General features: G+C 42.6%; 1 protein-coding gene across 1 annotated transcript; it reads right to left on the bottom strand.

Moving 5' to 3' along the window:
• Positions 1-34,079: 34,079 nt before the first annotated feature.
• Positions 34,080-120,510, bottom strand: EFHC2 (EF-hand domain containing 2). Its single transcript, XM_006137936.4, has 15 exons — positions 120,338-120,510; positions 109,331-109,519; positions 105,743-105,893; positions 88,972-89,195; positions 81,664-81,915; positions 79,521-79,631; positions 79,041-79,179; positions 73,313-73,478; positions 71,287-71,429; positions 57,959-58,155; positions 53,554-53,687; positions 47,934-48,131; positions 47,129-47,221; positions 37,340-37,445; positions 34,080-34,409 (listed from the first exon to the last, which is right to left on the bottom strand). Exons 1-15 carry the CDS (start codon positions 120,377-120,379, stop codon positions 34,314-34,316), a joined length of 2,241 nt encoding a protein of 746 aa, XP_006137998.2. The 5' UTR covers positions 120,380-120,510; the 3' UTR covers positions 34,080-34,313.
• Between the last annotated feature and the right edge of the window lie 23,669 nt (positions 120,511-144,179).

Here is a 144,179-nt window from a genome sequence, read left to right as displayed (position 1 = left end):
CAAAATGTATGCAGTGTTGGTCCCAGAATATTAAAGGGACAAGACGGGTGATGTAGTATCTTTTGCTAGACCAACTTCCGTTGATGAGAGAGACAAGGGTACCTAGAACAGTCTCACATAACGTGTGCTAACTACTTACATGATGCTATCTGTTCAATCTTGTATCAGCTGTGATAGAATGAGTACCGGTATATTTCTCTGAGCTAAGAAAGAGCTCTGTGTGGCTCAAAAGCTTCTCTCTCTCACTAACAGAAGTTCATCCAATAAATATACTACCACACCCATCTTGTGTCTCTAGGTATCAAAATGTAATTGTAAACGGAATCATCACTGAGAGGCTGTGCATCTAGTGAAGATTGTTTCTTGGCTCTAAGTATTTTTATTAACAACCTAGCAGAAAACATAAAATCATCACTGATAATGTTTGCAGATGACGCAATAACTGTGGGAGTGATAAATAATGAAGAGGACAGGTAACTGATCAAAAGCGAACTGGATCACGTCGGTAAACTGGGCGGAAGGAATACCCATTTTAATATGGCCAAATGTTAGGTCATGCAGCTAGGGACAAAGACTGCAGGCCATGCTTACTGGATGGGACACTTTTTTTTGGGAAGCCATGACTTTGAAAGAGATTTGGGGATCATATTGGCTAATCAACTGAACATGAGCTCCTCGGACAATTTGTGACTGAAAAAGCTAATGAGGTTCATGGATTCATAAATGGGCATATTGAGTAGGAATTGGAAGTTTATAGTAGCCTTTTATTTGGCACTACTGTAACCACTAGTCAGGGCTGGCCCATAACATTTTGGCACCTGAGGCAGGGAGCTCAAATGACAGCCCCATACCCCCTCGCTTGGGCCAAAATTTTGAAAGGTCTGAATTCTGCCTTCTTCCTGTTCTACTCCTCTCATGGCACTCTACCATCTCTGTGCAGCTAGAGCAGAGAGAACACATATGCACCAGCAGCAGACACAATTTTCTACAATCTGGGTCCTAGTGGTGCCCCCCCACAGTCTGGCATCTGAGGCGGCCGCCTCAGTTCGCCTCATGGTATGGCCAGCCCTGCCACTAGTGGAAAACAGGCTTTGGTATCCACAGTTCAAGAAAGATGTTGAGAAATTAAAGGAGGTTCAGAAAAGAGCCATAGGAATGATTAAAAGGTTTGAAAACATGCACTAGAGTAACAGATTCAAGAAGCTGTGTCAGGCTGACAGCTGCTGTAGGCCTGTGGGCTAGGTGTGGCTCCCTAGAAAGGCGCAGGGCTTTGGGCAGAAGGGCCAGGGCCAAGGACAGCCATCCCTCTGTACCCACAGAGTGTGGTGCTGGATTCCTCCTTCCAGCACTCAAAGGCACACAGAGTGCCTGGCATGGCACTATGGTGCTAATTCAAAAGGGTCCCTATCTGGCTGCTGCCATTGTCACATTAGCAGCAGCAGTGGCTGAGAGCTCCAGGCCCCTTTTTAAACACTGGACCCCGAAGCAATTGCCCTCTTTGTCCCCCCTGCCTCCCTGGTCAGCAGGCCTGAGTTCTGTCTATTTAGTATTTCAGAGAACAATAAGAAGAAACTTGATCACAGTTCATAAATACCTACATGGGACACCGAATTTTGGTTACAGAACACTCTTTAGTCTAGAAGACAAATATATAACAAGGCCCAATGTCTTGAAGCTGAAGCTAGACAAATGAAGACTAGAAATAAGGAAGAATTTTTGAACAGTGAGGGCAATTCACTGTTGCATCTGTTTACCAAGGGTTGTGGTGGGTTCTCCTTCACTGGAAAGTTCAAAAACAAGATGGATGTTTCTTCTAGACGATATGCTTGGTCAACTATAGCTATTGGACATGAAACAATAATTAATTCAACAAAGTGCTATAGCATGATGTCAGACTAGACCGGGGAGGGCAATAAGTGGCCCACAGGCTGGATGTGGTTCACCAGGGTTAGCCCCGATGGGCTGCCCAACACTTCATTCACCTGTGCATCTTCAGGTATAGCTGCTTACAGCTCCAACTGGCCATAGTTCATTGATCCTGGCCAAAGGGAGCTGTGGGAAGCAGTGCAGGCCACACCACCACTTCCTGCAGCTCCCATTGGCCAAGAACAGCAAACCATGGCCAACAAAAGCTGACGAATGAAGCGTCTGGCAACCCACCAAGATCTAACACTGGCAAACAACATCCAGCCTATGGACCACTTATTGCCCAGGACTAGATGATCACAATGATACCTTCTGACCTTAAAAATCTATGAAAAAGATAATCAGGGACAAAGTAGGGTTTTAACTATTTGTATCTCACATAAATAACAACTTTGCCTCTCAATCCAGTTGAACAGGATGACTGTACACACAAAGGACACTGTAACATTCCCACACATTATCATTAGTTTGCATGAGCTAGACCAGGGTATTCAAACTTTAGGTCACAGCTTCTAAGCATAAGCCACTACTTGGCCGCAAGACACTTTGTTTACCTGAGTGTCCACAGGTTTGGCTGCTCCCAGCAGCTATGGTTCTCCATTCTTGGCCAATGGGATCTGCAGGAAGTGGTGACCCAGCTGCTTCTCAGAGCTCCCATTGGCCAGGAACGGTGTACAGCAGCCAGTGGGAGGTTTGAGCAGCCATGCCTGTGGACAGTCAGATAAAAAATGTGTCTTGCAGCCAGCAACCGGCTTACCCTTAGAAGCTTCAAAGTTTGAAAACCCCTGGTCTAGACTGACACTGATAGGAAAGATTAATGCAAATATGCAATATATATCTGCAATATTTCTTTCCAATCCTTATCAAATCTTCATCTATTCATTTGTTTCACTTTTGAGTACATCTCAGTTCTCAGCTCTAATGGCAGTTATGGATTTTATGCATTGATTTTAGTTTAACAGCTCTTCTCACTGTTTGGTCATCTTTGGTGACCCTGTGTATATTCTTGCAAGATGATTTCATGTGGACTGTACATGATTAGGTTTAATGGATACAGAGGAAACATATTTTAATGCAATCTCATAACTTTCATTTGCAGAGTGTCAGTTTGCAGTGACTGTTCTGTTTTAGTTCACATGTCTTTGCAACCCAAGAATTTCTCTTTGAAGAGGAACAAGCCCCAAAGCTTACATCCTAACTCATGCAAAATGGCCACGTCTTTTCTGTTTTCTCATTAAAACTGTGAAACTACCAAATCTCTCATGGTGTCTAACCAAAATCACAATTTGCTCCAAATCCATTCAAAACTCAGTTAGAAATTGAATGAGACTGACAACCCTTCCAGTGAACATGGACAAGTTTAAAATGTAGACCAAATAAAAAAACTGTCAGGTTTCAAATCTCATTATGAACATTTTGCTTGGCTCTACTAGTGAATTAATTTACCCCAGTTGTTTCATTAGAGACAGATCCATGCCATGAAACTTAGTTCTGAAAAATCCAACCTTCAGTGGGGCTCAGGTCTGGAATTTTATTTTGGCCCACTATAAAGACAGGAGGAATCAGATGCTATGATCAGGACCTAGTGTAGCCTCATATTCTAAGCACAAAAAATTCACAGTATTTGGGTCAGTGTTTTCCTTCAGACCCACTTATATTCATCATTTATAAGTCATGTTACTTAACTGGTATTTTCCCCTTCATCCCATGTTATCTTACATAAATACAAATGGAGATATATACGTGGAGATATAAAAGCAGACTGAAGATCTTCGAAGCCACACACCACTACAGCTTCTTGTGCCTTCTAAATTTGCAGTGGTGTCTAGGCTATGCTGTAAGATTTATTGCTTTTAATCTTCTCATGTACTACAACTGCTAAATACAGTATAATATATATGACAGGAAATAGTCCTGAATTTATTTAAGTTTTTTTCTGAGTTCATATGTCAGAAAATTGCCATTTTCAATTATTTATTAGGAAAGTAATGTTTTTTGAGGTGGATGCATTACTTTTGTTATCTGCTTTCAATTAGCTGGGAATTCACTGTGTTCAGCCAAATGTCCATTCAACAACAAATTCCAGATTCCTGGCAATCTGAACAAATTCCCAATTTTCTTCTTTTATGGATAAAATCAGTGAGGATGTTCATGCCTCCTGCTAAATCATGGCTGGAGGTGGCTAGCCTGGAGAGAGGGGGAAAAGTCACTATGGAAGTTCTTGAAATATACAAATGGATGTTGCAAAAGAAGGAAAGTCACAAACCCTCATGCTCCTTTTCTCAGGTGTGTCCACTTCTATAAATTAGGCTCCCGCATTCTTCCCCAAAGAGAACTAAGTTGAGAATCTAACAAGCTTTCCTCCAAAATGCAGGAGACAAATTCATTGCAGAGACGGAAAGAACTTTACCATATGGACACTGTCCCATGCCAACAAAGCTGAAAATAAAGCCCAAGTAAAATAGCATGTATCTTGTGACACATAGTGCAGAGAGTGGAGTAATATGCCAGCACTCTGAGAACTCAGATGCAATTAGTTCCCCAGAGAAAACTAACTAGATAATTGGACCAGTGGGTTGGATGAGGTAAAGAGCCAATTAGCCCTCACGCCATGTCTGGTAGAGTCACAGCAAGAAAGGACTGGTTGGGGGAGAGAGGGGGAAAAAATAAAGGAGAAGGTTTAGCTGAGCCCACTAGCAAAGACAATTCAGGGAAGGAAGATTTCTGTTAGTCTCAGCTCCTGATAAGAGGAAAGAGCACAGAGGACATTGTGAGTAGACTGTTGCCTAGAAACTAGTGGCACTGATCAAAGGAACTCAGAATAAATGGTCCTGTGAATGCATAACTAGCAGAACCTCTGCAGTATCTGCAGGATGCCAGGAGCTCTGTTTCCTACAGCTCTACCTGAAGCGTCACTTACTACTAATACAGCTGCCACCATCTGGGCAAGTTGAGTCACTGGCCTACAGGAAAGCAACCTCCAGGAAGTCCTTAGGGGGTCTGTCTTTCACTGCCATATAGTTACTATTCTTAACTATAGTAAAGAGCAGAATTCTCAGACACATAGGTGAATATAATTTGTTGGTCTCTAAAGGGTAGATCTACATAGCAACATTATTTCAAAATAACTTAGTCTACGTCTACACAGCAGGCAGTTATTTTGAAATTATGTTGAAATACCGTCAAGCTGGAGGACTTCTTACTCCGACTCCTGTAACCCTCATTGCACGAGGAGTAAGGGAAGTCGAAGGAAGAGTGCTCTATTTCAAAAAAGTGCTGTGTAGACGCTCCCAATTTCGAAATAAGCTATTTTTAAATAAGCTACGGAATTGATGTAGCTCAATTTACATAGCTTATTTCAAGTTAAGCCCTGCTATGTAGATACACCCTAAGGTGCTACAGGACTACTCATTGTTTTTAAAATTACAGATTAACAAGACTACCTGTCTGAGGATGTGTCTACACAGCAGGGCTTAACTCAAAATAAGCTACGCAAATTGAGCTACATCAATTGCAAAGCTTATTTTAAAATACCTTATTTCGAAATTGGGAGCAGATGCACAGCACTTATTTTGAAATAGGACACTCTTCCTCTGACTTCCCTTACACCTCATGCAATGAGGGTTACAGGAGTCGAAATAAGAAATCCTCCAGCTTGACAGTATTTTGACATCATTTCGAAATAACTGTCTGCTGTGTAGACATGGACTAATTTATTTAGAAATAACACTAGTTATTTTGAAATAATGTTGTTGTGTTAGATGTACTCTGAGACTTTCAAACATGCAAGGCACTGCATTAAGCTGTATAGAGTGGAAATCCATCAACTGCACAAGGAAACTTGCACAGATACAAACAGACATCAACTACCTATCCAAGTGCAAACAAATGAACATCATACTACGTTCAATAGAACTACTTGTTGTTTTTAATTACATTGTCTCATTTTCCTCTTAATTTCAACTCCACCTAACTCCTATTCCTCTCTGTTCTTCTGCTCCCCACAATATGCTTTCCTGCTGCCTGCTTATCACTTTCCACACACTCACACCACCCTAATGCCATTTCCACCCCCCACCCCCACCCAGAAAATCGTGCATAGCAGCCTGGGTCATCCTCTTTCCCTACTTCCCTGCACATACTGACCAGCTGATATGCTCCCCTGGACAATTCTCTCAGACTTTGGGCTCCTTCACCTCTGAAAAGATAGCTAGGCTGGCTGCTTCTCCTTTTCCCCATGGCTCTTCTTTCTAACAAGGAACCTGGAGAAGCATCTGGAACTAAGGAGAGGGAACCAGCAACATATAATCAAACAGCTCTCCACAGACCACTAGTGAAGTGATGGGCAGAGCAGACCACTTCAGACACCAATCTGAGACACACTTATTTTGACTGTACCCCTGCCAACAACATAGGATTAGTTAGTATTTTGTTCAGTCTGGTTCTAAATATCTCGAGAGATGGGACCATAATCATTTAACTACTCTCATTGGCAGAATTAGGTCTAATGCTGAGGTGACATTTTCACTTTCTCCCCAGTTATACCCTCTTGTCACCCTAAGCAGTTCCTCTCCCTTCTTATAGTTTATATCCTTCATCTTTTATTATTATTGTAACTGGGAAATAACAAAATGAGACTCTCACTGAAAAACTGCAAGTGAGCAGGCCTATGTATGTCATTATTTTACCAAAGTGAGTTTCATTTTGTTATTTGCTCTACAATCCTTGTATGGGAACACTAATGAAGCCATTCATATTAAATTAACAATAACCCCTACAGCACCCACTAGAGTCCTCTCACAGCCTCTATCTACTTTCATTTATCAATACCTTTTGCTTATTGCCCCTCACAGTTTTCAATCCATGTGAGAATACTCATTTTTAAGCCAACTTGAATGACATTTTATAATACATTTTCATAGGGCTCTACAAATGAAAACTTTATGAATAACAAGATGGGGTTATTTTTGGTTCAATGGCAGTTTTGAAAAATTGAGACAATATTTTTTGTTAAACTGAAACATTTTTTTAAAAATTTTGCTGCACTGAAAAGTAAAAAAAAAAGTTTCAGGTTAAACGTTTCATTACGTTTGACTTGAAACAAAATACTTTGGTGCAATTTAAAACATTTAATGTTATTTATTAAAAAAAAATTAAGGCACTTTTGAAACAAAAGGTCATTTTGAATCAAATCATCCAAATATTTTGTTTTTAAAATATCAAAATGAAACATTTGGACTTTTTCAGAATATTGTTTGTTTGTTTTTTCTTTGTTTTCTACATGAATGATTTGGGAGTGAAAGTGAAACAAAACATAAAACATTTTGGTTTTACTAAATCTGCATTTTTCACCAAAAAAGTTTCAGGCAAAAATTTTCACCCAGCTCTAACAGTGACAAATCCTTGTCTGAGGTACAGCACCTACTTCTTTCCTTTCCTCAACTATATACCAACTCTACAAACACTTATGTGCATAAATGCCTGTAGAATTAGGGCTTTATCTGACAATATAAAGAGGATTATTCTGGGAGGGGTGGGTGAGATTCTGTGGCCTGCACTGTGCTGGGGGTCAGACTAGATGATCATAATGGTCCCTTCTGACCTTAAAGTCTATGAGTCTATGAATATTTTCTACAGTAGAAAGAAGTTACAAACAGCAGCCCTATGACCTGTTGTATAATAAGCCAGGCTGTTTATTGTCTAAGACACCATGACCCTCTGTAGATATAAATGCTGTTTTTCAACATGTGTTTCATTATTTCATCGGGGTTTGCAATTTGACACTATTTATCAGTATCACTCTCCTTTCCTTCTTTGGAACATGAGTGTCATCACTTCTCTTCCTTACCCTTTTCACATCTCTCCTTCTCTCATCTTCTTAAAAAATAATGGTTGGTGGCTTTGAACAATTATCATCGCGATCCCTCAACTCCGTAAGATGTAAGCTATCTAGATATCTAGATACTTAGACATCAGTCTATGTTCATGTTTTTCAAGTATTCCTTTGCCTGCTTTTTATCAAGTTATTTTTACTATTGTTATGTGTACTCTGATAGCAATTAGAGGCCCCCACTGAGAACAATGTCCCATTGTGCTATGCACTGCACTTAGTCAGACTAAGGAATTACAGTCTAAATAGATCAAACAGAAAAGAGGCGGAAGGCAGGAAATTATCACCATTCTACAAATGGAGAATCAAGAGACAGAGAAATTAAGGGATTAGCCCAAGGTCACAAAATATATCTGTACTAGATCCAGCAACTGATGCAACACTCCACATTCCAATCCACAAGATCAAGTTCCCGCTAAACTGCGCAACAGCAAAGACCCATAGCTGCTTAATCAGCCCCGCCCAGCCAGGCAGCTCTGTGCACAGAGCCCTGAGACCCTGACTGGGCAGTGCTGATTAAGCAGTTGCAGGGCTGTGCTGCTGGGCAGCTTAGAGAGAACCTTGCACAAGACCTCCTTCCATTCGTTTATGTCTTCGTTACTGTCTAAGAACTCACATCAACGCTTGACCTCTGTGGGACTTCCCACACATGTGAAGTACTCAGATAAAATGCTTACTTAGGGCCTATTGATCCAAATATATTTCCTTTATTTTTCTTCTCAAGTATAGGTTTTCAAAAGTAGTTCAAAATCTCTGCCATTTTAGAGTCATCCATGTAATTTCTTGCCTCATGTAGTCATGGAATTGTTATGCCTCTTGGATTTTTCTTTCCTACTTTTATTGTAATTGCTTTCCTGCCCCTGCTAACTCCTCTGGCTTATTAACTCATACTGCTTATATTTCCTGGCAAGTCCTAACAAATTCTTGCTAGTCTTTGGTCATGTCTAGAGGCCTTCATGGATACAAAATTTGTATCCACATCCACTTCTGTATCCACAAAAATGAGCCATGGATATCTGTGGATGTGGCTATAAAGAGAATATCCACAAATTTGCAGGGTTCTAGAGGCAAAATTTGTACCTACATTCACATCTGTATCTGCAAAAATTAGCCATGGATATCAGCATCCTGCGGATGTGGTTACCATGCATATAAAGTGCATGCCCATGGATTTGCAGAGCTCTAGTTCTGTCCCTGCTTTTGCTTCCCTGTAAAGGTACCGACTGCTTTTCATTTCTTCCATTTTTTTTCATTTTCAAGTAAACTGTAGGCAAATGTCCCTTAGAGGAACCCCTTTGAGAAAAGCCATGGAAGTTGCCATTGCCCTCGTCGAGTGGGCTCTCAGAGTGTGGGGAGTGGCTTGTTACGCAGTGAGGAACAGCGTATAATGCACAAAACAATCAGTCTGAATATGCATTGTGCTGATAGTGGGCAACCCTTGGAACAGTCTGCCATAGATACTAATAGGCACTGAGATTTTTGAAAGGTCTGTGTTCTATCAATATAGAACACCAACGCTTGGTAAACGTCCAGGGTGTGCAGTCGTGCATGTTGTTCTGAGGCATGTGGCTTGGAGTAGAATGTGGGGAGGACTATTGGTTCATTTATGTGAAATTCCAAGTTAACCTTTGGTAGGAAAGTTGGTTGGGGGCGTAGTATGACTCCCTGGAACATAAAGACTGTGTATGGTGGTGTCGCCAAGAGGGCAGACAATTCTCCCACCCTGCATGCTGATGTTACTGCCAACAGAAAAACAACCTTCATGGTTAAGGTAGGTAAGTTACAAGTTGCTGAAGGCTCAAATGGCGGCCTCATTAAGGCATCGAAGACTAGTTCTAGGCTCCAAGGGGGCAGTAGCTGTCTGTGGCATGGAAAGAGATTAGCGAGCCCTTTCATGAATCTCTTTATCGTTGGGTGGGAAAACACAGAATAGCCATCCACAGTGGCGTTGGAAGGCAGTGATTGCCACTAGGTGGACTTTAAGAGAGGAGAAAGTGAGGCCAGAGTGTTTGAGGTAGAGAATAAAGGCCAAAATGCGATGAATAGGAGCTGAGTATGGGTCAAGGCCGGTGTTGGAACACCAGGAATGGAACCGACGCCATTTATGCAAGTAGGTGGTACGGGCATTGGATCTTCTGCTGTGTAACAGAATGCGTTTGACTGCCTGTGAACAACTCATCTCTGTTTGTTGGAACCAACTAGAAACCATGCTGTCAACGAGAGATGATCTGGTTGACGATGTATCGAGTGCCCGTGGTTCTGTGTCAGCAGATCGCGTCCTCTGGGAAGATGATATGGAGGATGGGAAGACATGCGAGACAGGTAAGGAAACCACGTCTAATGTGGCCAAAAGGGTGCCACCAATATTACCCTGGCCCCATCCATGAGTATCTTCTCTAGAACTTTGGGAATGAGGAGTGGGAAGAAAAGCATATAGAAGGTGACAACTCCAGTCCAATAGGAAAGCATCTCCCCTGGATCCCGTTCCAATTCCTGCCCTCGAACAATATTGAGGGGACTTCACGTTATGATGTGTAGCAAAGAGGTCTATGGATGGGTATCCCCTTAGTTGGAAAAGCTTGTGGAGTACGTCTGTGTGTAATTCCCATTCGTGATGTGCTATAAAATGCCTGCTGAGGGCATCTGCTGTGACGATCTCTCTGCTAGGGAGGTACGCTGCCATAATCACCACTTTGTGCTGGTTGCACCAGTTCCATAGTCATATTGCTTTCGTACAAAGGGAGCAGAAAAGAGCTCCTCCCTGTCTGTTTATATAATATACCATTGTCATATTGTCGGTGAGGACCCAAATAACGTGACCACAAATAACGGGGAGAAAATGTTTACACGCGTTGAAGACTGCCTGCAATTTGAGGAAGTTGATGTGCTGAAAGAACTCCTGTGCAGACTAGCGGCTTTGGATCTAATGATCCTGTAGATGGGTGCCCCATCCTAGCAGTGATGCATAGGTGGTGATCTGCATAGTTGGTTGAGGACAGTGAAAGGATATTCCGGCCAACATATTGTCCAGGATGGTCCACCATGTTAACAATTTTTTTGACATGACAAGGCACCAACACCATTGTGTGAACGTCATGCCTGTTTGGCATATATCCCGTGGTTATCCAATGTTGAAGGCACCTGCGATGCAACCTTGCATATGCCACGATGTACATCGGAGCCGTGATGTGTCCCAGGAGTTGTAGGCGGGTAAGTATAGGAGTTCTGGGACTGGTGGAGAGAACTTGCACAAGGTCCTGAATCTTCTGCAACCTGTTTGCAAGTAGGTATGCACGTACCGCAGTGGAATTGAGGTGTGCACCTATAAATTCTATGGATTGCTGAGGTATCATAGATTACTTTGGAATGTTGATTATAAGCCCGAGTGCCTCCAATACTGCCCTCATTCTGTTGGTAGCATGGAGTGCTTTGTCGAGCGACAGCGCTGTAATTAGACAATCGTCAAGGTAAGGAAATATGGTGATTCCTGACCTGCGTAAGTAGGCTGTCACTACTGTCAGTGTCTTGGAGAAAACCCTGGGAGCTGACAAAAGACTGAAGGGTAAAACTTTGTATTGGAAGTGCTCAGAACCGACTAGAAAACTTTGTTTGCATAGGTATCGACTCAGTCGCCGGAGGTCCCAAATTGGCCTCCATCCCCCTGATTTCTTCTAGGTCAGAAAGTAGTGGCAATAAAATCCTTTGCCATTGAAATCCTCTGGTACCTTCTCCACTGCGCCGATAGCCAGAAGGTGAGCAACCTCTTCCTTCAAAAGAGACTTGTGAGAGGGGTCCCTGAAGAGGGACGGGGAGGGAGGAGTAGGAGGAGGGAGTGAAATAAGGAGATTCGTGTAGCCTGATGTAATTAGCTGCAGGACCCATCAGTTGGTGGTGATAAAGGCCCATCATTGTTGGAATGGCCTCAAATGATGATGGAAAAGTGTGGTTGTGGCACATTGGTGAGCTGTTAATGGGATGGTTTTCAAGCCCTTGACTGAGGCGTCAAACTTGCTGAATGGTGTTTTGTTGGTTGGACGCTCTGTTGTTTTGAGGATGTTGTTTCTGCTGTCATTGCTTGGGATGCTGCTGATCATATTGCCTGTAATGAGATGTTGCATCTGAGAAGGGCCTTTGTTTGTAAAAAGGTGCGTAGCGCTTTCGATACGGTGGGGTATACATCCCTAACGTCCCGAGTGTTGTTCTGGAGTCCTTGCCAGAGTCAAGGCCTTGATCAGTCTTCTCTGCAAATAGGCTCTGTCTGTCAAAGGGTAGATCTTCTTCCTTTGATTGGAAGTCCTTCGGGACTGCTGCCTGCTATAGCCATGACATCCTACACATGACCAGTGATGTCGCGGTGGTGCGAGCTACCATGTCCACGGTATCGAGCGTGATATTCAGGGCTGTTTGAGAGTCCATGTATCCCTCTTGTACCACTGCCTTGAGGTTTTGACGTTTACTATTCGGCAAATGTTCTAGAAGTGGTACTAGTTTTGAATAATTATCAAAATTATGATTGGCCAGGAGAGCTGCATAGTTGGCCATTTTTAGAGTCAAAGTGGCTGATGAATAAACCTTTCTTCCAAAAAGGTCTAAATGTTTGCTGTCTTTATCACCGCTGTTATTTTTATATTGCGGAACTTTAGCCCTCTGTTGCGCCACATCCACAATGAGAGAATTTGGCTGTGGATGTGAAAAGAGGAACTCCATTCCTTTAGCAGGGACAAAGTACTTCTTGTCCACTTTCTTATTTGTGGCAGGAGTTGAAGCCGGCGTTTGCCAGATGTCATCTGCCATTTCTAAGATTGTGTCGTCGAGTGGCAATGCGACTTTTGATTTCCGGGATGGTTGTTGATTCCTAAGCAAGTGGTGTTGTTTTTGCTGAACTTCTGAGAGTTTCACTTCTTGGTTGTCAGCAACTCTTTTAAACAATTCCCGGACATTGTTGGTAGGTGATGTATCACCAGGAAAGACTGCGTCGTCAGGTGACGACAATGATAGATCCACAGGAGAGAGTCTTTGTGGCTCCTCACAATCCAACAACTGTCCTTCCTCTGGTTCCAACTGTTGTGGGATTGTAGGTTTGTTCCCCTTGGGGGTGGGAGGTCTCATCCCCGAGAGGGTAGGAGAATCGGTCTTGTTGGTCCCAATCTGAGTCCGGTGGAAGGAAGGCGATCTTCTCAGGTCACTTTCCAGAGAATGTGAACAACGTCTGTCATAGTGACGGTGTCTGTAATGATGTTCATAAAGACGTGCCAGAGATGGAGAATATCTGGAAGAGTATCTCTTCCTCTGTATGTCATGATGTCTAGAGCAAGTCAAGAGTGGGGGGGATCTGGGTGACCGTGATCTACCCCTTGAATTCACAGGAGATAATCGTCGAGGTGAGAGAGCTCACTCCGTCTGCGGCCGAGTATGGTTAGAAGGAACTGGCGGGAGCCAGACCGCGTGCTCAGAAACGAGGCGAACAGCACGAGACGCCCAGTGTGTATGCACGGTCTGAAAAAGATCTCGGATCTGTGGCACCAGGACAAGCCCGACACCTACAGTGGAGCACCCACGGGGACTCTACTCGAAGAATTCCTGGTTCCTGGGTCAGGACAAGGCAACAAACAGGCCAGCCGTTATAAAGTTCAGTTGCCATGGCCCTGGTTCAGGGCAGGGCCCCAAACACATAAGCAGTTTTGAGCCCAGGCCCTTACTCAGGGCGGGGTAGCAAACAAATCAACAGTTCAAGGCCCAAGCCCTGGTTCAGGGCAGGGCGACAGGCAAGCAAAACAGTTAAAGGCTCAGGCCTAGCTACAGGCTGAGCCATAGTCTGTTAGGCAGTTCAAACAGTTTAGTGCTCAGGCCTGTCTACAGGCTGAGTGGTAGTAGGGCCTCCTTGCTCTGGCGGAGAGCAAACAAGCTCAGAGGATTTTCTCCCTACGGGGAGAATCTGCCACTCTGGGTGGTAGTGTGGCGGGGGGGATGCAGGCCCACCCGCTCCACTGCATCCCAGCTCAGAGCCCTAACAGTGTCAGCGTGGGCTGCCAGTGGGGGTCCTGCTTGCAACATGCTGACCAGATTGGGGGGCTGGGGTAAGCGAGGTCCAGGCCACATCACACTCCCCCACCCGACCTCCATTTCATCAGCCGGCACTGGGTCAGCTATCCCTGTGCTGTTTCCTAGTTCCCCTTGGGATCCTACCTTGCACACCTGTTGGTTCTTGGAATCCTCTGCAGATGATGGTGCTGGCAGGGTGTCCACAGGCTCAGGGTCTAGTTCATTCATTGGCCCCGGTGGTGCTGCCCAGTCTACCCTGGTATGGCTGCTGGTCGTCTCCACCCATCCTCAGAGCTTGGCGGTGGTTAGGGTAACTGGGGTGTGTCCTGTGGGTCGGGCAGCGGGCCTGAGGGCCCAATCCAGTCATCCCTTGAATGGCAGGGCCGCTGTTCCTCTCTCCTGGAGAGGCCGGGGAGAACGTTTGGCCTGCTTGCCTGCTGGGCTCTAACTGAGCTCTCTGTCTCTGCCCTTATAGTCCCAGCCCCACCCTTCCACTTCTTCGGGCTGGGGCTGGGCAGCTCTGGCCCCACCCACCAAGGGGCCTTATGGAGGGCTTCCCCATCCGGGTCAGCAGGAGGCCATACTGACCCACTACATTTTGCACCACATTCATCACAGTATAAATCTTAATTTGGTGACATTTGTACTCCTGAAATGTCATCTTTTTACTACTCCATTCTATGAACCGCTTTTTGTATATGGAATTCAAATTGCACATGGTCACTGATATCAAAAACCTATATCATACTGGGACTTCCTCATTCTGGCTGCTTTTTCATTCCCCAAACAGGAAACACATTGCCCTAGAACCAGCCAGCCTACCAACCAGCTCTCATTTTCAGTCATTCACCAGTCGAAGCAGATACTCGGTAGTTGAATCTGTCAGTCAGCCAGGAATGCCTTCCTCTTGAGTAAAATACAGGACTATGTAGCACTTTAAAGACTAACAAGATGGTTTATTAGATTAAAGTGCTACATAGTCCTGTATGTTGCTTCAGCTACACCAGACTAACATGGCTACATTTCTCTCACTATTCCTCTTGAGTGGCTTCATTGACTGATTTCTTCCTTATTGCCTCTCACACATTCTACTGAGTTGTAACACTTCTCTGAGTCTAGGTGATCTCAGAGTTATCTCACATGCTGTATGGCTTAGCATGTAAGTCAATAACTGGAGCCGTCTTAGGCTTGTGCTTCTGATTGACCTTTCATCTGGAGGTAGTAAAAATTCATCACATATGCAAAAAGTTTTCCAAACTATAATCAGGATGTATGAGGAAGAGGGCATGGCATTTTTCATTTAAACTGTTTATGTATCACTCAATGTGCAATTCATTTTCCGACAGTGGGATGGTTAGTCTGAGGCCTCAGGATAATGCTGTGTTTCTTTTGTTTCTTGATACTGTGTATCCTACTGTATCTTCCTCCTGCCACTGCCCATTAGTTTTGTTGATAGCATGTGTTCATCTAGACATCTGAAGTGTTTTTTTACAGATGACACCATTGTCTTCTTTTTAACAGCTGTGTAATGTACTGCAAGCTAAGTGGTTATGAATTCATGAGTTAATTTTACTTGCAATCTAAATATTGTATGATAAGCAGATGTGTGCATCTATGAATTGAACCATGCACAAAGATTTGTAGACTCAAGAGGTTCAGACACAATGAATGAGAGCCAAGGTCACTGTTGGACTTTCAGATTCAATAAATCTTGCCATTATTGGGAGGGGAGAGGCAAGCAAGAAAGAGTTACAGAGATATAACAATTTTAAAAGTACAGCACTGGTGATCTGCAAAGCAGATGTAAGTCAGGTTGTTTTTTGATACATTAAACTTACCCCAGCAGAGCAGGAGATTAAATAAACTAGAGGACTGGTTGAGAATCACATAGGGAACATAAGGAGTGGAAATGTCAATAATAAGCAACTGTTCTTATAAAGAGGGGAAATAAAATGCAATTGAAAAGACCAAATATGTGATTCATAACGTATAATAAAGCTAATAAAGATGTATATGACTCAGCATGAGATTTATCTGAAATTGGGTGTTTATAAATTACACATGGAATGGGGTGAATTTGAGCTAAATAACAGCACAGAACACTGAGAGCCAGGACTGGCAGCTGTAAACAAACTTTATGGGGCTGCAGGAAATTTGGCCACACCCATGATAAGGGAACATCTGGCTAACTAACATCATGCCGGACCACAGATATTGCTGGACCAGAGAGTGCTGAACTAGAGAGGTTCAACCTGTAGTTTGGCCTCCTTACAACTGAAGACCTCTCCATCAGCAAGCAGGCACTGTATGGACCCTCTGCAGTGCCATGTTCTCCTCACTGCTTGTGCTAATAACCACCAGGCAAAATTCTGGTAGGACTGGGTGAAATTTTATGGCTTGAATTATGCAGGAGATCACTTGGTGACCGCAACAATAAATTCAAATCTATAAATATGCCATACAGCAATTCTAGAAGACTTATCTTGAAGGTGTAGAAAATAGTTCAGTTTGATAGTTCAACCAGTCCTTGGAGTCACTGCCATGAATATCACAGGAATCATGTTGAGCCCATTTCATACAGACAATTGAACAGCCATCACCTTGTGACAACTTCAAGTCATTACTAATCTGGCACCTTAACATAGCAGTGACAGGTGCCATATGCTATTCCCAGTTTTTTCAGGTATACAGTCCCATTTCACACATGGGGTTTTGCTATCTCAACTATTAGGGTATGTCTAGACTGCATCCCTCTATCGGCAGAGGGATGCAGATTAGGCAGGTCGACATTGCAATGAGGCAGGGATTTAAATATCCTGTGCCTAATTTGCATAAAAATGGCTGCTGCGTTTTGCCGACTCAGCACTTTGTCAGCAAAAAGCGGCAGTCTAGAGGGGGCTCTGTTGAGAAAGAAAGCCTTTTTCAACAGATCCCTTATGCCTCCTGCAAGGAGGTTTACAGGATCTGTTGAAAAAGGCTTTCTTTCTTGACAGAGCCCCCTCTAGATTGCCACTTTTTGCCGACAAAGTGCTGAGTCAGTAAAACACGGCGGCCACTTTTATGCAAATTAGATGTGGGATATTTAAATCCCTGCCTCATTTGCAATGTCAACCTGCCTAATCTGAATCCCTCTGCCGACAGAGGGTTGCAGTCTAGACATACTCATCTTGTCAAAACAAACTCAAGTGGCTAACTGTGGCTTCTTATGCAATTTCTAACCACAACAAAAAACTCACTTGTATGTGGCCTTTAAAATCAGGTTACTTACATGTGGGTGCAAAAGCATAGACTCAGGAGCCTAAATTTGTGCATCTATCTTGGGCCTTGTTTATCACCTCTGGAGATGAAGGTCTCATGTTAGCTCCCACATTGCTGTGTGTGGGAGAAAAATACACTATCTCACAGGCTGCTGTTGAAAATTCCACTGTAGATGCAAACGTAGAAAAAGCTGCTATAATCATTTACTTTGTGACATCCTAAGCCCTCAGTGAAATGACTATTTCAAATCCTACATCCATCATGTGTGTTACATCTTACATCTTTTACTTCCCACCTCCTCCCAAGTTATTTCATACTTTAAGATGTACAGTGCTAGACTGTATGTCCTGATTGCACTCAGAATTTAATGCAAAAGAACATAAGAACGGCCATGCTGGGTCAGATCAAAGGTCCATCTCACCCAGTGTCCTATCTTCCAACAGTGGCCAGTGCCAAATACCCCAGAGGAAATGAACAGAAGAGGCAATCATCAAGGGATCCAGCCCCTGTCGCCCACTCCTGGCTTCTTGAAAACAGAGGTTAGGGATACCATTTCTACCCATCCTGGCTAACAGGCAGGCTGGCCGACAGGGAGTGGCATGGGGGCAATTGCACAGGGGCCCTTTTGAATTAAGGGGATCTGGGGTTGCCACGTGACAGTGCCAGCCCTGATGCAGTCCTTTTGAATTGCACTGCTGTAGCAGCAGCTATGGAGAGCCTTGGAGCTTGGATCTGTGGAACAGTAGGGGATGAGGAGGGCTCAGAGCTCTCTACCACTTTAAGCTCCGTGCTCAAATCAGCAGAGCAATGGCAGCAGCAGTGCGGGGGCAGAGGAGCTCCGCTCAATTCAGCAGTGGGAGTGGCAGAGGAACAGGAGCTTCCTGCTGCTTTGAACCCCAGCCTGGGTCTGCGGAGCTGCAGGGCAGGGGAAGGAGGAAAAGTGAGCGGGGAGGGGACAGCTGGGCTGGGAGGAGAAAGAGGGAGACGAACTCTGGAGGCAGAGCCAGGCAGGGGACTATAGGGAACGAGGGCCGAGGTGAGCAGAGGAACCAGGCTGGGAAGACAAGAGAGCAGAGGGATGCAGCCAGAGGCAGGCAGGGACAGCTGAGAGAAAGGAACCAAGGGGGGGGGGCACAGGACAGCTGGGGGACAGAGAGGGGAAGGAGGGTGGGGGGGGCACCTCCAGGCAGGTGGGGGATGGGGCAGTAACTGACCAAAGAGTTCTTTAACTGAAGGGTGGTGCTTAAGGTTTCTCTGACGGGGAGGTGGGTGGCTTGTGGCTCTCTCCGAAGGAAGGGGGAAAGGGGACCATTGATGTGTTGTCCTAGAGTCCAGAATTCCTGCCAACAGGCCTGCTAATAGCCATTAAGGGACCTACCCTCCATGCCCACAACTGGACACCAACAGTAGTGAATATGACAATCAGATTCTTTAAGCGCAAGATCTTCACCATCACTACAAGCTTCAGAATCAAAGGACTTCCATTTGCATAGCTTGTCACCACTACATTTTGCCACTCATTTATTGGGCATAAAAAAAAACAAAACAAAACAAAACAAAACAAAACAAAACAAAAAACAAGCAGTAAAGCTCCCAGAATAATTGAGGGGCTCTGTTCACATTTGCCTTGTCTGAGCTCTGCTCCCAGTGCTATCAAACATAAATTCTTAAAATATCTCAACAGGACTTCAGACTTTCTTAAGGAATATAACAAATCATATTCTATATTTTATGTTCTAGGGAAGGACATATTGTAAAAGTCCATGTCCTGAAGGCCACAGTGCATTGGTCTGAAAACAGAGCTATCCCATAAGGAAGCTACTGGACTTTTTTTTGGAAAAACACGTCAATTTTCTGCTTTGTTGCCATCCCACATCAGACAAGCCTGCAGGTGAAAGAGAGCTTAGTATTCAGTATTTATCACAAACTGATTACTCAGCCGATTTCTCATTACTGAAATAAGGCGTTAAAAATAAAAGTAACCTTTTATTCAAAGGAAGACATTCCAACCAGCTGTTTCCTTCAAAGGCTTTACCCCTTCCTTTTCCCTATAGCCTCCCTAGGGAGCCCACAGGGATATAGTGCTATGTAGGATGCCAACTGCTGACTATTCATCATGGCCCTACTCTCCAAGGGCCCATCTACCTTGAATCATTTATCACTTGGTGTTGTGTGTGTTGCTGCAGAAATAAATCAGAACAGGGAACACCAGATGCTCCTGCATCACATAGTTCTGTCTTAATTTATTGAAAAGGTATTTTTTTTATTCAGCATAAATGGAAGCAGTGTGGTTCTCACTATGCATGGAGCAGCAGGGAGAATGATTTAGCTCCACTGAATAAAAGTGGGAATAACTTTGCAAGAGAGAAATTTAAAAGTAAAAAGCACGTGAGCCTGAAAACACCCACGGGGTGACCCAGCGGTCAGTTTTCCAATTAAAGCCAGTGGGGAGCAAGCTCCAAGAAAAACACATTTTGAGCTTAAGTGTGTGTCTTTTGTTCGGGGCACACAATATCGTTTTGTTTCTTGGACTAGGTCTTGATTCCAGATAGAATAACTAAATATCAAGCTATAAATCATAGGATTCAGACTTGCTTTTCTTTTTCAAGGTTGTATTATATAATAAAAAAGGTCAAGCCAATGCAAAGCAAGTTGCAAGCTGCAGAGCGACAAAGTACAAAAGGCCCTAGGTCTGTCCTAAATAGCCTTCATGAAAGATAGGGCAAGTGCTAATACGAAGATCTGCATTTGTTAGAGACCACACAGATCCTCTCAAGGGTAGCAAGAGTTTCTCCTGTTCCTGTTTTCTTTAATGCTCTTGGAATGGTTATGTCACTAATAACATACCAACAAAACCGCTTAATTTTACCCCCTTGTAGATGCGTAGGCATTATGAAAGTCTTGCCTGTTATCATCTGGGAGTCTGTTGCAATGCCAGCACTAAAAGACCTCAGCTGTGCTAAGTGCCAGTCCAGAGTCTTTAACCCATAATATCCTTTTTCTTTGTCCAACCCTTTGCCTTATTCACGTCCACTGAGGCTCTCAAGCTGTGCCATTAAAGTGAATGAGAGATTTGGCACTGACTTACATCTAGACAGTACGGGGTCGTGCCGTGAGGGCAGGGGACTGGACTTGACGACTTCTTGAGTCCCTTCCAGTTCTAGTGTTCTATAACTTTAAGCCATATAGGGTCACACTCTGAATGAGACAGGGGCCCTGTCTAGAACAAATACTACATGATCATTTATTTGAAGACTAGCCAAATTAGCATTGCATGGATAACCTTAAGTCTGGTATCACCTAACTTTTGAATGCTTAACTTTGCATTTTGATATTCTTGTAACCTAATATAATGCCCTCCTTATTAACAATGCTACGTTGAAGAGATGAACATAGAACTCATGATTGCCTTTGGCTACTAAGCCTTTCCTTCTGCCGGGGGAGGGGGAGAGTAGCAGTGTAAACATACACGTACATTGTGAAACATAGTTCAAGTGGCAGTGTAAACATACACGCACTGTTATTCCATGATGTTTTCAGGCCACTTGGATATCCTGAGTAGGCTTATCCTCCTAGCGGAACACAGATTCCACTAAATCAGGACTGCTCTCCTTGAAGAGAAACAAATGTTAAAAAAAAATATAGTAAATTGCAAGTTGCAGAGGGCTAGCCATGTTAGTCTGTTTAAGCAAAAGCAATGAGGAGCTCCAGCCCACAAAAGCTTAGGTCCATATAAAATTGTTACTCTTTAAGATGCCATAGGACTCCTCATTTTAGTAAATGGCAAGATTGCAAGTAAGGCAGCAGTAAAATGTAATTTCTCCCATGTACAGCTTTCTGTATGCATGTCTTCTTTGGAGCAAAACTTTTGTTTCAGCCTGAATATGAACTTTTGGGGGAAGTTTGAACAAAACCTCCTACAGCTGTTTTTGAATTAGCCAGGTGGGGAAAAATGCACATTTGCCCCATATCAACATTATCTCTGTTGGGGGGGGAGGAGGAGAGGTTAAGTTCAAGAAGAATATTGTGTTTATTTAAAGTTTCATTTTATTTAGTTGTCAGCATGGTATATCCATAGTTCTCAATGAAAGTTCTCAACTTGCTGTGTTTGAAAAAATATGGTTGAAATCTCAGATTTAGTTAGTAATCTAAATTACTACTAGTATGTATTGTGGATTGGTTAAAGTTTTATTTACTAACCTTGCTGTGTTGAAAGCATAACTTCTTATATAAAGAAAGCCAAATTCAATTCACCTAAAACATTTAGAAGTAACTTTACATACATTTCCTTTGCTCCCTTAATGTTTCCATTAACTTGTGTCTTTGCATTTTTAATCGGGTATTTAAACACTCTCTAATTATGCACTCAGAATTTTGCCTTTGTAGTCTATTGTGAGCAAAACTCAGTGGATGCCAATGACAGTATTTGGACTAAATCTGCAGATGTTATCATATAGTTAGATATCTGCAGCAAATGTTATGGCTTGAGCCCACAATTAAGAATTTGTTTACACAAGGAAATTTACCGGAATAATTGTAATGTTATAATTATTCAATTATAACTTTTTATATTCAGAATGACCTTTCTTCAGCTTATTTATGTTGCTTGAACATAATTGTTCATAGTTTTTATTATCTGCAGAAACATCACTGGTATCTAGATTCAGACCCATTTTAAAATTTGATCTGATATACTAGAGAAAGAGAGAGAGTGGGGGTATGTCTACACTACCCTCCTAGTTCGAACTAGGAGGGTAATGTAGGCATACCGCACTTGCTAATGAAGCCCGGGATTTGAATTTCCCGGGCTTCATTAGCATAAGCGGGGAGCCGCCATTTTTAAATCCCCGCTGCTTCGAACCCCGTGTAGCGCGGCTACACGGGGCTCGAACTAGGTAGTTCGGACTAGGGTGCCTATTCCGAACTACCGTTACTCCTCGTGAAACGAGGAGTACCGGTAGTTCGGAATAGGCACCCTAGTCCGAACTACCTAGTTCGAGCCCCGTGTAGCCGCGCTACACGGGGTTCGAAGCAGCGGGGATTTAAAAATGGCGGCTCCCCGCTTATGCTAATGAAGCCCGGGAAATTCAAATCCCGGGCTTCATTAGCAAGTGCGGTATGCCTACATTACCCCGCTAGTTCGAACTAGCGGGGTAGTGTAGACATACCCAGAGAGAGAGAGACTCACTTTAAGCACCAGAGCAGCTCTGTTGAATTCAATGCAGCCAGTCTTGGGCTTAAAGTGAGGCATGTGGTAATATGTCTTGCAGAGTAGAGACTTTAACAGGAACCACCACAGATACCACTTAGGCAAAATTTCATTTGTAGTCTGTTTGGTTTTCAGGACTGCTCATCATGACTTTGCCATTTTCTCAACTATCACATCTCATGCACTAGAAAATACTCTGACCCCCATAAAGGGGGAATCCCAGGTGCCGTGGCACCAATTCAGATATTTCTCGGGGAAAAATTCTGTTCCAAGCCATCCAGCAGGGATCCCATTCTCATCCCCAGTCATCCCTGACCTCCCACAGGGCCTTGTCCTTCCCCTGGTTTACCCACACAGTGCATGAGCTGGTGGTGTTCTCAGGGAGTTGAGCTCTTGACAGACTCCCATGCACTCCATTGCAAACACACAGACTCCCCTGGCACCAGGTCACACCATCACGTGACCCAGCCAACCTCCAGTCTGGAGGAAGAGGCAGCTAGGCCAAATGTGGGTGGCATTGTGACACGATGTGCCTGATCTCAGTGCCACTCCCTGAAATTTAGCCCCAATGCCCCTACATCAGTATGGAGGGGTGGCTGGGTCAAATTTCAAGTGGCTTTGCAACCACACAGCTAGAGTGATGCTTCAAGGCCAGTCCAGCAGTGGCCATATACTGATTTACTACAGGACCACTGCTTCCAAGTGGCTGGGCCACACCCCTTCCTACTGAGGATATTAAGAGGTGGATAACTGGTACAATTTGTATCAACTACACGATTAGTCGATAAGGGAAGGTGCTACCCCTGCTGCAGCTCTGCAGTTTAAATGCAGTAAGAGCCAGGTTGACCATGAACAGAGGCTGCTCCGGCAGCAGCCCCTGTCCATGGGGGGTCCCAGCGGGGAGGCAGCAGTGCAGGGGGGAAGGGCAAGTAGCGCTGCAGAGACAACGCTGGGGGGAATTGGCTTTTAAGACTTAAGCATAGCTTCTTTTTTAAAGGCCTGACCCTGGAAGCACTGCTGAGCCGAGTGATGAGTTGCTCCCAATTAATTTCCCCTGACAGGGAAAAAGGAAGAGAAGTTAAATAACACTAACCCACTGGCCAACCTTCTCTCAGAGGAAGAGCCATTGTGGCATCAGCCTTGTCTCCAATCTCACATGCCCCCCACCAGTATTTGACAATCTGTGGCTTCAAAGAGAGGTGCCAGGGGAAGAGAGGGGGGGAGTCAAGCCTGATTACAGAGGCTCGCTGTGGTTTCATCCCTCCAACCTATGTGTATTGGCCCACATAGATCAGTAGGTGCCTTATGCATGTAATTTCACAGCACTCTTTCCCCTCGCTCTTGGCTCAGGTGCAACAGGGAGGCCTATGGCAGCTAGGCGCCTGCAGGACAGACGGCTTCTATAAGATCCAGTGAATACCCCTGAGGCCCTGAGATTGGTGGGGATTCCTTTGGCGCTCTCAAGCCTTCTGTGGCTTGGGTGTGCCATGCTCACTGCTTACTCTGTAACGGAAGTGAACCACGAGCCCAAACCCCAACCTTCTTTTGCAAGATACAGCAGACATCAAGGACACAGAAGAAGTGAGATGAGCTTAAAACCAAAACTAGTCAGCACGCCTGACTCAACATAAGAGTTGAGACAATGGCCTCTTGCACTACATAGTCGCATTATTCTGAAGATGACACATTAACTCCATAGTCAGAGGCAGTGAGGTCCAATGGTTAATCCTGGCTCCTGTTCCCAGGACTACCAGTGTGACCTTGTACAAATCACTTCAACTGTCTGGTTCCTCCTGCCATTGAATTGTCACTTTAGATTGTGAGATCTCTAGGGGTATGGACTGTCTCTCACTTCTGTGTCTGTAGAAATCCCTGGGGCCTCTGGGTGCAACTGGAACAGAAGTGGTAAATAATAACAGACCCATCATTTCTGTCTTGGTGCACAGTGTGTTCCCCAAACTGGGTGGCAGAACCCTGGAGCTCAGGTCAGAGAGGCATGAGCCTCTTCACATGCCTCATTTTTCAACAGAACAGCATCATTTCTCCCAATGAGTGTTCACATGTACAAGGGTTTGGGAGTCCTGTCCATCTCTAGACTGCTCTTCATTCACAAGTTTTCAGTAAGCAACTTGAGTCATTCCATTTGCTGCCTCAGTAATAAAGAACAAATACAATGTTCCTCAAGGTCAAATCACAATAAAAGACGGCCATCTCTTGAGTTCCTCTTTAAAGGAACTTTTTAAAACCAAGGCAGAAATGACATGGCAATTACTCCTGTCACAATTTCTTTCACTGCCAAGCCCACTATAATACTGTGCTCAGCCTCATTCATGAATAAAAGGATTTCACTGCTGGCTAGAAGGTCACCAGAATATCAATACTAACTCTACCAAAACGTCCGAAGCACACAAGCCTGACTTGAATCGCTGCTGGTGATTCATGCTGCTGTCCTCTGGGCAGGGCTGGAAGGGGTTTCAAGACATTTTTACAGCTCACTGTACAGCTTCTCTGCAATGCAGTTCTAGCTCCCTGGCTCCAGCACCTGGAGAAACACTTGATATTGGGCCCTGGACTCCCTGTTAGTTTCATTTAAGACTGTTCAGTCAATGCCTGGCTTGAACTAACTATTTAGTTTTATCTAGGATGTCTTTGCTGTGAAGTCAGGCCAGGTCCTTGGTGAAGGACCCATCATCTAAGGAAACTCATTGTGCACAAGTGAGATCCTGTCTTTTGTGTTGGACGGTAGTGTATTTTAAGCCCCTATATTTCACTTAGTTAATGTCTGGCAACTTTCCATTTTTGAAATCTCACTGTTGCAACATTATGGCACTTTTAAACAATTGCACTGTACAGAATGTTCTGGAGAGGGATTAAATACTTCACTGTTTAAATGTAAATCCATTTGAGTTGCTGTAGTATTCAACTTATTATCAGTGCTATATAAATACATGCAACACTATAAAAAGTAGGTCCAAGAATGACTTACCCTGTACACAATGCTGTAAACTGTAGACACTGTGTAAGTTTGGTTTTCATGCTTTGGTTATGAAAATACAGTCTGCTTCCAGAACAATGGGCAGACTGCATGCTCTCCTTAAGTGAGACCAACTCAGTGCAGCAAATATAGAACCAGTTAAAAAGTTGTGTGAACAACACCAGTATTACGTAAAATACATCATGCTCTTCCTTACACTGTGCAGGCAACAATGGAGAATGTGAAAATCTTTTGACAGCCAACAGCTGGGATCCTAAATGTATAACCAATACAGCAATCACCAGATCACCATCTTGTAGCGCCCCCTTCAGGCGGGTTACAATGATGCAAGTGAATCCTGCCATAGGTGCTTCTCTTACCAGGGGTTTGTCCTGTCACAGCAAATCTGAAGAACTAACACCAAGTCTCAAATCCAGTTTGACACCTTTGCCTCAGGCTATCACTGTTTCTTCAATCAAACAAACAAACAAACAAACAAACAAACAAAGCTCCATGCTTCTTATAGGCTTTTAGACAGTCTTCCCCAAAGGCTTGGAGTACAGGCAGTTATTCAATAGGCCTTCTCATAGTCATTCCCCTATTGTTCAAGGCATTCAGCCAGGACCCCACTGGTCCATGAGTTACTTTTCTTAATCCACACATCCTACCTTTCTGCTGAATGTTTAGAGTTCCTTCCTTTCACATTCTATGCCTAGAGCCCGGAATCCCTTCTAGAGCCCCTGGGCTTCTTGCAATATCCTTTCATCAGTAATGGAGATGCAGCCGTGTTAGTCTGGTGTAGCTGAAACAAAAAACAGGACCATGCAGCACTTTAAAGACTAACAAGATGGTTTATTAGGTGATGAGCTTTCGTGGGCCAGACCCACTTCCTCAGATCAAATTGTGGAAGAAAATTGGCATGACCATACATACCAAAGGGATGCAATCAAAAAAAGTGAACACATATAAAAGCACATCAGCACAGCCTAGAATCCCTGCCTATCTTCCCTCTAATTTTTTCCACTGTGCAGAATAAATTGTGTTATGTGCACTGAGGCATGTGTGAATGTGCACCATCAGCAGAAACACATGCTACCAGCTGTGGGCGCTTTGCTAATCAGTTGGTCAGCATTTGAATCTCTCCTGGGTGGCCACCCAAGTACTCAGCTTATAGAGAACACTGAACCCTCCCTGTCCAAGCCAGTCTAGACTACCCCTGCCTTCCTGTTCACAGGAAAGACTTAAAGACCTTTTTATCTCTGCAACATCTGTATTCTCTAGCCCCTTTTGACTCTCCCTCTTCCTCTTCCACTTAGCTGCCCTTCCTGATATTAGTGTCAGTTGATTCTTACCAGGGCCACCTATGCCATCACAAGCAAGCTAAACATGTTTTCTTTAAAGGGACCTGTCACCCATGATAGAACCATAACATCAATCTCAATGAGATTCATAAACAGCCAGGCCCCTGAGAGGGGGGATCATTCACTTGACAAGTTACATGCTAGAGGCTTGACTCTGCCTTCCAACATGTATGGCATTAGCAGTGACACTATAAAACAATGTACTGCTCTATGTACCCCCCTAGCACGATGGGAAAAGCTTACCCAGGAGGATTTCCAGAGAGGTTAAATATTGCAAAAATATCAGAATATCATTTCATTGATACTCCAGAAGGTAACAGACACTATTGCCTTTGATTAGTAATAGCGGATGCCCCCTCTCACACACACACACACACGTTTTCATGCAAAAGTATTTATTGTTAAAGGAAGGGAAAGAAATGCAGAAAAGTGCCAACATCTCCTTCCAAGAAACTACTGGCAACTGAGGACTCTCAGTACCTCCCAGCAAGTGCTCAATGACTTAAAGAATAGTGCCCCATACTCTTCGCAATCCTAATTTTAAACCTCAACTGAATGATTATCAATGTGAGTTAAGGGCCTGATCCAAAACTGGCTAAGTTGATGGGAATCTTTCTGTAACCCTTTTGCCACGTAGCGCCAGCAGCAGCTAGGGCTGGGTTCCATACCTAGGGGTATGACTGCACGACAGAGAACATTAAAGCTGCTGCTGTCAATTTTCCAGAGTTCGAATTTGCAGGTCTAGTGAAGACATGCTAATTCGAACTGAGAGTGGTGCTCCAGTCAATGCCGGTAGTCCTGCTTCCACCAGGAGTCGGGGAAGTCAAAGGGACAGTGCCAAAAGTCGAGTTAAGGTATGTCAACTTCAGCTACACAATTAGCATAGCTGAATTAGTGTATCTTAATTCGACCTTATCCCATAGTATAGACATGCCCTAGGGATTCCTCTCCATCCATCCAATACAAAACTGGCTCGAATTCACACCCAGTAACCTGGGAAATTTACACAACACCCCTGGGTGCCTCGGGGAGGCAGTGCTTACCCACTTGCAAGCACAGAGTCTGAGGGTATGTCTACACTACCACCCTAGTTCGAACTAGGGTGGTAATGTAGGCAACCGAAGTTGCAAATGAAGCCTGGGATTTGAATTTCCCGGGCTTCATTTGCATCTTGCCGGGCGCCGCCATTTTTAAATGTCCGCTAGTGCGGACTCCGTGCCATGCGGCTACACGCGGCACGGACTAGGTAGTTCGGATTAGGCTTCCTATTCCGAACTACCGTTACTCCTCGTTCCAAGTAGGAAGCCTAATCCGAACTACCTAGTCCGTGCCGTGTGTAGTCGCGTGGCACGGAGTCCGCACTAGCGGATATTTAAAAATGACGGCAAATGAAGCCCAGGAAATTCAAATCCCGGGCTTCATTTGCAACTCCAGTTGCCTACATTACCACCCTAGTTCGAACCCTAGTGTAGACATACCCTCAGTGTAGAGAAGAAACCTTTAATAAAAGAGAAGGGAAGTAATGTGGCATTGATTTGGGAAAACACCACAAAGTTCATAACCAAAACCATGAGTAACAGCCCGACTTCAAGTAGGTTGGGCAATGTCCTATTCCTTGCAGGTTTTTAAGTCCAGCAATGTAAATGTTCCCTTCACAACCCCAACCTTTCTCTCCACCCCAATCACAGTCACTCCCTTTAGTTAGGGCAGACCCAGAGTTCAGAGGTGCATCCACAGAGTTCACATCCCATCCTGAGTGGGCGGGGGGAGGAGGAGCGGGGAAGATAGGAGGCATCTTACCCACTTGGCTGGTCACTCACCATCCACCTGCTCACTGCTCTCTGCCGCTGCCTCTCTGGCCATTCGTTGCCCCTTGCTGCCACTGCCCATTTCATCTCTCCATCACTGCTCTGTTGGCTGCTCATCGTGCTGCCACTGCTCACATCTTCCACTGGCTTGTGATGGATTTGGCTCTGGACCAAACCTAGCGATTTCAGCTCTTAGTGATTTCAGCTCTTGGGCCAAAACACGGTCCAGCCATAGGAAATTCCAGTTGAAGAAAGTTCAAAATAATAAAGTGACTCCTTATAGAGTCTGGTCTAATTCTATTATTAGAAGAGAGGGGGAGAAACAGGTTGAACCAGTCTTACAGCTCATTCATGGAGGGCATGCAGCTGACTGACTCAGTCATGCGCCTCCCTCAATTAACTTCACAGAGATTTGGCAGGGGAAGCCTGGTCTATCTGAGATTCTTTACACTGACAGTTTCTCTCCTTTGAACTGAGTTAAACACAGTCTGACTTTTCTGCATTCCCACAGTAACTGCGACCATTGGTGGTCATATCTCACAATTCCTGCATTTAATGTTAACACAGTTTGTGACCTCACAACAACCAAATTGGTGACAATGGACAAAACACCATTCGAACAGTTGAATATCTAGCAGGCCTAAGCAAACTGAGTGAACTGTATTTACATATACACACTCAGGAGTTCTCTCTCAGTCCAGCTGGTTGTAATGGAAGCATTGATTCAGACCATGCTTATATCTCCACTGACTTCAATAGACCTTGGAGCAGTGCCTAAATTTATATATTTTGTTAAAATGCATAGCCCAGAGGATTCTAGTTTTATTCTTCTCTGTAACTCATGTAACATCATGCCTGGCTGCTTAAATCAAAGAATATTTCAAAGTAATGAACTGATTCCAGTCCTCAGTTCTGTTCCCACTGGAGGTTTTTATATATAAACATTTGTCTGACACTTTACCATTTCTCTCTACTTCAATGCGGATACTGTAAATCTGCAGGGATAATAGGCTTTACAGTCCAATTTACAAACTTTTCTTAGGATGGTGTATGTGATACACTGTACTGTGCACCAATATACATAAAGAGCATTTTAAGAATGTTCTCTGATGAATAGGAATTATTGCTTTTAATATCCCTGTATAGTTTTGCTAAAGTTACTTAAGAACCCTCTGTCAATTTTGAGCTCTGGCTTTCACACGTGTCATAATCTATTTTTATATCATGCCCAGTATATGATACTGTGTGTGACAGGGAGAGAAGGCAGCACAATAACACCCATTTATGCTAAATGAAGTTGAAATTTTATTCCCACTGAAATCAGTAATAAAACTGCCACTGACTTCAATGATTCAGGATCAGCGCCTTAATGACCACTGCGTTTGCCTTTTCTGACAAAGCCCTGTGCTCAGTAGGATGCTGGATCTCTTGTTTTCTAATCAGAAAAACTGATTTGACCTCAGTGGGTTTTCTTTTCTTCATTTTGTGCTTTCCTATAGGGAATCAATGGGTGTATTTTTGAATCTGCTGAGTGGCCATAAAATGTTAGTGAGCGTGCCATGTGGAGAACGTTGAAATGCATTTGCATGTTTGTCTAGTGATTGTACCACTGTTAGACATGATTATTCCCGAAACATAATCCAAAAGCAAAATAAGGGTAGTTAAATTAAAACAGCTCTAAAACCAACAGAGAATACATTTGCTTTCTGCTAATGGCACTTACACAGAGAAATGTTTGATGGCAATATTTGCAGAGGTTCTGTTTGCATGATAACTAGCTTTTGGGAAGCCTGAAACACCAACCCCATCCCATAGGCATAAAGGTAACAAATGCAATAGCACCAAGGTAAAAAAACATGACTCTCAATAGCCATTTGAGACACTATCCTACACTGAAACAGACTTTCACAGAAAGTGTCAAAATAGAAACTACAAAATGACTGGGAAAAATAAATAAAAACAGGGGGGTTACATAAGCAGGACAAGTTGTATGTGGGAGAGGGGGGTGGAGAGAAATTGATCCATTGCATACACTCTGGCTTTTCATGCAGAAATGGATTAATTCATCTGCAGAGGCCAAAACATTCAGCTATTTTGATTAATTTAAACATATAAACAAAATAAATGTACTTCAGTAAAAACTCCCCAGGTACAGTTGGCTCATTGAACAACTGATTACTTAATGAAATGGAGTCTTGGCATCTTACAAAATATATTTCAGTGTATTTATTTTTTAGATAAAGCAAAAGGTTGGTGTTGTTTGCAAATGACTTCATTAATCACTACCACCGTTCCAAATCCAAAGGAGTTCCTACTACAAAAGCTTTGCCTGTGTTAACTTTCAGGCTGCCATCAACGCCTACAAACTCTCTTCCATCAAATTCATGTGTCCATCCAAATGGAAAAAGGCTGGCAGCAAATGAGTTAAAGACATGTAAAAATTCAGACACTTTCAGTGATGTTTTTCAAAATGAACATACTTGAATAATCACAGTGGAGGGGATTTTTGTTCCCTCCTTCCCCAGAAAGGAAAGACAAGGTAAAGACACCTTTAGGGCTTTTAAAACTAAGCCTCTTGCTTTTATTTAAAAAGAAAGATTTTTCTGTTGCCTGCAGACAAATTCAGAATGCATCACTGTTGCCAGACCACCTGGGACATAGGGAGTATGGGAGATTTCCAGATGGGTTTTAAGACAATTCATTTATATTTATATAGCCAGAATAAATGTTTTTCCTGAGATAGCATTTCCTTTTGCTGTATCTAGACCACCAACAAAAGAGGGAGGCACAGAAATTCTACTGCATTAATAGTCTTGGTGTTTACAGCTTTGGCATTTATTAACTTGTGAGAGCTGTTTATTGAGTCATAAACAGTACTAATGGGGATATTATCTCTAAATTATAGAAGTATTACGGTATTTGGGTTAGTTAAAAGAAAGGTTTTAAGCAGTTACAAAGTTTCAATTTATCACAATTACCAACATGGTCCTATAATGGGAATTTAATTGCTAATTGTTGGCTATGAAAAAAGCTAAAGCAACAGCATATGACATATAGCATACGTACATGAATGCAGACAGAGGCATGTTCATAATGCCTCCTTTCTAACATACTTTCTAATATAATGTATTTCTATTACAATGGTTAAATTCATCAGGGCCTCGATTCACAGTCCACCCTGGATCAGCAAAGCATTTAAGCATGTATGTCTGCTCCATTGCATTCAATGAGATTTAAAAACACATTTAAATTGCTTTGCTAAATAGAGATGTGCTTTGATGAACTGGGGCCTAGAAGTTAAAAACTGATAAGAAGAAAGATTGGCTCCACTGAAGTCAATGTGAGATTTGCTGTTGACTTCAACAGCGTAAGATTTTCATCTATGGATACTGCAGCCAGAATCTGATCCAAAGCTCATTAAAGACAATGTGTGAATTTCTATTGATTTCAGTGAGCTTATGGGCTGTCCCGCTGCGGGCGTGCTCCAAGGCTTTGCTCCGCGTCTCCCTGGTCTGCTCCCCCCCCAGCAGACCAGGGAGACGTGGAGCAGCTTTTCTCGCCCCGGAGGACGGGGGCGGCGGGACTGCAGCGCATCTGGGCGTCCCGCTGCTCCAGTCCTCCAGGGCGAGAAAAGCCCCGTTCGTAACTGCGGATCCAACATAAGTTGGATCCGCGTAACTCGGGGACTGCCTGTATTACTAAAAATACATAGAACAGCACTACAAAATAGTTAAAAGTCAGAAAGCTGGTAGTTCTCTACCTTTCCTTCCAAAAAAACCAAGTCTTGTTATTTATCTACACAGAGATCATCAGACATGAGAGAAGGCATTTTCAAGTCTAAAACAGCTTAAAGAGTGACTTAGTCACAGTTTATAAGTTCCTGCATAGGGAACAAAAATCTGGTAAAAGAGGGCTCCTCAATCTATCAGATAAAGGTCTGACGAGATCCAGTGCCTGGACGCTGAAGCTAGATAAATTCAGACTGAAAACAAGGCATGCATTTTTAATAATGAGAGTAATTAACCTTTGGAGCAACTTACTATGGGTTGTGGTGCATTTTCCATCACTGGCCATTTTTAAATCAAAATTGGATGGTTTTTCCTGTAAGATATGCATTAGTTTGAACAGGAATTAATTGTGGGAAGCTCTGTGGCCTGTAAAACACAGGGGTGAATGCAATTGCCAGGGGGCATGTTGGGGTCCTTGGCAAGGTGATGGGGGGGGACTGGGGCCAGACTTTCCCAGCTAGTCCTTGTCCTTCATGGCTGCTGCTGCCACAGTGGCCAGGAGCCCCAAGGCACTGGCATCAGCAAGCAGGCCAGAAGCCCTGAGGCTCCAGTGGCAATTTGAAAGGTCCAGAGTTCCTGACCACAGCTGCTGCTTTAGTGGTGGCTGGGAGACCCGAGTCCTTTTAAATCGCTAGGCCCCAGAATAGCTGCCCTCTTTGCTCCTTGCACCCATTGACAGCTCTGCCAGCAGGACTGTTGACGGTGGGGGGGAGGCAAAAAGGGCAGTGATGTTAAAGTACTGTTGGCCATGTACAGGTCAGTTTGTACCAATACGCCATACCAACCTGTACCAGCCCATTGTCACCTTTGGTACAATGTTGGACTGAATGATCACAATCATCCTTTTTGGCCTTGGAATCTATGGCATTATGGGATGTAATCTATGTTTAAAATGTATTACTACAAAACAAATCTGATTTAAACAATCCATCAAACCTACTTTTGTCTCTAATACAGAATCATAAACTATGCTAAGTATCTATCTTCCTAAATTAAGTACTTGTCTTTCTGCTTGAATTGCAATTTGAGGTAAAACCCTGTCATCCTCAGTCAAACAATTTGATAATTTCAGAAAAGTAACCAAAAAATATTAGCACAGAGTTGGGAGTCAGGTCATCCTGAGTTCTAATCCCAGTTCTTCTACTGACTTAATTAAAGGCAAGTCCTTCCTCCCACGTCACTGCTTCAGCTTCCCCACCCTTTTTAAAATGGGAAGCTCTGTGGGTGGAGTGATAACAAAGTCATGGCTAAAGATGGTTTTGAACTTCTACAGTGCTACAGATATGCAAAGGACTGGCAGGAACTCCACTTAATCATCATAATCTTTAATGATGGGAAGGGTGGCAATTAGTTTCAGTTGTGGGTGTTCTCCGAATAAAGTGCTGTTTTACTCTGAGGACACCCATTTACTAAGCTTTGATATCTATCTACTTAGGATGTATGCAAAGCAAAAATCAAGAGCTCAGTTTCTGTGCTATGCTTGCAAGATATTTACTTCTATATTGGTAGGCTGTAATTACCTCTGATACCAGGAAATGTTGTGCTATGCTGTACTAGCATCCCTCCATAAACTAACTGGCTTAGACATAAAAAACACATAAGCTTCAGCAGAGATACACTGATATCCAACTAAGCAGCATGACAAAACAATGAACAGAATATGTAATTATTGTACTGAGGTTGTCTGACAATGTTATCGGTGACCATTTTGGTTTGTTTGCAGATGAGAATGGTTTAGGGGTCAGTCACACTTTGCTACATTTGATTCTCCCTGTGAGATTTCTGAATATTTGTGCATTTCTATATATAACCAAACATGAAGATCTGTTTAAAGGATATTTTTAATTGTGCTCATGCACCTTCAGTACAGGACTTTGTATTTTGAAATAATTACAAAAATATATGAACTATATTTCTACACTGGAGTAAGAAATTTAAATTCAATATAATCTGTATCTGTGATTCTTTTATTTTTAAGGGACGTTTACAGTAACTGTCCAGATATGCTTGGTGAAGTTGCAACAGTAATTCAAAAGAAGCGACCCGTATAGATCAGATTATTCTTCAGTGCCAAAAACATCCTCTATTAGGGGTAAGTATTTGATCCTTTTCACTGGAAGGGATGGTGGCTGCCCACTCCAGTCATCTTCATACTGAAAGTGATAAACAAGAGAACAAACTTAGAACTGCATTTTGAAAATAAAAGTAACTAGAAATGTCACAGAACAATGTTAAACAAGTGATTTCATTTCTACACACAAATCACCTGTTAAGGGAACAAATGTGTAGAACATATCCTCCTACACAATTTGGTATTGTTGATTTTGATCAATTTTGTTGAAGTTTTAATTAAAAATAGCCCATTACCTTCATTTCTGCACAATTTTTTTGAATTAATGACTCGCATACTGATTTGTTCAGTTAAGATACCTATATTTTAAAGATATGTAGGTCAGCTAAGAGGAAGACATTTTGTAGCAATTGTCAGCTTTCAAAGTAGTAGACAAAAAGAAAAAGAAATGTAAATTAGAAGATTAAAATTGAAAATTCAGTCACTGAGTTAGAATACAAACTGAAATTTTTGTTTGTAAAATATAATAATCTTACACCTAGACATATTATTGCAATGTATATTAAATCACAATAGCATAAAGATTAAGCTGATAACTTCAAAGACTCATCAAAGGATTCTGAATTCCCATTGGCATCTCCTCTTCCTTTCTCTCTCTTCTTTTGTTACTCATCTTTCTTTAAAACATACCAGTCTAAAATAAATTCAGTATTATATATTACAGCTAACAACAAAATAATACATTGAATAAATAATGCCACCACTTCTAATGTGGACATAATTTACTAACTTGTTTGTTGATGTACTGTGGTGCAGGATATCTCAGTATGTTTATGTAACTTATTGTTTAATGCAGAAGTGGTTCTTCTGCCTAACAAATAAAGGAATACACTTCTGTGGCTTGAAGCAAGGATTGTTTAGATGGTCCACCTGGTCTGAGACAGCTCATTTTCTGCAAACCCCTCCAATGGCTCCACTGCAAACACACATTTATTTTCCTGATCTTTACTATGTAACCCTGCCCAAATTATACCTGATATTGTATTATACTGATCACAGCCTTTGGTGTACTAAAGATGCCAATCCAGACCTAGTACTAGTTTCCCAAATCCTTTTGTCTTGTCTCCCTTGCTGTTCCACATCCACTGGAAAACTTCCCTGCCACCAAGCCATAAAACCAGCCCTCCCTCTAATCACTGCTGCCATGGTATATACAGAACATTGGCATCTAGTAACAGGGAGGCAAGTGGAAGACTGTGATCATAGCCACTGACTGGCTTATTACGACTACAAACTGAACACAATGCCTCTCCTCACCACCTCCAGCCCCTATGCAAGATTCACTTCAGGCACACCATCCACAAGAAATCAATCAGGGCTTAGTGGCTAGTCTGAGAATGTCGGGCAGGCAGCCCATATTGCTAAGTGAAAAATATGAAATAAATAACAAGCCAAAAAAACTGTATAATTTTATGCCTCTTTAATTCCCCCAAAAGGTTCATATGGTGCTCATCCTCTTAGTTTTGTAAATGCTTTAGGTCAGAGACTGCATCTACCTCTGTTTGTACAGTACTTATTATAACAGTGCCCTAATTCTAACAAGTGTCCCTGGGTGCTATCACAACACAATCAGGGTATGTCTACACTAGCTCGTTAATTTGAGCTAGGTAGGCAAATCAGGCAACCGGAGTTGCAAATGAAGCCCGGGATTTAAATATCCCGGGCTTTATTTGCATGTTCCTATCTGGCCGCCATTTTTTAATCCCCCTTAGTTCGAACGAACTGCCCATGGCTACACGCGGCAGTTTAAAGTTAATCCAAACTAAGTTCTTAGTTCGGATTAACTGTTACATCTCGTTCCACGAATTAACGATCTAGTGTAGACATACCCTCAGTGAGTAATATCTTTGAGAATTCCTAACTCCCTTATGACTGTCTTTGAAAAGTGTCCTCATCAATACATGGAGTGCACACTTTTTAAATCTGAAACATGTCCAATATAAAGTGGATGTTGCAAACATATGTACAGGATCTTAGGTGCACACAAGAAAGAACATTCTTCTGAATTAAGGAGTCCAAGAAAATGACACCAAGGAAATCTTAGCAATTCAGCAACATTTTGCCCTCCTTAGCTCCTAGAGACTATTTTATAGGCTCCAGAAGAGTGTCACTATGTTGTGAGGATGAAAACAAAGTACTTGCATATCACTGATAAAAAAGTATGAAACTGCTGAATTTATTGTGCAGTGAACCCTACACTTCTAAACCAGCAGAAACAGAGGAGACTAAATGAATCACATTCAATCTCAGCAGTCAATGGCTGGGTCAGAAGAGTGATGTTATATGTGCACTATAACACTCGGGATTTCTTTGCTATGACATTTGTAAAAAATCAATTCGATTGGATTATGCACAATTCTATTTTAAATCATTCTGTTCTAACACCAGTGCAAAACAGCCAGGTCAGATTAGTATTTGCAGTTTGCTGAAATAAAATTTTTACTTACCATAAGTACTAGACTGACAGAAACATATTAGTTGATTTCTCCATGCTACTCCCACTACCTACTAACAAAGTGGCGTATTCTGTGCAAGTTTCCACAGTTACAGAAAACTGTAGCTACATTTTGCAGTGTGAGTGCAGTTTTTAGAAGTTCCTGACAATCGTGACTTCTGAACATAAGCTCTGTGTAACAGTGATAGCCATGTCCTTACTCACAGGAGAGCACAGACATTTTCTTTCCTATATGTCCCTAGAAATCCATAGTGGCATCCATTATGCACAGAAGAGTCACAGAGTTCCCCTGCCTTACACTGGTTCTCTGCCTCAGCCAGCCCCTCACAGCAAAAACAAACTGCCCCAAAAACCCCAGACAAGATCCATAAAGATCAAGTCTTTGATGGATAAATCAGTGATGTTAATGTGTTTCAGCTAAATAACATTAACTGCAGCCTGAATGAGGCTCTCAGATTTTGTGCATTTCTTTTTTGTTTTAAACATCTTAACTTTACCTTTATAGGAACCTTTATTGTCTGGAATGTAGGAACTGGAGTTTCTCTCCAATTCAGCCCATTGACAAACTTCTTATAATCTACTTGTTCCTTGCTGTCTTCAAACCTACAAGCAGAATATTTATATATAAATATTGACTCCACTGTTAAATATTTTAATATACTATGCTATGTTTTACATTGCACAACAACAAATTACCTTTTTATAATTAATTTAAAAAATATAGAAAAGGACAACAGTTCAAGAAGACTGCAGAATATGTATTTCTATTATTCTATATATTACACTTCAAGTAAAATTTTACGTTCATTTTTTTCCTGTCACATTGGACTTTTTTATTGTCTTTAAAGTTTATTCAAGTTCAACTCATTTCAGTTTTTAAAACATTACAATTAATCATTTTTTCTTCAATAACTGAATATTATTAGTTTTGGGATTAGAGTGATATACCCTATAAACCCTGTCCTTATGTTTAGAAGAGACATCCACACAAGGGAATGCAAGACACAATATCTGGTTTATTTTGCAACTTTGATTTTAATCCTTTCAAAAAAATAAGCATCTATCCATAATGAACTGGCACCCATTTTGTGATCACCAGTTCTGAGTAGAGCAGGATAAATACTTCCTACTTTTTATTAAGAAGCAAGCATGTGCCATAAAAGTTGACTGGCATTATTCTTTGATTGCATATATATCTTAATATGACATATGTTGCACACACACTGAATTTCATAAGCCTTTCGACATGTGATTTGTTTGTATTGCCAACTTGTAGTATTGCTTTCAACCCTACGTTATCTTGACATCCTGCAGTTTCATTAATTAGAACCTTTGAAGTTTGTATGTTCTCAGGATATAAATTGGCCTTTGCTGATTTGTGGAAGGTATAATCTAGAAAGCTGTACAAGTTAACTCAGCAGATTTTTATACAGGAAAAGTGAAAGAATTTAACAACTTAAAACTTATACTGGACCACTTTCATCTAAGTCTGTATAGGAGCCATCCCACTGACTTCATTGGATTGGGGCCAAAGTCCTTCAATCTGAATGTGAAAGCATGCTAAACAGCTAGGAATGCTGTCTCTGAATTAATGCTCTTAACTAGACCTAAAATTTTCAAGAACGGGTACTGATAAATAACCTTCTAAATGCATATTTAGGCACGTATGTAAAAATGGCTTGAAAATATTCCAAATTCATTCTGGTATCTAGTGGGTGGATACAAATCCCTTGGCTCCCATAGAGTATGCATAAGGAGAAGCTCTGTTTCTGAGATATGAGTTGAGACTCACAAGGTACTAGATGGACTGGAACGAAATGCTATCCATTTGCGTTATCAGAGTTAATATGAGTAGACACTATAATTCTTTGCAATAATTAAGGAAGTTAGATTTGCCTCATCAAAAGGAGACAAGATCACTTGACAATCGTCCCCCTTTAGTTTTGCTCTAGAACGTCATCACAGTATTTGATGTTAGACTATGGTAGAAGAATTGGAGAACAATTTTCTTTTCTTTGGCAGAAGAAGAATAACTCTTGTTTGTAGCCTCCATAAAATGTGTTCACCTTGGATTACCGCAACAAGTAGAAGCCTGCTGTATCAATTCATGAGGCTATAGTGACCCAATCTGCTTATAAATGTTTTTTTTCTTTCCATCCAGAAAAGTTGCAGCCCAAGTGTTCTTTTTGTAGATAGCAATATTTACAGAGCTTGAGTTCCTTCGTTTTGAGAAAACCCTTTATTAAAATGTTAATCAGATAACTGTAGAAAGTACTATGTCACTCTGATTTAACAGAACATTTGTCAAGTATGCTGCTACTTTAGTTTGTTTGATGGCTGCTGTATATTCTGGGTATTAATATGTGTTTAAGTTGGTTACAGGAAAAGGTTAAAAGGACTAACAACTCTCGTATAACTGGTTAGTATGTTGTGGTTACCATGCAGTAAACCTGATTAGCATGTACGAACAAATGTAAACTGCACTACCAAGTCTGTCATAGTGTACTGAAAAACCAAGACATGTTTACAAAAAGTTACATTCTAAATATTGGTACTTGAAGGTCACAATGGAGACAGGTGTGTCTAAGGTGCCAGACACATTGAGCTGGAGAGAATATAGCAGGACAATCAGAGGAGCCTTTCGAGTCCTGCTGTCTGTCCCCCGATCTTTTTTGTTGCAGGTGGAGAATTATGCCTACCTTTACTGGAGGGAGCATGCCACCCCTAAAATATGAGTTTTGAGGGTATGTTGCTGTGTAAAAGTCACCAGGGCATACACACCAAGGCAATGTCTATACAAGGGTATGTCTACACTACCCCGCTAGTTCGAACTAGCGGGGGTAATGTAGTCATCCGCACTTGCAAATGAAGCCCGGGATTTGAATTTCCCGGGCTTCATTTGCATGAAGCCGGCCGGCGCCATTTTTAAATGCCGGCTAGTTCGAACCCCGTGCCGCGCAGCTACCCGCAGCACGGAATAGCTAGTTCGGATTAGACTTCTAATCCAAACTAGCTGTACGCCTCGTAGAACGAGGCGTACAGCTAGTTTGGATTAGGAAGCCTAATCCGAACTAGCTACTCTGTGCCGCGAGTAGCCGCGTGGCACGGGGTTCGAACTAGCCGGCATTTAAAAATGGCGCCGGCCGGCTTCATGCAAATGAAGCCCGGGAAATTCAAATCCCGGGCTTCATTTGCAAGTGCGGATGACTACATTACCCCCGCTAGTTTGAACTAGCAGGGTAGTATAGATATACCCCAACAGAGTTACACTGGAAAAAATATGCAAGTTGCAATTCTCAATTTGTTTATCTTTTTCCGCTTTCTTTTCAGAAGAGGCTTTTCCGAAGTTTGGCCTGTCTACATGGAAAAGCTCTGAAGTGTAGACATAGCCCAAGAGATAGAAAAAAGGCAGAGAGGTCCTGGCCTGTGGTGGGAGGGATGTTCTAAGGGCAGAATTGTTCTGGCCTGAAGTCATTGCTCTAGCCCTTATGAGGATCAAAGATGCCTGGGGGTCTTCTTCCCCTTTCTGCTAAACCAGAGGAGATGGGGTGCTCAGAGGAATGCATGACCCTCAGGGTGATACCGTGTAAAAATAAATTAACAGTTTTGCATTGTTCACATTAAAACTGAAGCAAACAGAGGTTTCACTTTGTGTGGGCTCATACACACACGGAAACTTGGAGGCTGTTGGACGGAACAAAAGAAAACCAGCAAATTGGAGCTGCTGCATTTTCTAATCAAAATGCATGTAATGTAGTTTACATAAAGTTTGGCTTTATCTTCTTACGTGCATGCACTCTTCTACTGTTTTGTTTGTCACTGGATTCCACAGTAAATTTGGGGGAAATCTGCACATTTCTATGGGCAGACAATGTCTCATTTATTAAAACACCCTCAATGAGTTTTGAATATGTACATAGTACACCACAAGGGGTGGACCTGATGACTTCCTGAGGACCATTTGAGCTCTGCATTTGGAGATATGGCTTTCTCATAGAGCTGGAAGGGACCTTGAGAGGTCATTGAGTCGAGGCCAATCTGCTGCCCTCCTGGCAGGACCAAGTACCATCCCTGACAGATTTACCCCAGATTCCTAAATGGCCCCGCAAGGATTGAACTCACAACCCTGGGTTTAACAGGCAAACCACTGAGCTATCCCTCCCCCCCAATGTCTAAGACACATCTGAATTAGTCTAACTGAAAAGCAGCAGAACTGACACAAGAGTGATTATCAGTTTCTCTGGCATAAAGAGAAATCATCTGGAACATTAGATCCCAGAGGCACGCCAGCTACAGCCCTCCCGACCTGGCAGCTGCCTCCCACAGATTTTCTTAAGTCACAGTTGCCAAGTCTCTCCCAGCTCTGGAAGCCCACTATTACCACCTCACATTAGCAGGGCAGAGAGAAATCATTCTGATGTGTCCATTGCAATTATTTAGCATAAAATTTACAATATTTTTTAAAGCCACAAGATGCGTGCACTATAGATGAACTCAAACTTTTATATTTGAAACCTTGGCCATACAGTCTCATTAGCTGCTTTCTTTTCTCCATTTTATCTTTCCTCATTTGCCATCTCTCTGTTTAGATTGTAAGCCCATTCAGAAAGGGATTAGGTCTTTTTAACTCTTCATTGGTGCATTGGTAAGTGCACATTGAATAATAGAATCAAAAGAAAATTCTATGTAAAATTTTTATTTCTCAAGCATTTTAATTGTCCTTGTGTATTAAGCAAGCTAATTGTTCCTTGTATGTTTGCATAAACTTAAAGAAATGTTATAATAATTGCTGCATTTTACAGGTAGAAACAAATGGGAAGCCTCTGCATATATTAAAACATAACGATAAAACTCTGCACCTGTTCTGTAATTTTAAAAAATATATTTATACTAATTGGACAGAAAGAATTTCTGTGGTATCCCCACTGCAGGTGGTCAACAGTAGAAACGCTCCCATTGACTTCCCTTACTCCTCATGAATCAGTAGAATACCAGACTCAACGGGGGCACGATTAGTGCTCCATTTAGCAGGCCCCTTCCTAGACCCACTAAATCAAATTCCGGGAGATCAGTCTCCTCAGTGTCTATTCTGGGGTGACTGATGCTCCCTGGGACAGAAACCTCACATGAAATCTTGGGCTTATTGAAGCCAGTAACAAAATGCCTATTTGCTTCAATGTGGCTTAAATCCTTATTCTGTTTGTTAAGTGCCAAGGACACCTGCAGCATTACATACAAATGTTAAATAATAGATATTTATGGGTATTACTTTTTTAAATAGAAAATTCAAAGTTAACATCAATATATTTATTGCTCAATCTCAGGGGAAAAAACCTGCAAGCTGAAGAAGCTATAGTTAGAGAGCTCTTTCGACTATTCAACTAATATTCATTCATATGGTTCAGTACCATTTTATAGTTGAAGAGAGTCTAGCTAAGGCATTAGCTAAAGCTGCTGGTGCTGTGGGATTTGCACAATTTTCCTCCTAAATGCATTTAATAAATTTAGAAATGTTCAATAGAAATACCCATAGAAATAAAAATCAAATTCTTCCTCATCTATAAAAACAGGTGACGGGACATCAGTGATAAGCGGTGCTACCTTACATTGAACTGTGGACTTTCCAGAAGTCAAACTGGCTTATTGGCAGCAATGCCGCTGTGGTACATGTTTCATGGTTTTTCAACCTTCATGAGAAATAGCAAATGGAGGGGAAAGATACTACTACTTCCAAGGCAGAGTATGAGGCCTCCCAATGAATAGGAAATTAATTTTAATTAAATCCACTACAGGAAACATATTCCCAACCATGAACCCCCAAATAAACAAAAGTTCCTATTAAATACGCATCCTTACTTAAGTGGTACCAACTGCACAAGCCTTAGTTTAAGAATTTAAATACTTTCCTCTTATCTATAATGTAAGGACTCACTGTATACAGTGAGATCTTTCAGTGCAATGAATCTTCATCTTATCACTAAAATTACTCACAGTCCCTAATCATATAAAGCGATGTTTAGAATGAAATGATCTTCCACTACATATTAAGCAACCTCCTTGTTCTCTAAGCTTGTATATAATTTTAACAATCATTTTCAATTAAAGAGATTTGGTGGTTTTTTTGAAACTATTTCCATTCAGCCACCCCTTCTATGAGACTGTCAACTTTCAAAAGCTTTTCCTAATACCAAGCCAAATATATATATTTCTGAGGCTTATGATGCATCAGATTTGCTAGTTCATCTTCAGTATTAATAAAGGAAAAGTCCACTTCATCCTTCCTCTAATTGCATCTATTCAATCACACCTTTGAGACTATGAGAATTCTAGTTCTAAATGCCAATTATCCTGATGCATGTTTTATGCTGGACAACTTGGTGGGAGTTCTAAAAATGAACTGTATATGTCTTTTGACTAATGCTTGTGCCCCAACTGTCAGAAGTGAAGTCTCAGAGGGGTAGCCATGTTGGTCTGTATCTGTAAAAACAACGAGGGGTCCTGTGGCACCTTAAAGACTAAGGGTATGTCTACACTACAGCGCTAATTCGAACTAACTTAGTTCGAATTAGTTAATTTGAACTAAGCTAATTCGAATTAGCGCATCCAGACTTAAAAACTAGTTCAAATTAGCGTTTTGCTAATTCGAACTAGCATGTCCACACTAAGTGGACCCAGAACCGAGGTTAAGGATGGCCGGAAGCAGTGCCAGCAGGGCATCAGAATACAACTTAGAGCATGGAGCTGCTGTCTCAGGCTAGCCGAGAGCTGTGCTTAAAGGGACCTGACCCCCACCCCGGACAGACAGTTCTCAGGGGTTCCCCGCTTGCAAAGCAGTCCTGGCTTGGAGTGCCCTGAGTGCCCACACTCGGCACATCACAGCACTCGGCCATCAGCCCAGCTGCACTTGCCGCAGGCTGCCATCCGGGGGAGGGGCAGCAATTGGGGGGCTGCAGGAGAGCTTCCACCCCGAGGAGCCCGCAGAGCCACCCCAGTCCTCTTCATCGGGGGCTCTGTAGCCAGACATGAGCCCCCATTTTACATCCATCTTTATCTGCTTGAAACCATACAGGGCACATAAGAGCAGGAAAACAGCATATTCTTTGAAAACCTTGGAGCAAGAGGTTTAGATATACTGGCTCAGTGACCATGACCAACAGTAAGCAGAGATAAGAGGGTGGTCAAACTAAGAGGCTGTACATCGTGCCCTTGACTTAACCCATATTGATACGAACACACAACTGTCCGTGGGGGGAGGAATCTCCCGCCCAACAAGAACATCCGGCAGTCCAAATTTAGTTATCTTCCTCTCTTACAAGTGTAAATTAACTTGTAATCTGCTTGTAAGAACTGGCACCACAAACGGACCAGTAAAATTTGGCCTCTTAAGATAAAAAAGAGAATACGGGCCCCCAGGGGTATAAAGATGAGTCCAGCAGCACACTTGCTTTGAGTGTCAATCTACCATCTATCTGCTGGTTGGGTTAAGTGTTTGATCTCCCGAGGTTCCAGAGGTTCCACCTCGTATTCGTCTTTCCTAGGAATTGAGTCGAGAGGCACAGAAAGGGGTAAAAATTGTACCTTGATGTGGTCCTTTGTTTAAGTATATATACATAGTGTTAGAGCTCTTTAAAGATTAAGCTGTCACTTGGTACCATTATTTCTATTTTCTATCTTTACCTTTTTCCAGTAATCATTTTTAAGATCTATATATATATTTACTAGCATTTAAGAAATAGAGCAATAGCCATTGTAACCATATGCTTTTATAAGTCTTTAATAAACCTGTAACTGTTTAAGTTTTAACCTGACTCCTTCAGTTGCTGTAATAGAACCAAGCACAATTTAAAAGAACTTCAGCCGGTCATAAAGGGACAGACATAGGGAAAGCTTGGGCGTTTGGATCTGTGTCACTCCCAGGTGACAAGATCCGTTGGGGCACCTTTTCAGCCTTTCCTAGGCTGCCCGCTGCGAAGGAACCCCTGTGTTCTAGTAGCTAAAATCTAAAGTGTAATAAGCTCTTCCTATATAACAGGGCGTCTGTTGGCCTGCTGGCTACCCTCTGCGATGGGACCCCGGTCCTAGCAGTAAAGACACGGACGTTAAACCTTTTCTTGGAAGCATACACACACACACTGCCCTGACCGTCGGCTGACAGGCTCGTACCCCATTCCTCCCTCACCTCCTTCCACTTGCCCATCCCTAGCCCCCCTTCCTGATGTACAAAATAAAGGACACGTGTGGTCAAAAATAGAAACTCTCTTTTTTTAACAAAACTGGGGGAGACTGGGAAAAGGAGGTGGGGTAGGGAAAGAGAGAGGGTGGGAGAGAGGAGGGCAACTAAAATGATCAGGGGTTTGGAATAGGTCCCATATGAAGAGAGGCTAAAGAGACTGGGACTTTTCAGCTTAGAAAAGAGGAGACTGAGGAGGGATATGATAGAGGTCTCTAAAAGCATGAGTGGTGTGGAGAGGGTGCATACAGAAAAGTTCTTCATTAGTTCCCATAATAGAAGGACTAGAGGACACCAAATGAAATGAATGGGTAGCAGGCTTCAAACTAATAACTGAAAGTTCTTCTTCACAAAGCAAAGAGTCAACCTGTGGAACTCCTTGCTGCAGGAGGCTGTGAAGGCTAGAACTAGAACAGAGTTTAAAGAGAAGTGAGATCAAGTCATGGAGGTTGGGTCCATGGAGTGCTATTAGCCAGGGGGTAGGAATGGTGTCTCTGGCCTCTGTTTGTGGAAGGCTGGAGATGGATAGCACGAGACAAATGGCTTGGTCATTGTCTTCGGTCCATCCCCTCCAGGGTATCTAGTGTTGGCCGCTGTCAGCAGACAGGCTACTGGGCAAGATGGACCTTTGGTCTGACCCAGTACGGCCATTCTAAGCTCAGGGCTCAGGTCGGGGGTCTCACTAGACCACCTTGATTTTCATGCAAACCTGCTCCTGGGTGGCCAGGCTGGCAGCTCTCCTTCCCTAGACGGCCACTTTCCTGTGCCTAGTGTGGAGGTCCTGAACGTTGGAGGCCTCCCCGCAAACCTGGATGAGGTCCACGATCTCCGCACTAGACCAGGTGGGTGCCTACCTCTTGCGGTCCCGGGCAGGCTCCTGGGAGCCACCAGCCTGGTCCCGGGAAGATGCGGAGGGCTGGGTGGCACTGGGTGGCTGGCTCGTGCCATGCCAGGTGCAGGGTCTGCTGGCTGGGTGCTGGCAGGCTTGCACCTGGCACGGGCACTGTAGCCAGCCCGTGCCCCTTTAAGGGCTCCGGGGCCGGGAGGGGGGCAGAAGAGTTTCCCTGGTGGTGCCCAGAGTGGCCACCAGGGCAAGCTGGGGAGGGCTAGCCTCCCACTATTTCGAATTAAGTGGCTACACAGCCCTTAATTCGAACTACTTAATTCAAAGTAGGCGTTAGTCCTCGTGGAATGAGGTTTACCTTGTTCGAATTAAGCGCTCCGCTAGCTTGAATTAAGTTCGAACTAGCGGTTTGCATGTGTAGCACCTATCAAAGTTAATTCGAACTAATGTCTGTTAGTTTGAATTAACTTTGTATTGTAGACATACCCTAACAGATTATTGGGTCCAAGCTTTCATGGGTAAAAACCATCTCATCAGTTGCATGGAATAAAAATCACAGAAGTTGGGATATATATAAGTACTAGCACAACAAAAGAAGAGAGAAACTCACCAAGTGTAGGACCAGTTATAAGGAGGCCAATTCAGTCCGAGTGGATGTGGCTCACTCCCAACAGCTGATGAGGAGCCACATCCACAAAGGGCTGTTGTATCTATTAATACCATCTATTTGATTCATGAACTTTTCTACATTATTCATCATGGCATTTTTCTCAGATTGTGTGTGTGAGAGAGAGCATGTGTGTGAATGTGTGTGTGTGTGTGTGTGTGTGTGTGTGTGTGTGTGTGTGTGTGTGTGTGAGAGAGAGAGAGAGAGAGAGAGAATGATCCACCTATTTATCCTAGACAATAAATGTTAGTTGTTAATTTCTATAAGTTTATTCAATTATAGTGTATATACATAGCCATGGGGATTTTTTTTCTGTCAACCAAAAATGACAAAAATGCTTCAGTTCTCTTCCTTGTTAATTCCAAATGTTTACCAAACATGAAGACTCAAAGAAGTTCATGGAAAAAATCAGCACCAGAGCACACACACAACTGTGTGAAGTGCTGAAATTCTTAGGAAATATTTCTACAATGTATATTAAATAATCCTCTGCCATTAAACATACACTTATACTACACACAGCATTTTGTCTGGCCATGACTTACATGGTTAGTAAAGTCCGCAGAAGATCATCAGCCAATGGCAACCTGAAGGACTTGCAAATAGTCCTGCATTTCTCATGGGGAAGCAACCCACATCTGCAAAAAATAAATAAAATGAAGTGAAAAAAATGTCTTTTGTATTTTTTATCTTTACAAATTTAACAACATGGAAGCAAAAATGAGTATTTCAAATGCACGTATTACTGAATAAGGAAACAATACAAAACCTGGTGAAAAAAATGTAAGGGTAAAAATGAAAATTATATTTCACAAAAATTCACTTTTGCATAATAGGAAAACATCAACACTTTACATACATAGCCCTCTTCTCCTGTCTATTTAAAACACATGCTGCAGGTATTTATTCACAGATTTCTAATTCTAAACCTATGATCCTACAAAACCAGAAGGACAAACAATTTATATAAGTGATTATTTTGAACTATCTAAAAATCTTAGATTTTTAAAATTTTGCTATAAAAGTCTATTCGTCCCCTCTGATTAAAGAAATGTTTTTTTTTTCTGTGGTGACAGGGCCAGGAACATTGCTATTTCACAGGCTATCCCAAACACTTGAAATAATGTAGACTCACTCCATCAGCAAAAAATCAGAAAGAAAAAAGGAGGACATCGATCCTCAAGTAGCCCCTACCAGAAACCAAATTCTTTGAATGCATTTATATGATATACTAGACAGAGAGAGAGACAGACAGACAGACCGACCTTGGGTCTCTAAGAAGTTATATATCAAATCGTGAACTAATAAAGGGAGACATCTTTTAGCTTGAATCAAATACAGAAACCTTACTTTTCACGGTCATTGTAAACAAAGGTAGCAGACAGTTGCCCAAAATTCTCGAAGTTATTTTTCTTTAGCTGTTCTTGAGCCACTGCAAGAAGGAAGTTGATGTCCGTTTCAACCTCATCTCGCATACTATAATAACGTCCAATAGTCATAATTTCATGTTCTGACAATTTTCCACCAGTGACATTTGCTATCAAATTTCTGTTAGCAATAAATAAATAAATAAAATAAGCAAAAGCATTTAAAGCAGAGTATTTAATGCTATTAAGAGTTCTGTGAAATTAAGTGATGTACTACACTCAACTTGTGATGCTGATATTAAGTCCACATAGTTTAACATGAATTCAACACTACTCAAGAAAGCATTTTAGACATTACATAAATATTAACTCTTTAGGGAAAAGACCATTGCTTCCTACCAATCTGTAAAAGACCTAGAACAATGCAGGTATTATACCAATCTTTATAATCTTTCAAGTACCTTTCCTCAGCAATGTCCTATTAAAGACATACAGAATATAGTATTTATTGCATCACTGTCTTTGTCCAACTACTAAGCAAAATTTTATTTCATCTTCTCATCAGTTATAAAATAGCTTCCACCATATTTGATCAGATATTTATAGATGTATGAGCTAGTAATGTAACTGCCCTTATGAAACATACACAGAACAATACATACAAGAGAGGAGCAGGAGAGGGCAGTGACAAAAGAATAGAGTGATAGAGCTAGGCACACCAACAGGATGGAGGTGTAAAGTTCCACTCACCTGCACAGTGGAAGTGCTGTGAAAACTGACCCCATTTCCAAAGCTCTGACTGGCAGAGGGATGAAAAAATAAGGAGCTGGACAGAGAGATTAAAATTAGGAAATTCCACCTTGACCTACAACTGCAAGATTTCTTGGGAAAGAGGAGAGACAGGAGACAGTGTCAAGAGCGTTGGGTGGCTGTTGCAGGGACACAGCTGGTGAAAACTCAACTCCAGCAGGAGCACAAGCCAACAGGGCAGTAAGCCTATGTCACACTCCAGGTAAGAATCAGCCAGGGCCCAAAGGATATGCCCCTGATCCATGCCTGCTAGCCTGATGCGGGTATTGGGATCAAGGTGACTTCTGTTAATGAAAGTGAATAAACAGTGTTGGAGTGATTTTTGAGTGTATTCTTGCCTCCCCAAAGACAATGGGAGTGGGGCCAGTGCTTGGAATTCACTACTAGCAGAATTCCACCCCAGAAGAAAGAGGTAACATAACTGAATTTAATTTAGAATCCCTATCACAATAAATTCATGTGTTCGCTTCTTTTAAAACTGTGTCCTCTGTGGAGAAGGCTCTGAGCACGTTCTATGTGCTAGCACAATATTATATATATATATATATATTAAAAAAAACCTCCCTGGCAACAGTGAGATATGTAAAGGACTCCAGAAGGTGGCTTTCCCAATCTCCAGGGCAGGAAACAACTGAGGCCCATAACTATAACATGGATTTTTATAAAATCTCTTAAATCTAATTTTGTATAACTAGACCATGGCACTAAGCCTCCAAACGAGTACCTGTGTTGAAATCATACTTAATCACACTTCTAATATTTTTAAATATCAAGAATCAGATATTTTAAATAAGTTCTTATAGGTTGGTCAAAATGAGGTTAGTTGTCCATGACACTTCTGTATTTTAAAAAAATACATTACACTGCTAGTAAACCTTGTCATAATCTTTTGATGCAATTAAAGTTCTAGTGAGAGTTCCCTTGAGACGCTGTCAATAAAGTTGCTATGTCCTTGATTTGGTATATTGTCCTCTGAAAATATATTTGGGATAAATTATCAGTTTTCCATAGGGTTTTAGTCACAAAACTCTCATGAAAAATTGATGGCTGGTGCATGGCTAAACTTTGCACAATTTTCTGATAATGTAGCCTTTAATAGTCAACAATTCATAGCATAAATATATACAACCCCCATGCACACAGACACACAACTGTATAACAAATTTAATGATTGTTATTTATTTCTTTTAAATGATTTGATTTTTGGCAGCCATGCTCAAATAAAAGTGTCAACCCAGAGCCTATAAAGTCTAAATTTGCAGAGCTATTCACTGAAGGATACTTAACACAATGTACTCTCAACTTTGAGTCAGCTGATTCACCATGAGCTGGATTTGTATTAAGTAACACAGAAAGATCCTTTATTTACAGTGACTGGAGATGTATTATCAGCACAGGACAAAGTGTACCTAACTCAAGATAAATCTTATTTCCAAACATAGGCAAACTTGGCATTTGCATTTGAATAGAATGACCACCATGAAATACAACACTGTACCTAAGTGTGGTCCCTTCCTTGTTATTATGTGTTTTACGGTAATGCTCACAGGCCCTCCAATTAAAACTGAAGTCCAGTTTGTGCTGGGCACTGTACAGACACTGTAAAAGACTATCCCCACCCAAAACAAATTACAACTTCAATCATTTAAGCATATGCATAAACTTACACGTATGACCAGTCACATTGGCTTCAGTGGGCCTATTCACATGTGCAACTTTGCATCCAGGCTTAAATCTTTGCAGGATAAGGGTCTAAACAGCCCTTCCATATGTTTTCTCAATTCAGACAATCATAGCACCAAAGATTTCCTCAGATGAAATTATTTTCTCTTTGGGGATTTAAGGGACTGTTTCCTATGCTGTATGATTTGAGATTTGTAAACATTAAATAGAATAAATAAAAACTATAATTATCATTTTGCTTCACTGAATCATATCTAAGGATGCGCCTACACTGCACCGTAGGTCGAAAAAGGATACGCAATTTGAGCTATGCAAATTGCATATCTTATCTTGAAATAGCTTATTTCGTAATTTGGTGCTGTCTACACAGTGCCAAATTTCAAAATAACCCACTATTCCAAAACATCCCTTACTCCTCGTGGAATGTGGTTTACAGGAACATTGGACTAGCAAGCCCGAAATAACCGGCTTCCTGTTAAGACATGGAAGAGCTATTTCGAGATACTCCGGTATCCCAAAAGAGCACTGCAGTGCAGACATAGCCTAAGAGTGCATCTTCCCAGTGCCACTTGTGGAAAATTATACAAGACAGGATCTGTGCATTATGGAGAAAGCTATTTTGACTCATTAAGTAGGCTGACAGGAGTATATTTAAACTGTAAAGTCCAGAGCATAGTAAAACTTTTAGGCCATTCTGAAACAAGCCAGGGAGACTCTAGTATTGGGGCATAAACTTAAGTGTTCCTTACAGCTTCAGGCTGTCATGCAGGTGTTTGCAGGTACTAAAAATATGCATTTTGTAAAGGCCTATACTTATGAAATTCCATGAAAGACTAAAAGCACTAGTAATATATGAGAGAAAATAACCAAATAAAAAACATATGTTCCCTAATTTTTTTAACTTTTTATAGCAGAGAGATTTTCTGTTTGCTTTGGAATGAAAATGTTTTTCCTCTCAATGGCAGAAATATTTCCAGGCAATTCTATAGTAACGTGTATATTGCAAAATGGAACAAGAAGATATGGTTAAGATTTTTCAAATAATTTGCTGTGTTCTATGTATATAATACACTAGGAGCAGGAAAGCATAAAAGTCAAATGGCTACGTCTAGACTACATACCTTTTTTGGAAAAGGGATGTAAATTAGATGTATCGCAATTGCTAATGAAGCGGGGATTTATATCTCCCGTGCTTCATTAGCATGAAAATGGCTGCCGCTTTTTTTTCTGCCCGGAGCTTTGCCGGAGAAAAGCGCCAGTCTAGACGCTGATCTTGTGGAAAATAAAGCCTTTTCTGAAAGATCCCTTATCCCTCTATGAAATAAGGGATCTTTCGGAAAAGGCTTTATTTTCCACAAGATCAGAGTCTAGACTGGCACTTTTTTCCGACAAAGCTCCAGGCAGAAAAAAAGCGGCAGTTGGCTATTGAAGCCTCACTGCTTAAAAAGCAGGCCGCAGAGTGGCTCCACAGTATAGGGGAGAGAATGCATCTCTTTCCAGACCCCTCTGAGCACACGGGCTGTTCACAGCTGCCCAGAATTTGGCTTAAAAAATTACGCAGTAAGCTTACATGTAACAGAGGCTACATATCTTAAAATAAAAACCTTTCCCCACCATAAAGAAGTGCAGTCAGTCCTTCTAAAAAGTCTGTCCCTCCAATTTGGTAATACAAGTGCTGTGACACATTATCAATGCATGGCCAAAAAAAACCCCAACATTTCAGATGATGAGTTTATAATTTGGACCACAGCAAATATTTAATGATCAAGTTATTTGGTCTTTAAACAGATTACTGGGCACATGCAATAAACTGCTTACTAATATAGAAAGGGGGTTTTCAACATATACATCATCAACTTGGGTTTATTTTGCCCTTTCTTTCTTTTGTAGTGAAACTACCCATCTCATCTGCATTTAATGGTCTAATGTCTTGACTTTGATCATGGACTGACACCTGTTTGATCTCAATAAAACTTCTAACACTGAATCTTAAGTATCCTTAGCAAAAACAAGGTGCCAGTGGTATTGACTTCTCCTGATATGAATCTTACTTCTCGAGGTACTTATTTTTCATTACTTAACATGTTTTTTTTCTTTCATTAATACTTCCACTATTAAGTGTTATGAAAACCTATCTTTTGGCCTTTGCTTCACACCTAAATATCTTGTAATATATTTCATCAGTCTTTTCTGAAATAACATTTTTATAAAGAAGACATTTCTTTTTTTCCCATTTACCCACACATCTTATCTTTGATGCACCTGATTAAACTATCATATAATAACTACTCAAAGTTTGAAAAAACTGAAGCCATAAGTAAAACAATCTTCTCTGTCCCATATTTTTGGCTTTATTAACACTCTCCTTAGCTCAAACCCCTCCCAAAGTCAGAAGTCTTGAAGCAACCTTTGATCTTCAATTTAATTTTCCCTTCCATATATAATTTGCCTAAACATTTGCTCATTACCACCTATGGATCATTGCCAGAATCCAGGCTTCCATTAAAACAACTTCTGCTCACTTATTCATACTTTAATCACTGACTGAGAATATATTTCCCTCTTTTCAGATCTTCCTAGATTGTTTCCTATACTTCAAGGGCCCTGATTCAGTGACCAGATTATTATGGTGCTCAAAGAATCAGGACTCAACCCCTTTCTCTGTTACTGTTTCCTATCCATCTCTGAATTCAACTGAAAATTCCCTGAGTTTTAGAACTTCCAGCTGACTTGGCTGACCCTACCTGTCTGCCGATGTATTCACCTACTCCCCTGCCTCTGCCGTTACGATCTCATTCTCCTGTAGCTGCACTGCTAGCTCCATAGATAAATGCCACATTCATTTGTGCTGTTCAAGCTATTCAAAAAACTCTCCCATTCTCTCGTTCTAAGCCAGGATCATTTCCCTTTCTTTAAATTTCATCTGAAGACCTTCCTTTGTGTTGCATTTCACATAATGTCTTAAAACGTGTGGAAATCAAATACAAGTCATCAGTCACTTAGCGTTTAATATACAACTGTGCAAAGACCTTCAAGAAACAGCAATGCTCTGTACATTTCTTGGAAATCATCTGAAGTAAACACTAAAACTGAGAATCCTTCATTCTTACCTGAAAGGGTTATATTCAATCACCTTGGTGTGTTCAGGGTCAGTGGCTGCAAAAATCTGCTTGATCTCTCTGGAACTCGGTTCTCCTAAAGCCTTCAATTTGTTCAGGATGAGGTTGATATTGGCCATTGGGAACTTAAGTGGGGGGATAAAAATGTATGTTATACTCAAAAAGACATTATTTAGTTCACTTATGCAGTGTTGTAGAGATGTAAGGCACTGCATAATTGCTAAGCATTATCATCCTCATTGTCTCATATCAAATGTACATTACATATCACTGCATTTTCTATGTGAATTTGAGAAAAAACAACGGCTGAAAAAATTTGCCTTTTTAATGAACATTTTAAAAGCTCAATAACTACTTATCTCTTACACTTTCAGAAAGCTTAAATTTCAGTTACTGAAAATGATGTCCAGTTTTGCTTCAATTAAATGTCAAAGCAGATAAAGATACATTTTAAAGCACAAGTTTAAAAATTATCTTTGCCCTCACAGTTCACTACTGCATTCCACTTAATCCTCGATTAATACATACAGTTCATTTAAAGTAAATCTTTTCATCCTTTGCTTTGGTGAACAGCTTACTGCAGTTCAAATGTATATGCTCAGTCATATAAACTTGTCATTCACAGTGAGTTCAGCATGGATTTTACAATTAGCAACCAATTTTTCCCAGAAGGCAAGATGAACGTTTATTTCAACAAGTGGCATTCTTCCCAGTTAGGCTGTTCCAATTAGATTTGAGGAGTTAAGCTTCAAAGACAGTATTCAGCTTTGCTATGTTAAAACTCTGTACATAATTTACTTGCTATTCTTAAAAGTATGTAATCAACAAGAAAAAAACCTTGAATTTTATTTTTGGAATAAATGACTAGTTATTTAACAGAAGCTGAATCAAGTTCAAGAAAGTCAGACATGCTCTGCTACAGAATATAAAGTACAATGAAACAAGCTGAAAACTGTTTTCCCCATTTCATAGTCAATGTTGTTTTGAGTAGCAAATACTGAAATTAGATAAGGCTGGCAATTAAGGATCTAACCATAAGAGCCTGACTCTCAGTTATACTTAGCATAACCAAGAATTGGGCCTCTTTATATCACTCTGGTTGTGTTATTGGCCTTAAAAGTGGGTGTATCTTAGCACCCTTCTATCATTGCCTGATCAGCGCAAAGGGGCCTGTTCGAATTAACCTACCTGCCAGACAAGACCTGCACATTGTGTCACTTAGGGCTTATTTACATTAATACTTACTTTGCTGCAAGCTGGAGTGTGAATCTAGCCCTGCCATGCACTCAATTCAGGGTAGCAGTCCATGCGTACCCTGTCAATGTGCATTAACAGTTGCATAATGTGCTTTCATCTAGTCTCTTCAACTTTGGTAAAATATGTAGAGCTGTGTGGGAATTGAAATTTCTAATTTGTAGACAATTCCTCAATTTCTAAATTTGTTTCCATTCTGAATCTTAACAAAACCAAACATTTTCAAAATTTTCCACAAAGTGATATTTTTGAAAATAATTCATTTTGGATTAATCAAAATGTTTCCTTTGATTATGACTTTTTAATTGTTTTTATTTTTATAATACAAAAATAAAATAAATTTCACAATGAAAATCAAAATGCTTGGTTCCAAAAATATAGAAAAGGAACTTTATCAGAATGACCTTTTAAAAAATCTAAACAAAATTGTATAAAAAAATCAACACATTTCTGCAACAAGTTTCTGTTCTGGCACAATGGCATTTTGTAATGGAGAAATAGTCCGTCAGAACTTTTTTGACCAACTCAATACACAGATACTGATGAGAAAGGCGATCAAGGCAAAGGAAGGAAACTGAGACCTAAAGGTTAAAAAAATACTGAATTTAAAAATAAAAAGATTAAGAATAATCCTAAAATTCTCTTCTCTCTATAATGTATTTATTTTGCTTCTATTTATCTCCAACTTTTATTGGAGATAATTACATTTGCTCAAAGGAAAAACAGGACTTCACCTGAAGATAGTGCATGATGTGCTCTCACTGGACTACTGTCATGAACAAGTACACTTAATCCTAATATTCAGTATTCAAACACTATGCATAAACCACCTAGGTATCAATATAACAATGAAGTTTATCTGCAAAATTAAGAGTTTTCAAAATTCACTTTAAAAGGCCTGTTTTCTCAGTGTTTCTTATTCACATTCTGCAGTTTGTAATGCTGATATATGCATTCACATAGTCTGAAAAAACAAGGTCTCATTTATTTGCTTAGGGGATTAATCAAATGCAAACTGCAGCTCCAATGAACATTTGGGCTGCGTCTAGACTGGCATGATTTTGCAGAAATACTTTTAACAGAAACGTTTTCCCGTTAAAAGTATTTCCGCAAAAGAGCGTCTAGATTGGCACAGATGCTTTTGCGCAAAAAGTGCTTTTGCGCAAAAGCATCCGTGGCCAGTCTAGATGCGCTTTTGCGCAAGAAATCTCCGATCGCCATTTTAGCCATCAGGACTTTTTTGTGCAAAACAGTTCTTCCCCGTCTACACTGGCCCTCTTGCGCAAGTATTTTTGCACAAGAGGGCTTTTTCCCGAGTGGGAGCGGGAAAGTATTTGTGCAAGAAGCACTGATTTTGTACTTTACAAAGTCAGTGCTCTTGTGCAAATTCAAGCGGCCAGTGTAGACAGCTGGCAAGTTTTTGCGCAAAAGCACCTACTTTTGCGCAAAATCTTGCCAGTCTAGATGCACCCTTGTAGTTTAGTGGTGCACTATATATTTTGGAACATAGCTTGGTTATGACACTTAGAGTACAAACAAACTGCAGGGACTAATAGGTGTATATAGCTTTATTTTTATTAATACATGACACTTTAAACACTTTATATCAAGAAGCAAAAAATCCTTACTTCATACGAAGCGAAGAAGACAATATCAGTTTCTTTATTTTACAAAGAAACAGAGGCTGAACACTTGCCTGTCTTAAACGGTATGTCTACACTGCAGAGCTTTTCTGGGTATTCTGGAAAAGCTCTGCTGCGTCCAAGGAACGTGTCCGCTTTTTTGGAACAGTTTTGGTATCCCTGTATTCTTCATTGTATGAGGAATAAGGGATGTTCCAAAAGAGATGTTTTTCCAAAATGTGGCCCTGTGTAGACGGACCAAATTTTGGAAAAGCCTCTTTCCAAAACAAAAACAAAAATATCAGAAAAAGATACGCAAATTGCAGTTTGAAATTTGCGCATCTTTTTCCAACTTTTCATTGCAGTCTAGGCATAGCCTTACTCAGAGTAGTGCATGGGCTCAAAGGCATTAAGGGCTAGATTGTGTCTACTCTACTGTGACTAGGTAGTGAAATTGGGATTTCCACTCTCCCAAATGAAACAGATATAGGCCTACCCACCCCATGGATCTGGGTGTTTGGCACAGCAGAGTCCTTGAGTGGCTGCATCTCCTCTCCTTTTTCCTTTAGTGAACAGGTGGGTAGGGAATAGGCAAAGACTTCATTAGAGCAAACTCTCATACAAGATGGCAGGACACAAGGCTGAAGGTCAATCCTATTTTCTTGCTAAGGACTGATTTAGTGTATTCTTTGCCCTTCCCCACCTGCTGCTGTGGAAAACGGCAGGTTTGGAGATCTTATAATTCAAACACAAGGAACCAGAAACACAATCTAGCCCTAAGCAAGTTGTTCAAGGTGAATATGGCAGAACAGGAGCAACTACTCAGGAATTCTTGATTTCACATATTCTTCAAAGGCATTTTAAAATAATTTCAGAATAATTTTCAAAACTTCAGAGAAAAGACTTCCCAAATATATACACGTACAATTATAGTTATTTCATCAAAATCTCCATAAGTGCATGATTCTGCACACATACCCAATCCCCACCCATAATATTCTGCTATTCCTTTTAGCAGCTTGTTTTTATCTTCTCCGAGTTACTGTTTCTGCCAGTGGCTCATGTGACAACTGCTGTGGGAAGATGAAGTCAGAACAACTATGAGATATTCTGGTGGCTTTGGTTAGCATTGATTCTGTTACCTAGATGTATATAAATTAACTGGCACTATAAAATATGTATCATCAATTTTACCCTCCCTCTGCTAATTACTGATTTCCTTTCTGAAAACAATGCCAGTGTCAGCAGACCTCGAATCCCAATGAAGCTGAGAGCTTGAATCTCTAGCTGCAAAGTGAATGTGTGATACTGGTAACAAAGCAAATGATCAGACAAGAGAGAGAGAAAATAGACAGCAAAATGATCAAACTGTTAATTTAAATAAGTAAATAGTGATAGTTCAGTATGCGATTTAGTGTGAAGAAACGTGGTAAACTTGGTTTTGAGAAAAATATTATATAGATAAGATACTCAAAGCATAGCCCTGAAAGGCAAAATAAAATAACAAAAGTCCAATTCACCTCATCTGCATGCTTCTCCATATAGTTGAAAGCATACTCATCAGCATCCACCAAAAGAAAGTTGTGACCATGGAAACAAACTTTGGCTCCAACAAACAGATCCTGAGCTTTGAAATACTCAGATATCTCACTCTTAAAGAGCTCCTGCCCAGGCTTCTTAACACGGCTTCTTTCCAGGAACTTCCCACCAAGTACCCCTAGAGGAACAGAATTGTAAATAATTAGCTGTACTTTGCTATTTTGTTTTTAAATTTTTTTCATCTTCAAGTTTCATCTCCTGTACAATATTCCCTCTCTTTCTCCCTCTCTCACTCCTAAAAGAGCCTTATATACCACTGCCCACAACAACAATTACACTGTGCACATTCTATGACATGTGCTCCTCTTAATGCCTGCCAAACACTTTCCTTTTTTCATTAAAATGTGACAGAAGTTTGCCTCTTCTAATGGTTTCCACAACCCAGACACTGGCACTGGGATCTTGGGAGGGGGACAGCATAAGCAATTGCATTTAAACTGATAAAGCCAAATACAACTTAGAATCAGAAGAAAATCCTAGTCATATAGACTGAATTTTTGGTTTACCATTTTTCCAACTTTTTAAGAACGTACGAATATGAAAAATATAGGAATGAGGTACCTGTAGCATTCCATATAACTCTTCCAGTGCAACTTAGTTCTGATAGTCTTCCATTGTAAATGTGATATCCTTATGGTAATTTTGTTTTCATATATAATGATTTCATTCACATCATGAGAATTGAGCATGTGGTTGAAGGGCACTGTGTGATTTATATTTATAGGGATTTTAAAATGCAAATTAATTTTAAGTGCCAACTACAAGAATAAGTAGGGCAGAATTGGTATAGTTGTTTGTAAAGCTTAAGTGACTAGCATGTAAAATACAAGAAGGAATGGGCTCTCTTTTGAATTGATTTGCTATAGTTTTGCAGTGCACAGCAACTCTGCATCACATTTACTAAGGTCTAGAAAACAGTTGGTCAAGTGTTATGTTTTATCAAGATATGTTGTTATGTTAAATGTGCACTATGCCAATTCTGTATTGTCTCGGCTTCAGTTCCTGTTTATATCTGACCTTGCAAACCAAAAGCTAAAAAGCATACTTTTGTAACTCTTTCTTTATGATGTTTTACATATTCTGTAGTGGTGTAAGGCTAATAAAAAGGTTGATGGACAGTGTAATAAAACGCCATTTATAGTCAAAACTGTAAGCGAATGTGAAACCCAACTACTTATTAAACAAGAATTTGGATCAGATATCTAATTTAATTGCTTTAGTAACATCATAAAAGTGAAAGAAAAAATACATTAACGTAATAATCAGGGTCTAGCTTAAACCCAAAAAAGCAGGAAAATTCAAACTTAAGGAGGGAACTTTGAACTTAACATATTCACTTTTACATAGGTACTACAGCACATATGCTACTTTATATCATACAGTTTCAGAAGATGCTACAATATTCTAGCACAGGGGTCTCCAAACTTTTCAGCCCGAGGGCCGCATTAACTATCAAACAGCAGTTCGGGGGCCGACTACACACTTGAGGTCCAAATAAAAAACAATCAAAACATGGATGTTGTTTTTAATTATTTATTTAATATTATTTTATTCAGTTATTATTTAATAACACATTGATACACTACACATGAACACCTGTATTAGTGTGAATGGTGAAATTGTTTCCTGGATGCCAAAATAGCAGACATTTCTGGCTTTAGATTTGTTGTCCCTAACATCAACAGTGACCTGAGATTATCATCGGACAAGTTTGTTCTCAAATTGTTCTTCACATATTTCAGACGTGGGGAACTCAGCTGTTGCTTCAACCATGAAGACCTTGCACTGCTGAAAGTGCGTCAAGTTGTTGGCCTGTACTTGTTCCAAAAACAAATTAGCAGCATGCCAGGCACATGCTATGGGGCACTGCATTAATGCACTGGGGAAAACTCACCCTTCAGGCCAGCGAGAAGAAATCCAGAGAGTGAGAAAAATACTTAAAAGGAGCAAGGGACAAATGAAGCATTAAAAATTAACATTTTTCCTCACCTAGAAGCTGATTTTAGGCGCTAGATCTGGTGTTTTAGGAGAGATCTGAAAGAATTTAATATCAATTTAAATCAGGGGTCACCATTTTAAAGTTCCCGCGGGGGTTCACGTTACCCCGCACGTCGCCGGGCGGGCGTTACCACCACCGCTCATCCTGCTCCCGATTGGCCGGCTGCCCTGTCAGTCTGGGCGGGGGAACGCCGCCCGTGCTAACCCCCGCCCCCTGCGCCGTTTGCCGCCGCGCAGCCGCTTGTCAGCGGAGCGGCCCGCTTCTCCTGCCCCAGCGCGGCGTGAGTACACGCCGCACACCCCTGACAGGGCCCCCCCACCGTGGCAAGAAGGGCCCGTTCAGCGGCGCCCCAGGGATGGTCTCCACGGGCCGGATGACAGGGCCTCGCGGGCCGCATCCAGCCCGCGGGCCGTAGTTTGGAGACCCCTGTTCTAGCACAACTGGCCGCTATGGGTATGTCTACACAGCAAAGCTGAAGTCGAATTAAGATACGTAACTTCAGCAATGTCAATTGTGTAGCTTAAGTCAAAGTAGCTTAATTCAGCTTTTTGGTGCTGTTTACACAGTGGGAAGTCAAAGGAAGAACACCTTTCCTTCGACTTCCCTTCCTTCTTGTAAAATGAGGGTTACCATGAGTCTGAGTAAGAAGTCTTCCAGCTTGACATTACTTCATAATAAAGGCTTGTAGTATAGACACACACTATGTTATTTTGGAATAACTGACTTAAGCTACACAATTCACGTTGCTGAAGTTACATAGCTTAATTCGACTTTAGCTCTGCTGTGTAGACGTACCTATAGTGGCCAGTTGTGCTAGAATATTGAAATAAAGCTGCTGTGTGGACATAGCCTGAGAGATTAGAATTTCAGCCCTATAGCACCTCCCTTAATTTGTGCGTTTAAATTAGAAATTCACTTTAATGTATTTTTCTGACTTTTGAATATTTAAAAGTAGTGCTTTTCTAGCAGTGTAAAGAAAAATTAAAATAACAAAAAAAACCATCATTAGTTTAAGGCCCTTAGATTGAGCTCAGATGAGCCATTTCAGTGGACATCTAAAATAAACAGATTAAAAATAAACACCAAACAAAAAAGCCTTCCACTGGCATCAGATCAGTCTTTGCAGGTGTTTATACAGCTGTTAGATTAGTATTTACACAATGTGAAAAGTGGGTTATAGTCTCCTGTATGGTGAGTTATATATAGGTACCAGATTTTGTCTCCCTTTTCAATAGAAGCTTCAAAATGTCAAAAAAATTATATTTCTAATCCAATTTGCAAAATAAGAATGAGTTGCTTTCCCCTCACCCTGTGATTTTCAGGATACTGTACAGAGAAAAATTAGAACAACTTTAACATTTTAGTATTAGCTGTGCAACCCCAAATAGTTTAACTTGCCTTCTAATACCAATTTCTAAAATTAAAATGAGAATAATAAGCATTTTTAATTTGAGTAGAAGAGGGATGTTCAGGCTTTCATTTAAAAAAACCCAACCGTTTACTGTTACTGCCTGACTCCCATCGGGTCTGAGCTCATCATTATTTTCCTCTATTTAGACCCATTCCAACCCCACCTCGTTCCCTATGCCAAAGTGTTCCTCCCTCTCTCCTTCAATCCCTGTCCCTTTGCCCTTATCCTCTCCCATCTGCGACCTCCTGTCATGCCTCTTCGCGCTTTCTTAATCTTGATTCTCTCAGCTGCTTTTCCTTGGCTTTCAAACATAGCTACGTCTTTGCATCTTGAAAACGAAATCTTCCTCGGTTTTTCCCACCTCTCTTACTACTATCTTCTCTCTCTAATCCCTTTCACATCCTAGCTCCTCCTGCTGCTTGTACTTCATTTCACTCCTCTTGTTCCTCAGAGACAGGAGCTGACCTAACCCATACTCAGAATACGCAGCTGCGTAGGGCACCTGAAAATCTGGGGCACCACTGGATCTTATTTCCACTCACCCACCTTTCCCCTGTTCCTGTTCTGTGGCTCTGTTTCCTCTGGAGAGGGTCTAGTTACCTGAAAAGTGAAAAAGCCTGCCAGACCCTTAGCAGAACACTGAACCTGCGAAAGAGCCTTTCAAGTGGTAATGAAGCCATTTAACAGGCATTTGCCAACCCAATCTATATACTGTCTGTTTCTGAATTGACCATGTTAGTCTACAGGACCTTAGTTTAAAATTTGTTTTAAAAATATTTCATTAGTGTGTTGCTGAAGATTATAAAATCACTAAAAAATCATCTCCTCCCCCCAGCTGGGTTGCCATCGAGTATAGGAGCACTAGATTAATAGTAATACGTAAGAGTCCTATGAATCCATTGGATGGCTCTGCCGAGAAACTTCTCTTTACTAAGTCAAACTCCAATTAGCTTTTCTTAGACAAATCAAATCTCTCTTCTTTAGTCTTCTCCTCCTGGAAGTCTCTGGGTTTACCCTCCTTGACATTTCTACTACTTTAAAAGCTGCTGACCACATAATCTTTCTGTACTCGCTTCTATTTCACCTTTCTGAACTCATGGACATCTGAGTTTCAGAAACTTGATTTGGAGAGAGCTCCCTCCAGTATCTCCTCTGGAAGTGCTGCCTCCTCTTTACCCCCTCTCTACATCTGAATTTAGTCTTTGCTTCCCCTCTTCTTCCTCTGCAGTTTATGCCTGGGGAACCTCATCCACTCAATTTGAGCCACTGTCCTTATGCTGACTCTCTCTCTGCCAATGACTGATCCCCTATTGTTCCTTTCCTGCACAAGTGCCTGTGCTCTCCTGATTGCTATCCTCCTAGCCTGGAATAATCTCACTGGACCATGCAATCTCCCTTACTCTAGATCTTCTCAAAACCCACTGCTTTTCACAATCCTGAAATCAACAATTGTCAAATTCCACTTAAACAATTTTTATAGATCTACTTAAAATTTAAAAAAACACTTAGGAGGTAATGTACTATTCAAATAAATCCATAACTTTATTCTGTGTATTTCTTCTTTGCTGCATTCCTCCATTTCCCTTGGCTGGTGTTCTCTTTTCAGTGTCTTCTCATGTGAATTTAGCAGACTGAGGTGTGCATCTCATCTTTATTTGCTATGTGAACTGCCATGCATGCCAATAGCATGATACACAAATGTTTCATAATAAAATAATAGATAACAGCAGCAGCTGTGGTTGCCCTGTTCTTTTGTGGATGCCACAGCTTGCTTCTTTGTGCCTTGGAACCAGAGCTGCCCCTGGGCATGTGATGGCCCCATATGGCCATGCTGCAGTTTTTGCAGCACTTTCTGCCAGCTGCCTTCCTGGTCCTGCACGACCTGGACCCCAACTTATTCTGGGGACCCTCTCTGTGGCTGCAGCTGCTCCACTCTGGCAACAGCACCCCAATGCAGAGAGGTGTTTTTGGAGGCTCGACACCAGTTCAGACTGGTGGGACCAGCTGGTCCTGGAGTGGTGGGACGACCAGCAGTGGCTCCAAAGCTTCCTCATGTTGGAGGCCACATTTTTGGCGCTATGTGTGGGTCACCCCCAACCTCTGGAGACGCGACACCCACCTGCAGCCTGCCATTCCTCTGGAGAATTGGGTCATCATCATACTCTGGAAGCTTGCCAACCCCAACAGCTATCGGTTGGTGGGCAACCAATTTGGCGTGGGGAAGTCCACTGTCGGGGCCCTCCTCATGGAGGTAAGGAGCTCTCGGGCTCCAGTCCCTGCAGGAGGGTGGGGAGAGTTGCTTAAGGGGGACCCTTGGGAAAGAGGGGTTGGGAGCTGGGGGGAGTGATCGGGGGGGGGGGAGAACCCTGTCCCCAAGGGTTTGTGCCATCCCGCTCTCACACAGCCCTGATGCTGGGGAGGAGGGGGGAGCAGCCTCATAGGAGGTGGCTCCTGGGGCAGAGGAGGGGAGCAGGGCAGGCACCTCCCAAGGGCTCAGGCACCCCCTCTCCCATTCTCTGTTTTGTGTGTTTCTTTGTCTCCTTCTGCAGGTGGTGAGGGCCATCAACTCCATCCTGCTGCGCAGGGTCATCTGTCTGAGGGTATGTCTACACTACAGCACTAATTCGAACTAACTTAGTTCGAATTACTTAATTCGAACTAAGCTAATTCGAACTAACGCATCCAGACTAAAAAACTAGTTAGTTTTGCTAATTCAAACTAGCATGTCCACATTAAGTGGACCCTGAACCGGGCTTAAAGATGGCCGGAAGCAGTGCCGGCAGGGCATCAGATGAGGACTTAGAGCGTGGAGCTGCTGTCTCAGGCTAGCCGAGGGCTGTGCTTAAAGGGACCGGACCCCCACCCCAGACAGACAGTTCTCAGGGGTTCCCCGCTTGCAAAGCAGTCCTGGCTTGGATTGCCCGGAGCACCCACACTGGGCACATCACAGCACTCGGCCATCAGACCGGCTGCACTTGCCGCAGGCTGCCATCTGGGGAGAGGGGGCAATTGGGGGGCTGCAGGAGAGATTCCACCCCCAGAAGACCGCAGAGCCAGCCCAGTCCTCCCCATCGGGGGCTCGTACCCCATTCCTCCCTCACCTCCTTCCACTTACCCCTCCCTAGCCCCCCTTCCTGATGTACAAAATAAAGGACAATTGTGTTCAAAAATAGAATCTCTCTTTATTGAACAAAACTTGGGGAAACTGGGAAAAGGAGGTGGGAGAGGGGAAGAGAGAGGGTAGGAGAGGGGAGGGCAACTACAATGATGAGGGGTTTGGAACAGGTCCCATATGAAGAGAGGCTAAAGAGACTGGGACTTTTCAGTTTAGAAAAGAGGAGATGGAGGGGGGATATGATAGAGGTCTTTAAAAGCATGAGTGGGGTGGAGAGGGTGCATACAGAAAAGTTCTTCATTAGTTCCCATAATAGAAGGACTAGAGGACACCAAAGGAAAGGAATGGGTAGCAGGCTTCAAACTAGTAACAGAAAGTTGTTCTTCACAAAGCAAATAGTCAACCTGTGGAACTCCTTGCTGCAGGAGGCTGTGAAGGCTAGAACTAGAACAGAGTTTAAAGAGAAGTGAGATCAAGTCATGGAGGTTGGGTCCATGGAGTGGTATTAGCCAGGGGGTAGAAATGGTGTCCCTGGCCTCTGTTTGTGGAAGGTTGAAGATGGATGGCACGAGACAAATGGCTTGGTCATTGTCTTCGGTCCATCCCCTCCAGGGTTCCTAGGGTTGGCCGCTGTCGGCAGACAGGCTACTGGGCTAAATGGACCTTTGGTCTGACCCAGTATGGCCATTGTAAGCTCAGGGCTAAGGGTCGGGGGTCTCAGTGGACCACCTTGATTTTCATGCACACCTGCTCCTGGGTGGCCAGGCTGGCAGTTCTCCTGCCCTAGACGGCCACTTTCCTGTGCCTAGTGCGGAGGTCATGGACGAGGTCCACGATGTCCGCACTAGACCAGGCGGGTGCCCGCCTCTTGCGGTCCCGGGCAAGCTCCCGGGAGCCGCCAGCCTGCTCCCGGGAAGAGGGGGAGGGCTGGGGGGCATCGGGTGGCTGGCTCGAGCCGTGCCAGGTGCAGGGACTGCTGGCTGGGTGCTGGCAGGCTTGCACCTGGCACGGGCACCATAGCCAGCCCGTGCCCCTTTAAGGTGTCCGGGGCTGGGAGGGGGGCATACGAGTTTCCCTGGTGTTGGCCAGAGTGGCCACCAGGGAAAGCTGGGGAGGGCTAGCCTCCCACTAGTTCGAATTAAGGGGCTACACACCCTAGTAAGTTCGAACTAGGCTTAGTCCTCGTAGAATGAGGTTTACCTAGTTCGAACTAAGCGCTCCGCTAGTTTGAATTAAGTTCGAACTAGCGGAGCGCTTGTGTAGTGCCTATCAAAGTTAATTCGAACTAACAGACGTCTGTTAGTTCGAATTAACTTTGTAGTGTAGACATACCCTGGGAGACCTGGACACGACCGTGGTCACATTTGCTGCCCTGGGGTTCCTGAACTGTGATGGAGCCTTAGATGGGACCCACATTCCAATCCGAGCACCGGACCATCGAGTGGCCCAGTACATTAATTGAAAGGGCTACTTTTCAGTGGTGCTGCAGGGCCTGGTCGACCACCAGGGACACTTTACCAATATTTTTGTCAGGTGGTCGGGTAGGGCACACGATGCCCACGTGTTCAGAAATGTGCTGTGGCTGATGAAACCCTACACCGGGCACCTGGACCCCAGCAGGGACTAATTCAATGCCTACCTGAACGGGGCCCGGATCCAGGTGGAGTGCGCCTTTGGCCATCTGGTGCCTGCTCACCCACTTCGACATGGGGGAGCACAACATCCCTGAGGTGGTGGCGGCATGTTGTGTCCTCCATAACATTGTGGAGACGAAGAGGGAGGTCTTCCTGTCTGGGTGGGCGGCAGATGCTGGGGAAAGCCTTCAAGCAGCCGTAGACAACTGTCATCCGACAGGCCCATCAGGCTGTCTCTACCTTGCGGCCCTATCCCTTCCCCACCACAACCCCTCCCTTCACCCTTTCCTTGACCTCCCAATAAACATACCAGTTTGGTTTTCAAAAAAAAATGCAGTCTGTATTAATGAAACATTCTGAAAAGGTGGGCAGGGGGAGAAGGGCTCAGAACTGGGAGGGGAAGGGGGGTGGCTCATCGGAGTTGTGGTCAGCTGGGTCCGGGGAGCACAGGGAGGTGAACAGGAGGGGGGCTGGAGAGGAGCCAGGGTTGACAGGGGAGACATCATTTGGGGAGGGAGCAGAGGCATAGCAGGGAGTGGGGGGCAGGTGAATAGGGAATGGGCATAGCAGGGGGGGCAGGGGGGTAGAAGCCAGGAGCAGAGGCATCAGGTGGGTGTGCCTTCATGTGGGACATGACGGCACACATGTCACACTGCTGCATCAATTGGTCCCAGGCACGGTCCCACCACTCCAAGTGCGCATGGTCCTTGTGCACCAGAGTCTGGTGGATGTCAACAAAGGTCACTGGTGTGCTGGCACATCAGGTCCTCATGCACCCTAGCACACCTTCGGGTCCCCCGGGCTCTGGCAGGTGGCTGCGGTGGTGTGGCTCGGCCTGCGGTGGTGTGGTTCAGCCCGCAGTCCTGGCTGTGAAGAATACAAAGAGGGAGAGGCGTCAGTCATCCCTGCAGACACTGTCTCTGAGGCCGTGCCCTCCTCTGTGAGCAGCAACCAACAGTCCGCAGCCCACAGGAGGGGGATGTCCTGAATGCAAGGCCATGTAGGGCCTGCACAGCAGGCCCTGTCTCACAGGGGCCCCAATGTGCCCAGAGGACCATGCTGCCCGCTTCCCTTCCCCTCCCCCGCCCACGGACAAGCAGGTAAGAGAAGTGTCTAGTCACAGTGATATCCCCTGATGGGCAGCAGAGGAGCCGGGAGCAGCCTGGGTCTCCCTGGGGTCCACACACACAGTTGCAGCTTGCGGGGCTGTGAGCGAGAGCAGTTGCTGCCTTGCATGTGCACGCATGCCCGTGTGCTGTGTGTGGCACTCCTCTGTCTGTGTAGGGTTGTGCCTGTGCCCTTCTGTCCAGTCTGCTTCCAACCGGGGCAGCCTTCCTCCCGCTCCAGGGCAGGACGTGTGTGGCCTCCCCTGAGCCTGGGAGCAGGATCCCACCCATGTTCACGGGCTGCCCGCTGCGTCCACGTGCCACACATTAATGCAGCACATGGTTGCATGTGCACGGACCGCACCACGATGTCCAGCCCAAGCAACACTTGCCCCCCCGCCTCCTGTGTGCCCGCCTCCCCTGCCCTGTGAGTGTGAAAGTGAGGCCACTCACCTGAAGATCCCTCCCCAAGCTTCCTAGGAGGCCCAGGAGACTTCCTGGCTCAGTTGCACCGGCTCCACGGAGAAGGTCACAGTGCCCATCTCCTCCTCCTCCAGCTGTCCCTGGTCCTCCAGCTCCTCTTCCGTGGAAACCTCTGGCCAGGCAATGACGGGGGTCTCAAAGCCAGAGTCGATAAGGATGGGTGGGGAAGACATTTCCCCAGCCCCCAGGATTTGGTGCAACTCCTAGTAATAGGGGTAGGTATGGGGTCCTGCCCCTGAGCGCAAGCTGCGCTCTCTGGCCTGTAAATATCCCTGACAGAGCTGGTTTACCTTACTCTGGACCTGTTCCAAGGGCCAAGGTGGGTGTCTGCATTCCGCTAGGGACTCGGCCATCTGGCCATAAATGTCCGCATTGAGGCGCTTGGCCAGGGATCTTGTAATGTCTCCTCCTTGCTCTACAGTTTGAGGAGGGACTGGATCTCCGGGCCTGACTAGGACGAGGTGCGCCTCTTTGTCCCCCTAGGTGAGTCCTGGGTCCCCAGGGGCTGCTCCCTGCGAGAGCCAGGAGGATTGCGAGGGGCTTGAGGCTCGGCCATCATAGCAGGCTGTGGCAGAGAGAGCTGCACGGTGAAATGCTGCTCTCTGGCCAGCTTCCTGCCACAAGGTTTGTCCAGGGTGCCTGCAGCTTTAAGAGGGGCTAGGAGACAGGAACTATAGCATGGGTTCCCAAACTGGGGGGGGGAGGCATGAAGAAATTCCAGGGGGGGCGCAAGGTGACCCAGCCTCCCCCCCATCCAGTTTTGCTGCCCCGCTTAGTTCCTTTTTTTTTTTTTTGCTCAACAAGTTTTGCTGCTATTTTGAGGTGGGGGGGGCCATGAGGGTTTTTCAAAAATCAAAAGGGGGGGGCGTGATGCCAAAAAGTTTGGGAACCACTGAACTATAGAGTTGTGATTACTTTGTATGGAGTGGCCACCAGGGCACCTGTGCTTTTTCCTGAGGCCTCTTCTTCTGAAAAAAATCCCTCCTCCCCATCCACACACACCTTTTTGCGAAAGAGCTCTTTCACAAAAAGGCTTCTTCATCATAGAATAAGGATTACTGCTGTTGGAAAAAGCCCTCTGTTCTTTCTATTTACAGTAAAACTCCAACTGTCCGGCATCCAGTGGTCCAGCATTCCTGATAGTCCGGCACCAACTGGAACCTGGAAGTGCTCCGGCCAGCCGGACAATTGGAGCTGCTCTGCCCCCAGCTTCCCCAAGTCCACCGCTGGTCAGGTTCAGCAGTGGTGGATTTGGGGAAGCCGGGGACAGAGCAGCTGGAGTGCTGCTGGGTTGGTCCTGCAGTGCCGCTCAGGTGAGGGGTGGCGCTACGGGACCAACCCAGCAGTGCCCCAGCTGCTCTGTCCCGGGCTTCCCCAAGTCAGCCGCTGCTGAAACTGACCAGTGGTGGACTTGGGGAAGCTGGGGGCAGAGCAGCTGGGGTGCTGCCGGGTTGGTCCCGCAGCACATCCCTCTCCCACGCTGTGCAGTTCCCCATCGACCCCCCCACCCCAGACCCCTCATAGCCCCCCTTCCGGTACTCCAGCATATCTGATAATCTGGCACCCCTTGGGTCCTAAAGGTGCCGGATTATTGGAAGTTTACTGTACTTGAGAATGAACTCACTTGCAGTGTGGACGTTCCTCAAGTTTTGTTGGAAAAACGGCCATTTTTTCAACAAACTCTGTAGTGTAGACATACCCTGAAGGTAAGCGTGGAAAGGAAACGGGGTACGAGGACAGGTCTGGAGTGAAGCTGAGATGAAAAGAATGGAAGGCAGGGAGAGGCTGTGTTGGTATAAACAGCCAAACGCACACAGGGCAGAGAAAGTCCAGTTAAAACTGCAGAAAATTCTCTGAATGTCCAGAGGTCCCTACTTTGGCCATTTCTGCTCCTACTAGCTGGAGACGCTGCAGCTAAGCCACATGGGAAGGGAAGAGGGAAGGCCACTGTTGGAGGACAGGATACTGGGCTACATAAATCTTCAGTCTGACCCAACAAGGCCATTCTTATGTTATGTAGGCACCACCTTGGTCCTAGTTTCCCCAGAGTAGGGGGATTTTCCCCTGAACTGTTCAGGGTTCAAGGAGATGCTGGTGTCAGAAATGGTTCCATGGGGCCCCATTTCCCCCCCATCCTTGTGCAACATGTCCTAGTTTTGCTCTCACTTTGACTCCATGAGTTAAGGAGGCAGCCCCAGAGCACCTTTAGAAACTGAAGCTCCAGGCATCTTGGGGTTTGAAAAGGGATGCACTGACCTCTCCAGGAAACCTATTTTCAGAGGTTCTTTGGTTCTCGTGGAAAATTATCTACAAATGGTGCATGATTCTGTTATGTTCACCTCACCCAAACACAGCAAACATCTGGTGTGCCATCACTGGAAGGCATTTCATCCTTGCAAGGAGAAGAATTTTTGAAGTCATGAGATTACTGCTCAGTCATAATGACTCATCTTAGAACCAGAGCTAATTCAAAGGAAAATGAAAAAGTAATTTCCTTCTAGAAGGAAAAAGGGAATTGCTACCAAAAATCTGTAACAATAATACTGTTAGCTAACTAACTTGTAATTACCTAGCTATCCAGAACTATTTACTTAATGAAGAACAGGCCACACAGTGAGCAAAGAAGCTTGAATACTGCAAGTTTCTGAGGAAGGGAGAAGAAACGAAAGGCAGGGTCATTCTCTCCTTTTGTCAGGCAGAGGCCCAGGAATATTCAGGACACAGGCATGGTCCCCAAAGGACATTGCTGGCCAAAAGAATCTGGACATAATTGTATTGGAGGCATGCTCACCAACACTGAAATACATATGGACAAGAACTTGAAGTACAGCCCATTCATCACTAGAAAGGCTGGATCAGCTGTCTCCTGGAATTCAAATCAATGTCACTGTAGCAGGTTACTACAAGACCAAGTTTACCCTTTGAATGCCAATAAATGGTGGTGTATTATTTAAAATATTATGTACATTAAAACAGATTATTATGATGATGTTGATTTTGTTTTCATACTGTGCCTCTATATAATGGAAAATATATACCTAGAATAATCATCATCAGATTAATCATCATCATCCCCCAAAACACTTACAATATGATTTCCAATGTGTTAAATTTTCTGTGGGTTTATCCCTGTTCACCATCAATTACAGTCACACAGTTTTCTATGTTACCTATAACAAAAGCAAGGTCTGTTGGGTAAAATTTGTAAATAGAGTATGTGCTACCAAGAAGCCAACATCTTTAAATGTTGTGAAGTGCTGTCTTAAAACAAATGGTTTTATTTTGAATGTCACTGATTATAAATTAGCATAGCAAATTACTATTAAGGTAAAACAATAGACCTCAGTCAAGCCCCCAAGCAGCGGATGCAGATCCCATTGAATTCTAAAGGATTTGCACAGGCTTCCATTAGGACTGTTTTCAGCCATAGAGTTTAATGAACACAACATGTTAGTGGGAGCAGCAGAACTGTTAGAACCGATTGCAGAGGACTTTTCTTACCTGTATTTCGCTGCGGGGTCTCAAACACTGAAACTGTGTCATCACTCAGAAAATAAGAGATAATGAACTGCCGATCCTTGTCAATGGGGTTATCAGTAATAAATTTTGCAAGAAAGCGCAGCACGTTACTTTCGAGGCCTTTTCTAAGAGGGCAGAAGAAGTGGCAAGAAATTCAGTATATAGTGTGATTAAACTTTTCCTCGGTTAGTGAGGCATTTTGTGAAATAAACTATGTTGTTCTTGATCTGAAAAGAAAATGGAATGAGGTTCTGTTTTTTTTTCAAAAATAGTTTTCCTCTTAGGTTAATAAAGCCAAGCAGGGTCAGCCAGATAGAAACACATTATTTTTCAGGGCACAATTGTTTCTATGATTGCTGATTCTGATTGCATTTGTATTCAATCTTAATTGGAAATCAGGCTCAAAGTTTATTTCCAGAAATGTAATGGGGGAAAAAACATATTTTGGATGTATTCATTTTCAGACCTAAATACAAATCAATATACATGTCAGGACTCTCGCCAGGAAATTTGGCCAATCAGTTTCTTTTTCCAGGTGGTTACTATTTAAATGTGAAAAGTTTTAGAAAGTTACTGTTTACAAATGTCCTGTAGTTATATAAAATGTTACTAAGTCTTCTACTAGCATTCTCCTTTTCTGGAGGCTTTACACATGGGATACTGGACCTCAGATCTGCCATGCAGCTTTGCATTTCACACAAGACTCATAAATCATGGCACAGTCCATGTAACACCCAATGGAAATGAAAGGTGTTAATGTTTGCATATTGCTGTAGTACAACTGTGTGTGAAAACCAGCCGACAAACAAAGGAACTGTGACAAAATCTCAAGATACCATATTTGTGGCTGTTCTGAAATTCTTTTTAGTTGTCTACACCTGGAGCTGTGAGGTGTGACTGCTAGTTCAAGTCGACATACTCACACTAAGGCTAATTCTACACTATGAGACTCTTCCGCAAGAAGAAATGCAAATAGAGTGCTCATTTGCATATGTCACGCTCTCATTTGCATTTCCTCTTCCCTTCTCTTTTGCGCAAGAGGTTTTTGTATAAAAAAAACGCTGTGTAGAAGGCGCCTTTTTATGCAAAAACCCCCTTTTGCGAAAGAGCCATTCTTCCTCAAAAAATGAGGAAAAACGGCTCTTCTGCAAACGGAAATGCAAATGAACTGCTCATTTGCATATGTCGTACTCTCATTTGCATTTCCTCTTCCTTTCCCTTTTGCGCAAGAGGGTTTTTGTACAAAAAAGAGCTGTGTAGATGGAACCTTTTGGCACAAACCCCCCCCCTTTTGCACAAGAGCCGTTTTTCCTCATTTTTTGAGGAAGAATGGCTCTTACGCAAAAGGGGGTTTTTGCACAAAAAGGCGCCTTCTACACAGCATTTTTTTATACAAAAACCTCTTGCGCAAAAGGGAAGGGAAGAGGAAATGCAAATGAGAGCGCGACATATGCAAATGAGCACTTCATTTGCATTTCCGTTTGCAGAAGAGGCTCATAGTGTAGACGTAGCCCATCTCTCATTGAGCTAACATGCTACAAACAGTAGTGGAGCCATGAGGAGCAGCAGCACAGGCTAGCCATGCTAAGTAGGTACCCACAGATGCCGGCTGAGTCATAGTTGGGGCAACCAGCCCTAACCACCCCTCAACCATTGCTTGTCCTACCTCAGCTATCCTACCTTTATTTAGTATGGCAGCTCAGTGAGAGCTAGCACAAATACATCCACTTCAACTGGGAATCACACCCCTCGCTCCAAGTGTAGACCCACCTTCAAAGTTTGATCCAACTCCAGATGAAGTCAGGGGAGTCTGTATTTATTTTAATGGGAACTGGATCAGACCCTAATTTCACAGAAGACAGTGTTTGCCTACTTTATAGAAATGTTGAATGCAATGTTGCTAATCAAGTGTAATATACCTGGCATTTGGTGACATTTTACTTAACAGCACTCTCTCCTGCAGCCAGGAATTTAAAAAACTGACTGGAGTTATCTTTCACTAAAGTACCTGTCTTTCTCCATAAATTTTCTGAAATCTTTCTGGGGAGGTTGGAGAAGAAGGCTCACGCAGGAGCATAGAGAATCCTCTTCAGAGCCAAATCCAGTGTACGGTGGAAACTTCTTTTCTATTTTTGGAGGAGGTGGAGCCTTGAATGGAATTGGAGTAAAATCCTCTATAAGAAAATAAGATAGCAAGATTTTTTTCAGATCATGCTATTCAATTAAAGATATTGTATTTTCACTATTAACATATTTGTATAACATAGTAGAACCTCTCTTTTTTAGGGTGAAATGCAGGCCTTATTGAAATCAATAGCAATACCTCTATCATAATTTTAATGGGGTCAGGATTTCACCCATGCCCTATAAGATTTTTCACAAATCAGTCAATAGCAAGGCAAATATTTCTAAACAGAAGAACCAAATTTTCAAAACTACTTTTCAACTCTCATCCCTTGGGATCATTCCACAATTTAAATTTCTTGACTGCGATATTTTTTCTGCACTTTGTCAATTTCTATGTTTGTATTGGAAGATCTCAAATAGTTATGAGTAAAAAATCTCCAGTCATCTGAAGAAGTGAGCTGTGCCCACTAAAGCTCATGATACCATCTACACGTTTTGTGAGTCTATAAAGTACTACCAGACCATTTGTTGTTTTTTAAGTTTATCAAACAGTTATGTTAGTCTTGGCAATTTGCCAATAAATTCAGCCCTATCCCAAATATATCCACACTTTCTGAAGCTTTACTTTTATAGTCCTTCCCTAGACTCGGTTATCAGTACTATTCAAAAAATATGATCCTTTTTCTCATATGAACATGACCAATAACCAGTCTGTCCTCTCTTCACATATGCCTCTCAACTCACCACACTGTTGTAAGATCTACCCTGATCCCTATGTCTAGCAAAAATCCTGTTGCCCCAGTGTTGACTACTGCTCTAGCGTGCCTTGGTTGCTCCCACAAACCTGTGTTTCGCAGTGTTACTACTTGTAACACCTATTGAGGCAAACAGCCAATATAAATATCAAGACAGATACAGATTTGACGATTATTTTCCCTGTAAATAGAGTTTATTAAACTGGAAGCAACATTGGCAGATGTTGGAAAACAAAAGTACAACACACTAAGAAAATCACGAGCCAGAAGTACATCACAGCATCCATGGTCCATGAAAGAACTGAGGGCCTCGGAAAGTCAATGTACAACAATGGCCACACAAAAAAGAATGTTTTTTCAAATTCCCAAATCTTGTCTCTTCTATGTGAAAACTGGCCAACCAGTGAAAACAGTGAAATTTACACACAGTTCTATAGAAAGAAAAATGGATTTAATGCATTTTTTTTTATCCCAAACATTCCCAACATTATTGTACTGTAGGGTTGATTTCAGCACATAGAGAGAAAAAAGGTGATATCTGGGGCCATGCAAACTTTTCTTAGAGTGTTTTTTCAATCTACATATCTATTTAGAACATGCTAATAAAAGAGCATAACAACCTACTCTTTTAATTCAGATTTATCTAATACAAGATTGTTGTTGAGTACACCAAGGATTCAGATGTCAGAATTTCATCTAAGTACAAGTCCTAATGCACCTTCTTCATCCTTCCATCAGCAGTTGCTTCTACTGCAGCATAGCCAGTTGAGACTAAGTTCTTAAAGGATAAGCTAACACTACCTCTTGAACCAATCAAGAGGAGTTTCTATAAAAACAAAGCAGACAAAGTATTTCCCTCAGAAATTACACATCTCCTTCCTGCAATATAGTGCAACTAGTCCAGGGGGCCTACGTACTAAGTTGATACATAAAGAAGAAGTCTTCTGCTTGGAAATTTTCAAATTTTATACCAAAAACGACCTGCAACAGAGTAGCATCATTTATGCAAACACATGACAAAAACATTATTTTCTTAACATTGCTTCTGGCAATACTGACTCCCTAAAAATGTCAATGTAGTATGTGAGAAGTTACACATGCAACTCCAGTTAAATAAATACTACATATTGAAAGGAGAGAAAACCCACATGTGAGTATGTATGTTGAATTACTAGGTGATCACACATGCATTCTCTGTTTGAAAAAGAACCATCATATTTATAGTATTGATTATTCTCCGTTACAGTATCTTAAGTGTGTCGAACTTACATAACAAATGGAACACTGATTAAGATCTTTCTTGCACCCCAACAGTGCCATCTAGTGTATGTCTAGTAGACAAGACAAAGATTACTACTCAGTTTAGTTTTACTCTCTTGGTACTCAACACTTGTACATTTGTTTTAATATATCAGTCATAATTGTAATCGACCAGTAACAAGTTTAATATATCACTAATAAATCAATATATCAACAAAATGCCATAACTTTCAATTGCTGTAGTATTTAAGTTTCTACTTTTTTACTTCATAGGTCCCATTACATAAAGCTAGTGTAGCCAGAGGTCTGTGTAATTATGTAATATTCTTGTGTGATCTTCAGCTTTGGCCCTCTGAACCAATTCCTAACTATTTAATTATTTTCCGTGAACTCATATTTTATCTCTATCAAAGTCTTAGAAAGCTGTAGCAAAACAGTTTCACAGAAGTATTTTTGGACATTTGTAAATATGTCTCTTGCTGTAATAATCTGCAGAGTAACCCAATGTTCTTATATGTTGTTCACAAAAAATATCTTGCAAATCACTAGGGACCAATGCAGAAGATTAAGTAAAGTCCATATGTTCATTTCTGAATACAGGCAGTCCCCGGGTTACGTGGGTCCGACTTAAGTCAGACCCCTAGTTACAAACCGGGGGGGGGGAGGACCCCACTAGTGCGCGGTGCCTTCCCCACTGTCGTCGCCTCCGGCGGCGCAGGAGACACCCCCCCCCCCAGCAGGCCAGGGAGACGCGGAGCGGCTTTTCTCGCCGCGGAGGACGCGGGCGGCGGGACCACCAAGACGCGCCGCAGTCCCGACGCCCGCGTCCTCCGTGGCGAGAAAAGCCGCTCCGCGTCTCCCTGGTCTGCAGGGGGGGGGGGGCCGCAGCTAGTGCGCCCCCCCAGCAGACCAGGCTTTTCTCGCCAACGCCTGGGGTAGAGCAGCTGGGGGACTGCCGGGTTGGTCCCACAGCGCCGAGATGCAGTGCTACTGGACCAACCCAGCAGCACCCCATATGCTTTGCCCCAGGCATCCAGATTCAGCCGCTGTTGAAACTGATCAGTGGCTGATTCCAGGAAGCCCAGGGCAGAGCAGCTGGGGTGCTGCCGGGTTGGTCCAGTAACGCCAAGGAGCAGCGCTGCAGGACCAACCCAGCAGCACTCCAGCTGCTCTGCCCCAGGCGTGTCCGATTCAGCCGCTGCTGGTCAGTTTCAACAGCCGCTGAATCTGGACGCCAGTTCTGACTTATATACAAATTCAACTTAAGAACAAACCTACAGTCCCTATCTTGTACATAACCCGGGGACTGCCTGTACTAGTGATATCTCAGCAACATTTTTGGAAGCTTTCTCAATTGATAGCTAATTTTGCATATGCAGCAGTTGACATCCCAGTGATCTGCTTCTCAACTATCTATCTCCTCGCTGGTCATCCCATATTACAGTGACCTTTTACCATCCCTCCAATGATGACTTTCTCAAGGTTATTTTCATACTCTATTCCTGATGTGGCCAAAGTACATAAGTTTGTGCCTATTGATTTCCAAGCAGAGCCCACTTCTTTTCAATAACATTTCTAACATAAGTGTTTTTCTTTTTTATCCAGGAGATACAGAAGAGTCTTTGCCAGTACCACATCACACAGTCTTCAGTTCCCTTCTCAGACTTCAATTGGAAAAGCCCATTCTAGTACTCACGATATGGACATTCTTAATTTTCACATGGTCCGATAGGATCTTGTTTAATGCCTGGCACATTTGCACCAGCACTGTTCCATCTGTTTTCTTCTCACACAAACAAGGGAGCCAAGAAACAGTACAGATTGAAACTCTTAACTGGGACTCTCTGGTCCAGCAACATCAGGGACACGGATGTTCCAGGACCAGAGAGTCCCAGTGGAGAGCTAGCGCCTGGGAGCCCTGCAGGCTGGCAGAGCTGCGAGAGCCTGATGCATGGAAGTGGGGCTTCGCAGCAGGGCAGTGGGAGTCCCCCACATGGTAGTGGGGCTTCCCTGTAGGGAATGGGAGCCTGGTGCACAGAGACAGCAGGGCTGCTCAGCATGGCAGCAGGAATAGGGGTGCGAAGGTGACGGGACTGCCGGGTGCTGCAGCTGGAGCCTGGTGCCACCGAGGTAGCGGGGCTGCTGGGCGCTGCAGCGGGAGCCTGGTGCACGCAGAGGCAGCAGGGCTGCCTGGCAGGGCAGTGGAGCCTGACAGGGCAGCGAGGACCAGTGAGGGGGGGAGCTGGCCAGGAGGCTGGTGGTGAGGTCAGGCCTGGAGGGGGCTGCTGGCAGGGGGGCCAGCAATGACCTCCCTGATCCAGCAAAATCCACCATCCAGGACAGTTCAGGTGCCAGACTAGGAAGGTGCAACCTGTATTCAATATTTGTAGTTAACTTCAATAAAGGCTTCTGCTATAATATTGGGCCAACCACCAGAGGAAAAAAAATGTGATCTTCCTCCTTCTGATGTTTTTTAGCCATTCATTGTTGTCACAATTTGACAGCACGACAGTACCTCATTCCATCATGAAGTTCATAAGACTTTGGTTCAAACTCCACAGTCCCTCTGGTCATGAGACTGGGTTCCAAACAGGTCTACCCAGATACCTTGTTTCCCATGCATCCCTCCCACAACTGATGCATATGTCAGACAGAGAGGGTTGTAGAAGCATTTTTCTCGTTACTTTTGAGCAATCCATCCATTCATTAGTATCTATTCATTGGATAACTAAACTAATGGCAGGATAAAGTACTCTTCAAAGGAGACACCTGGCCTCCAGCTACCATGGTGAGAGAGGGCTGGGGTAGTCCTCTCTCCCTGATGCAGCCTGCATTCTGAACTCCTCATCCCCAGCCTCACCCCCAAGTAATGATTTAAATGAAGAAAAAAATTTTTTTAAATGAGTTAAGAACCTGAGCAATGCGGATAAAACTTCTAGTGACCTAGAAGATAATTTATGGAGAAGGATTGCATAGCAGGATTGCCAGCCCTCATGGAGGACTAAGCTAAGCCTCTCTGGGCATCTCTTACTGCTCAAGCTTTATGTTTCTAACATCTCACACTTTAGGGACATCTAGTGGGTCTCACTCAGATGCTCAGGGACTAACTGTCCACCATATCCAAGGATGGGAGGCAATATTCCCACCGGTCAGATAGGCACAGACCTTGGGCACTTTTTGCCTGCTTCTACAGCATGGATCACTGGCTAAGATTATTTTACTAAATCAATTCCCTTCTATTGCATTGATGCGCCTCAGTCCTAATCACTGCCTCTGGCACATAATAGTTCAGTTTCTTAAGGACTGTAACACTTTGGTTTAAATCTAGTTGTTGGGCTCATTCTGACTGTGGTTATACGGTGTTTTGCTGTCTGTGATGTGCAGGAGGTCAGGGGGGTGGTCCTTTCTGGACTTAACTCTGTAACAGCTCCACTGAGATCCCTGAAAAACTACTGTTTTGCTGTTAGCTACTTAAAGTACATTATATTGCTCCAGACTTTTAATTTAAAAAAGTGTTTCTATTAATCAAGAATAAGCTTCTAAAAATTCAAAATTTAAAAGCTGGCACACAAATGGATAAATATAACTACTTACTGATTCCATACTTTGTCCTGTAATATTCTTTAGTAAATTCATCACAGTCACAGAGTATTACCCTCCTTCCCCAAACATTGATCACTGCCCCTATTGTCAGGTCAGAGTCTTTGTAAAATTCTGGGTGCACCGTTCCTGTCTAATAAAAGAAAAATAGATTTAAGAAGCACCTTTATGAATCTCAGAATAAAATGGAATTGTCTAAAAAACCTTTGAAAGTTTACATAAATATTTGATCTTTAATTTTAAAAAGTCTGTATTTCACTTCTGAAATTTTTTTTCCTCCCATTCCAACCTAAAGCTTTTTCTAAACATTTTCACAAACATTGCTTATTAAATTTCAACATTGCTGATTTAAGCAGCTCTGCAATGACACCACCATTCTAACAAATAATCTTTATTTTAGATAAGCAGGATATTAGAAATCATAAAACAATTGTAATTGCATTAGATGGCCTGAGGTATTCAGAAATATCTAACCTTACGGTTGTCCAGAATGTAACGACCTTTGTTTCCTACTAAGCCTCCAAACACATTGAGAACTGTGCGATCTGTAATTGCACCAGGCTGATACAGCCCTGCTGGAGCATACTGCAAGAAAAGAGAACAGATTCTTGAGAAGCCCATCTAACAAAGCAAAAAATAGCAACTTCAGTTGCTATATAACCAGTGGTTGTATGAGATAATTTCATATGACTGTTTTGTGTGATTATTTTGAGTGACTATAGCGAGGTATGTTTATGCTACTGACCTCCAAAGCCGCTATGATGTTCAAACTATACATTCAAAGTATGTCTAGACTACATGGCACCGTCAACAGAGCCATGTAGATGAGTTTACTAGACATAGGAAAATGAAGCGGCGATTTAAATAATCGCAGCTTCATTTACATCAAAATGGCCGCCCGCTGTGCCGCCGATCAGCTGACCGGCACAGCGCGGTAGTCTAGACGCTCCGTGGTCGACAAGGGAAGCCTTTGTCGACCACTCTGGTAAACCTCGTTTCACGAGGCATACCGGAGCGGTCAACAAAGGCTTCCCTTGTCGACCACGGAGCGTCTAGACTACCGCGCTGTGCCGGTCAGCTGATCGTCGGCACAGCGCGGCGGCCATTTTGATGTAAATGAAGCTGCGATTATTTAAATCGCCGCTTCATTTTCCTATGTCTAGTAAACTCATCTACATGGCTCCGTCAAAGGAGCCATGTAGTCTAGACATACCCTCAGAGTCCTACCGTATGCCCAAGGGCATAGTCTCCTTCCATGAAGCAACTGGAAAGCAACGGTTAACACAACTAGAGTATTGCATATCTATACAATTCTGCTCTGAGGACTATTATTATTGCTGGTACAAGTTGTTATTATTATGTTATTGTAGCAAGTAAAAGCTACAGGCAGGATTGGAGCCACAAATATATAAAAGAGCTAGCCAGCATATTCTATTGTGATGTTATAATGAATGTTCCTATAGTAGGCTTTACATTTAGACTAATAATTTATTCTAATTATATAAACCAAAATAAATACAACACACTTTACAATGAAGAATCAATTAGATAGGCACATAACTAAAACAAATGTCATTATCTTTTAACATAACCCTAGTCCTTCCTGTATACTATCCCCATTTGCTGCACTTCCTCTAATTTCTAAATATTACCTCTTGCTGCACTTCCTCTAATTTCTATTGACTTCAAAGAGAAGGAGGCCCTTGATCCTAGTCCTTCATTGAGCACTGCAAGAGTACAGTGTCTGTTCAGTCAGAGCTCACTGAAAGACCAGGGTCTCACACTGTTAGCTCTTAAAGGCAGGGATCTGTTTGTTTTTTAAAATTAGTCTGTAAACATCTAAGACTTACAGAATTAAATATTATTACAAATATTAAAAGCAAAGGAGGGGGAATAATTAATTATTGCATTATTCCAGATTTATAATGGTGCACCTCTATCAGCAATATAAAAACAGAGTAACACTAAGATGATTCACACTCCCTGTGTTGAAACACTAAAATTTTAAGTAAGTTAAAGTGGACCTAAATTAATTAGTAGACCTCTAAGGCCTGATCCAATATCCATTGAAATCAGTGGAAGAACTTACATTGACTTCAGTTGGCTTTGGATCAGGCCCTATTTCCAAGAAGTTTACTTATATTGAACTGCTAGCAGCAATTTACATTACTGAATCCTAACACTGGATTTTTCCTAAGGATTTGGGAAAAAAATATGGTGCAATTCTGAATCCACATTAGTTTTATGATGGTGTAACTCCACTGATTTCAATGGACTTTCACTGATGTGCTAGAGTATTAAACTAATAAACTTAAACTTCTCCACTGAGATACTAAGGTGGGTAAAAGGAAATTGTAGAATACAAACTTATTAGCTCTTCCATGAGATTTAAGTAAAACAAACCCAAACCTAATTATTTTTTATAATTTTTTAACCGATTGTGTGATCAAATATGTAGGCAAGGAAAAAATCCTATAATTGTTGTGAGTCTCAATAATTTTGATAATACAGTATATTGTAATTATCATTTTACTCCTAACACAGGAACTTCAAAATAATGCATTCAAGCTTTTAGTTAACAAAGGAATTTTAATATGCTGTATTTTTTATTCTTCACCTTTGGTAGCTTCTTTCTATTGAGAAAAAGTGGAATAGCATCCCGGCCTGAATTTATTGGTATCACTTCTTTTACTTCAATAGTATCATCAGCCAAAAAATAGTGCAGAATAAGTTCTCGAGGGTCCCCAAACATGGATTCTGTATCATCCCACATACAGTAAAAGCGTAAAACATGTCCATCATGCTCCAAAAACTGCCTCAGAGTATCAAAACGCTCATAAGGACGCAAAGGTTTCATACTATCCGCAATCTGCAGATCAAGGAGAAATGAAAGAGACCTTTTTTAAAATTAAATAAGTTGTTCAACGACAGGAAAAAACCCAGGATAAAGACATGTTCTCAGATTAGTTTTTTAAGTGTTTCAAATTACATAATTTAGTGACAGTAAATCAAATGTACAACATAGCTAAAGAACTATTTTTAAAAAAAGGATATTCTCAGTATATTTTTGAAAAGAGCATTTATATTTAGACTTTTAAATCTTTGATTCGCCTGCTATAAATGGTCCTTCCAATCACACAATTGTCAAGGTTTTAATGATAAGATATTCATCATTTGTGCCACAAATGTTCCAGCAAATTACCTCTGGTACCCTCTGGGGTACATTTAATAATAAAACGTCACGCTCTTTGAGTTCCTTCAAAATATTTTATATCAGTAATTAACTATATGGAAGAAAGGTTACGCTAAAAAAAAATAAGGTTTTAACAGGTAATTATCTGATTATATAGAAACTTGAGCTACAAAGTGATGTGCATGATTTACACTTATTGAATGGAATATATTCTCTTCTCAGCATGCACTAATTGGGTATAAACAGGAATTACACATATGTGTCAAAAATATATATTCCCATTAATGCAAGTCTGAAAAGCAGCACTTTGCAGTCATAGAAAGTTCCAGGATGGACAAGTGTTGCACTGAATTTTATCCTGGGTTAAAGTTTTAGCCCCCAATTTAGGAAAATATATCCCATGCATGTAATCTACAGGGTCAGTTTAAGATGAAGGGATAGGCCCAACACCTAAAGTCATGTGATGAGTTCAAAATTTGTTTTTATTTGACAAAAAAAAAAGACTTTTCTAGCCCTTGTAGTTATGGTGAAAAGCTTGAAAATAGCAACAAAAGATAACTAATGCACAGATGTCTACACAGCTTTCAAGAGGTGCAGACTGCCTCATGAATCTTTAAGGGCTAGAAATCCCACTGTTACTTCTGGTCACTGTCATGGAAGAGCCTCAACAACAGGAAGAAAATGGGAGAGACAGACATGTGGGGTTTGAATTAAATGCTGCTACCGATGAAGCTGGCTGTAAACTCTTGGCCATAATTCCTACTGAGGGCAGATCAGAAAAAGAGAGCAATGCCTCCTGACCCCCATATTGGTGAAGGAGGAGACAGCCCTTAAAGAAGAGACCATGGGAAAATCTCTTGTTGCTATTCCCATTGCTTCTCTCTGATTTGTGGGGAGAAAGATCCCAAGTCCTGCAGAAAACACAAATCTATACCATGTTTAGGAAACTGATGCAAAGGGAGACTTGTTGGGATGCATGTCTGGAAGCTTGTGAGAGAGAGTGAATGCCAGACACTGAGTCCTAAGGATGCAAGAATGTGTTTCATGTAAGATTTACCTTTAATAAAATGGAGGGGGGAGCGGAGGGACGAATGATGACACGGGAAAGTGCCCAAATCAAGGAATCTAAAGTCACATATGTGCTTGGATTACAGAACCATAGGATAGGGTTAGAAGGGACTGCAAAAGTCAAATAGTTTAACTCTCTGCACGATATAGCATTTGTTGTGTCTATGATGGAGAGCCAGCCTCCTTTTGAAAGACTCCAGTGAAGGAGTTTCCACCACTTCCCTAGGCAGCCTGTTCCATTGGCCTACTGTGTTCTTAGTTAGGACGTTTTTCCTGAAGTTTAATCTAAAATCTGTTTTGCTGTAGTTTGAACCCATTGCCGCTTGTCCCCTCTTCTATGGCAAGAGAGAACAACTTTTCTCCACCTATGGCTGCCTTGCAACTAATTGAAGACCACTATCATATCCATCCTTAATCACCTCTTTTCCAAACAACATACCCATTTCCTTCAGCCTTTATTCATACAGCTTGTGGATCATCCCTTTGATCATCTTTGTCGCTCACCTCTGGATCTTTCCCAGTTTCTCTACAGCCGTTCAGTACTTTGGTGACCAAAATACCTAATCAGCACTGAGTAAAGCAGTACTATCCCGCCTGTGTCTTGAATGCTATGCCTATGTTAATGCAATTTTAGGTTACAAGTGCTTTTTTTGTAACAGCATCACATTACTGACTCATGTCAGGGGTTATGATAGTAGTTTTCAAGTATCCAAAAGGGTGTTAAAAGGAAGAGGAAGAAAAATTGTTCTCCTTGGCCTTTGATAATAGGACAAGAAGCAATGGGCTTAAACTGCAGCAAGGGAGGTTTAGACTGGACATTAGGAAAAACTTCCTAACTGTCGGGGTGGTTGAGCACTGGAATAAATTGCCTAGGAAGTTTGTGGAATCTCCATCATGAAGATATTTAAGAGCAGGTTAGATAGACATCTATCAGGGATGGTCTAGATGGCATTTGGTCCTGCCGTGAGAGCAGAGGACTAGACCTGATGATCGCTTGAGGTCTCTTTCAGTTATAGTATTCTGTGATTCAGTTATAGTATTCTGATCTACCACAATTCCCAGGTCATTTTCAGCAAGGCTTTTGCCAAGCCAGTTATTCCCCATTCTGTGTTTGTGTGTTTTATTTTTCTTCCCTTGGTGTAGCACCTCATATTTGTCTTTCTCCAATTTGGCTATAGCCCAGTTCTCCAATTTATCAAGATCCTTTGAATTTTAGCTTTATCTTCCCCAATACTGACAACCTCCCATGACTCCAAATAAATCTGCCTTTAAGAATGTTAAGGAGACGAGGTGGGTTAGGTAATAATATCCTCTATTGGCCTAACTTCTGTTGATAAGAGAGATAATCTTTTGAGTTTACAAAGAACTCTTCTTGAGGTCTAGGAAATGTACTCAGAGTGTCAAAATTGAATATAAAGTGGAATGGATTGTTTAGCATATGTAGTTAACACATGTTTCAAGGGACTATTAAGGTGAAGTGGCCTGTAAAACCCCTCCAATTATGGGGAAAAGAAAATGGCAGAGGGTGGGGCAGGCAGCTAGAGCAATTGTCAGTGGGTTACAGATCATTGTAATAAGCCATCAAGCCAATGTTTCTATTCAATCCATGATTTTTCTACCAAAGTTCTGAATGTAAGCTCCCAGGTTTGTCTTTTGAAAGTGTTGTGCAAGTATCCTTGGAGGATGGGGACTAATAGGTTTATTACAACCTAAGCAATGTCATAAGCAGGATGATGTGACTGGGTGTACAAACCCCACACTGCACAATAAAGGGCTACAGACATGCTTGGGTCTCAGACAGCTCTGCCCTGCTATACTTGCAAACAGGCACAGGATGAAGGAGGAGATTAAAAACAGCTCATTTGTGGGCATACCTGGGAAAGGGGACAGACTGTCAACCGTAAGCCCTAACGAAGAGCTGACTGAAGGCAGTAGCTTCCCAGACAACCACTGCCTGAAGCCCTTCCTAAGGGAAGGGAAAGGCAGACTCTACACACCAAGAGGTGGAGTCATTCCCCTCTGTCTCATTAACTCAGTTTATTCCCTTAATTTTTTGCTCATGGATGACCTCAGAAAGAGACTCTGAAGTGGCCTGGCTGGAGGACCAAGTCACAGGAAGAAAAAGAGGAGCACCCATCACCTGGAGATACCCAGCAGGGAGTGAGCTGCTATGCCATGCTTCACCACAAAGAGATGCCATCAGTGGTGAAGATCCTTCCTAGCCCTGGAAAGGGTAAGAACAAAGAGCGGCCATACTGGGTCAGATCAAAGGTCCATCTAGCCCACGGTCCCGTCTTCCAACAGTGACCAATGCCAGGTGCCCCCCAGAGGTAATGAACAGATTAGGCAATCATCAAGTGATCCCTATCACTCATTCACAGACTCTGACAAACAGAGGCTAGGGACACCATTCGTATCCATCCTAGCTAATAGCCATTGATGGACCTAGCCTCCATGAATTTATCTAGCTCTTTTTTGAGCCTTGTTAAAGTCCTGGCCTTCACAACATCCTCTGGTAAGGAATTCCACAGGTTAACTGCATGTTGCGTGAAGTAGTAATTCTTTCTGTTTGTTTTAAACCTGCTACCTATTAAGAAGACTGACTGACCCAAATTGTCAAACACCCTATCTCCACAGTTGTGTCACAGAGGACAGACAACATGGATCTCAAGCATTTTCTCCAGTGCACAACAGAAAACCAGCAGCTGCAACACCTGCAGGAAATGGTAGCCCAGTAGCAAAAGATGGCCCAGGCGTTAAAGGCACAACAGGAGGAACAGAAGCAAAGGCTGGTCCAATAGTTAAGGGTCCCAATGTAGCCCAGGGTCTTCCACAGGTTTCCCTCCAGGGCCTCTATGTCTCCAACTGCCAGTGAAACTCAATAAGATGAAACCTGAACATGACAGAGGCTTTCCTGGTAATGTCTGAGTGACTAGCAACAGAAACCCACTGTCCACCTGACCAATAAGCCACCCTGTGGGCACCTGACCTGATGGGAACAGCACAGGCTGCATACTGGGATCTGGGCAGTGTCATCCCAAGACTATGTACAGGTGAAAGCAGCTACACTCAACTACCTTGACATCATGGAAGAGACCTGCTGACAGAGAACTATGCCCTGGGAGCCTGGCTTTACATGGTTGTCCAGAAACTGAGACTGATCCTGAAAGAAGTTAAAGTAGAGATTTGGATAGGAACTGAGGTGGCCAAGCTCACAGTGAGTGGAGCAGTTTGCCCACACACTCTTCTATCTCGGGGTAGAGACGAGGAGCTCAAACACTGGCCAGAGTCGCTAGCTGATGCTGTCTGGCTGATGGAAGATTATCTAGCTATTGAAGTAGCTTTACCAGCATCACACAAGAACCTGCTTGACTCCAAAGGGGCCCCTTGTCTCATCAGCAAACCAGTAGAATGAGCTCAGAAGCACCAGTCTCTAAGGGGCGCCAGACTGGCCTTGATGGGAAATGTCAGCATCTCATGCCCTAGCCCCAGCAAACGTCGCAGGGACCTTTATGGGCTCTTCTACTGGAAAGGCAGGGATGGGATCAGACAGGCCACATAAGGAAAGGCACTAGTCTTACAGACAGTGCCCAACCAGCCAGCAGGGGGAGTATGTTCTTCATGTGGCCACCCTGAGTCATCAGGCTCACAACTGCCACTGCTTGAGCATGGTTATGGACCGCTATGGAAGGCAGGAAGCTGTGCCGATAAGCAATCCCTGGCTAAAGTAATGGTCTCAACACAGAGATGATGGGTCTGATGGATTCCCAATGAGGGCTGCCCCGGTCCAGATGACTTGGTCCCAAACCTACCCAGGAAGTATTGAATTCTTTCTACACTATATTCACAAAGAGACAAAACCCTATCCCACCGTACGCATGCAATTGACTGTAGGGGAAAACATGGAAGGCCTTTGCAGTGGAGCTAGTCCCAACACTTGCCTGCCCCATTATCTAGGTGTGAATTGGGAGCATTTCTGTGAGGTACTGAGGTAGTCTAAACCCGTCCCAGAGGGGTTAACTGAGGGACCTCTGGGAGACAGGCTCTCAAATCCTGCAAAACTGGCAGGTATATGTGAGGAGCAGGACCCTTGAGAGGGGGATCTATCCCAAACAACAAACTGATCTTGGCTCCCTAACAAGAGAGGGGCATCCTAACTAGAAGGACTGATTTCATCAAGAATCAGAAGAAAGGTTTATGACCATGTGCTAGTTGTGAACATCAACAAGCAAAGCAGTACCCCAGGGCAGGCAGACTGAATCAGCTGGAGAAAACAGACTAACAGGTGAGGTTCAGTTGCAACTTCTCTTTCCTTGGCCTCATAGATGTGTGGTTCTACCACTGTCCTCTCTGAAGTTACCCACATCATAAGAGGACCCAGACAGGATTCTAGATTGCTTTTTCTGGCTCAAAATTCACCAAGAAGTTACAGGCTCCTCCCCTAAATGCCAAGAAGTAGAACTTAAAAGAATGACAAAAGTCACTCTGGTCTGACTCCCGATAGTAAGGATACCATCTACAAATAGATGGTCTAGTTAAACAAGTCAACCAGAACCTGAAAAGGACATTAAAGTTTATTACTGAGGGTCCTCATCACTGGGATCATCTGATCCATCCCCTATTGTTTGCTACCCGAGAAGTTCCCCAATCATCTACTAGATTCTCTCCATTTAAGCTCTTACATGGGAAATAACCACAAGGAATTCTTTCTACCATCCAGCAGAGGGGAGGCATCTGGAGAATTGGTAGCAGAGTATTACAATTAGTATCTATATTAAAAGAGTTATATCCAGACCCACATGTGGTAAATCAGATTTATTAGAGTACATCTATACTGCACCCATAGCTCAAAATAAGATATGCAATTTGACTATGCAAATTGCATATCTTATTTCGATTCGTTTTCAAAATAGGCTATTTCAAAATTTGGCACGTCTACACAGCGCCAAATTCCGAAATAAAACACTATTTCAAGACATCCCTTATCCCTCATGCAATGAGATTTACAGGGATGCTGAAATAGTGTGTGTGCCATATTTCGCAATAGTGGATGTGTTCAAAAGACACGGGGTAGCTATTTTAAAATACCTTTGGTATCCCAAAATAGCATTGTGGTGTAGATGTACCCTTAGAGACAATCTCATTCTTTATAATTTGTCTCTAATAAATTTAACTCACCACATATAGGGCTGAAAGTAACTCATTTTATACAACTATTAAATGTAATATTGTGCAGTTACATGCTCACAAACTCCTATGTTCTTACAGTTTTTACTAATAGATAAGAACAGTTCTAACAAGCAAAGCACACAACAGACATTGTTTTGATTGTAAGAATTCCTCATGCTAGCTATTTCCCAAATGCTTTCCCTCTGCTTCAAAGTAGACGTACACATCAACAAAAAAATTGACCTGTCTGGAGCTACATTATGTACTATTGCTTTTGACAGTGAGCCAAAGTATACCAAATGGGGTTTTTTTTCTGCTTTATTTTTCTGTACCAATTCCAAATTTCATTCACATATGCCGTATTAAAACAGTTATTTGGAAACATTTTTAATTTGTTACAGCAAAACCAGTCTTATATAATTTACATTGCACATGACTTCACAAAGGTTTCTTTGTTTATAAAATTAGATTTTCACTACTATTGTCTTGACTTACCTTTTGCCTGTCTCTTGTGTATGGGTCTTCTGGATGATATGCCGGAGGATTTAATCTGACTCCCAGCTTCCTCAAAAAATTTTTTGTGAATTGATCACAATCTACAATCTTATACCTTCGGGCATAAAAGATCACATCTGTATTGATATTGAAATAATCTACCGTATAAAACTGATCTTCATTAGGAGGTGGAAGTGGAATCCGATGACGCCGAACAAGAGTTCCTGTATCAAAATTATACGTATCTTTACTCGAAGGATCAAATTTCACATTAACCAAGTAGGTTGGTTTGATTATTAAAAAAATGGAAGAACCCACATAAAATTTTAAAAAATCAGCAAACGTGAGACAACTATTCCTTTGTTCAGCAAAGATTGTGCACGTAAGTATATAAAGGGGATCTTTTTTCCTTACTATAATAAAATCATCATAATAATACATAACATTAATAACTTCCAGAAATTCGCAAATCATTCACCAAATACTGAGGTGAAACACACTGCTGTGATGCAGGTAAAGAAAATCATTACCTTCTGAGACCAAAATTTCCAGGTATTTTATTGAAGCCAAATCCCAGTCAGTTAGATCCCAGTACATGACTGGCAAGTATTCTCTAAACTGATCAACCATCCAAAGGGGTGGGAGGTCTTTGCCACTTCTATGGAGAAGCTAGGGCATCCCTTACTACCTTTTGCCACCAGTTATTTTCTGAAGAGAAAGGTGAAAAAAGTCACAAAAATAGCTAACATGCAAGGAGGGTGGCCAGCTGGATGATACAGTCTGGGAAACAAAGGATGGCAGTGCTGGGATGCCCCTGTACCTGACTCTACAGGGTGAGAACAGTAATCATCCACAGTGAGAGGAGGAGAGAATTGTCCTGCCCAGGAGACTCTAGCTAAACTTCCATGCATGGAGAGAGGGGCCTTCAGTTTAAGGTCATTAAGAAGTTGAAAGCAGGGGCAATATTGGAGTGATTGGACTGAAGTGGGGGAATGCAGGCCACTGACTTGGAGAGGAAGCTCAGGGTTCAGCAACATGACGAGGGCCAGAACCCTAACAGGGGGGAAAAAACTTTTCATTTTGAATCTAGACAATCTTGGGACTTGGTTTAATTTTCATTCTTTACATCACTGAAGCAAAGGACCAGCTCCCTGCAAGCCAGGTGACTGCTTATATCCATACTTAAAATGGGAAACCTCTATTGTTTTAGCAGCCAGACACTAGAGGATTTGTTCATACCTTAATTTTACTAGTGTTCACCATTATAGCATCTCAAAAAGACTTTGGGTTCATTCACTAATATTTGTAAACACCATCCTACCCCATGACATAGACAGCTTTAATATCCATCAACTGAAAAAAGGTAAATTAGTTTCCTGAGGCCTAGTTTTGCCACAGATGGTCTATAGCTAGAACCAGAACTCCTGAGTCTACATGCTGTGCAGCAACCACAAGCAAGGAAATAAAAGGCATTCATTGACTGATACAATGCCAAGAAGACTGAGGTTACTAACTATTGTAATCTCTTTCCAGAGGTTCTGAATGTTATTAAATCATATTAATCTTCAGACTGTTTGTTGCCCATGGGTAGCAACCCCCCCCCACCCCGAGCACGGTGGGTCCGCATCCCCTCCTTCTCCCGCCAAAACACAAGTGGTCCATGGCCCACCCCTACGGGCAGTCTGCAAGCTTTCCTGGCCACGCTAGAGCATAGGCAGCACACACTACCTCCCCCATGAAGTACAGGAGGCCAGCAGCCCCGTCCCTCTGGGGCACATTCAGCCTGTGGCATCTTCCACCCCTGAGCATGAGCCACTGGTGGACCACTCCTCAAACTATGGGTGGGCAGTGGTCCTGGCCCTCCCAGAGCAGAAGGAGGGTGGGCAGACAGACAGGCAGGCATCTCCCGAGCTCCTGCAGAGGTCACAAAACACCAGCTGTCTAACCATGCTTGACCCATCCACAGTAGCTTTAGTATTGCTTTAACAAGTTAAACCTCCTTTCCCCACACCCAAAAATAAACTAGCTGCAAGCATCTATCTTAGAGACAATTGCTCTCCATGTGGAATCATGGAAGTCAAAACCAGATGCCAATTCATTCCGATTTTCAGAGTAGTGAACCAAATAAATAAATACATTTTCCAGTGTGTTTGCCCCTAGTTTCACATTACAGTTTGGCTGTGTCTAGACTACATGCCTCTGTCGTCAGAGGCATGTAGATTAGACACATAGGCAAAGGCAAATGAAGCCGCGATTTAAATGATCGCGGCTTCATTTACATTTACATGGCTGCCGCGCTGAGCTGACAAACAGCTGATCAGCTGTTTGTCCGCTCCGCGCGCTAGTCTGGACGCTCCCCTGCCGACATCAAAGCCCTTTGTCGGCAGCCCCGTTATTCCTCGTGGGATGAGGTTTACTGGGGCTGCTGACAAAGGGCTTTGATGTCGGCAGGGGAGCGTCCAGACTAGCGCGCTGAGCGGACAAACAGCTGATCAGCTGTTTGTCAGCTCAGCACGGCAGCCATGTAAATGTAAATGAAGCCGCGATCATTTAAACCGCGGCTTCATTTGCCTTTGCCAAAAAAACAAATCTACATGCCTCTGCCGACAGAGGCATGTAGTTTAGACGTACCCTTTAAGTCCTATGTCACTGACCTGACCTCTCATTGGAAAATAATTATGAGCAACTATCTGGGCCAGTCCAACTCCAGACTTGGATAACCACTATAAACCACAGTCTGCTCTATGGAGTCATACAATGATTTGCAAAGATTCTACCTCTGAGGTTATGATGTATCGGTGTACAGCCTCTGGGCATATTTGGACCATGTCTCCACTAAGGCAATGAATCATTGCAAATACTCTAATTAATATTAACATGTTAGCTGGTCATGGTTAACACCCAGGTCTTATGAGGTAATCCCTCAGCCAAAGCCTGCAATGACTCAGGTGTGCTGCAGCAGCCAATGCACAAGCCAGGACCAGGTCTGATGAGCCCCTTGGACAGCTATTTATCCCTCACAAAGAGCAGTCGGCCAGTCTATGCGATGTCACCACTTGGATGGGAACTCTCCCTCTGCCCTGTGTGGTTACAGACTGTCTGGGCTTCCAGCCTGCTCTCACCAGCTGGCCCTACACAAGCATCCACTTGAGCCTGCCCAAAGCACCTCCATCTCTGCCTCACCAAGTCACACAGTTGCTGTCTGGACAGGTCTCCCCTTGGGTTAACCATGTCCTGCTATATGTTTTTAAACATAACTATCCTTATTGATACAAAGGGCAAAGTCATGCTTAAATATCATTTTAGGTAAATATGTTTTTTTAACATGATGCATTTTGGCAGTGTAGACAAAGAATCAGAGAGTAAGCTTTCAGCTATTTTTCAATGGATACTGTTGCTGGGTAGGTAGGAATTTCTTTGCCAATATCTTGTGCAGAAGGTGTCAAAAGCACCCTATTTTAAAATTAAATATTACAGTAAAAGCTGTGTCGTCTGGCCCCATGCCAACCACATAGCTCTATCAACTGGCATTTCTGACCCTCCGATTTATAGTCCAGTTGGCATGGGGCCAGCAGGCTCCCTACCTGGGTGCGCATGGCTCCCTGGAATCTGAATTTACACAGAGGAACAACCAAGGGAGTGCCATGTGTTGCCCCCACCCTGACCCGGCCTATGCTGTTTCCCACAACTCTCATTGGCTGAGAACAGTGAACTGCTGCCCCAGGGAGTTGTGGGGCTTTGTGCTGGTGGACACTCAAAGCCCGGTGGACACTCAGGTAAACAAGCAGTCTGGCAGCCCGTTAGCGGCTAACCTTGTCAAATAACGCGCAGCCAGCGCACTGGAGGTCCCCGCCCCTGCTTTAGCCTGATGAATGTGAGATTCAATAGAAGTTGTTCAGCACAGTTTACGCTTTTATTATCCTGTTTTCATCAGGAGAAAAAAAAATTTCTGCATCAGGAAATTTGCCATAAGAATCCATTATAAGAGGACCTTTATGCTCAACTAATCAGTCACTCAGAACATTCTGAGATCTCCTTTTTAAGTAGATGTCCCTTCATACAGTGGAGCATCCAACAGACTAGTCTACCACATTACTGATTTTATATTTTTTAATCTCCTGCTGGTCAGTTGGGCCAACCCCCTTCTTCATTACACTCTTGTTTTGCAATCTGGAGTATGGCTTCTTTTCTGCACCAGCCTATTGTAAGAACATTTATTTTCACTATGTGCTTATGCCAGGAGCCAGAACATGTAATCTTTCTTGGCATGACTGGTGGGCTGACTCCCTGTGATCCTTATTGGTGTCCGGAGGACAAGTAGTGAATAATATATTTTTAGAGCACCTCTGCCTGTTTCTTTAAAGTGTGCTTTTATTTTTTATTTGGACAAGTCCAATAGCTGCTTACAAGAGAGCTTTAATTCCAAAAATGGATGCAAGGAAACCTTAGGGTTTGATTGTAATCTTACTGAGCAGAGCAAGGAACAAATGATGTCAAAACTGCCTGCTTACTCCCAAACTTCACAGGGAAAGTAAACAGCTCCAGCACTCCGCCTGGTACATCTTCCACACTGGCTCAGCTGTGCTGGTCCATGCACTTGAGTAAAGCGAAGAGGAGGGAAATGAGTGAAGTTTTCACTCTGATAACTCAAAGCCTCCCAGCACAGAACAGGGGAGTAGCACCCCAGGAACCACTGCTCTCCCCACAATAGAAAAAACAAGCCTGGGATGTCAGAGGGCTCCTTGTATCCACTCACCAGTGTGAGCCTGCAGCAAGGGTATGACCTGGCCCTTAATGAACATGACAGAATCCTGATTATCTAAAGGTTCCAAGAAACATCATTAAACCTTCATAGAATCAGTGATTCAGTTAAACTGGAGCTAACTGCAACCCCGCTTGCCTGATTGCACTTTCCTCTCCAGCCAGCTGGCCTTGGGGAAGCCAGCCAGCAGGCAGTTCTGCTCTCCTTTTCAGCTAGCTGACCTTGGGGAAGCCAGCCAGCTGCTTAACTGTGCTCTAGATTATGGGGCCTAGGCTGCACTAGAAACTACAGTTAACCCCATAGGACATAAATGACTTTCATAACAGAGAGCATCAGCCAGCCAGGGTTCAGTTAGCTGCGAATTATGAAATGCAGCTTAGAATCATCCTATCTTGTCTCTGCATGTGAAGGACTTCTTTTTGCTGCTCTGCAGTAACACTCTGACTCTGGAAAGATTCAGGTGGAATTGTTATGTGTTCTCAAGATTATTGATCTCACCTTGACTCTGTGCTCCCATATCCTTAATTAGTTTTGTGTACAGGCAGTTCCCGGGTTACATGGATCCGACTTACATCAGATCCCTACTTACAAACGGGGTAAGGCAACCCCGCACTAGTTGCTTCCCCCCAGCAGACCAGGGAGACGCGAAGCTAGCGCCCCCTCCCCAAGCAGACCAGGGAGACGCGGAGCGGCTTTTCTCAGCAGACACCTCAGCTTGAGAATAAAGGACTGAGGGAAGTGAGGTGTGGGAGAATAAAACTGAGCTCTGGAGAAATGTTTGGCTAGAGTTTCCCCTACAATATGTACCAGTTCCGACTTACATACAAATTCAACTTAAGAACAAACCTACAGTCCCTATCTTGTACGTAACCCGGGGACTGCCTGTATTTTGATTGTACTGGTATTTTTAGCTTTTTAGTTTCTGGTTTCTCAAGTCAGTTTCAATTTGAACTCACAAAACATGACTGAATGTATTTGTTTCTCGGCTTGGATAGCTTTCTTCAAATGCTTCTAAGGGCTTGTGTACATACTCTACAGGAGAGAGATTTCTAAAGAACACTAATTGCCCCACACAGACCCTGCTGGGGTGCACTAAAGATTCCTTTTAATGGAGTACTCCTGCAAACGGCACTACATTAAAGAGCATCATTAATGTAAAACATATGAGTTTTAGAAATCACACCCCTACAAAGTGCATTACCCCACCATGTAAAACAAGCCATATTTTTTCCTACTTTAGCAATTCATCTTCCAGCATTAAATCTAGTTTACAATTTTAGTTTCTTCACAGCAGCTTTTCTTGCATTTTGTATATTTCCACCTCCATGTATTGTTGCCAATTTCACAGAAACTTTTCTCAAGTCTCTGAAAATCATTTCTGGCCATCCTTTACTCTTAGGGAGTTTTGATTACTAGTACACACAATCAAGAGAAGAAAGTGGGGATGGCTAGGCCACACTATCAGAAAACCTTCATCCAGCATAGGCCGCCAGCATGGAACCTGCATGGAAAACACAAAAGAGGAAGACCTCGGACAACCTGGAGAAGATCTAATGAGATTGAAGGACAACAACTGGGGTATTCCTGGAGTGAGCTAGAAGTTTTGTCTCAAGACAGAGTGAAGTGGAGGAGACTTGTAGATGACCTATGCTCCACTTGGAATACAAGGGTTTAAGGAGAAGAAACACACACTTTCTGCTGTTTTCATTTTTAAGCTAATTCTTTTTGCGTTTCTAAATTCATTATTTTTGCTTCTGAAAAACTTCTTTTTCATTTGTATCTACCTTAGACTCTTCTCTCAGTACATAAGTATACATAAGACTCTTTCCCCAAAGCAGGGAGTACTAGTTGCAACTGAGAGCCCAGCGGATAGCTCACAAGCTATCCAGCATGCTCCAAGAGGCCCACACAGGACCCCATCTCCTATCTATACTACATAGGATACATCAGCAACTGGAAAGATCTCATGGGGAGTGGACAATGGGAAACCCAAGCCTCTTCACTGAAGCAACCATTTGCAGCTCAAAGTGTAGGAAGCAAATCAAGGCCCTTAGCCACCCCAGCAGTACCACCACTCAGCTATCTTCTCATTTAATCCACTCTCCTTACTCCAACAATTCCTTCTCTAATTCAACCTTGAGTGCTCCTCCCTCTCCTCCAAAAGATCCGTATGTTTTCAGTAATTATTGAATGCCTTTCCAAAAAACACCAGATGGATGTTTTTGTAGTTAAGACACTGGACTGGCATTTAGGAGAGACAGGTTCACTTCCTGGTTCTGCCAGATTTCCTCTGTGGCTTTGTACAAGACACTTAATTTCTCTGCCTCAATTCCCCAACTGTATGATGAGAATGATTTTACTTGCCTCTTTAACAAAGGTATTGAAAGGTTAAACCCATTAACACTGGAAGTCCTCTGAGGATGGGGAGAGAAGCTGGTGAGGGGAAGGGGCCATTTTCCTAAGAGTACAGGTTGAGTCTGTCCAAGAAAACACTCTCAACCTCTTGCAAACCCCTGCCCCAGAGAGTTGACTTCCCCATTAATGAAGCCTTGCTGGAGCTGGTAAAAACCCTCTGGCAGAACCTCACTTCTATACCAACCACCACCCTGAATGGGTGGACTTCTATACCAACTCCAGCAAGTCAGTATTGCAGTCTCTGCTCAGGTGATCTGAATTCACTCCATCTGCAAAGGAGCTGCAAATGAGTGACCTGCAGTGGAATTTACATGTGTACAATCACTCAAAAGAAAAGAAAAAAAGTCACTTACCTGGATAGCAGATGTTGTTCTTAGTGTTGTATTGTGCACATGTACATTCCACAACCCACCCATCTTTCCCATGACATTAGATGTCAGCATGAAGGAATGGAGAGGGAAGCAGCAAACAAGCTTGTCTTATGCCTTGAGTGGGTGCATAAGGGGCTGTGTGCTATCTAATGGTCTTGCTGGCATTTCAAACCACCTGTTAAACTGTGATGTGATGGGGGGATCTAGAATCCCTCAGAGAAGCCCGCAATTACTAAAGCAAAGAAAACAAGTCCCGGTCCTTGAGACCCAGCATCCTGGTACAATGTCTATAATGGGATTTTAAAAGTCATTCAAGATGATTTCCTCCTTTTTAGAGTCTGAAGAAATGTAGGTTTCTTCAGAAAAGGGAGAGGCAGTCCTCAATGTAATCTGCAGTGGTGAGGGGATGGAAGACATCAGCAGATCCAAAGAAACCCAGGGATACCTGGAGCACCAATAAGGTGATCAGTGCTGGCAATACCAATGGTGCTTACATAGTAACGCGGAAAGACATATTTTCTGTGCATACTATGTCAATTGCGCTGGCAATGCTAAACATGCCGGTGGCGGTGAGTGTGTCAAAGATGCTGAGTGCCAAAGACACTAAGCTGCTCCAACTGGAGCTGGGTAAAATCTGCTATGGGGAAGCACAAAAATTCCCTTGACGAGTCAACAAGACTGAGACAGGTACGTCTTCAACTAGGATAGCTGTAGAGCCAGCAGTGCCAATAGGGCCTCAATCAGCTGAAGATGTACACATGAAGATGTACCAAGTATGGATGAAGACACTGGTCTTAATGGTGCCAAAGGAGCCGAAGTAGACAAGGTCGCACCAATGAAGTGGTCATGCTAGTGACACCCAAACCAGTACAGGAGTGCTTACTGGAAGCCTTTTTATGAGGTGAAGAGTCAGAATGCTGGGAGCGCTCTGAGGAGATTATATGTGATGTTTTCCCCTACACATGTGTTTGGGATCCCAGGTAACTAGAAGAGCACTTCCTGTTGACTTGATTTCATTATTTTATTGCTGGAGTCCAGTTAGGAAAAAGGGCACATGACCTGCTTTATCAGATGGGTTTTGAGGCACAAACCCCTCTGATTCTTAGGGTGCGTTTCTACTGCAGGGCTTACCTCGAAATAAGCTATGAAAATTGAGCTATGTCAACTGCATATCTTATTTTGAAATAGCTGATTTTGAAACAGAGAGCACCCACACAGGACTTATTTCAAAATACAGCGCTCTTCCTCCAACTTCCCTTACTCCTCGTAAGAACATAAGAACAGTCATACTGGGTCAGACCAAAAGTCCATCTAGCCCAGTAACCTATCTGCCAACAGTGGCCAATACCAGATGCGCTAGAGGGAGGGATCTGAGAGAGGCTAAAGATACCATTCCTACCCATGCTGTCTAATAGCCATTGATGGACCTAACCTCCATGAATCTATCTAGTTCTTTTTTGAACCCTGTTAAAGTTCTAGCCTTCACTGCATCCTTTGGCAAGGAGTTCCACAGGCTGACTGTGCGCTGAATGAAGAAAAACTTCATTTTGTTTGTTTTAAACCTGCTGCCTATTAATTTCATTTTGTGGCCCCTAGTTCTTTTATCGTGGGAATAAGTAAATAACTTTTCCTTATTCACTTTTTCCATACCAGTCATGATTTTATGGACCTCTATCATATCCTCCCCCTTAGTCTCCTCTTTTGTAAGCTGAAAAGTCCAAGTCTTTTTAATCTCTCTTGATATGGGACCTGTTCCAAACCCCTAATCATTTCTGTTGCCCTTCTCTGAACTTTTTCCAACACCAATATATCTTTTTTGAGATGAGGCGACCACATTTGTATGCCGTATTCAAGATGTGGGCGTATCATGGTTTTATACAGAGGCAATAAGGTATTTTCTGTCTTATTCTCTATCCCTTTTTTAATGACTCCTAACATTCTACTTTCTTTTTTGACTGCTGCTGCACACTGTAATCCTCGTACAATGAGGGTTACAGGAGTCGGAGTAAGAAGTCCTCCAGCTTGACAGCATTTTGACACTATTTCAAAATAACTGCTTGCTGTGTAGATGCGGACTAAGTTATTTCGGAAAAGTGCTAGTTATTTCAAAATAGTGTTGCAGTATAGACATACCCCTACTCCCGGCAGCAAAGGAAGTATAAGTTCTACATTTGTCCTTCACCAAACCAAATCAAGAAGATTTTATGCCTGTGTGACACAGTGAAAATGTGATACATTGTTTGAATCCTGATGATTTTTCTTCATTCCAAATGAACAGATTTTTCTGAACTAGAACTAATTAGCTACACTCATTTAAACAACAAGAAGTCCTATGGTACCATAAAGACTAACAGATTTGGGCATAAGCTTTTGTGGTAAAAACCACTTAGTCAAATGCCATTTGACAGCATCTGACAAAGTGGTTTTTACCCATGAAGGCTTATGCCCAAATAAATCTGTTAAGACTTTAAGGTAGCACAGGATAAGTGGCTCTACTCCTGAATGGTACTCCTAAGGATCACTATAATATAAATTATAATAATAAATAATATTAACAACATTAGACCATTGTTGAATCTACAACTGAATGTACGTGGCAACTAGTGTTTTTGGATTTTTTTTTAATAACAGTGCTTTCAAATGTTCTCTTTGCTTCAGTACATTTAATGTGCTAAGGATACGCAATTCACCACTAATAGGAGTTTATTATCAATTACTGTGTTCAGCCAACTATGTGAGTCTGTTAAAAATCTTCTGTAAAATCTACTTTCCTAGGTTTTTTTAAAAAGCCAAGCTATTACACACGTCTTACCTTTCCCAAGTGTTTTAACACAAAATACAAATTCCTTGTGGACACATTGCATTTTACAGCTTGCCAGCATCAGGCTACTGAAAGTTCACCAGCTGCCATGAAATTTAGAACATTTAAAATCTTCATATTGTCTGTATGGACCATTTTATTCAAATGAAATAAAGATTGCCTGAAATCTGTAATCTGATTGGCTGAAGAGGCTTTCTGTCCATATCATCTCCCTACAGATCAGCAGTTTTCAAACTTTGAGCTGAGCCTCCACTTTGAGTTATTATTTTTGGTTGTGCTCCCTGATAACTGCCCCTCCCACCTTGTATTTTCAGGATGGGAGAAGGTACATGCAACTGTCTCTGGGAGCAGAGCCAGAACCGGGCATGCACATGTTAACACTGAGGTGAGTCGAGGGGTAGATGTGGCACTCTCTGCTCAACACCCTTTCTTGCTGCACAGTGCTGGCCCATGCAACCCTAGATATTTCTCAATGGCCCCCTACAGGCAGATGCCACACAGTCTGACACTTCCTGGACACCACAGTACAAATCAACAATGGAAAATTAGACACCACTCTCTACAGAAAACCCACCGACTCATACAGTTACCTACATGCTTCCAGCTCCCATCCAGAACACACCACATGATCCATCGTCTATAGCCAAGCCCTTCGATACAACCGCATCTGCTCTAATCCCACTGACAGAGACCAGAAGCTTCAGGATCTCTATCAAGCATTTATAAACCTCAACTACCCACCCAGAGAAATAACAAAGCAAATTGAAAGAGCCAGACGAATACCTAGAAACCATCTACTTCAAGACAGACCCAAGAAAACCAACAATAGAACACCACTTGTCATCACCTACAACCCCCAACTTAAACCTGTCCAACACATTATCAATAAACTACAGCCTATACTGGACCAGGATACCATACTCAAAGAGGCTCTGGGAGACAGACCCATAGTCTCCTATAGACAACCACCTAACCTCAAGATGATTCTTACCAACCACCACAGGACATACCACACTAATACCAACCCTGGTACCTTTCCTTGCAACAAACCCCGTTGCCAGCTTTGTCCACATATTCATTCTGCTGATACCATTATTGGACCTAACCAAGTGAGTTATAAGATCAAGAACACATATTCCTGCGCATCCAGAAATATAATCTATGCTATCATGTGCCGAAAGTGTCCGTCTGCTATGTACATTGGACAAACATCTCAGACACTTCGCCAAAGGATTAATGCCCACAAAACAGATATCAGACAAGATCACAAAGAAAAAACAGTTTCTTGCCTTTTTAACCAGAAAGGACACTCTCTCAGGGTGTGTCCAGACTCCATGCCTCCGTCGACGGAGGCATGTAGATTAGCCAGATCGGAAGAGGGAAATGAAGCCGCGATTAAAATAATCGCGGCTTCATTTAAATTTAAATGGCTGCCCCGATCTGCCGATCAGCTGTTTGTCGGCAGATCGGGAGAGTCTGGACGCGATGCCCCGACAAAGAAGCCTTTCTTCATCGACACAGGTAAGCCTCGTGAAACCAGGTTTACCTGTGTCGATGAAGAAAGGCTTCTTTGTCGGGGCATCGCGTCCAGACTCTCCCGATCTGCCGACAAACAGCTGATCGGCAGATCGGGGCAGCCATTTAAATTTAAATGAAGCCGCGATTATTTTAATCGCGGCTTCATTTCCCTCTTCCGATCTGGCTAATCTACATGCCTCCGTCGACGGAGGCATGGAGTCTGGACACAGCCTCAATGACTTAACCACCTGCATTCTGCTACAAAGACCTTTTACATCTGCACTTGAAAGGGAATCCTCTGAACTGTCATTCATGTTAAAATTCGACACTTTCCAAAAAGGACTCAACAAACACTTGAACTATCTCACCCATTACCAAGATAGTTTCCCCAATTATCACCTCTAATACCATTAACTCACAAACATCCCACTCTCCCTACCTCTAATATCATCAATTCACAGACACTTACCTTCCTTCCTTCCCCCCCCCGCAACCTCCTCCTGTTCTGCAATGTGATTTGTCCTTTTCATATTTGTTCATTTTTTTAATTGTATCCTTTGGTATATATGGTTGGGACTACTTTCTTCCACTATTTGATCTGAGCAAGTGGGTCTGGCCCACGAAAGCTCATCATCTAATAAACCATCTTGTTAGTCTTTAAAGTGCTACATTGTCCTGCATTTTGCTTCAGCTACCCCAGACTAACACGGCTACATTTCTATCACTAGTCTGAAAACCTCTGCGATAGACACACTGGAATTATAAAGCCTCTTCACCAGCCCATGTGGCAACATAGGTTAATGCTTCAAGATTAGTTGTATGCAGTGTAGTTGTAGCCTTGTCAGGCCCAAAGAATTTTAGAAAGACAAGGTGGATGAGACAATATCTCGTATTGAACCAACCGTGAAAGCTTGTGTCTCTCACCAACAGATGTTGGCCTAACAACAGATACTGCCTCACTCACCTTGTCTCTCAAGAATAGTTGCTAATTCAGGATACAGAGTTGTAGAAGTCACAAAGTTCTTCCAGATACACTTTTGTATAGTGCACTGCAACTATTTTTGCTACTCTACAATAATGTTCAAAATAAGTTACAGTATCTAGGCCCCAAAAAAAGTACTCAGTAGCAATTAGCACTAGCTTCAAATCAAGTATGTAGGGGTATGTCTACACTACCACCCTAGTTCGAACTAGGGTGGTTAATGTAGGTAACCGAAGTTGCAAATGAAGCCCGGGATTTAAATATCCCAGGCTTCATTTGCATCTTGCCGGGTGCCGCCATTTTTAAATCCCCAGTAGTTCGGACTCCGTGCCCATGGCTACACAAGGAATGAGGAGTAACAGTAGTTCGAATTAGAAAGCCTAATTCGAACTACCTACTCCGTGCCGCGTGTAGCCGCGGGCACGGAGTCCGAACTACCGGGGATTTAAAAATGGCGGCGCCCAGCAAGATGCAAATGAAGCCTGGGATATTTAAATCCTGGGCTTCATTTGCAACTTCGGTTGCCTACATTAACCACCCTAGTTCGAACTAGGGTGGTAGTGTAGACATACCCTAGGAGTTTAGTCAAAGCCTTCCAGTCCCTGCTGGAACCTGAGCAATCTGCATGGAACACTAAGTCCAATGGGCTAGCCTCACCAACCCTTACCTCTGCATGGGAAATAGTGAAAAATATTGACTCAAAAACCCAAATCTAATGGAACAGAGAGTGTGGCCTTGCTCTGTCTTGCTTTGGGAAGAACTTGCAGGTTTGTTTCACTAAAGTGGCACCCTATGACAAATGGCAGGCCCTCAAGCTTTGGGTGCACCAACTGTTCAAGATCATTTTAGTAGCCAAGAACAAGCTGTGAACATCTCACCCAGAAGTAGCTTCTCTTATTGTGTCTCACAGGAACCAAAGAATGGGTTTACCTGACTGCTACCTCAAAACTCTCACAGACAGAGGGTTTACATTCTTCGTATCTTCCCAGGTTAAGGGAATCAGAGATTTGACAAGCCTTCATCCAGAGCCTGAAAGAGCATTTGCCCAGGTAGGATTAGTATTGCCAACTAGAACCAGTGCTGACTCTCTGCTGATCAGCCAGCAAGACCTCTGACTGCAAGAAGGGACACTCAACAATAAGAGAGGCAGTGTCAGTCAGTACACAATGCACTGTCTTAACAAGAGACTCCTGGATGCTTATCCACCTCTTCACCGATCAGTAGAACTGCATGGATATAAAAATTTGGATCTGCATTTGTGATCATTTATTTGTATCCAACTCGTAATCTGCACTCCACCTTTTATATGTATCCATATGCACTCCCTATTTCACTGCTGAGTCCTGTGTGGATACAAAAAAAATGAATCTGTATCTAAGATGATAATCAGTATAACCACATCTGAATCCGCAGATGGTGATATGCACAGATATAAAGTGGATTTGCACGGTTCTACTAATCAGTTAGGTAGCACCTCTCCATCTAACTTCTTTGACAGATTGGGAAATTAATAATACTTATCTATTTCAACAAGGACTGTAGTGACAGAGAAGATAATGTGTGCATATTAATATATGTACTAAAATTCATCAGAATATACACAAAATACTCCAGTTGTTGGAGAGACATAGTGGTCCCCAGCCCTCTTGTTTATTTGTACTATTATCTTTTGCAAATGTTTCAAATACTATCAATCATATAGCTAGACCCATAAAAGGCAAGGAACTGGAGCTGCACTACACTTCTGCTGAAAGGGAATGGTCTGCAAATCACACAGGTTTTATGTGAAATCAGTCCACTAGATTTTGAGTATATCCCAAAATATCAATTCACTAGTCATCCCCTAACAGGCTGGCCCTATGCATACTGGTGGAAACACAGTGGACAGGAGCCAGTTAATTTGAGTGTTGGCAACAAATTATTTAGCTGGCCCCCTCAAACATGCTAAGACCAGCACTAGTAATAAAAGCACTGACAGTTGTATAATATACAACTTGCTTTTGGAAAACTAAGAGTTTTACACAACCATGCTGACAGACTCATGTAATTTCAATCGCAGCTGTGTAAAAATAGAGACTTTTCCCAGCAGTTTGGTCACAGAATGTTCTATCAAAAACAAGATGTTTTTCTAGTAGGACTGGATCCTCTAACCTGAAGCCTATGAGGAAGTTGAAGCAAAATGCAGGACAATGTAGCACTTTAGAGACTAACAAGATGGTTTATTAGATGATGAGCTTTCGTGGGCCAGACCCACTTCCTCAGATCAAATAGTGGAAGAAAGTAGTCACAACCATATATACCAAAGGATACAATTAAAAAAAAATGAACAAATATGAAAAGGACAAATCACATTGCAGAACAGGAGAGGGATGCAGGGGGGGGGAGGAAGGAAGGTAAGTGTCTGTGAATTGATAATATTAGAGGTAGGGAGAGTGGGATGTTTGTGAGTTAATGGTATTAAAGGTGAAGACAGTTTCCCCAATTATCACCTCTAATACCATTAACTCACAAACATCCCACTCTCCCTACCTCTAATATCATCAATTCACAGACACTTACCTTCCTTCCTCCCCCCCCCCCGCATCCCCCTCCTGTTCTGCAATGTGATTTGTCCTTTTCATATTTGTTCATTTTTTTTAAATTGTATCCTTTGGTATATATGGTTGGGACTACTTTCTTCCACTATTTGATCTGAGCAAGTGGGTCTGGCCCACGAAAGCTCATCATCTAATAAACCATCTTGTTAGTCTTTAAAGTGCTACATTGTCCTGCACTTTGCTTCAACTACCCCAGACTAACACGGCTACATTTCTATCACTATGAGGAAGTTCTCATTAATGGCAATGGCAAGAAAAGAAAATCTATCTGTCCTCTTTGTCACAAATGTGTATTCAATATTAGCCACGCTATGGACTTGCCTACATTACAAAGACTTAGCCAGCACAGGTACACCAGCAGAGCCCCCTAGTGTAGATGAGCGTGGGCCAGTCCAAGTTCTTCTGCCAGCACAGTTGCACCACAAACATTAACTATACTGAAAGAAGCACTCCTCTGTTGGCACAGCAGTGAGGGTTTTGTCAGGACAGCTATGCCAGCTAAGGAGTGCAATTTTTTCACACTCCTAGGCTACGTCTACACTGTAGCATTTTGTCGGCAGAGAAAATGCAAATGAAGTGCTTATTAGCATTTCTTGTGCTCTCATTTGCATAGTCTCTTCTGATCTATTTTGTGGAAGAGGTTTTTGCGGAAAAAAACGCAGTATAGATGGGGCCATTTTGCACAAAAAAAACCTTTTGCACAAGATCCTGTACACCTCTTTTTTTGAGGGATAAGGGATCTTGTGCAAAAGGGGATTTTTGCACAAAATGGCCCAGTCTACACTGTGTTTTTTCCTGCAAAAACCTCTTCCACAAAATGGATCGGTAGAGACTATGCAAATGAGAGTGTAAGAAATGCTAATGAGTACTTAATTTGCATTTCCTCTGCCAACAAAATGCTACAGTGTAGACATAGCCCTAGAGAACATAACTATACTGACAAAACCTTACAGTGTAAAACAGGCCTATGTAAGAAGACACTGTATATATCCTTTTAGATTGGAGTGGGCAAATACTGGCCCGCAGGCTGGATTCTGTTCCCCCCGAGTTAGCACCAGGTGCACCGCCACCATTATATTTACCCGTGCCTTCACAGGTACAGGCAACTGCAGCTTCCACTGGCCACGGATTGCTGTTCCCTGACAACAGAAGCTGCAAGAAGTGATGTCCCAGTCTGTAGAGGTGCAAGTAAAATATATTGGTGGCAAACTGCCACCATCCACCTCTGTTTTAGATGGACAAAAACTACAATGAGAAACAGAACAGAGTTGAAAAAACAAAGGACGATCTATTATAAATAAGTACCTTGTGGTATTCCACTATTTTTTACTTGTGGTTCGACCACTTGAATTGTGTCATCTTCAAGATAGAAGTATATTTTACAATGTCTTATTCTATATAGCTCTTGATTTTTTTCAGGCACTTCTTCATCAAAATAGGCATCAAAAGACAATACCTATAAAAAAGCATAAAGAAATAAAAAGAAGCAAAGTCTTCATCCACTGTGTTAACCATAGAAGTTGTTAATAAGGGGAAATTGTGTAGATACACAATTAATTATAAAGATAACAAATATGTGGATTTCAGTGGGTAAATTAACTTTTCAGAAATATAAGAATAGGAATCAACATGAAATCACATATTTTTGTATTCTTTTGGATAGTATTTTTATCATCAGACCCAGTGCTTTTTTTGTGATGGTACTGCCTGGTACGTAGTATCGGCACTTCCAGTCAGAGCTCAACAACTTTTCCCCTGAAGTACCGGCACCCTTTTTTTTTTTTTTTTTTAACAAAAAAAGCACAGATCACACCTGAGTAGAGAAAGAAGATTCCAGTTAAAAAAAATAAATCAAATAGTATACTATCAGCAGGCTACTGTCACAGAGAAGGCCCATATCAGCTTTCCACAAAAAGGTGCCACTTAGGGCTGTACAAAACAATCACTTCAAAATCTACCTTGTTATGTGTTTCAGTAAGTGTGAGAACCTCAGGAAATACTGGGATTGCCTCCCCAAACACAAATATAGGATCCTCCCTTCTTTTAACTTATAGTGGTAGTAATCCTAGAAAAAGTGTTTGTGGGTGCACTGCTCAGTAGTTTACAACAGTAGCATTCAACTCTAGAGACCCTGACACCTTCCACATGGTTACATATTTTTGTGAGTTGTGCTCTTGCATATTAAAACTCATTTGTGCACATAGAAAAGCTACTAAACAGTTTAGCACCATTTACTTTCTTTATTTGTGAGGTTAACGCTTGGGGAAAATTATATTTGCGTATATACTGTACATAGCAGGAAACCACTAAGGAAACTTGCATGCTTTTCTTTATCATGACCGGCTCAAATCAGTGCTAATTAGTACCTCTCCTAAATATTAAATTTTAAAGATTTAGTTAATGAAAGAATGTATTTTTATCTGGATTCCATAGATAAAACTGACCTAGGACAGAAAGCTTCTAGCTATCCATTCTTCATACTGTCCAGGCACTGGTGGGTGTCTGAAAGAAGTAGGCTTGGAAATTTTTAAAAGCTGTCAAAATTCTCTACATAACACATAGTTGCTAATACTCTGCCTTTCTTTAGCATTTCCATCTGAGACTCTCAGAGCACTTTAACAAATATTAAGTATTCAGCACATCCCTGAGTGGGTATAAATCTCCATTTTTACAGCTGGGCAAACTGAGGCAGATGTCCAGGCTCCCAGTCCTGTATCTAATTGGGTTGTCCTTCCTGCTTTGCTGAAAAAAGGATGCAACTGCAAGAGTGGACAATCTCTCTCTATTGAAAAGAGGTTAAAATTTGCCCTGAAGGAACAAAGACCTGGGCAACTTTCAGCACCTGAACAGTACATGACAATGCCTAACTTCTGCCACTCCTCTGGGCCAAAAAACAAAAACATTTTAAGAAGAGCTCTCCATCTAAGTGCAAGGACCTCTGTGTAGGACCAGGTTCTACATAATAATTCATTACCTTATGGTGTCCTCATGTACCTAGTAGTTTGGTTTTTTGTTGTTGTTTTTTTACTTTGTTAGAACCGTTTGATCAATTCAACTTTCTGTTCCTCTGTTTCTCTTTATACCCTGGTACATAAATATGCTTATGCTTTGGAAGACTGAAATATATGTGATTTCTAAGTCATCCATTTCAATAATGCAAAATCATTTAGAAAGGATGGGGTAGAAGGGAAGAAAAAAGGAGATTGCCTTAAAATGAAAAATATGTTTTAATAGAAGAATAAACACAATTTAGTGTGACAGATCAAATAACTCATTTCTTCTATTGGCTATTAAAAGCCTTAAAATATTAAAATATTTTGGTAGTCATTCTATCACAGTGATACACACAATAGCTATAAAGTGAACTACAAATCTGCTGTTGCAGCATGAAATTCATATTCAATGACATGTATACTATTTTACCCATTAACTAGAATGCAGTTTCAGTTCACTTAATGTACTGTGATTAAGCAAAGCATTTTGCAAGTAACCAAGAAATGGAAATATAAGGCTGATAATATCTGCCACAACCCACAAGTTTTTGCAAGTTTTATGGAAGCAGTCACGCTCTATCCCTTCACTTGGCAGCCTGCTGGCAACAACTTACCTGGGAGCCATGAAGCCCAGCCCAAGTATGAACGCCAGACCAGATGGCCAACTGGCATACTGGCCCTATCTAAGCTAGCAGCAGATAACAGAAAGTTGTCTGAACTGGGTTCTTTCTTTCTCTGCACTCTGTGCCTTCTACTTCTACTGTCCTGGCTTGATTTCCTAGCATTCTGACCCAGCTTGACTTCTAGTATCAGACTTGTGGTTCCTGACCTTCAGTTTGTCTTTTACCTCTAATTCTTTGGTATCCTGATCTCGCCTGACTTTGCTTCCTCCCTTGTGGTTCAAACCTCCAGTTTGTCTCCTACCTCAGACCTCATAGTATCCCGACCCAGCTAGCTCCTGACTCATGACTGTGGACTCTGTCTCTGAATATTTAGATCTGGCTGTGCATGACCAGGCTGTGACAATACCAAAGGAAAGGGAAGATCATAAACATCTGTCCTTCCAAATCCCTCAATTTTGGGAAATTTTATATCCCTGATGGCATTATAACAGCAGACTCATTTTTAGTAGATGAATTTAGTGAGTATCTGTGCACTTTCTTTAATTAAAACGAATACAAGTTTTATGCCAAAAACAACAAACAGGAACAGTTATTCAACAAACTCTGTGAGGCATCTGAAAACAGCATTTCGTTTGGCCTACCTGACAATGTAGTTACAATAGTTAGACAAAATATGAGTAATATTTCAAGTACAAAATGTCTCATTTGTGAACTCTTAACCCATGTATGTGAACATTTATTCTTTTACTTCCCACTGAATGTTGAAAACTGTAAAAACCTGTTTCTTCTCTATTAAGGCTGTTAAGTGAAATACCGCACATTCCGTTCTTTCAATTTTAGCTGTATTATTAGATATTGAGAAAAGTTACAAAACAAGAAGAAATGGGTAAAAACAGAATAATTTTAAAACAAAAAATTAAAAGTAAAAATGTAAATAATTTATCTAAGTTTATGAGCTTCATTGATGTTTTTAAGATTACCAAATAATTTCTTGGTCCCCATATATGTCACTAAAAGGAAATATAATATTGTCTATCCTTATGCATTATGTAATGCAGAAATCACTATCCCCTCAAATACCTAGTTAGGAGCTTTGTGGTAAACAGCTGCAGGAAGAATATTGATCAAAGTATCTATATTAATAATATCGAAAAATAAACATTAACCATTGCTACACTGAAAGTATCTCCCAACGGAGTTCTACCCATTCTATACCTTTTAGCACCAATTAACAATTTGTAAAAACACTTTAGTAACAGAGATAGACTTCTACATACCTGTTTATCAAATGCTACCCATGAAGGCGCATCACTTCCCACACCTCTAGGAAACACGCTATATTTAGGTTTCAGCTTTTGTCCATGCAGGGGTTCACCTCCTATTCCAGGTTTATCTTCTCCTACCAACATAGCAATTTTATTGCAGTAACCCCAATGCTGTGACTTATGGAATTTTTCTTTCCCTAGCTGTTAAACAAATCAGAAAAAAAAGAATAAGCCATTACTAAATAATCATAAAAAGATGCATCTAAATCCACATCTTAAAAATTTCCCTCAAATTAATTTGAACATAAATGGAAATTCTAAAAATATATCACTAGAATACAGCCAGTCAAGTGAACCAATCTGGCTGGTCAATTTTCAATGTCCCTCTAACAGATAGGGATATTTGTATTCTTGATAATCAACAGGTGTAGAAGCTCATATATGTGCCTGCACACTGTTATGGTATAAATGTAGGAGATCATGCTAGTAAGAAGATTTGCGGAAAGGAGGGATTGTGCTCATCAGTGGAACCAGCTCCATGTTGCATCCAACTGTTGGACAAAAATTAATCCACTGGTCTTCCCTTATCTTTTTGTGTGCAGTTGAACCTATGTCTGTAAAAGGATGAATCAATCTCTCCTTTCCATTATCTCCCTGCTTCTGGCAATAGGAATTCACACCCATAGGTTTAGTGAAAAAATAAAATGTTGTTTAAGATTGTAAGGAATGTATTCATGGTTAAGGATGCATAATGAAAGCAACTAAAGAAGTATTGCTTTGCAATAGGAATGTTAAATTTAGATTAATCAGTTAATCGAATAGTTGATGCAATTTGAATTGACTATTCGATTAGTCGATAAGGGCATCTCTGCCTTCGAAGTGTAGCAACAGTCCCAGGGCTGTTGCTACACTTCAAAGGCAAAAGTGCTGCGGGGAGCACAGGGCCAGTGGGGGATTCAATCAGGCTCCCCCCGGTGTTTCAAAGCAGCAACACCGAATGGAGCCCAGGATCAGCTGGGGACTATAAGTCCTCAGCTAACCCCAGGCTCCATGCAGTGCTGCTGTTTTGAAAAGCCACGGGGAGCCTGGCGTCAGGCCCTGGGCTCCACATGGCACTGCTACTGTGAAGCGCCCCCTGCTCCCCTCCCCACTCCCTGCCTTTTTCTGATAGAGGCAGCAAGGGGAGGGGGACAACTAGTCAATGAGTGTGTCAACTAGCCAATAAGCATTTGCTTATCAGATAGTCAACTAGTCGTTTACATCCCTACTTTGTAACACAGTGCATCTTATTCTGAAGCATCTGATGCTGGTTGCCTTCACAAACGGGACACTAGATCAGGTGGGCCTCCAGTCTGATCCAGTATGGCAGTTTCTGTGTAAAAGTTTGGTGTCGGCAGTTTCTACTTTAGTTCTCCATTTTTTTTCTGATGATGATCAACCACTCTCTTGTTCTGTTCCTCATTTTGTTACTTTATCTCCTCACCAAACTGAAAAAAGTGGTGGGAAGAATGCAGAACAGGAAAAAGCTTTCTAAATTGGAGTTCAAAGAGGAAATATATATAACAAATTTAAAATGGGACACTACAGGACAAAGTCGAATTAAGATACGCAACTTCAGACGTGTTAATTGCAAAGTAGTTTAACTAGACTTTTGATGTTATCCATACTGCAGGAAGTCGAAGAGAGCACGCTCTTCCTTCGACTTCCCTTACTCCTCATGGAATCAAGACTACTGGCATGGACCAGAATGACCCTCCCAGTTCAAATTAGCGTGTCTTCACTAGACCTGCTAATTTTGAACCCTGGAAGATCAACACCAGCAGCTTCAAACTTCTCTGTGGTGTAGATGTGCCCTAAGTGAGGAAAGCATTTTATCCAAGTAAAGGAAATGGCTCTCAAAGCCAGGTGTTATATATCTCAATCCTGACCTGAAATAGCCTTCGTAGTGTTCTGCGGTTTTTATTATTATTATTTTGTTTAATTGTGCCTTTAATTGTTAACTTAAGTGATCAAGATTTGCTTCCATAAGAATTCTTCCAGAAATGAAAACCAAATGACTCAATAATTAAATTCCATCAAGAACCTTCCATTGTCTGCTGCAAAATCTTCTAGGGTTTTATACAAAGAACACTTAAAAAGGTTATTCACATAATCAGTTAGTTAGCAAACTAACCTAGAAAGGTTCTGCAAACAATACACTTTTCAAATCATGTGGATGTGCCAGAAAGTTCCTTTAAGTAAGAAAGGAAGAAAAGAATAAAGTTCTCTCTATACATATAGTTTGCTGGTTGCTGTGTTTCAAGGTCTGAAAGTGAATATCTATGGTATGCATCGGGGCAACAACATCACTCTGGAAATAATGGGTGACCAGGAAACTGAGGGATGAGCAAAGCAAAGTTGCCACAATATCCACTAGAAATTTTTCTTCCAATGTCAGAGTTTATGGCTATAACAAAGAAGCCAAATTTAAACTGACCATTTTTTAGCGATGTACCATGCAAGACTTCCTGCAGACTGTCCAGTATGTTTGGGGATGTGTGGTATTGTTGAGGAGAATCACATGAACAGTGATGCGCTAGTTTTGGTGGCAATAAGTTGCAGAGAATGCATGAGGCAGCAATTGTGATGGTAACAAAAGCAACATTCGCATAGTTAAGGGTATTTCCAGGAAGCTGTTGAAGTCAGGGATGTATACATGGAATCTGAGCTGTTCTAAATATTAGCAGCACAAAAGACGAGACTTTCCCCCACCTTCTTCTAAGGTTGGTAAACTACTTTTCAGATTTTCTGAGAAGTCCTAGGCAGAACAGTTTGAGAAAAGGTGCATAGGATCTCAAACTTTTGGAACAAATAATCAATACATCAACAAAAGTCAGCTAAAAGCCAACATTCTCCCTGCCATCTCACTAATTTAAAGAGGCAGCAAGCCCATTGCAATCATCCCAGATATGTGATCTGCTGCACAGTAGGATGAAACGAACCTTGCTTGGTCTTGGTACTAAAGCACCCCATGACAGAACAGTAACAGGCACTCATGCTGCCACCAACATTTTAGGTTGGGGGGTTATTGATTTTTTGGGGGGAGGGGGCTGTTAGCCCCAGTTGAGGAAAGAACAGGGAATATGAATGATGGTTCTGCTACCTTGTATGAGTGGAGGCACATGGGACAGTGCTAACAACAAGATGACAGAGGAAGAGAGAGACAAGTGCCAGGTATTTGTCCCCATAGCACTTTCCTTTACCCATTCTGGACTCAAAACAGCTTCTGTATGTACTCTTTTTTTTCTGTAATTGAAAATACTGTACCTCTCATGAACTAAATTGGGACATACATTACAGAGATGATCCAGCAGATGTACCATAGTTGTCAGGCTTCACAAGTTTCTGTCTTAAACAACTTTCCTAAAGCACATGCCTATAACTTGTGTGTTGAAAATGCTGCCGTTCTACCTCAGAAGGTAGCCATGGATGGGCCTGAGTGGACCATGGCCCACCCACTTTATATCCAGGCTAACTCTCCACCAGCTTACTCAGAGTTGGTCCAGGAGCGGTGGGGAGCTGTGCTGTGGTACAGGGTTTACCCTGCTTTGCCCCAGTCAGAGCATGAGGGAGCACGACCAGGGCTTACGATGCTCCACCCCACTACTTTGGCAGGGAGCTGGGTCAGGTCTTAACCACCCCAGCCCTCCTGTCCCGCCTCCCTCCCCATTCTTGCCCAAAGTTGGGACTCATCCAACAGGGTTCATCTGGCTATGCCACAGTTCTACATGAAAATCATCCACTACATTAACAATACCAATGCTAGTTGTCCTTTGAGAATTCCTGCTCCTGAAGCTGTGCTTGCTTGTCCTGTAGCTATTGTCTTGTCCTACTACAGGTTGAATCTCCCTGGTCTGGCACCCCTGGGACCTGACTGGTCCTGAACCAGGGAATTTGCCGGACCAGGGGAGGTCAATGCCAGCCCCTCCACTCCCAGCTGCAGGCCTCTGGGGCACTGGCCCCTCCTCTCTGCAGCAGCACCAGGGCTTCACTCCCCAGGGGAGCTGGGACTCCCCTCCACCAGCCAGCCAGCCAGCCTCTAGAGCTCCCCTCTGCTGCTATACCCTGGGGGCTACGTCTACACTGGCCCCTTTTCCGGAAGGGGCATGTTAATTTCAGAGATCGCAATAGGGAAATCCGCGGGGGATTTAAATATCCCCCGCGGCATTTAAATAAAAATGTCCGCCGCTTTTTTCCGGCTTTTAGAAAAGCCGGAAAAGAGCGTCTACACTGGCCCCGATCCTCCGGAAAAAGCGCCCTTTTCCGGAGGATCTTATTCCTACTTATTCAAAGTAGGAATAAGATCCTCCGGAAAAGGGCGCTTTTTCCGGAGGATCGGGGCCAGTGTAGACGCTCTTTTCCGGCTTTTCTAAAAGCCGGAAAAAAGCGGCGGACATTTTTATTTAAATGCCGCGGGGGATATTTAAATCCCCCGCGGATTTCCCTATTGCGATCTCTGAAATTAACATGCCCCTTCCGGAAAAGGGGCCAGTGTAGACGTAGCCTGGGTGTTAGGGCTATACTCCCAACCCCTCGCCCCCCGCTGCCTACGTCTTCCCTTGTCCTGCAACACTCGTGAACCCAGCCCATTAATTTTTCCCAGCACGTGCTCCAGCCCAGGAGCACCTAACTGGGTCACCAATGATGCCGGACCAAGGGTGTTGTCAGACTAGGGAAGTCTGGATTAGAAAGGTTCAACTAAGACACACCGACTCTTAATTGATCCTTGCTTCATTGGCAGAATCAGGGAAACGGAACTGCAGAATATATTTTTTGTTTTTCAATAGAGCATGATTAGTGCCTTCCAAGAAAAAGCAGAAGGAGGGAGCAGGGAGAAGAGTTCTTTCCTTTTCCCTGTGCATATCTGTAAATTTTCCAAGCTTCTAATGCCTCCTGGTCTATTTCCATCAGAAACCATCCTACCTTCTGCAGGAAATGGAACCTCAAAACTGGCACTGTTGCTGTTATGTCTGCTGTTTTATTCAATGAAAAGGGGGCATTAGGATAGGACACTGCAAAATCTATTTCGGGTATTTATAAAGGTTTTTATAAGGATTGTTATATAATCTTTAAGTCTAATTAACCAGGATGCTGAAGTGGTTAAATACTGGTCCCAAAGAAGTAGAATGGCATTGTAACAAAATAAGCCATTTCAAGTAGTAAAATTGTTTTCTGGGAAGCTTCCAAGTTGAAAGGAGGTGCTATTTACAGTAGGACAGGGACAGAGCCTTCTATCTACCCACTGCCAGCCACAGGGCAGCCGCTAAAATGGACATCTCAATCTATCGTGTACAGGCAGTCCCCGGGTTACGTACAAGATAGGGACTGTAGGTTTGTTCTTAAGTTGAATTTGTATGTAAGTCGGAACTGGTACATATTGTAGGGGAAACTCTAGCCAAACATTTCTCCAGAGCTCAGTTTTATTCTCCCACACCTCACTTCCCTCAGTCCTTTATTCTCAAGCTGAGGTGTCTGCTGAGAAAAGCCGCTCCGCGTCTCCCTGGTCTGCTGGGGGAAAGCAACTAGTGCGGGGTTGCCTCACCCCGTTTGAAAGTAGGGATCTGATATAAGTCGGATCCATGTAACCCGGGGACTGCCTGTACAGTTGATATGGAAAGAGAAAACAAGAAGAGATGAAATTTGTTTGCATATATCTTAGCTAAGGAGAGACTGAATGCTGCTGGTGGATCAATTTTGACAAATAAAGAACCAAAAGGATACTAAGACATACACAAAGACATCATGAAATCACTTTATATTTAAGCAAAATCATCATCCCATTGAACTAGTTCAACCAGAACCTCAGAGAGACATCCCAGTTAGGAAAATTTCTTGATTAGGCATGTACAAATCAAATAAAATGGGTACTTTCACCCCTCCATCCACACCTTTTGCCCTTCATATAGGCACAGTAACTGGCATACGAGTAAGAGAACAGTGGCTATAGTAGCGGCGACAACATCAACAGGAAATGTACTGATGGAATTAACAGCAGAAAAAAAAGCCAAGAACTAACAGAAGCTGCAATCACCAAGGCACTATTCCTTTCTGTGTTGTAGATGTTATTGCTGGGAGTAGATTTCTCCACAAAAGATTGGGCACTGTGCTCCTAGTAGTAACCAATGTGAGTTTCGGTTTTTCCAGTATAGTATATGAGAGCAGCAACCTCCACAAACATCCAGAACATCTGCTGATGCTGCTCTGCACCTGTTGTTCTCATGGTGAAGATAGAGAAGGTAAGGAAATTGTGGCAGGAATGGTCCAAATCTCTTTGTAAGTCACAATATGGTCTCACTGGACCTCTATTTTGTCACACTATGTGAATTCAAAATTAAGTTCGACAGCCAACACCTGAAGCAGTGGGTAGAACTGCCTCAGCAAAACTGAGCCTCACTATTACACTACAGCAGATGTCACCTTTCGAAGGCCACCTCAGAAGCTGTGAGAATGGTACAGTGGGGTTCTGTTGTGTTCTTCTATACTGTCTTATCTTAACTGTGACCTGATTTTTGAAAATGATGCTCATAATTAGATCTTGTATACTGTGTGTGCGCACACATGCATACGTTCATGTATAAGTATATACAATTTGGTGAGTTCTGACTACAGGCAGTCCCCGGGTTACGTACAAGATAGGGACTGTAGGTTTGTTCTTAAGTTGAATCTGTATGTAAGTCGGAACTGGCGTCCAGATTCAGCCGCTGCTGAAACTGATCAGTTTCAACAGTGGCTGAATCTGGATGCCAGTTCTGACTTACATACAGATTCAACTTAAGAACCCCAGGCATCCCCAAGTCAGCTGCTGCTGAAACTGATCAGCGGCTGATTCCAGGAAGCCCGGGGCAGGGGCTTCCTGTAGTCAGCCACTGGTCAGTTTCAGCAGCGGCTGACTTGGGGACGCCTGGGGCAGAGCAGCTGGGGTGCTGCTGGGTTGGTCCAGTAGCGCCGCCGCTCCTCGGCGCTATTGGACCAACCCAGCAGCACCCAAGCTGCTCTGCCCCAGGCGTCCTGATTCAGCCGCTGCTGAATCTGACCAGCAGTGGCTGAATCAGGACGCCTGGGGCAGAACAGCTGCGGTGCTGCCCGGTTGGTCCAGTAGCGCCCAGAGCGGCGCTACGGGACCAACTGGCAGCGCCCCAGCTGCTGTACCACAGGTGTCCGGAGCAAAGCCACGGAGCACGGGGGCAGCGGGACAGCCCAGACGCGCCGTGGCTGTCCTGCTGCCCTCGGGCTCCGTGGCTTTGCTCTGCTTTGCTCCCCGTCCCCCTGGTCTGCAGACTAGGGGGGGGGGGGGGCAAAGCAGAGCCAAGCCGCAGAGGACGCGGCCAGCTGACAGCTGACCGCGCGCTCCGCGGCTTGGCTCTGCTTGGCTCTGCTTTGCCCCCCCCCCCCGTCCCCCTGGTCTGCAGACCAGGGCGATTTTGGGGGGGGCAAAGCAGAGCAAAGCAGAGCCAAACCGCGGAGCACGTGGGCAGCGGACAGCCCTGTCTGCTGCCCACGTGTTCCGCTGCTTTGCTTCCTCTCCCTGGTCTGCTGGAGACCAGGGAGAGGAACGGCCCCGTTCGTAACTGCGGATCCGACGTAAGTCGGATCCGCGTAACTCGGGGACTGCCTGTATACGTAATATTATATACACACCCCATATATATGAAATCCTTATCTATACCTCTAAAATATGAAGCCAACTACTGTATGCAAGCTGCAATCAAGTAGAACCTTCATGGTTCTCAGAATTTGTTCAGAACTGAATAGCAGCAAGTGAGAGAATCCCTAGCAAAACACAGACCTCTACTGATTAAGCTAAAAGGAGTTCCTCTATTAAAAAGGAGGTATAGTGTACAATTGAGCAATTTGATTACTAAATAGATGAAAGAAGCCGCATGACTGAGTGGAATGTAGTTTAAATGTTCGCTTTAGCCTTTGAACCTAAACTAGGGATGTAAAATCCCATGTAATCAGTTTATCTGTTAAAACTTTATGATTAAGCTTAAATGGGATCCTGTGGGGGAAGAGGGCAGGAACAGTCCAGCCTGCAGCAGCCCCCCTGCCCATGGCGCAGTGGGCTGCTCTAGCCTGCCTGGGGCCACCACAAGACAGGGGCTGCTCCCCACGCTCGTGGTGCATTGGGCCTGGCCAGCCCAGGGCCCCTAGACCACCATATGAGCAGGGGGCTGCTCCAGCCCAGGCAGGCTGCCAGTTAACTGGCAAGCATCACACAGTTAACTCATTAACAGCTGACATCCCTAACTTGAACTTCATTTTGGCACACTCACTTCTAAGGATTTACCTACTGATATTCAAAAATATATTCAGCAGATTTATTGTTTAAATTTCCCCATCCTTTCTGGACAGAAAAAGTGATGGCGGCTTAAACTCTATTTGTTTTTATTTTAGAGCTCATGGTAAGAATCTTGTCTTTTCCCATATTTACAGCTATGAATACTTATATAAATAATGATGTTGTCAGCTCTGAATGACGTATTATTGTCCTTAACTTTGTTTATCCCTGAAGTGTCCTGCTTTTTATTTGAGATTTTTAAAAAATGGTATTTTTGTCTCCATTTTCCTTTATTATTTAAATAACCAATGTTCAAACTGTCCTAAAAATTACTGGTTAGTTTCTCAGTTCTTCCTTAATTGCTAAGTATGTTTATTTTTTACTTATGCCCTCAAAATTAGAAATTTTACAAATGTAACAAAATTTTGCTCAATAAATATGGAATAAGAAGGTGGCAAACTCCAGAATTTAAATTAAGTCTGCTTGTGACAACTAATGTGGAGCTCAATCCTGCTACCAAGTAATTCAATGAGAGTCTTTCCCTTGACTTCAATGGAAGCAGAAGAAAGAACCCTTATATTACCTTCCCTATATTGGAGATTTTTTGATACACAAGGGGAAAGTTGCCTCTCTCCTCTCAGATTTGCTACAAATGCTTTAAAGGCATGCTTTATATTTTTGTTGTAAGCAGTCTGAATAAAATTTTTCTTAGACAATGATAGCTTGCATTATTACAATATTCACAAACAGAAGCAGCATTAACAATTAACTAACATGACAATTAGTCTTCCTATCACTGACCCATAAGGGTAATCTGCTTGCTTCACATTTGTGTGTGGATGCATAGATAAGTGCAAGTCAAATATTATTGATACTGTGGACAATGTAGTATACCTCTTACAGGTGGGCCAAGACTAATATTTTAATCACATATATAATTCTCCACTGCAGAGAAGGCCGGAGCAGGTAAGTGTATTGGAAGCAAAGCCTCATATAAACAAAAAAAAACATATACCTAACAGTGGGCATTAGCCGCAGGTACAGCTGAAACATGGTTGACCTACAAGTACAGACAAGGACAAGCTACTTTTGATCTCATCTACACTTGCTACTAGACCATGTTCATAGTAACAGTTCATCAGATGCAAACACTATCAATGCCTGACATCAGCAGTTAACATTTTGAACAATCTTCTAAAAATCAGACCTACCCTCCTTTCTTTCATGGGACAAGCACACTCATTTTAAATGTATTGGTTTCTAGGAATGTGATAAGTATACCTGACAGTATGAAGCAATCACATCTTGAGTTCCATCAAGAGCTATACTTGTATACAGTATATTGAGCAAGCATATTAGCAGCATTATAGACCAACACTTCGGTTAGTCTATAAGGTGCCACAGGACTCATCACCGCTTTTGCAGATTCAGACTAACACGGCTACCCCTCTGATACTCGACATATTAGAAATGATCATGCTAGAGAAGGGTATGTTGTGAGGGAATACTTGGCAACAATTGGGGTCCATTAGAGTGCACTTGGGAAGTACATTGCATGGGAGCAACAACACCACTTGGCTCTTTCTTTCACAGCACTTTTCACCAGAGGAGCCAACTATAATTATCCTTATTTCCCCACATATGAGAAAACAAAGGCATCAGAGGAAGTTTAGGTAGTATGCAAGGAAGATTCCTGGGGGAGCATATAATAGAAGAGAACTAGGGGTATGTCTACACTACCCCCCTAGTTCGAACTAGGGTGGTTAATGTAGGCAACCAGAGTTGCAAATGAAGCCTGAGATTTGAATTTCCCGGGCTTCATTTGCATATTGCCAGGCGCCGCCATTTTTAAATGTCCGCTAGTTCGGACTCCGTGCGCGTGGCTACACGCGGCACGGACTAGGTAGTTCGGATTAGGCTTCCTATTCCGAACTACCGTTACGCCTCGTGGAACGACGTGTACTGGTAGTTCGGAATAGGAAGCCTAATCCGAACTACCTAGTTCATGCCGCGTGTAGCCACGCGCACGGAGTCCGAACTAGCGGACATTTAAAAATGGCGGCGCCTGGCAATATGCAAATGAAGCCCGGGAAATTCAAATCCTGGGCTTCATTTGCAACTCTGGTTGCCTACATTAACCACCCTAGTTCAAACTAGGGGGGTAGTGTAGACATACCCTAGGGGAAGCTGTGTGTGTTTGAGTAGGTGGGAGTGATTAAAAAGGATATCTGGGGGGGGCTTGGATTTATGGGGTAGGTGCCAGGAGACAGGTGAAGGAGCTACAAGAATGTGTTTGAGGGTACCAGAAGGCAGAAGCAATGCAGATGGGGCTCTGGTGCAGACAGAGGAACTTGTGCTAGGTGCCAGGCATGCTGGAGAGCGGGAGTAGGGATTCTGTGAAGGGCAGGTGTGATGGGTAAAGAGCACAGAAGGAGCTACGTGGGGGCTGCTAGGTACAGGTGAAGCGGCTGAGTGGGGGCTCTGGTGCAGGCATTGCTAAGTGCAAGGGGGCACAGGAGCAGGCGGTGCAGGAGAGGGGCTAGGCAGCGTGATGGGTGCAGGAAGGTTGCCGGTGGGGCTAGGCAGGGTGGCCGGGGGAAGAGCGTTGCAAGGGGGCAGCACTGTGGGGGGCAGTGGCGGCTAGAGGCAGCGAGGGGCGCGCGTGCTATGGGCAGGGGGGCGGGGCTGCCGCTGTCACTCACGCTGCGGTTGAAGGAGTTCCCGGGCAGGAGCGGTAGCGCCATCGCTCGTGCCGCTCTCGAGCCCGGCGCCGCCCCGGGGCTGGTGTTGCTGCCCGGACCCCGGCCGCTCGCGCCCCCTGCGCTGCCAGGCGGAGAGGGAACGTCCACGCGCTGTTTGGGGTTCTGTTGCCTAGCGACCTGCGTCTGACATCACAGGAGGAGGTCTCGTGGCCGCGATTGGTGGCCCGGCTGGGGAAGGCTCTGCTCTCGACTGCCCCCTGGAGGCTCGGGCCGGTCGCTTCACGTGCGCCTGCGGGAGACCCCGCCCGTGTGGAAGCAGACCCGGGGCTGGGCTGCGGTGCTTTCCCAGGGACTGGCCGGGCGCGGTGCGTGGCGGGTGGCGGGCGCTGCTCCTCCAGCTCCAGGTCCCGGATTCAGAGGCTCCGGGCGGCATTTCAGTCTGGCTTCCCCTCTCAGGGGCGCTCGGTGTCCAGGCCTGGTGGCTGTGGAGAAAAGTGCCTCCACCCCCGGAAGGTGCAAAAACACGACCCGCAGCGGGCTGTTTCTGTTCGCTCTTGCATGGTGCCCAGCACCGACCATGGCGCTTAGCTCCGCGCGAATGTCACTTTCTGCTCCCCAGGCCCATTCCTTGCCCTTCCAGAATAACATGGCACTACGGAAATGCTGTCAACACGTTCAACTACGTTATCACTGCAATTAAAAAGAAAAACGCTCCTGATGATGTTTTACTCGGGTTCCCACCGTAAATAGTGGTGAGCAGAGTTGTGAGCACAAACCAAAGCTAACAGTGTCCAATGGGAGGTTTAAGCTTTGAATAAGACACTATCTTCGGGGCATTTTGGATGCCCTTCCAAAACATAGTCCAGAAAAGCAGCAGCTAAATGGCTTGTCTGTCCTTGTGTTTCACATATGAATGGTCAATAACTTTCCTCAAAACCATTTTTCACAAAAAATTGGATTTTTTTTTACTTTTTTCAGATTTCAATTTGTAATTAAATAAAAGAAAACCTGAACAGTCCAAAATGAAACGGATCCTATTTTTTGTCCAATAGCTGACATCTTTTCGCCAAAAAAAATGCTTTTATTCTAACATGCCCCCACAGTGCCTCAAAGGCAGTGTAGTTCAGTTGTTTCATATCCTTATTCTACATAGCCCTGACCTGACTCCTCAGCCAGATTTCAGTTCCTTTGATGCACCACAATCATAAAATTCCTATAATGCAGTGTCTCTTCACTAGGAGAGAAGAAGACTGTGATGCATCACAGGCCATATTGTCTGATTAGGGAGCCCAGCCTAAAGAGAAAAATGGAAACATGAGGCACCCAAGTAACTCAAACCTTTTTGCAGAAAAATTGAAATTTTCCCTGGGGAAAATAACCTGTTTTCTCACCAGCTCCTGTTTCAAAGAAAGCGACGAGGAGTCCTGTGGCACCTTATAGACTAACTGAAGTGTAGGAGCATAAGCTTTCGTGGGCAAAGACCCACTTCGTCAGATGCATGTAGTGGAAATATCCAGAGGCAGGAATAAATATGCAGGCCAGGATCAGGCTGGAGATGATGAGGTGATCCAATCAAGGAGGATGAGGCCCACTTCTAGCAGCTGATCTGGAGGTGTGAATTCCAAGAGAATAGAAGCTGCTTTTGTAGTTAGCAAGCCATTCACAGTCTTTGTTTAATCCAGAGTTGATTGTGTCAAACTTAAAGATGAACTGTAGCTCAGCAGTTTCTCTTTGAAGTCTGGTCCTGAAGTTTTTTTGCTGCAGGATGGCTACTTTTAGATCTGCAATTGTGTGTCCAGGAAGATTGAAGTGTTCCCCTACAGGTTTTTGTATGTTGCCATTCCTAATATCAGATTTGTGTCCATTGATTCTTTTACGTAGGGACTGTCCTGTTTGGCCGATGTATATAGCAGTGGGGCATTGTTGGCACATGATGGCATATATTACGTTGGTGGATGTGCAGGAGAATGTACCAGTGACAGTATGGCTGATCTGGTTAGGTCCTGTGATGGTGTTGCTGGTGTATATATGTGGGCAGAGTTGGCACCGAGGTTTGTTGCAAGGATTGGTTCCTGAGTTCGAGTTATTATGGTGCGGTGTGTAGTTGCTGGTGAGAATATGCTTCAGTTTGGCGGGTTGTCTGTGGGCAAGGACCGGCCTACCTCCCAAGGCCTGTGAGAGCGAGGGATCATTGTCCAGGATGGGCTGAAGATCGCTAATGATGCGTTGGAGAGGTTTTAGCTGGGGACTATAGGTGATGGCCAGTGGTGTTCTGTTGGTTTCTTTCTTGGGCTTGTCCCGTAGCAGGAGGCTTCTGGGTACACGTCTGGCTCTGTCAATCTGTCTCCTCACTTCCTCGTGTGGGTATCGCAGTTTACAGAATGCCATACTGTCACTGGTACATTCTCCTGCACATCCACCAACGTAATATATGCCATCATGTGCCAACAATGCCCCACTGCTATATACATCGGCCAAACAGGACAGTCCCTACGTAAAAGAATCAATGGACACAAATCTGATATTAGGAATGGCAACATACAAAAACCTGTAGGGGAACACTTCAATCTTCCTGGACACACAATTGCAGATCTAAAAGTAGCCATCCTGCAGCAAAAAAACTTCAGGACCAGACTTCAAAGAGAAACTGCTGAGCTACAGTTCATCTTTAAGTTTGACACAATCAACTCTGGATTAAACAAAGACTGTGAATGGCTTGCTAACTACAAAAGCAGCTTCTATTCTCTTGGAATTCACACCTCCAGATCAGCTGCTAGAAGTGGGCCTCATCCTCCTTGATTGGATCACCTCATCATCTCCAGCCTGATCCTGGCCTGCATATTTATTCCTGCCTCTGGATATTTCCACTACATGCATCTGACGAAGTGGGTCTTTGCCCACGAAAGCTTATGCTCCTACACTTCAGTTAGTCTATAAGGTGCCACAGGACTCCTCGTCGCTTTTGCAGATTCAGACTAACACGGCTACCCCTCTGATACTTGTTTCAAAGAAGTTTTTCAAAGAGTTGTGCAAATTTTAAAAAGGTCGCTCGCTGTGTGTATGTAGCGCTTGCAATATTCAAATGCCTAACCACTTTCTATGCTGACTAAAGTTCTAAAGACATCCATGAGATACATATATCTTCTATATCCATTTCAATAAATACCTTTTATTTATCTGTATACAGTGAGCCCTCGCTACTTCGCGGTTCGACTATCGCGGATTCACGACTTCGCGGACTTTTTTCATTACATTATGTATATACGTGAATCCGCGATGGTCGAACCGCGAAGTAGCGAGGGCTCACTGTATACATGTTAAATATACATGTCCCTACTTCGCGGATTTTCAACTATCGCGGTCGGGTTTGGAACCTATCTACCGCGATAAACGAGGGTTCACTGTAGTCCCTTAGGAAACACAGTGCATATTCAAGCAGCAAAACTTTAAATTCCAGTAGCTTTCATTTGAAACAGAGGGCTTGAAGGACACTGACACAAAGCATCTTGGAATGCTTACATTATACTAATATTCTTTTTGTGATTTATTTATAGAAGTTTCTTTACACTTCTGGACGTCCAACATCCTAAATCCTGTTTGAAAGCCCCTGTGAAACATAGGCTCAGAGAACTGGAATAAATTGCCTAGAAAGGTTATGGAATCTCCATCATTGGAGATATTTAAGGGCAGTTTGGATAGACATCTGTCAGTTAGGATCGGCACGATGCTTGGTCCTGCCATGAGAGCAGGGGACTGGACTTGATGATCTCTCGAGGTACCTTCCAGGCAGAGTGATTAAACACTGGAATAAAAAAAATTCTACTTTCAAATACATTACACTGTTAATTCATGGTGACAAATTATTTCTACTTTTTAAATTTCTGAGCAAAATAGAATTTTTTGTCCAGTCTTTTTTTTGCTGTTGTGACCTCACTACATAAGCTAAACAAAGAAAAAGATTAAATAGACTAGTGCTGTTTCATAACAACTGCTTATGGACATTTATATTAAGCTATAGGCTAATAACATGATATTGTTGCATTTGCAAAATACTTCTCAATACCTCAGTTTTCAACTCAGAAAGGGCTGAGAAAGTACTGCAAAATTTAATGTAAATTAGTTAGGGACAATTATAAAAAGGTGTGAAAATACAGAAGTGAGTGTGACTTTTCAATCAGCATGGACTCCTATCATTAAAGCCCTATCAGAGCCAAAACAAATAAGCAGAAATGTAAACTTTCAAAGACTCATAGAATACTAGAACTGGAAGGTAATTCGAGTGATCGTCAAGTCCAGTCCCCTGCCCTGATGGCAAGACCAAGCATTGTCTTGATCATCCCTGATAGATGTCTATCCAAACTGCCATTAAATATCTCCAGTGATGGAGATTCCACAACCTCCCTGGGTAATTTATTCCAGTGTTTAACCAGTGTTTAATTTATTCCCCTTTATTCGGCTCTGGTGAGGCCACATCTGGAGTATTGTGTCCAGTTCTGGGCCCCCCACTACAAAAAGGATGTGGACGCATTGGAGAGGGTCCAGGGGAGGGCAACCAAAATTATTAAGGGGCTGGAGCATATGACCTATGAGGAGAGGCTGAGGGATTTGGGTCAGTTTAGTCTGCAGAAGTGAAGAGTGAGGGGGGCTTGATAGCAGCCTTCAACTTCCTGAAGGGAGGTTCCAAAGAGGATGGAGAAAGGCTGTTCTCAGTAGTGACAGATGGCAGAACAAGGAGCAATGGTCTCAAGTTGTGATGGGAGATGCCCAGGTTGGATATTAGGAAAAACTATTTCACTAGGAGGGTAGTGAAGCACTGGAATGGGTTACCTAGGGAAGTAGTGAAGTCTCCATCCCTAGAGGTGTTTAAGTCTCGGCTTGACATAGCCCTGACTAGGTTGATTTAGTTGGGATTGGTCCTGCCGAGAGCAGGGGCCTGGACTTGATGACCTTCTAAGGTCTTTTCCAGCTCTATGATTCTATGATTCTGTGATTTCTTGAAATATGGTGCCTAAAACTGGAAACAACACACCAACTGAGGCCTAATCAGTGCAGAGTAGAGCAGGAGAATGACTTCTCGTGCCTTACTCACAACTCTCCTGTTAATACATCCCAGAATCATGTTTGCTTGTTTTACAACACTGTTGTCACACTGTTGACTCCTACTTAGTTGTGGTCCACTTTGATCCCTGCATTCCTTTCTGCAGTACTTCTTAGACAGTCACTTCCCATTCTGTGGCTACATCTACACAGCTTCCCTCTTCCGCAAAAGCCTATGCAAATGAAGCACGGATTAACATATTGCTGCATTTCATTTGCATCATTAATTAGGAGTCATTTTTGCGCAAAAAAGCGCGTCTACACAGCACTTTTTTACACAAAAACCCTCTCTTGCGCAAGAGCCATTCACCTGAAAATATTAGGAAGAATGGCTCTTGCGCAAGAGGGGGGTTTTGCATAAAAGGCGCTATGTAGATGGCGCCTTTTTGTGGAAAAACCTCTTATGCAAAAATGGCTCCTAATTAATTATGCAAATGATGTGTGGTAATATGCCAATCCGTGCTTCATTTGCATAGGCTTTTGCAGAAGAGGGAAGTGGTGTAGACTAGCCTATATGTGTGAAACTGATTATTCCTTCCTAAGTGGAGTACTTTGCATTTGTCTTTGTAAAACTTCATCATATTTACCTCAGACCATTTCTCCAGTTTGTCCAGATCATTTTGAATTATGACCCTATCCTCCGAGCTCGGTATCATCTGCAAACTTAATAATCTTACTCTCTATGCCATCATCTAAATTGTTGATAAGATATTGAACAGAATCAATCCCAAAACAGACCCCTGCACAACTCTACTTGTTATGCCCTTCCAGCATAATTGTGAGCTGTTAACTACTCTCTGAGAATGGTTATCCAGCCAGTTATGCACCCACCTTATAGTAGTCCCATTTAGCTTGTATTTCCCTAGTTTATTGATAAAAAGATCATACAAGACCGTATCAAATGCTTTATTAAAGTCTAGGTATACCATATCCACCACTTCTCCCTTATCCACAAGGCTTGATATCCTATCAAAGAAAGTTATCGGATTGGGTTGACATTATTTGTTCTTTACAAATCCATCCCGACTGTTACCGATCATCATATTTTCTTCCAGATGTTTGCAGATTAATTCCTTAATTATTTGCTCCATTATCTTCTCTGGAACAGAAGTGAAACTGACAATTCTGTAGTTTCCTGGATTGTTCTTGTTTCCCTTTTTTATAGATGAGCACTATATTTGCTCTTTTCCAGTCTTCTGGAATCTCTCCCAACTTCCATGACTTTTCAAAGATGATAGCTAAAGGCTCAGATACCTCCTCTATCTGCTCCTTGAGTATTCTAGGATGCATTTCTTCAGGCCCTGGTGACTTGCAGGCATCTAACTTTTCTAGGTGATTTATTGACTTGTTCTTTTTTTATTTTACCTTCTAAAACTACCCCATTTCCACTAGCATTCACTATGTTAGGCATCCTATCACCATCGATCTTCACCCAAAACAAAACAAAGATGTCATTAAGCATCTCTGCCATTTCTAAGTTTCCTGTTATTGTTTCTCCCTCTTCACTGAGCAATAGGCCTACCCTGTCCTTAATCTTCCTTTTGCTTCTAATGTATTTGTAGAATGTCTTCTTGTTACCCTTTATGTCTCTAGCTAGATTGAGCTCATTTTGTGCCTTCACCTTTGTAATCTTGCCCCTGCATACTTGAGTTGTTTGCTTATATTCATTCTTTGTAATTTGACCTAGTTTCTACCTTTTATACTACTCCTTTTTATTTTTAGATCATGTAAGAACTCCTTGTTAAGCCAAAATGGTCTCTTACCATATTTTCTATCTTTCCTACACAGTGGAATAGTTTGCTTTTGGGTCCATAATGATTCCCTCCTATATACTTTATTTTTGAAATAATGTCTTTAGAATCTCAAATCATCAGATTGTAAATATATTTTGAAATTGAACAAAAACCAGTTTTCTCTCTGTAGCTGGAGGAATGTGTGCTTTCATCTGTCATTAGCAACAAGAGATGGTTTTATACTATTATCAGCATACCACTAAAAATCATAAGTAAATTCCAAGTGTGGTTTTGAAAGCCATACTTAGCACAATTAACACTCTGCAAAAACATGTTATTCACTGCAGGCCATATGCTTTTCTTCCTCTGTAAAAATGCACAGAATGGAAACATAGCCTTTGAAGTTGCAGGACTTTCAAAAAGCTGTCACCCTACTGACTTTTGGACAGAACAAGAAGAGTATGTAGTTTAGGGATGTGAATGTGTATCTGAGTACATAGTTAACCAATAAGCCTGAGCTCATTGCTTAACACTCATGGTTACATACACCACCACCACCCACCACTCCTGTGCTACAGAGGCAGAAGTGGGAAGAGGGACAAGAGGAGAGGCAGGAGCCAGCTGGATGGAGGACTTTCTCGTAGGAGACTCCACACGTTGAATTGCATTTATGGCTGGTTGGAACCTGTTCCAGCAGGGCATCAGGTCAGAAGTTACCTTCTGGCCAGGGCAGCCAGCAGAGCATCCTGGGAAGGGCTGGAGGCCCCCTATTTCGAAATAAGTGTCTATACAGTGCTTATTTCAAAATAGCAATTTCGAAATTAGCACTATTCCTCATGGAATGAGGTTTACCAATTTCGAAATAAGCCCTCCGCTATTTCAAATAAATTTCGAAATAATGGAATGGCAGTGTACACACTAGGAAAGTTATTTTGAAATAACTCTTGTTATTTTGAAATAACTTTGCTGTGTGGACATACTCTAAGAGCATGTCTACACAGAAGGGCAAATGTTGAATTAAGCTACACAACTTCACCTAGGTAAATTGCATCACTGAAGTCAAAATAGCGTAATTTGGCTTTTGACACTGTCTGCACAGCAGGAAGTCGAAGGAAGAGCACTCTTCCTCTGACTTAGAATCATAGAATCATAGAACCATAGAGCTGGAAAAGACCACATCAAGTCCAGCCCCCTGCTCTTGGCAGGACCAATCCCAATTAAATCAACCCAGCCAGGGCTTTTCTCAAGCTGAGACTTAAACACCTCTAGGGATGGAGACTCCACTACTTCCCTAGGTAACCCATTCCAGTGCTTCACTACCCTCTTGAGCTATGTCTAGACTGCAAGCCTCTTTCGAAAGAGCCTCTTTTGAAAGAGAGCGTCTAGACTGCACGCGGAACTTTCGAAAGAGCAAGCCGCTTTTTCGAAAGAAAGCACCCAGTGAGTCTGGATGCTCTCTTTCGAAGAAGCCCTATTTACATTCAAGAACGCCTTCTTTCGAAAGAAGCACTTTCGAAAGAAGGCGTTCTTCCTCGTGAAATGAGGTTTACCGCCGTCGAAAGACAAGCTGCGTTCTTTCGATTTAATTTCGAAAGAACGCGGCTGCAGTCTAGACGCAGGTGAAGTTTTTTCGGAAAAAGGCTACTTTTCCCGAAAAAACCCCTGAGTCTGGACACAGCCCTAGTGAAATAGTTTTTCCTGATATCCAACCTGGACCTCTCCCACCACAACTTGAGACCATTGCTCCTTGTTCTGCCATCTGTCACTACTGAGAACAGCCTTTCTGCATCCTTTTTGGAACCTCCCTTCAGGAAGTTGAAGGCTGCTATCAAATCCCCCCTCACTCTTCATTTCTCCAGACTAAACAGACCCAACTCCCTCAGCCTCTCCTCATAGGTCATATGCTCCAGCCCCCTAATCATTTTGGTTGCCCTCTGCTGGACCCTCTCCAATGCGTCCACATCCTTTTTGTAGTGGGGGGCCCAGAACTGGACACAATACTCCAGACGTGGCCTCACCAGAGCCGAATAAAGGGGAATAATGACATCTCTGGATCTGCTGGCAATGCTGCTCTTAATGCAACCTAATATGCCATTAGCCTTCTTGGCTACAAGGGCACACTGTTGACTCATATCCAGCTTCTCATCCACTGTAACCCTCAGGTCCTTTTCTGCAGAACTACTACTTAGCTGGTTGGTCCCCAGCCTGTAACTCTACACTTATCCTTGTTGAACCACATCAGATTTCTTGTGGCCCAATCCTCCAATTAGTCTAAGTCACTCTGGACCCTATCTCTGCCCTGAAACATATCTACCTCTCCCTCTTAGTGTCATCCACAAACTTGCTGAGGGTGCAATCGACCCCCTCATCCAGGTCATTAATAAAGATATTGAACAAAACCGGTCCTAGAACCGAACTGTGGGGCACTCCGCTAGAAACCGACCGCCATCCTGACAGTGAGCCATTGATCACTACCCACTGAGCCCGGCCTTCTAGCCAGCTTTCTATCTATCTTACCGTCCATTTATCCAATCCACATTCCCTTAACTTGCTGGCAAGAATATTATAGGAGAATGTATCAAAAGCCTTGCTAAAGTCAAGGTATATCACATCCACTGACTTTCCCATATCCACAGAGCCAGTTACCTCATCACAGAAGCTAATCAGATTGGTCAGGCACGACTTGCCCTTTGTGAATCCATGCTGACTATTCCTGATCACTTTCCTCTCTTCCAAGTGCCTCAAAATAGATTCCTTAAGGATCCCTTCCATGATTTTTCCAGGAACCGAGGTAAGACTGACTGGCCTATAGTTCCCTGGATCATCCTTCTTCCCTTTTTTGAAGATGGGCACTACATTTGCCTTTTTCCAATCATCTGGGATCTCTCCCTATCTCCAAGACTTTTCAGAGATAATGGCCAAAGGCTCCTCAATGACATTTGCCAACTCCCTCAGTACCCTCGGATGCATTAAGTCCTGACCCATGAATTTGTGTACGTTTAGCTTTTCTAAATAGTTCCTAACCTGTTCTTTACCCACCAAGGGCTGTCCATCTTCATCCCATCTTGCATCACTTAGCGCATTAGTCCGGGAGCTGACCTTGTCCGTGAATACAGAGGCAAAGAAAGCATTGAGTGCTTCAGCTTTCCCCACATCATCCGTCACTAGGTTACCTCCTTCATTCAGTAGGGGCCCCACACCCTCATCACCTTCTTCTTGTTAACATGCCTGTAGAAACCTTTCTTGTTATCCTTCACATCCTTTGCCAGTCGCAATTCCAATTGCGCTTTCGCCTTCCTGATAACCCCCCAGCATTCTCGAGCTATACGTTTAAACCCCTCCCTGGTCATTTGTCCAAGCTTCCACCTTTTGTAAACTTCCTTTTTGTGCTTAAGTTCACCAAAGATTTCCCCTGTAAGCCAATCTGGTCTCCTACCATGTTTGCCTCTCTTGCTACACATCGGGATGGTTTCTTTCTGTGCCTTCAATAAGGCTTCTTTAAAATACTGCCAGCTGACCTGGACTCCTTTCCCCTTCATGTTAGCATCCCAGGAGATTCTGCCCATCAGGCCTCTAAGGGAGTCAAAATCTGCTTTTCTGAAGTCCAAGGTGTGTATTTTAGTACTCTCTTTTCTTCCTTTGGTCAGGATCCTGAAATCTACCATCTCATGATCACTGCTTCCCAGGTTGTCACCCACCTCTACTTCCCCTATTAGTTCCTCCCTGTTTGTGAGCAGAAGGTCAAGCTGTGCACAGCCCCTGGTTGGATCCTTTAGCACTTGTACCGAGAAGTTATCCTCAACATTCTCCAAAAACTTCCTGGATTGCCTGTGTACTCCCATATTGGTTTCCCAGCAGATGTCAGGGTGATTAAAGTCCTCCACAAGAAAGTCAATGTGTGGAGCCACCTCCTCACCCCACATCCCACTGCAGCTGCCTCCCACAGAGGCAACAATGCAGGATGGGGGACAGGTGGGAGCTGGTGCTTGCAGGAAGCCAGCTTAAAAGCTGGCTCCCCATGAGCATCAGCTCCTGCTCCCTCCCCACACACACACATACACACACATAAATATGTGACCACTGAAAAATTCAGTGGTTACATGTTACACAAATAAATGCATTTTAACATCTCTAACGTAGGTAGGATTTTTAATTCACCCAGAGACCTACAAGGATACCCAGGGAAGGCCCTTGAAATCTCAGGCAATAAATGGGTTTCCTTGTTGCTTTTGTGGGCTTGTATTCACTTGTTATGTTAGAACATAATTTTGAGGTGACTTGTTAACTAACATGATGTCAAATCGACTTTGCCACCAATATAGGCAGGGACTGTTGTGTTTAATATTGCATCATATGGTTGTGAAATTACACATTTAACAAAAACGAGCTCACATGTTCTTAAACACAACTTGTACAAATTTCCATTGGCTGCAAAATTGTGTTTAACATCCCGTTAGTTAAAATGAACCCACAAGTTGGGTTTGATTGGATTTGAATTTCCAGTGAGGCCTATGTTGTTCTCGATGTCCAGACAATATCAGTCTATCTCACACAAGTACAGCCCAAGAGGAACTCGCATTTCTTCCTATTTCTTTACTGCATCTAATTACAAAAACTGGAAGCCACAATTCACCATTGGTGTAACTCCATCTGAGGTAGCAAGAGTGGATAACATGGTGATAAAAATGCCTGAGCCCTTACTATTTTATAAGGTGCACTATAAAGTACATTGCATTTGCACTGAAAAGTAAAGTTCACTAACAAGTGAACATCCATAGTGAACAGTCAGATGACTTCTTCCCCACATTCTAGCCAAGCGTTTCTTACCTACATGGAAATTAGCTCCTCCATGGGGACCTTGGAGAAGCCAAAGACAGCTATAGAGGGAAATGCATACAGAATCGCTGCTTTCTGGCCACATCTTCCCTCCCTCCTGTACAGTTCCTCAGCACAATCAGGACTCTTGTATTGTATACATGTTGTACCAGGTGAGGAGAACATACAGCTTTGTTTCTGCGGTTCTCAAACTTCAGTGCACTGTGATCCCCTTCTGCCAGCAAATTACTACACAGCCAGGGTGGGAGCATTCAGGCTTCAGCTTTGACTTAGACTTTGGCCTTGGACTCCTGCAAGTTTAACAGCATGGTGACCACATTAAAATGGGGTTGTGACCAGTGTTCCCTGTAAGCTGAGCACTTTGGAGGCCACCCAGGAGAGAGTCAAATGCTGGCCAGCTGATAGCAAAGCACCCATAGCACACACAGCTGGCAGCATGTGTTTCTACTGGTGGTTCATATCTGCATGTGCCTTGGTGCTATGACAAAATTTATTCCACACATAGATGGAAGAAATTAGAGGGAACATTGCTCATGACTCATGTTGGGGTGCTGAACCACAATTTGAGAACTGCTGCTAGACAGTTCCTCTGCATGAATTAAACACATGATTGCAAACATTTTCTATCCACTCTTCAGTCGTGTTTTGCTATCAGAAGTGATAGAGCAATACACCCATCTAGATGCATTGGTTCTGTTACCACATCAAGTTTTCTTTGAGGTCAATTTATCATGGTTATCTTTTGTTTCTCACTTTTTATATTCATTCAAGACTATGACTAAAACAAAACCTAACTCATTAGTGCCATTACTGAAAAGGTATAAAACTATTTTTAATAAAATCTTTATATAAAATGAAGATTTTAATGACAACAAAGAAAATAATATTACATTAACTGTACATCCTGACAGTAACATTGAGTTAAAATGGCCAATATACACCAGATACTGCATTCATTCTACAGTACGAGGAGGATGAATGCAGAAAGGAAGCCAAAAGCACTAAAAAAATACAATAAATTATTAACCGAGTGAAAAGAGAAACGTAGTGATTCTAATCTGTAATGGGATTGTTTTTCAGGCAAATTTCAAATCAGTGACTATATTCAAGCTATGATCGCCTGATCTGCTTTGAACAAAGTTACTCAGCATTTTGTAACAAAGGGCCTGATTTTCCTCTCATTTATGTTGGTTTTACACTGAAGTAACTCCGTGCCCTTCATTGAAGCTACACATGATTCACACCATGTACATGAGTAGAGAACTAGGTCCTAAGTTTAATGTATATGTTCTTCTTCTTTGTGAAATATTCAAGTATTTGGCGTGTCTACAATATGGTAACCAGAAAGAGCTGGGACACGTAGTCTCCTTTTCACATCCATGCTGTCTATGCCAGTTGCAGACATTGCAATGGTTTAAGAGCTGTTCTGCCAGCTCCATGCTACTGGAAAATTCCCCTACGTTTTAGTGACCTTCCTGTAACTAGTTACTCTGGCTAAACTGAGCTCCATATTTGAAATACTTAATAGTAAAAGCTTAACATTTCATAATAATGAGCATATAAAATAGATTTGGAAGTAAAGTTACATGAGGCACAATGACACTTTTATAGTGTCTCTATAGGTTTTGAAGTTCTTAGCGGCTGCTTTTCCACAAACACTTGCCAGCTGTCTACACTGGCCGCTTGATTTTGCGCAAAAGCACTGACGTTCTACTATCCAAAATCAGTGCTTCTTGTGCAAATGCTTTGACATTCCCGTTCGGGCAAAAGCCCTTATCCGGAAATGTTTTTGCGCAAGAGGGCCAGTGTTGACAGCTAAAAACTGTTTTGCGCAAAAAAGCCCTGATGGCGAAAATGGCGATCGGGGTTTTCTTGCGCAAAAACACGTCTAGATTGGCACGGACGCTTTTCCGCAAAAAGTGCTTTTGCGGAAAAGCGTCCGTGCCAATCTAGACGCTCTTTTCCTCAAATGCTTTTAACGGAAAAACTTTTCCGTTAAAAGCATTTCCGGAAAATCATGCCAGTCTAGACGTAGCCATTCTGTACATATAAGGAGAGGTGCTCAGAAGAAGTTGGCATGGCTGCCATTGAAATCAGTGGGAATTTTATCAATTTCAAAAGAAGCAAAGCTAGGCCTACCGGTAGCAATTTTGATACTCATACCCACTCTGGGGAACACCATTACAAGCGGCAATACATTTCCATCTGATAGAAGCTCTTGAAATACAACCACTGTATATACTCAGTGTGACCTTGGATATGCTATCACTGTACTAATATAAAGTCACCATGAGATAGGCAAGCTCTGTGTCTGTCTCGCCCACATTCTGCAGCTGTACTAAAATGCAAAATGTTATGTGTCTGTCCCCTCAGCCAACCCTTTGTAACCAGTCAGACATGACCCCCCTCCTTCCTCTTCATTGGTGTCTAGTTGACCAGACATACTCCTCTGCTTTTCCCTTCTTTCCTGACCTTGGCTTTCTTAGTTATAATTTGTTAAGCTTTTTATCATGCCTTTGGTATGTTATCTGTAGCACAATGCAATTTCTTGTACTCAAGGCCATCATGAGGCCCAACTTTGTCTAGAAATCATATTGCTAATCAATATGTATGTAACCTGTGGAATGTGTGTGAGGTGTAAATGAGAAAAACCCAACCAAAAAGGCAGCTTAGGATCCGTGACCTTTTAAGGCAGACAAACACCCCGCAAGCAGATAAATTAACCGAAAAGCGGCCAGAAAAGCTCCCTCTCTCTCCTGGACAAAATGTAACATCAGAGCAGAAACCTGGGATTGGCCCGGAGGAAGTAAAGCCTCCTGCAGTTCCGAAGGGATCTCCCAAGGAACATCATGGTCAAGTCTCCGGGAAGCTGATGCCTGGCCAGCACTCCAGCCACCAGCGAAATCAAAAGTAATCTTCACCGCACTTGCAGCCTGCCTCCAAACTGCCAGCATGAATGTGATATATGTGTGTGAGTATCACCTTACTCTTAAGAATCTGTACCAATAAACAACCCCAAAAGCAATACTGCTCCAGCCCACCCTTTGTCTGGGTTTGTTCCTCGGCAGTTGTGAGGAAGTGCAACACCCTTCAGCTGCCATGGAGATGCCTAAAGATGCAGTATGTAGGTTCCTAAAAAGCAGAATGGCAACATCAGAATTTAAAGTAGAATAAAAGAGAAAGAGGAACTCTCACTACTCTGACTGAGGGGAGGAGAGTATGTGCCATTTTATTTATATACACTTCCTTTTATTCAGTCATAATACAGAACTACACACAGCACATGCATTTTGTGAATTTCTGCTTTGTGTGTATGCTGTGCTCAGGTAATAAAATTTAGAGTTTTGGCCCAGAGGAAGTACCCAAAGGAATTTGTTCGTTTCCACCATTGGTTATTTGTCTGCAGCCTGACTACTCTATTGTAAATACTATCAAATATTATAATTTAAATACAGCCAGCTGCTTCATAGCCCAGTTGCTGTCTCTGCTCATGAAGGACTGTTAACCTGCTGCTTACTGCCTTTGAAAATTCCCCAGGCATTTCTCCAAGTTCCCCTTGAAGGCTGCCTTGAAGCTTCGACATCAATTGGAGCCGCATGAAGGAATTACCAGTTCCCTTCTCTCCTTCAAATTCTGTATTTTCAAACTTAATCTTTTAGGCTGATGGATAAAAATAAAGACAGTTTAAAAAATTTTAAGCTTCCTTTTCCCAGTTAATCTTGAGACTCTAATATTGATCAAGGCTTTTCTAAGGATGAACTTGTACTCTACCCTCATGCTACTGGTACACCATGTCCTAGATTCAGTATCTATTTCAATTAAGAAAATAGGGGAGGAAATGCCATTTATTTTTTAAATAAAAAGCTTTCAAGTTACCCTTGCAGGCTGCTTTGAGGATCTGGTATTGATCAAAGCTGCTTTGAGGAATCATCTGTTTTGCCTGGAATAGGATAGCATATTGTCCATACAGAACATTAATTCAGTGTAATATATTAAAACAGCTGGTACATTTTTGCATTAGAAGCAGTGTTGGGAGAAATTCTAAGGGTTCAAAATCTATGAACTCCACAGAGATCTGAATCAAGTGAGATGTTTCATAACACCCATCTCTTTTCACTCTGCCTTTCACTTTCTCATCTTTTTGTCTCATTATTTTTGCACTTTTTTCAGTCTCTTTTTTGTCTTCTTTTGACTTTCTCTTGTATTTTTGTTGGTATTTTTAGGTTCCCTTCTTCTCCCTCCACATCATCCCGTTCCTTGCTATTTCTTTCTCTTCTTGAGTCCCCTTAATCTTTTGGCCTCTTTTTTATTTCTTCCTTTGACCATCCATATCTCCTCACCTATTTCATGTTTTGCTTGTATGCAGTCTCACCAAGTCCCAAGTGGCAAAGAGGACAAATGCCACAGGGCCCAGCAATTCAAAAGGACCCAGGGCTCTGGGCCCCTACCGCCACTACTGCAGCAGTGGTGTAGCCAGTGGACCGGTTTGTCTTTATTATATTTACTGCAACTCTATTCTTGCTTCATTATATTCTGCTTTGCGTTAGCTTCAGCAGTAATGCAAGTAACTTACAGGCTTGTATTCTGTAGGACAGGGGTGGCCAACCCGTTACAGATGAAGAGCCAAAATAGTGGTGGATACAGCACAAAGAGCCAATGGAAAGAAGTTGGTGAGCAAAACCAAAAAAAAATGCTGCCCCTTTAAAAGCTACATGTGGCCCAAGCAGGTTTCCATCAGCCGCAGCATCAAATCTCGCTGCGCCATGCGGCACCCTGCCCACACAATGAAAAAAGGTCAGAGCAGGGGACCATGAGAAGAGCCACAGGTGCAGGAGCCCAATTTTTCCTTTGAAGAGCTGCATGCAGCTCACAAGCCGCAGGTTGGCCACCCCTGCTGTAGGACATTAGCTTTGACAAGTTAGTATAAGTCTTGAGGCCTATAATATCTAAACAAATAAATTTTGGACACACTAATAACCAGTGGAAAATGCCAAGTTATTGGGGAGTGGAAAATAAAGGTTAAGTACATCTATAGATGTAATGTATTTGACAAAGACACAGTTCTGCCTAGACTACAGGGAGAGAAGTTACAAAATAAGTCATCATCATCATCATGCCCAGTGAGGCTGACTAAGTGGAAGACTCTGGTTACCTATGCTAACCTATAGCCAATTTTGCTTGGTTAACAATCAAAACCAGTATCGTCCCTTGGAGTGTTCTGTCACAAATACAAATCTCCATATTACTCCAAAGTATCCTAATTTTGATAGGGAATCAAGAAATGTTCCTAATTTTCCTAGAATTACAATTAAAGTCATTGTTAGCTCATAAAAGATCCACTTCATAGAAATTACTAACCATATGGATTAGGCAAAACAAGCTATTCCCCAATTAGTAAGAGAAGGTAATGAGTTTTAACAATCTTTGGTGTAAATGTTGGATTAAAAGGATGGGTTATAGATCATGAATTATTCCCAGAAATATATCTAGAGTATCATCTGTATGATGCTCCTCAGTGGGAGAAAATACCACTGAAACCATCCCTGCAAACATCTGACCATTTACATCCATACCAGTGTGACAAGGTTCATTTTATATTTCACTCTGTCAAGGGGAGAGTGGGGGCATGTTGCCTATAGGGCTAACCTGCTCACAATCCTATATATATAAATGTATTCTTTCCTTATAGTTTTGATTATATGTTTATTAAAAGAAGGTACAGGAGGTTTATATTGGCAGTTTGGCTGTAACACAAAAGACTTACAGGCCATGTCCCATATGTTGAGCTTAGGCAAAGTATTCTTGTCTGGGACCTTTCACTCAGATAGTACAGTTCAGATATGTTCTGAACCTTTCACCTAGATAGATGGTGGCAAGATCAAGGGACTCTCCATGGTATAGGCGCTTCTAAGAATACCCTGAAACTTAGCAGGTGCACCATTACTTAGAAAAACCTAAAATAACTGATGGAGACCAGATCAAATAACCAGATAGGACAGAAATAATAAATGTGATAGACAACCACAAAAGGCCCATAGTAATGAATAGACGCATAGGATAATAAGTTGAGATCAATGATATACTGACCTAATGGAAAAAGACACTTCACCATTAGTAAGGAGAGGAAATACAAAAAAGGAGAAAAGAAAACATTCTCTACTGAATGTGCACCAAACATAACAATGTCAACATAACATATGATAAAAGTGGCATCCCCGCCTAGGGGTGGTAGGAGGAGATGTCGTCCTTGGGAGGTGCCAGAATAATGGCTGCTAGTGATGTTGGGGAAGGTGAAGGTGATGAGGAAGAAGATGGCTAACACTTCGGGGTGTTCTAGAAGTAATGGAGAGAGCATATGGCGTGGAAATAAAGATGTGCATTCCCTATGTATCTTGTGAAATTGGGGTGTTTGTGACTGTGCTAAATTAATTAATTAATAAACTATATTTGCACATATGCAGGAGTTCCTATCGTGTGAGTGTTGCATCTATGCACATCAGGGTTCCCAAACATAGAATAATCAAATACTGGGCCTGATCATGGGACAAAGAACTTGTCAGCTCTAAAGATGGTAACTGGAAATGTATAAGCAATTTTATATCAGGCAACAGCGGTGGCAGCTGGAGCCCCATGCAGAACCCCCTGGGGGGTGCTGAGGACTGCCTGGAGTAGGTATGGCATGTTGTGGGTGACACTGAGGCTTCTTGAGGCAAGCTAGCCCCAGTCCTGCCCCTCTGACCAAAGCCTGCAGAGCCACCCCCTCCGCCTTGCCCAGGGGCCCAGCAAGGCTGTCGGACCCACTGTTTGTATGTCTAACAGCACATACTTTTAGCCAAGCCACCAGTTCTCATTTCTGAATCAGTCCTTCCACAAGTAGCGCTGCCAGCCTTTCCATGACTGACAAGAGGTATGGGCCTATATCTCTCACTTAATTTCACTGACGTCAGTGGACTTACGCTGGTGGAAAACCAATTTCAGTGAGAAGAGAATTAGGCCCTCTGATTTCAAAGCTGTTTGGCAGCAAGTTGAGCATGCTGAAGAACAAGTGGCCCTGAAGGAAATAGGAGAGGCTATGCAGATTAGAGTTGTTGAACTGGAAGCTTCAAAGGACATTTCTGATTTGGCTCAGGAAATTTAATCTTGTCAAATGTGAAGAGAATTTGTAGTTGCTCTGCTATAAGTGAAACTGCCAGAAATGGTTTCATGCCCTCATAGGTGATTCACCAATGTGACATTGTTCTGATGATGTAATGCTGCTAACTTGTATTTCATTGGTGGAGAGTATTATCTTGTGAATTGCTGCTCCAGAGTTGTTATTGGTTTGTGGAGGGGAGAAGCAAGTGAAGCGCGCGCGCGCGTGTGTGTGTGTGTGTGTGAAAGATTAAAGTTTCTTTCTCCAACTTGCAATTCAGTTCAAGTTCTTATTAAATATTGTTGTTTTTATAAGTCACCTTCAAGCACTTATTTGCTACGGTTTCAAACTAAAAATGGGGCAGACTCATGATCAGGTCAAAGGAAAGGAGAGAGAGGGTTAAAATAAAACATGTCCTCCTGGCACCATAGGGAATACTAGGCTGCTTGCAGTCACTTCATAACACAGTAGGTCCAGACTGCTTTTTTTCCTGTAAAATGCAAGGATATTTTAAAAAAGAAAACTAGGCAGAATCCTTAAAGGAATTGCAATTAACTGGAACAACAACTAATGTGCACGTTAAGAATTTAACAGCCGTGACAGTGTCCCTTTAAATTACACTTGTTCAGTACAATGGAACTAAAGTGTTCTGTGATTATGCATATCTTTCTAACAAATGAGTGCACAAATATTTGGCTCTTAACTATGAACTAAATGGTATGACATTTGCCTGGGAAAATTAATTACTTTAACATGTGTTGTATAAAATATGGGATAATTATATACTGTATTTGGATGCTGCAGAATGTTTCTCAGTTACCAAGTTATTACCAAAGGAAATTTATGAGAAATAAACAAGAAATGCACATAGATTCTGTAAATGTCATGTTATGCTCAAGGGCCTTTTGCAGCTGAATAATTTTTATGTGGATGAGGAGGCCAGAATCATGCTGATCTTAAAGTCCAAGCAATAAGTCAAGTTACTACAAGTTAATTTTTACATTTACATGTAATTGTGTTGTTATATAATGTATCTGGGGCAGGGTTGTAGTGCTGACTAAAAATGTCTAAATATAAAGAATAAGACAAGATCAAATAAGATTAACTTTAGGGATGCTGAATATGCTTGATGCAGAATTTAAAACAGTTTGGAAATAAGGGGAGGAAATGGAAAAAATAATGTTACTATTACTGATATTATATGGTGATGGGATAGGCAAAGTGCTAACTTACTATTATTTATGCAGGGATATTTTTGGAAGTAAAGGTGAAATCTTCCTCACAGATTTTCCATTCTAATGCGCCCCTCCCTGCAAGTCTGTCACATTTCCCAAGTGAAGAAAGTTCAGTCACTTCCACAACACAGTCCTCCCATCAGACTAAAATTCTGGAACATTCTCCATGTTGCCTACACTAACAGGCGCCGTAGATCTATTTCTGCTATACAAATAACATAGCTGAAGTCAACATACTAACTGCAGCATCTTGCGTGTGATAAGGTTGGTGAGGGCTGCTTTCCATAGATGACAGCTACTCTTTTCATCTTGGTGGAGTACCGTTGTCAACGGGAATGTGCTCAATGATCAATTTATGGCATTTAAGCAGACACAATAAATTGGCCAGTGGATTCATCGCTGCAGAGTTGATCCCTGGTGCAGTATAGACAAGGCCTGAGGCTTTGTGCATGAGGAGGAGGTGGAAGAGGACAGGCTGCAGGATCATGAATATCAGGTCCCCATGTACTGAGAAGTAGCTTTGCTAAAAAAAGTAATGGAATCATTCACAGGGTAAATTCTGTGTTGCATAGATAAGCATTTCCTCCTGTCAAATTGAAATATGTTGCCTTTCAGTTTGATTTAATGACCCTTTGTTCTTGCATTTTGAGAAAAAAAATGACCTCCTTTCTGTAGACCATTGATTATTTTGTATTCTCCTCATATTTATCTCCTCTGTTAATTAAATATTACATCTCTAGATGTTCTTACATACCTATAGTCGCTTTAATTTTCCACCTCTGGCACTCCTCTACTTGTCATATCCTTGCAAAGGTTGGGTGACCAGAATTAAATGCTCTATACCATGATACTATGAAATTATAATGTGGGTGAGATAATATCTCCTCTTGGGCCAACTTCTGGACCTTGCCTGAACCTGAAGAAAAGCTGAATAAGCTTGAAAGCTTGTCTGTCTCGCCAGCAAAAGTTGGTCCGATAAAGTATATTACCTCACTCGCATTGTCTCCGTGATAGTCTAGGACACACATGGCTACAACACTGCATACATGAAATGATAATGACATGCTAATATTTTCAGTGTTATTTTCCCTCCCTGTGTCCTGGCAACTGGTTTGCTTTTTTGACCACTGATTTTCACTGAGCTGTCCACAGTGGTATTTGAGTCATTTCCTGAGTTGTTATAGTTTATTTACAAACTAGCAACGTTTATGACCATTCAAATTATTCCCTCCAGTATGCCATACTTTCCATGTATCCGCATTGTTAATCAATAATGTATTTATTTAAAAGTTTTAAAAAAGTATTTTTTGCCACTATGTTGTCTGCTAAGGTGTTAGAACTTTCTGGAATTCCTCAGTGTTCTCTAAATTTGAGTAACCTAAATAATTTGGTGTCCTCTGCAAATGTTGCCATCTCATTGTTCCCTCCTTTTTCCAGATAATGACAATTAATCAACATTGGTCCTAGCATGATACCTCATGGTATTATCATTTCCATATTGCATCCCAAAAAATGACATTAAAAGAATGTTCAAGTTGCAAAGTCAAGTCCTCAAAATTTAGGAAATTCCAGAATTAAGGCTATCTGTGCCCACTTGTGCATATGCATTAGGAATCATGTTTAATTACAGGATCCATACTGTTTTTCCACAGGACTTCTGCCTAATTTAGTGCCTCGGATGAATGGTGCTCATTGAATAGATAGCTATTCAATATTTTTGATCCATGAAATAACTCCATCTGCCTATTATCTAACTAGATGATCAACGCAAACTTACTGAGAGACCTAAATGAAGGCTTTGCCATATCCTTGTTAGGAATGTTAGATAGCAGGTATCTGAATAATCGTGTAACCACATGAAATCATAGAATCATAGAATACTAGGACTGGAAAGAACCTCGAGAGGTCATCAAGTCCAGTCCCCTGCCCTCATGGCAGGACCAAATACTGTCTAGACCATCCCTGATAGACATTTATCTAACCTACTCTTAAATATCTCCAGAGATGGGGATTCCACAACCTCCCTGGGCAATTTATTCCAGTGTTTGACTACGCTGACAGTTAGGAACTTTTTCCTAATGTCCAACCTAAACCTCCCTTGCTGCAGTTTAAGCCCATTGCTTCTTGTTCTATCTCCAGAGGCCAAAATGAACAAGTTTTCTCCCTTCTCCTTATGACACCCTTTTAGATACCTGAAAACTGCTATCATGTCCCCCCTCAATCTTCTCTTTTCTAAACTAAACAGACCCAGTTCCTTCAGTCTTCTCTCATAGGTCATGTTCTCTAGACCTTTAATCATTCTTGTTGATCTTCTCTGGACCCTCTCCAATTTCTCCACATCTTTCTTGAAACGCAGTGCCCAGAACTGAACACAATACTCCAATTGAGGCCTAATCAGCACAGAGTAGAGCGGAAGAATGACTTCTCATGTCTTGCTCACAACACACCTGTTAATGCATCCCAGAATCATGTTTGCTTTCTTTGCAATGGCATCACACTGCTGACTCATATTCAACTTGTGGTCCACTATAACCCCTTGATCCCTTTCTGCTGTACTCCTTCCCAGACAGTTGCTTCCCATTCTGTATGTATGAAACTGATAGTTCCTTCCTAAGTGGAGCACTTTGCATTTGTCTTTATTAAACTTCATCCTGTTTACCTCAGACCATTTCTCCAATTTGTCCAGGTCATTTTGAATTATGACCCTATCCTCCAGATTAGTCACAACCCCTCCCAGCTTGGTATCATCTGCAAACTTAATAAGCGTACTTTCTATACCAATATCTAAATCATTGATGAAGATATTGAATAGAGCCGGTCTCAAAATAGACCCCTGCGGAACCCCACTTGTTATGCCTTTCCAGCAGGATTGTGAACCATTAATAACTACTCTCTGAGTACGGTTATCCAGCCAGTTATGCACCCACCTTATAATAGCCCCATCTAAGTTGTATTTACCTAGTTTATTGATAAGAATATCATGTAAGACCGTATCAAATGCCTTACTAAAGTCTAGGTATACCACATCCACCACTTCTCCCTTATCCACAAGACTTGTTATCCTATCAAAGAAAGCTATCAGATTGGCTTGACACGATTTCTTCTTTACAAATCCATGCTTGCTGTTCCCTATCACCTTGCAACTTTCCAAGTGTTTGCAGATGATTTCCTTAATTACTTGCTCCATTATCTTCCCTGGCACAGAAGTTAAACTAACTGGTCTGTAGTTTCCTGGGTTGTTCTTGTTTCCCTTTTTATAGATGGGCAGTATACTTGCCCTTTCCAGTCCTCTGGAATCTCTCCTGTCTCCCATGATTTTCCAAAGATGATAGCTAGAGGCTCAGATACCTCCTCTATCAGCTCCTTGAGTATTCTAGGATGCATTTCATCAGGTCCTGGTGACTTGCAGGCATCTAACTTTTCTAGGTGATTTTTGACTTGTTCTTTTTTTATTTTACCTTCTAAAACTACCCTCTTCCCACTAGCATTCACTATGTTAGGCATTCCTTCAGACTTCTCGGTGAAGACCGAAACAAAGAAGTCATTGAGCATCTCTGCCATTTCCAAGTTTCCTGTTCCTGTTTCTTCTCCTCACTGACCAGTGGGCCTACCCTGTCCTTGGTCTTCCTCTTGCTTCTAATGTATTTATAAAAAGTGTTTTTGTTTCCCTTTTCCCCGTAGTTAGGGTAAATCTTAGGGTATGTCTACACTAGCTCCCTAGTTTGAACTAAGGAGGCTAATGAGGGCGACCGAAATTGCTAATGAAGCACGGGATTTAAATATCCCGTGCTTCATTAGTATGTTCCCGG

The sequence above is a fragment of the Pelodiscus sinensis genome, chromosome 1 (assembly GCF_049634645.1).
Source record: "Pelodiscus sinensis isolate JC-2024 chromosome 1, ASM4963464v1, whole genome shotgun sequence".
Taxonomy (NCBI): domain Eukaryota; kingdom Metazoa; phylum Chordata; order Testudines; family Trionychidae; genus Pelodiscus; species Pelodiscus sinensis.
Note: the sequence above shows the minus strand (reverse complement) of the source record. Positions and strands in the feature narration are given on the sequence as shown.

What these genes read in the sequence shown, in the direction of transcription:
- EFHC2 (XM_006137936.4), bottom strand. Translation starts at nt 120,379, where the DNA reads ATGGCGCTACCGCTCCTGCCCGGGAACTCCTTCAACCGCAGC. An exon ending in ATAGAAAGAAGCTACCAAAG is followed by an intron (nt 79,632 to 81,663) that starts GTGAAGAATAAA and finishes CTTTTCTTGCAG; the next exon opens with TATGCTCCAGCAGGGCTGTA. An exon ending in AAATTTATGGAGAAAGACAG is followed by an intron (nt 71,430 to 73,312) that starts GTACTTTAGTGA and finishes CTGCCCTCTTAG; the next exon opens with AAAAGGCCTCGAAAGTAACG.